Source organism: Sus scrofa, chromosome 4, assembly GCF_000003025.6.
Source record: "Sus scrofa isolate TJ Tabasco breed Duroc chromosome 4, Sscrofa11.1, whole genome shotgun sequence".
Taxonomy (NCBI): Eukaryota; Metazoa; Chordata; class Mammalia; order Artiodactyla; family Suidae; genus Sus; species Sus scrofa.
This window is the reverse complement of record NC_010446.5, coordinates 125,382,261-125,504,156: the sequence shown is the minus strand read 5'-3', so window position 1 is coordinate 125,504,156 and position 121,896 is coordinate 125,382,261. Positions and strand designations below refer to the sequence as shown.

The window sequence follows — 121,896 nt, the reverse complement described above, 5'->3', positions numbered from 1 at the left end:
CTTTGACTTCAAAATGTCCCATACACTGCAGTTCTGGCTACAGGGTAAAATCTCCACACTTTTCGCTCCTTTCTATTTTTTACCACTGGGCTCTGTGGGTTAGAGTCAACCCCAAATTACCTTGTTAAAAGCAGTGTTTTTCAAGGAATGAAAGCGGAAAACTCTCAAGTTGTTCTTTGAAAAACCAAGCGTGTCAGCCTACTTCCGTCTTAACCTTTAATGATCCCTCCCCTGCAGTCTGTCACCCAAACCCGGTGATTCTAATCACCAGCTCTCAGTTTCTTCCTTTCTCTTCTCCTCATCGCCACCGTCCCATTCAACCTTTGTCACCCTTAATAGCGACCATTCTGACTCCCTCCTGACTTGATGAACTGTCTTCATTTGTCGCCTTCAGAGGCTTCCCTCGCACTGCCGTCAGGAGGCCGCACACTGTGGCTCAGGGCTAAACAAAGCCAGCTCATGGTATTTTCTTAGAATATAGCCACTGGCATTCACTTACGAATTGTCCATGGTGGCTTTGGTGCTACAACCGAGGAACCGAGCAGTGTCTAAAAAGACCAGCCAGCCTGCGTTACAGGTGGAATGATGGCCTCCCAAAAGGTGTGCCCACCTCCAAGTCCTTGGAACCTGTGAATGCTGCCTTTGGGGGGAAAAGCATCTTTGCAGATGTAATTAAGGGAAGGATCCTGACATGCTACGTGATCCACGTGGGCCCTGAATTCACTGCTAAGAGTCCCTGTTAGAGACCCTTAGAGAAGACACACGCGGAGGAGTGGGGGAAGTGAGGAACTCCATTTTTGGATATTTTAAGTCACTACAGTTGTAATTTTTTTTAACAATAGTCTTAGGAAGTTAATACACACACACTTCTAAAACATTGACGGTCCGGTACATTAAGACAGAGTTTGCTGGCGCTGCATTTGGAGTTATCTTTTCTAAAATACACCTCTAATCCTTTCAGCAAAAAGTCCAGCAAAATTACCATGACTTAGGAAGAAATTCTTAACCATCCTCCACCCGCTGCCCCAGCCACATGCTGCCTACTTTTCCTCTTTATTTTCTTCTCCTTTCTTTTTGCAAAGTAAGCTTTTAAAATCTTTTTTATTTTATTTTATTTTTTTTGTCTTTTCTAGGGCCGCACCGCAGCATATGGAGGTTCCCAGGCTAGGGGGTCCAATTGGAGGCATAGCCGCCGGCCTCCACCACAGCCACAGCAATGCCAGATCCGAGCTGTGTCTGCAATCTACACCACAGCTCACGGCAACACTGGATCCTTAACCCACTGAGCGAGGCCAGGGATCAAACCCTGCGTCCTCATGGATGCTAGTTGGGTTCGTTAACTGCTGAGCCACGACGGGAACTCCTATAAACTTTTAATTTAGAATGCATTTAGATTTATAGAATAATTACAACGGTAGTACAGAGGGTTCGAATATACTCTGAACCCAAACTTCCCTTTTTAACATTTTACACGCGTAGAGTACATTTGTTACTGTTAATAAACCAACACTGGTGCATTGCTGCCTAAGGGCCATTCTTGATTCAGATTTCCTTCGTTTTTACCTACTTACTGTCCCAGGGTCTATACAGAATATCATGTTACATTTAGTCATCATATATCTTGCTTTTTATCTTTTTCCCTTTCTTTTCCTCTTCCTTCCTTCCTTATTTATTTGTTTTATTTTTCTGCTCCGTGCCGAATACTGATCTGATCATATGAACAAGCACGACTTTTCCTATAAAAATCTAGTGAGGATAACTGAAAGTGAAAAGTTCACAAATTAATTAATTAATTGACTAAATACTACAGTCAACATAAAAGCAAAGAGGAAGATGAAGACTCGTCAGATAGAAGCCACATTTAACAAAACCATATTAAGGATTTTTTTTGGTAGCTATACCCATGGCATGCAGAAGTTCCCAGGCTAGGGATTGAACCCACGCCATGGCAGTAACCGTGCCAGATTCTTAATTCACGAGGTCACCAGGGAACTCCTCTCCGAGTGGAGTAAAAGTGGCAGAAGTAACCCTTATTAAGGAAGCTATTGCAGTCATTCAGGTTAGAGAGGACAGTGGCTTGGACTGAGCTGGTGCAGTGGAGATGGAATTCACGACAGTAGCTATATTCCAGAGATATTTTTTAGGTAGAAACAAACGGACTTGTTGATAAATGCAGATGTAGAGGATGAGAACAAAGCAGAATCAACTCCCCGCCCCTGAGTATAGAGTTTCCAGGTTCCAGCCTTTCTAATCTGCTGCTCCTCATCCTTGCCATGGCAGATACGGTCCTGGCTTCTCACACGGATTGCATCCTCTAGCTAAATGCCTTTTTCTCCCCAGATATTTTCTTGGTAAATAGCTTCTCTTCTGTAGTCTCTTCTATAGAATATTCTTCACTGCTTCTGGGAAGCTTTCCTCTACTTTGCCATGTATGCCTCCCCCAGCACTGCCTCCCTGAGTGAGGGCCTTTCCCTGTGCTGTTCTTAGAGCAGCCTGCACGGACGTCAATGCCAGCTTGTGGCCCCCGCATTGTACTGTCACTGTTTGCTCACACGTCTGTCCCTTGAAGGCCTCATGTTGTGTTCACAGTACAGCCCCTGACACAGAGAGGAGTAAATGAATATTTAATGATTGAATCTTTACTATAATTTCACTGAAATAGAAAATAGTATAACTTATAATTTTCATGTTAGAAAACCATTATCAAAACAACCACAAGCAGGTGTAAAATAGAACTTCATGCCATCCGCAGCACACTTACAACTTCCGATCTTTTGCAAGCACCTTCCTTATTAAAACTTGTCTTGATCTGGACAGGCCTCACTCATTCTCAAATACACAGAACTCTCTCTTGAGACCTCTGTAAAGCAGTCATATTATTTGTAAAGTTTCAGCCTTCATGCTTTAAATTTCATCGCTCTTTGGGCTTCAAAAGAACTGTGGTCTCCATTCCTAAAAGTTAAGAATTCCTCACGTAAATCAAATAACTCGAGGCCCAAACTCCGATTAACGGAAAGTTTAGGTAGATGTTTGGAAATGTGTGTGTTTCAATTCCTTTTCTCTCCGAATACCGTCTCCAAGTTCCATCTCGATGAAATGCGATTAAGATCATGTCACCTTTAATCGGCTTGACTTATAAATTTGATCAGTTCATGCGGATTAAAAGGGTGTTCTCTTCTCATAAAGATATCTGCCTTGTATTGATTTTCATAGACATATATTCACAAGTTGGTCATATTTTTATAAATGATAGATAAAGCATGCCTTAAAATCAAGAGCAACTTCCAATAAGTATGCCTTGTTCAACAGCGCTCAAGCTTTTCTCAGGAAAAAGGAAAATGCTTTCCACTAGGTCCTGCTTTCTTGCCTCAGGCAATATATGGTCGACAGAATACTTAGAATGCTTTGAGTTGCAGTTACACAGACATAGCTAATTTTCAAATCTTTTAAGACGTCACAGTCTTAAAAATGCTAGCTAATTCTCTGTGAAGAAGCACTCTAAAAGTCTTAACTCCAGAGTGGGAGTCAGAAAATTTTCCGCCTACAAAGACTCAACGTTGGTCCCTAAACATGTGCAAACTATAAATCATTTGCTATTTATTTCTAGTCTGTGCTTAGGTTTACTTGTTAACATGAGTCAATAATACCAATTTTGACATTTGAATTGGTAGAAGACAGGATCTAATTCTGTTGAACATACTCTATTTTGTATTTTGGATACTGATAAGCATATATGAGGATACTAAGTAATATTTAATGATAATATGGCAACTTTCAAAAGTTCCTTCTGGGAATACGCTTTTTTCCCCAACATTGTCAAACATAGATAAGATAGTCAGATGGGCTATATTCAGTTGAGAAAGTTCTCTTCTAAATAGTCTTTCAGTATTAAAGAATTCTGACCTCTGACCCTGCTTTATTTTTTATGGAGAAAAATTGACCCTTATCTATGAAGGAAGCCTATCTTTCTAAAAAAGAGTATCTCTCTCCCATTAGCTGAGTGGATAATAGAGTCTGGATTCCTCTTTCAGTAAGATTCCCCTGACACCACCACCCCCAGAGCTTAGAGGGGAGTCTTTCATTTACATTCCAAACTGGCCTTGTTCATCTTTATGCTAAATCGACGGTGTCTAAGCCAACTCAATCAAAATGCCGTCAGGTTTTTATTAAAGAGCTTCAGGGCAGGGAAGCTCAGAGCATCTCTAGCGATAACTGTCTGTATGTGAAAGGAAGAAGGAATTTTAAAAAAAGAAAGAAGAAGGCGAGGGGAGGGAGGGAGAGGAGATCTGGAGGGAGCATTGAAGACACTGGCCCTTCCTATCGAAACAGCCTCCCAGTCCCAAGACTTGAGCAGATGGGAAGGGCAGAATGGCTGGGCTCATTCCAATGGCCCCTTGAGTTTCTTTTGTACCACCCCCATGCCCAGATTTCACTCCCCTTAGAAAGTTGGCTCCAGCTGAAACGGGGACAATGACCAATTCTTTTCCCTTTTTCCCTAAAGGGAAAACTGAGAGCCTCAATATGGTGAATGCGCATGCACCATAAATAGGAGATTGCTTAGAGATGATCTAGAGCAACGAATATCCATAAGGATGAGGATTAGCTCCCGGCCCACCCAGAGGGCTGGGGATCTGGCAGTGCCTCGAGGGGTGGTGTGGGTCGCAGATGCCGCTCAGATCCCATGTTGCTGTGGCTGTGGTGCAGGCCAGCGGCTATAGCTCCGATTTGCCCCGAAGCCTGGGAACTTCCATATGCTGCTCGTGTGGCCTAAAAAGCAGGAAGGAAGGAAGGAAGGAAAAGAAAAGGAAAGAAAAGGATGGAAGAAAGAAGTTATCTTCCTTGATATGAAATGGAAAACTCATTGATATGTAATGGAAATATTTAGGTTACCAGTTTCTAAAAACATGCAATTAAGGCCATGAGGTTGAAGCTGCTAGCTGTTATCCAGTATCCATTCTCTCCTTCTTTATTTCGTAATGAAACCACCGACTTTGAGCTGCTCAGAATAGAACTGTATTTCCCAGTCGGCCTTGGAGCTCTGGGTATAATCACCTTACTGACATCACGGAATCTGAGTAGATATGATACACGCGTACCTTGATCTACCCTTAAACGGGAAGGATACACCCTCCGTATTTTTCCCCTGTGGTGGTAACTGGAGCGCAGAAGTGATGCTGAACCATTCTGAGCAATGTGTGCATGGGAACTACCTTGTGGCATCAAGACAGAAGCAGCCTGAGTTCCTAGACGTCTCCTGGAGCAAAGCTACCTTGTAGCCCTGGACCACCGACTGCTAGACTGTTACATAAGAGGAAAGAAAGGAATAAATACCCACCTTGTTTAAGCCATGACTTTGGGTCTCAGCCTAGGTACTGAACCTACATTCTAACACAGACCAGTGTGCCCGTGAGTTAGAGAATACTAAAAAAACCCTAAGGTTGAAAAAAATTTTAATTATCTCCAAAAGGATGCAGAGGAACTCAAATGTAGTCAAAACAATAGCATCACAGGTGAAAAGCTGACATTTAAATTTAAATATTTTTAAAAGGCTGACATACCATTTGAGGATTGATGACAGAAAAATGAAACTGCTAGAAATTTGAAAAAATAGCAAGGAACATTCAAAGGATTAGCAAAGAATATCAGAAGAAAGCAAAAAACATCTTGTCCCACATGAGATGTTAAATTTTAGCAAGGAGCAATTGGTATTTCGAGTTGATAACAGTTTGCAGAAAGGTTTGACATTCTTCTGTTCAAACTAGTGGAAAGAAAATAGGATGTCTGGAAAAGCTTTCTAATTTCAACTGTATAACTGTATGTTTAATTTCTCAAATAATATTCATAGTTTTTCTTTCTTTTTTTTTTTTTTTCTCTTTTTAGGGCTGCAATGGCGGCATATGGAGGTTCTCAGGCTAGAGGTCAAATCAGAGCTACAGCTGCCAGCCTACACCACAGCCACGGCAACACCAAACCTGAGCTGCATCTGCGACCTACACCACAGCTCATGGCAACGCTGGATCCTTAACCCACTGAACGAGACCAGGGATTGAACCTGCAATGGCATGGTTCCTAGTCGGATTTGTTTCTGCTGCACCATGATGGGAACTCCCATACTTTCTTTAATCAGTAAGAAAATATAGGGAAGTATGTGTAAAAGATTAAAAAATACATTGACTAAACCATCCGAAAATGCTGAAAGATGAGTCAAGTGAGAAATGGCAGAATCAACCATACCACATGATAAATTTGTTGATTTTTAGAAATAAACTAGGTTCAAAAATTCTACTTAAGAAGTTGGTGAGAGAATCCTAAGAACTCTAAACATTGGTAGGACAGAAATGTCATTGAAAAGGTTTGAAAAAAATTAGTGTATGCTGACTTTTAAATATATATCTGGCATTGCCATTAGCTGTGGTGTAGGTCACAGATGTGGCTCGGATCCTACGTTGCTGTGGCTGTGGTGTAGGCCAGCAGCTACAGCTCCAATTAGACCTCTAGCCTGGGAACCTCCACATGCCATGGGTGCTGCCCTAAAAAGACCAAAAAAAAAAAAAAAAAAAAAACACGCGCGCGCACACACACACACACACACAATTGATACGGTAGAAAGAGATTGAAAACAGAGGCAGACATAGATGAGAATGGGGTGGAGGGGAGTGGTGGGGACACAAAGTGAGCAATTGTTTTGTTTTATTTTTGTCTTTCTAAGTCCGCACCCACGGCATATGGAGGTTCCCAGGCTGGGGGTCCACTCAGAGCTGTAGCCGCCGGCCTACACCGCAGCCACAGTGATGTGGGATCCGAGCCATGTCTACGACCTACACCACAGCTCACGGCAATGCTGGATCCTTAACCCACTGAGCAAGGCCAGGGATCGAAGCCGCAACCTCATGGATGCTAGTTGGGTTCATTTACTGCTGAGCTATGATGGGAACTTCGAAAGTGAGTAATTGTATGAGCTGTAAATTAAACGTCAAATGAACTTCACCCCTGATTGGGAATACGAGGGCAAAAGTGACCAGATTTCTCCCGTTTTATTCTTGTTCAGCACACAGTGGAAGGTTTTTAAGCTAGAAAGTTTCCAAGTTTTTTTTTTAATGATGCTGATCTGTTTTCAAAAGTAATCTTGTATAAAAGCCCAAAGTAAGAAGCAAGCAGTAAGCAGGGGCAGTGGCTCTTCCTGAACCTGAAGCAATTGCCAGGGCCCAGAGTGTGAGCCTTTTCTGAATCTTCTTCCCAAGCTCTGCGTGGGTTGTTCGGGGGATGGGATCCCTTGCGGTCTTAGAAGTTCCATGAAGACTCATTTAAATGCCGTTCTTATGCTGTTACCTGTTTGTCCTGATCAGTAATAGCATTGATATCTATTTGCCTGGAGAGCAAATATTTATTTCCCTGGTGAAAGGAAACGCTTATTCCCTTGAAACCAGTATTTAGTTCCCTTCCTTTTGCTAGACATCCGTTTAAGTTAGGCACTGTTTTTCCTCTGGCAGGTGGTTCACGGCAGGTGCTGCTTCCTTGTCCTGACCGTAGACACAGAACATTCCCTCCCTTCAACCCTCTCTCCTTTGGAGAAGGATTATGGTTCAATACCAACATCAAATATTTGGTTAGGTCTGAATAAGAAGTTGTTTAAACCTTTTTATTTCTGGTTTTAAAAAGAGGACAAAAAAAAAAAAAAAATCCCAGACATCTTCCCTTTAGCATTATTTCCAACGATGTCTCTTTTTTCTCATCCACTTTTAAAATGTGGATTTTAAAACCTCTCTACAGGAGGTTAAGTTCTAAGCCACCCTCTATATTCAACCACTCATTCACAGCTATTACCACTGCCTTGGGCCTTGTCCTCTGGGGACCATTTTGACGATGAAACTGAACGCTGAGTTCTGAACAGTCTTCCAACCAGACCCAAAGCCACAGTACAGTGCAAGACTTGTTTCAGAGGAAAGACGGCAATGCCTTTCTAAGAATGTGTTTATTAATTCCCGGTAGAGGACAGAAACTTCTTTAATATGAAGAGTATGCATTTCTTCCTCACAATTTCTATAGCCCACAATTAACAAGGAAACTTATCATTAGGAAAAAGGATAAACGTAACTTCCATGCCAAAAAATTGGAAAAGGAAAAATGTGCTAGATCATATGACGCCACTAAATGTTTCCTAACAATGAATTGAGGAGTTCCTGTTGTGGCTCAGTGGGTTAAGGACTTGACATTTTCTCTGTGAGGGTGTGGGTTTGATCCCTGGCCTTGCTCAGTGGGTTAAGGATCTGGCGTCGCTGCAAGCTGCAACATAGGTCACAGGTGCAACTCAGATCCAGGGTGGCCATGGCTGTGGCGTGGGCCTCAGCTGCAGTTCTGATTCCACCCTAGTCTGGGAACTTCCCTATGCTGCAGTTGCAGCCATAAAAAGAAAACAAAACAATAAATGGATACATTGTTATTGTTATTTGGAAAAAACTAAGACTGCTCTGATACCCCAGTCCAGTTTATTCAATTCAAAATTTAAAACCATCAAAATTGGCATCATTCATATTGAAAAATTCCTTTTTTTTTTTTTTAATACTTTGCCTGGCCTTAGTAGGCTATGATGCTCACTGGAATAGAACTTCAAGGGCGAGGAGGAATAAACAGGGTCTAAAGTTTTCTGTGATTCTGTAGCCCTTTAATCATTGTGTTCCTAGAACAGGAGAAGAGTGGGGATAGACAAAAGCAGCTTCAGGGAACTAGCTCCTTCGGAACATAAACCACAGTCCCCGTGCAAATTCTATTTTAACAATAGCCACAATAGTCCTTTCTAAAGTATTGCCTCATCTTTAATATTTTAAACCCGATGCCTTAAGTGATATACTGGTTATTTTCTTCTCTCTAGATGATTCTTGCTTTGATGAGTTGCTTTATGTCTCAGGGTTTCAGCAGATGGTCTGCTGGGTATGGCAAAAACATTTCGCATTTGGCTGCCGAGATTCCTGTACACTTCTGACAAGCTGTTGGATTTAGGGTAGAGCAAGATTTTCTCTGAATGTGCTTCTTTGTTCTATCTTGGGGTTTAAAATAATTTTCTTATAAATCCTCAACCTTTTTTTCTTATTGGAAGTGAATGAAAAACAAGCAGAAAACTTATTATAGCTTACTTTTCGCCTAAGCAGCACAAAAGAAGATCCTTTAAAATCCATAATCTTTGTGTCTGAAAAGTTTGTCGATTTTGGTTTCTTACAAATTAAAAGGTAAGGACACCAAGTCGTATTATGGAAAAATAATTTGAAAGAGGGTTTTCCAAGATGGGAGCATAGTAAGTACTTAACGAACTCAGGTTCATTACTTTCTCTTGAGGCCATCAGGGAGGTCTTCCTTCTTCTGCCCACAAAATTATTATTGTGCCAAAGTTCTCCTTGCAGCCCTCACACACTTGGGATCATTATGCTTAATGGGCATCTGGTTACTGAATGCGTTTGAAATTGGACTTGCGAGGCCATGGCTGTATTCATTATTGGGAGGGGGCGGTGGGGAGCAGCACAGGCTGTGGCCAGGAGCATGGCCAGATCTGTGGTGGAGCCCAGTGTTCCCAGGTGGGTCACTGCATTTCTCTGGGCATCTATGTCCTCACGCATAAAAACGGAAGAAATTATACCCACTTCAAAAGGGGTCGGTAAAAACAGCGATTATGCATGTAGAGCCCAGCCCAGTAACATACCTTACAAAGGCTCAGTGATTGGGTGGTGCTGTTATTACTGTCATTATTGTCAGATGCCCAAAGTGTCAGAGGAGAAAAGCAATATTTTAATTTATTTATAATAAAGATGTGTCTTCTGCATCTATCTACGAAATTAGCACTTTCTACATGTGCTAGGAAGAATATGACAAACCTTTTTATTTTTTAGAGAAAATATACTGAAACGTTAGATTTTTATCAACTAAGTGACCAAAAATTATTTTTTATATGTTTACATGTATATGGAAGCAGGATAAGCACTGGGCGGCGGCGGGGGGAGGGGGGGATGCAAAAACAGAACAGTTCTGAGGCTTCGTGTAACATCTTCTCAAGCCTTCTAAGGTTCTGCCTTAAAGATCAACCGTTTAATTTTTTCCTCTGGCTTTTAAAATGTATGCTCTAATACACTGTCACTGCCCACCAGAGGTAATAGAAATCTATTAGAAAGAGCCAAGTGAAAGTGACATCACACTTTTTCATACTCTGTTTTCATGATATTCTATAAACTTAATCATTAAATGATATAATTAACCTACAAGGTGATAAAAACCAGAGCAAAGCAAAAACAGGTTTTTAAAAAAGGCTTCTTAGGGCATACGTGTCAACGACAAGCTCTAGCCCAGCTGAACCTTGTAATTTCATGTAGAGATTTTAATATGCTGCCTCTTGACTCTTTCTTTCTTACCTGGAGTTCAACGTACCCCATCCCAAATTGTCTTTGTTTGGGAAGAACTTAGCCCTTACTCATTCCCCGTCTTCCTGTACCATTTTCCTGCCGCCTCATTTCTACCTTTTCTCTGGAGCATCTTATTTAGCATCAGCCTGGTACATCTTTGCCCTAAAATCCCTACTTTTCTTCCTCACTTAGATAGGCTGGCTTAATTCAATCCTTCCTTCTTTTTTCCTCACAAAATATGCAGCATATACAGGCATACTTCATCCTATTGCACTTGGCTTTTTCGTGCTTCCTGGATACTGCATTTTTTTTAAAAAACAAATTAAAGGGAAACCCTGCACAGAGCAAGTCTATTGGCACCATCTTCCCAATAGCATTTGTTTACTTCATGTCTCTGTGCCACATGTTAGTAATTCTTGCAATAGTTCAAGATTATTATTATTATTATTATTATTATATTTGTACGGTGCTCTGGGATCAGTGACCTTTGATATTTACCATCGTTGTTGTTTTGGGGCACCAGGAAGCACGCCCACATAAGACAGCAAACTAGCAAACTTAACTTGGTAAGTCTTGTGTGTGTTCTATCTGCTCCACAAGCCAGCTCTTCTCCCATCTCTCTCCCTCTCCTTAGGCCTCTCTATTCCCCAAGACACAACAGTACTGAAATTAGGCCAATCAGTAAACCTTTAGGGGTCTCTCCAAGTGTTGAATTGAAGGGAAGAGTTGAACATCTCTCACTTTACATCCAAAGCTAGAAATAGTTAAGCTTAGTGAAGAAAGCAGGTTGAAAAGCCAAGCCAGGCCAAAAGCTAGACTTCTTGTGTCAAAGAGTTAGCTAAGTTGTGAATGCAAAGGAAAAGAAACTCTAAGTGTGACTCCAGGAGTTCCCGCTGTGGTGTAATGGGATCAGTAGCATCTCTGCAGCACCAGGACACAGGTTCAATCCTCAGCCCAGCACAGTGGGTTAAAAGATCCAGCACTGCTGCAGCTGTGGTGTAGGTTGCAGCTGTAGCTTGGATCTTAGCCCTTGCCCACAAACTCCATATGCCACCCGGTGGCCAAAAAAAAGTGTGACTCCAGTAAACACATGAATAATAAGAAAGAAAAACAGTCTTACTGCTGATAAGGAGAACGTTTTAGTGGTTTCAAAAGAAGATCAAACCTGCCATGACATTCACGTAAACCAAAGCCTAATCCAGAGTAAAACCCTGACTTTCTTCAATTCTGTGAAGGCTGAGAGAGGTGAGGAAGCTGCAGGAAAGAAGTTTGAAGGTACCAGAGGTTGGTTCATGAGGTTTTAGGAAAGAAGTCAGTTCCAAAACATGAAAATGCAAGATGAAGCTGCAGGTGCTGATGCGGAGGCTGTAGCTAATTATCCAGAAGATCGAGCTAAGATCGTTAATGACACTAACTACACTAAACAGCAGATTTTCAGTACAGACAAAAACGGCTTCAAGGTGGAAGAAGATGCCCTCTAGGGCTTACACGCTGGAGACCAGAAGTCAATGCCTGGCTTCAAAGCTTGAAAGGAAAGGCTGACTCTCTTGTTAAGGGCTAAGACAGCTTGTGGCTTGCAGCTGAAGCCAGTGCTCATTTTCCATTCTGAAAATCCTAGGGCCCTAAAAATCAGGCTAAGTCTACTTTTCTGCCTGTGCTCTATCAAAACAAGGTCTGGATGAAAGCACGTCTGTTTACAACATGATTTACTGAATATTTTAAGCTCACTGTTGAGACTATTCAAAAAAAGAGAGAGATTCCTTTCAAAATACTACTGCTCATTGACACTGCGTAGGGTCCCCCAAGAATTCCGATGGAGATGGACAGTGAGATTCGTGTTGTTTTCGTGCCTGCTAACACAGCATCCATTCTGCAACCCATGAGTCGAGAAGTAATTTTGATTTTCAAGTCTTATTACTCAAGAAATACATTTCCAATGGCTATAGCTGCCACAGAGAATCATTCCTCTGATAGATCTGGGCAAGGGACATTGAAAACCTTCCAGAAAGGATTTATCATTCTAAATGCCATTAAGAACATTCATGATTCATGGGGAAAGATCAAAATATCTGTATTAACAGGGGTTGAAGAGAACTTGATTCCAACATTTATGAATGATTTTGAGGAATCTGAGATTTCAGTGGAGGAAGCAACTGCAAAGATGGTAGAAATAGCAAAAGTGGTTAACGAACCCTATTAGGATCCATGAGGATGTGGGTTTGATCCCTAGCCTCACTCAGTGGATTAAGGATCCAGTGTTGCCATGAGCTGTGGTGGCTGTGCTGTAGGCCAGGAGCTGTAGCTCCAACTGGATCCCTAGCCTGGAAACTTCCAAATGCTTCGGGTGCATCCCTAAAAAGCAAAAAAAAAAAAAAAAAAGTTTATTTTACTGTCAATCAGGTATTTCCCGTGTGTTATTTTTCAATATTTGTGATGAATTTCTCCCTTTCTCTACTTTAGGATAAAAAATATACTGTTACAAAAGACTGTCTTGGGCTAAAGTAACATTTATGTGGCAGTTCTTTGTTGTAAAAAGGTAAGTGACCCATTAAAAATTACCCCACTCCCACTGAGCATCAAATGTAAACCAGTGAATTTATTTACACTGCCCCACGTGACAGATAGATCTCCTTACCACTAGATGGCCTGATTCTCTCAAAAAATGAATAAGAGCAATTTAATATTGAGACTTTGGCGTTAATTGACCTATAAGTAAGAGAGAACTAAGTTCAAGTAAGGAGACAGGACTGAAATATTTTCATTGTAATGAATGAGCTTTAATTAACTTGTCCTGATACATTTTTTACAGTTATTCCCACTTCTACTATTATTATTTCAATTAATATCCCTCCGTTTTGTTTTTCGACATGATATATGCTATTTGCCTTTTAAAATTCTCAGACTATCTTGCTGTGGTAACGATTAGGAATGAGCTGTCTAATTCCTATTATCACACATTTTTTCAAACCACATGATTATAGTTTCATCATTGAAAAATAGATACTCATTGTCTTGGAAGCCTTTCATTAAGGAAAAAACATGAGGAGGTGTCATTAAAAAAAAAAAAAGACTACATGCCTTTCATTAAAGTCCTCTGGAGAGAGTTCCTGCTGTGGCCTAGGGGTAAACATCCAACTTGTCTCTGGGGAGGCGCCGGTGTGATGCCCACCCCTGCACAGTGGGTTAAGGATCTGGTGTTGCCACAGCTGTGGCACAGGTCACAGCTTGGCTAGGATTTTGATCCCTGACCTGGGAATTTCCAAATGCTATGGGGGTAGATGAAAAAGAAAAAAAAAATCCTTTGGCGTTCTTAAAATGAAATAAATTCTTTCTTTTTTTTTTTTTTAATCTTTTTGTTTTTTTGCCATTTCTTGGGCCGCTCCCGCAGCATATGGAGGCTCCCAGGCTAGGGGGTCAAACCGGAGCTGTAGCCACTAGCCCATGCCACAGCTGCAGCAACTCGGGATCCGAGCCCCACCTGCGACCTACACCACAGCTCATGGCAACGCCGGATCCTTAATCCACTGAGCAAGGCCAGGGATCCAACATGCAACCTCATGGATTCGTTAACCACTGCTCCACGACGGGAACTCCTGAAATAAATTCTTTAATAAATAAAATCCTTTAGTAAATACCTTAGATCTAATTTTCTCTCCCTTTACATTCATAGCACTTGCAATGATTCAGGGCTTGAGCCTTCATTCTGCAAGCTAATGCGGAGACCTAGTCCTCTCCTAAGGGCAGCTTCCCTTCACTTATGTCCCTTCTCCTTAGGACCGAGACCACAGGATGGACAAGGAAAAAGCAAACGCTCGGGTCTTTTCGAAATGCGCTCGTGGAATGTAGATGACTGGTGTTGCCCTCGCTCACATCCTGTGTTTTGAAAGGAAGCAGATAGAAAAGAATTAAAGATGAGCTATGTCAGGCACAGCTCCATACTCGGCCCCACGGGCATAGCTAGACTGAGTCAGGTTCTGCTTTGAAAAAGCAGAAACAGAGGCTCTCTTGTCCAGGTTCCTGGAATTTCCCTCCATTCGTATTTGCGAGCATGAGTAGAACGGCCTGACCTTTGGTGCTTTTCCCTGATCGTTCCATTCTGTGAGCCCAGAAAAGGAGCACCACATGGACACAGACGATGTACGTGCTTCTGTAAAATCTCCATTTTATTGGACAGTCTTGGGCTTGCCTTATTTCTTGAAAAGCACATGCAGGTTAGGGCTACTCTTGCTGCATTCACAGAAGCTCAGACTTACTGAAATACTCCCAATTAATCTACCAACCACAGAGAGATAAAGTGAATATAACAGCAATTGCCTTGCCGAGTTATTAGAGGATATTAACATTATTAGAGGATTACAGACCTAGGTAATGGGTACAACACAATGTCTTGCACAGTCATAGATGCTCAGTAAATGATTATCACCGTCATTCAATTGAACTATAGTAAAATATATTCAGCCATGACAGCAGTCTTAATTACTTAATTATTTACAGTATTTACTAACAAACTTATTGTCATCATTAGATAATTCAGAAGGAGCCTCAGAACCTGGAAGTATCTCCAGGTCATTGTCCCTTATACCCAGTTGGTCGCCATTATCGCCTACAGCTCTGAAAGCACCTAGCGGCCCTGTATAAGCTACAACAAGCGGGCTTCAAAGCCCCACCCGAGACCTTTTAGAATTTCTACCGCACTCCGTCCGCCCTCTCTCCTTCCAAGTCCTTATCTCCCTTCCATATCCTGTTTCTTCCCTTTCCCCCACCCCAGTGGGTCAGTAATCTTGATCATAGTCCTTTGCCCTAGCTATGACCTTAGCATCCTTCAAGCCACAGTGTCTGGAAGGTCAGCAAAAGGTCGTACCCAATGTGCCACCTCCACCCTTGCTGATGGTGGAGAAAGATTGGGTACCGGACTGCACCGATTTTGGCACAAGTAACAGATACATTGCGAATTAGCTTTAGCAAAAGGATTTTTTTTTAATTTTTAATTTTATTGATTGATTTATTGATTTTGTCTTTTTAGGGCCGCACCTATGGCACATGGAAGTTCCCAGGCTAGGGGTCAAATCGGAGCTGCAGCTACTGGCCTACACCACAGCTCACAGCAACGCCGGATCCTTAACCCACTGAACGGGGCCAGGGATTGAATCTGTGGTCTCATGGGTCCTAGTTAGGTTTGCTACCACTGAGCCACAATGGGAACTCCAAAAGGAATTTATTGGCAATGATTCTGACTCCAATCCCAATGTGTGTGTGTGTTGGTGGGGTGGTTCCCACATCACTAAGCAGTTCTCCTACAGCAGCTGAGTGTCTACAATTTGATCCAACTCTACCTGGGGACAGAGTCAGATCCCGAAGGTTAAGGTCTCATCCCACAGAACTGCCTTCACTCGTTATCACCTGGGCTTCTGACTGACCAGTGATACACTGCAAGTTCCAAAAACCCCTTTCGTGGGCTTAAATAATTTTCTAGAGATGCTCGCAGAACTCAGAGAGACATTTTACTTGCCAGATCAGTGATGTGTTGTAAAAGGATACAATTCAGGAACAGCCGGGTGGAAGAGATGCTTCGCAAGGTGGGTGGCAAAGGGCGTAGAGCTTCCATGCGCTCTCCCAGCATGCCCTGCTCCCCAGATCTCCACCCATCCTTTAGGGGTTTTCTGGTGTCCTCATTACGTCTCCAAATCACTGGCTATGAGCGATTGATTTAACCCCTCAGAGACAATGGTGGGGAATGAAATTTCCAACCCTCTAATCACATGGTTAGTTCTCCTGGCAACCAGCCCTTATCCTCAGGTGGGGTCCACCATCCGCCTAAGAGACCTTTATGGCTGTCCTCACTGCAGAAATTCCAAGGGTTTTAGAGGCTCTGGGCTAGAAATGGGGATGAAGACCAAATACATACAACTTACTGTAAATCACAATATCACAATTGGAAACTGTGATGGTTTTACGGACTCAAAGGGCAAGAACTGAAACAGGACCTCAAGGAAGAACTGGAACCAGGGACCAGAAAATTATCAAGAAACTAGGCCTCACTTTCACCCCCATCTATCTCTATTTTTCTTCCAAAGCTGCCCTCAGTTTAATCTTCATGTAGCCAACATAGCTTCCATATTTATACCATCTTTGCTCATGGGAAGATGTCAAACTTACGAGATGACTCAATCCAAATTTCGAATTCTCAGGAAAGGATGTGACTGGTCCGGTTTAGGTCAGGTATAACCCACCTTGGTCCAGTCAGCTACGGACAAGGGGCAGATTCAGGTAATACATACATGGCAACTCAGGGTCCACTTTTAGGTCCTCAGAGAAGAGCTGAGCCATCAGACCTGAATGCTATCTCCTCTTCGTCCCTTCTTTTCCGTGCCCATCGCCACTGCTCTTGGCGCTTCAAGTCAGAGAGGGCTTCCCATTCACTTCCCCCAAAGCTTTCCTCTTTCTTTTCTTATACATCTGACTGTTTTCATTCACTTGCAGTTGTTTCTGTTGGTTTTTTTTTTAATTGCGGTATAATTGATATCTAACACCATGTTAGTTTCCGGGGCCAACATGATGGTTACAGATGTGTATACACTGTGCAATGATCCTCAAAATAAGTCCTGACAGGTGTGAGGTGATATCTCATTGTGGCTTTGATTTGCTTTTCCCCAATGATTAGAGAGGTTGAGCATGTTTTTCACCTCTTTAATTTTAAATTCTGGTTTCATTCTCCAGCTTCTATTTTTGCTCCTGGTCTCTGATTTTTGTGACCCTTGACCACAAAAATAGTAATCTGTCACTATACATAGCTATGAAACCTTTAGAAAAAAAGGTGATGAAAACCTTCACACTTTGCTCTCTTAGCAACTTGCAAATATGCAATTCAGTGTTATTAACTGCAGCCATCCTGCTACACCGTACCACCTCATGACATTTACCTTAGGACCAGAAGTCTGTACCTTTTAACCCCCTTCAGTGTTTTACCCAACTCCCACCCCCGACCCCTTTGGCAACCACCAATCTATTCTCTTTATCTGTGAGTTTGGTTAGTTTGTTTTCTTTTTCTTTTTCTTTTTTTTTTTTTTTTTTTTTTTTTTGCTTTTTTAGAGCTGCACCTGCAGCATATGGAAGTTCCCAGGCTAGGGGTCACATTGGAGCTGTAGCCTCTGGCCTACACCACAGCCACAGCGATGTGGGATCTGAGCCACGTCTGCGACCTACACCACAGCTCAAGGCAACACCGGATCCTTAACCCACTGAGCAAGGGCAGGGACCGAACCCGCATCCTCATGGATCCTAATCGGGTTCGTTAACCTCTGAGCCACAAAGGGAACTCCTGGTTATTTTGTTTTCTTTTGCTTATTTTGCTTTGATTTTAAATTTCACATATAAGTGAAACCATACAGTATTTGTCTTTCTTTGTGATTTATTTCACTTAGCAAATGCCCTCCAGGTCCATCATGCTGTCACAAGAGGCAAGAGTCCATCTTTTTTATGACTGAACAGTATTCTGCTGTGTATATGTGCCATATCTTCCTTATCCATTCATCATCTATCAATGGACACGTATGGTGTTTCCATATCTTGGCTGTTGTAAATAACGCCACAAGGAACAAGGGTTGCACGTGTCTTTTCAAAGTAGTGTTGTCATCTTCTTCAGATAACCACTCGGAAGTGGAATTACGGGATTGCCCAGTAGCTGTTCTTAATTGTTTCGGGACCCTCCACACTGTTCTCCTTTGGGGCTGCACCGATTACATTCCCACAGTGCGCAAGCACGCCTTTTCCACATCCTCATGGGCATCTGTCATCTCTTGTCTTTCGGGCGCAGTCATTCTGACAGGTGTGAGGTGATGTCTCATTGTGGCTTTGATTTACTTTTCCCCGATGATTAGAGAGGCTGCGCATGTTTTTCACCTCTTTAATTTTAAATTCTGGTTTCATTCTCCAGCTTCTGTTTCTGCTCCTGGTCTCTGATTTTTGTGACCCTTGACCACTCAGCTGGCACATTAAACAACTTTCCCTTATGACTTGCGAGTCAGCTCACGTCTCTTGGCCCAGAAAATTCACTAGCCATCTCAGACGAAGGGCCCTGCCATAGTCCCAACCCCTCAGAACCCTACCCCTGCTTCCCTGCCCATTTCAGCAAAGGTCCCAGGAACGGGGAGAGGGAGAATGAGCCTGCAAACTGCTTCCACATGAGAACACTGTTACTGACACACTCCTCGGATCACGTCATTCCTTGCCTCAACAATTCTTCCATGATTCTTTAGCCTGATATTCCAAGATCTTTCAGCATCAGGCTCCAAACCATTTCCCCAGCCTTTTCTCAATTTCCTTAATGAAGATTCTAATCTGTGCACATTCCCTGAAGGCTTTGCACAGAGTCATATGGCAGGTCTATTGTATCCTTGGCACCTGCAGGGCCGTACCTACCTGTTGCCTGTATGAATAAATGCACAGGAAAGGTAGGTCTAGGAGTTCCCATCGTGGCTCAGTGGTTAACGAATCTGACTAGGAACCATGAGGTTGCGGGTTCGATCCCTGGCCTTGCTCAGTGGGTTAGGGATCTGGCATTGCCGTGAGCTGTGGTGTAGGTCGAAGACATGGCTTGGATCCCATGTTGCTGTGGCTGTGGTATAGGCCAGTGGCTACAGCTCCGATTGGACCCCTAGCCTGGGAACCTCCATATGCCAAGGGAGCGGCCCAAAAAATGGCAAAAAGACAAAAAAAAAAAAAAGAGGAAAAGTAAGTCTGCTGGTCTGCTGTCACTTGATGTATTTGACCCTGAACGGTTTTCAGAGTATCGCTATATGGAAGATGGGAGAGATGACACTCAACCTGACTGACCAATGGCACATGTCGGTTTGGGTTTTTAAAGCAAAATTCTGAAAACAGCATATTTCCTATTTGTCTTTTTTTTTCCCCCATAAAAATAGAGTGCAGAACAGGAAGGGAAAACATCTCAGTTATTTTCATATGCTGGTTGTTTGAATTCCAAGATAAACAAAAGTTTACTGTATTCCTAAATGCATCCTTTACTAGATGCCAGTAACTTGGGCTGTATTGTGAAGCCGTCTGTAATTTTTTGCCGCTAGGATCTTTTGGCCTCTGGACAATACTGTTGCTTATCCTCTTTATCTCGCTTGGCCAAGTAAAATGAGACAAAGCCTGTTTTGTATGCCATAAGAGCAACCACTTCAAGTTAAATTCTTTCGAGTCTTTTCTCACATTATTTTGTGTCACAGAGACAAAATACCTTGACCTCCATTCTCTAAAATCTGCCTTTTGGAAGGTCGTAATGAATCACAATACTAAAAAATGATTTAAGCATAAACATATTTCGCCGACATATGAAGATACTCTTGTCAAAGGGATTTTTTTTTTTTTACTATTAAACAGACGACGTCTGTTTTAGCTCACCACATAAACTAAGCTTTACTGTGGGTATCAATAAACACTTGTTAAATGAATGAATATGGAAAGTCAGAGAATTATGCATTTCTAGTCAATGACAACCACATTAAATAGAGTGATGTATACGGGTCAATTAACTTCAAAAAATAATTAAAGAAAATAAAATACCTAGTGGAGTTAGCTAAATGTGTTCTATAATATTCATCCCATGCCTGTCTTTCTCCCCTTTTCTTCTCCTCTAAAAATGAAAACAGTGTTGAAAAAATGTTGGTCTTAAGATTTTTCACCATTGACATTACTAGATAAATTTCTAATGCTTATTTACTGCTTCCTTACTGGATTTTAAAATGTGTTTTGTCTTGGCATAGTGACCTTTACATTATTTTATTCAATTTTTTAACTGTCATGTATGCAAGATGGAGTTGGGGGAGGGGAGGCATGGTATCCTCGGCTTGAGTTCCTAAAACTGATGCTAGGAAAATTTTTGGAGGAAGCTTTCTCAGGCTACTTTAGTAGTGGCTACTTTAGAAGTGGTGATCACCGCTAATTAGAGGGTCATTCTGTCTTTGCCTTTTTAAAAATCATAATCCAAATCTCTTTAAAGATCCTTTAAATTTCAGAGGAAGATTTTTAATATCTATGATGCTCATTCTCGAAGCTAAGAGTCCAGTAACTTTCCACTTATAATATTGGAAATGTTATTGCCAAGTATGTTAAAATTATGCCAGTGGTTTCAAACTTGAAAAATGTATTTAGTTGTGCTAATAGTTAACATTTATTCAGGGTCCTTCCTCTGTCAGACACTATGGTGGGGCTTTAACGTGCATTATCTTACGTAAGCCTCACGATTACCCTGTTTGTGCCCATTACACAGGAAACAGGAACTGAGAAGCAAAGCAACGTGCTCAAGATCATACAGCTGGTGAATGGCAGGACCAGGATTTGAAACCAGATGTGTCTGATGCCAAAGCCTCCAGTTTTCAAATCTGCTACCTTGCAGTGAGGTCCCCGAGTACCACGGTCCTGATGGAGGGCATCTCAGAATGGCAAAGCCTTGAGCCAGGTGGATTCCGCCCACAGCTTCCTGGTCTTCGGTACAGATTGGTATTTGCCTGCTTGCCAGAGGCAGACGGAAACCTGAAGCGGAAAAACGAGTTCTTAGCTATTGCATGTCCTGGGTTAGTGCACAGCAGCAGCAGCTACATCTCTTGCCCTTTGGAAAATGGATTAAAACAGTGATGCTTAATTATGAGGTTTAGAGGAAAGAGAATGTGAAGTCTAAAGAGCTATTTTAAATTGTGGAAGCATGGGGGTATGGAGACGATTGTTTAAGGAGAAATAAAGGAATTCTCTTCCCTGACCTTCTTCACCCCAAAAGGAGAAAATAATCCACGAGCCTCCTGCTCGTGGATGCATCTGGATTTTCCTTTTTACCTGGTACTACAGGAATCAGACATCTCCGGGAATTCTTCAAAGTTCATTTGCTCCCAAAGGAGTGCAGAGGAATGGCCTGCTTTTAGATCCCTGTTTGTTGGTTTAAGCCAAGAAAGATGCTCCTAGACAGCAGTGGGAGTTGAGGACGTGCCTGAGTGCGGCCTGTGGTCCATTCATTTCCTTAGAGCTCCATCCTGCAGACGAGATGTCACCTTAAGTGTGTGTGTAGCATTTCTCCGTTTTGACCTTACTTCAATCTGGGCAGGTCATATGCAGCTATTTGCTTTTAACATGAACACCAGCCTTCCTCTTGCATCAGTGTTTCAATTCAGAGCCCTTGGGTATCCAATACTCCCAGCAAAGGGCTAGCATTTCCAGACTTAATTTTTTAGAAGTCATCACGGATGGCTCTTGAAAAGAAAAAACAAACTAGCATGGTACAGTGAAATTTTGAAGGCTGAGTATACAATGACTTTTCTTTTTTCTTTTTTTTTAGGGTTGCACTTGGGGCATACGGAAGTTCCTAGGCTAGGGGTTGAATTGGAGCTGCAGCTGCTGGCCTACACCATGGCCATGGCAACGCCAGATCCAAGCCGAGTTTGTGACCTACACCACCCCACTTAGCGGGGCCAGGGATCGAACCTGAGTCCTCACGGATACTAGTCCGGTTCCTAACCCACTGAGCCACAATGAGAACTCCTACAATAACTTTTTTTTAAGTTATTTTGCAAAACTCTGATTCAGTTCTTCCTTTCATGTTAAGTGGCATATATTTGTCTTGCGTGTGCACGTACACTCACAGATCTTCTAGAAGCTAGTCTTTAGTTTCATATTCCAGTCTCATTCCAACCCCATCACTATACTGCAACTGCTTTGCTAAGGTCATCAGAAGACTTCATATTGCAACATTCTAACATCTACTTTTAGTTCTTTCATCGTTGTTGCCAATCTAATTGAGTTCCTTATCCCTTTTATATAGCAAAAGATACATACATTTAGTCTAAATGAAGTGTCTTCCACCTCCTAACACGACAGGATAGATGCAAAGGATTTTTCCAAGACTCCTCACAGTCCCTACAAGATGTGTTGCTGCCATGACTGCTCTGCACCAGGCGGAATCTTACTAAATCCAAGACACTTTTTTGGAACTTACGTCACCATTCAGGAAGCACCTACGCACCTTTCTTTAAACAGTTTCTGGTTTTGGTTTCCATGTTAGCACACTCCTATTTCTTTTCTTTTCTTTTCTTTTTATTTTTTATTTTTTTTTTTTTTTTTAGCTCTTCTTTCTTAGTCTCTTATGTCAGCTTCTCCTCTGCTACCTGGCAATTAAATGTTAGTATTCCTCAGAATTCTGTCCTAGGCGCTGCACCCTTTCCTCTGAAAAAATTTCATCCATTGCCATGACTTCAATTGTCAAATCCCAAATTGGCATCTCTGGCACAGATCACACTTCTGAGCAACAGATCTGAACAGGGAACGGCCTGCAGGACATTTCACCATGAATGTTTCAAAGGCATCCTCGAGTCATGCAGTTTTCCCAAGACTGAACTCATGACCACTGCTTCTTGCCTCAGTATGTGGCTCCATTCTTCACCCGGTTACTCAAGTGGCAAACCGGGGGCTCGGCCTTGACTCTGACTTCTCCCTCATCCCTCCCATCCAGCCAGCCAAGCAAACTCTTGGCTATGATTTAGCACCCTCATCATCCAACGGAGGGCATGTCCTTGGCCACAGATGCGAGCATCCTAGTCCTTGGAATGGGTTCACCTCCTTGATGGGTCATCTAGTACCAAACACCGAAATGAGGAAAGATCATCACATCTGCAGCAAACACTCCCCGAATGATAGCAGTTCACTGCCAGATGGCCCAGCAGTAACACCGGCTGCAGGTGATGTGCAATTCCTGGCAGTAACACCAACCCCTTCCGTTCCTCTCTCGCAGCTGTATGACACATGGAACTCTCCCTGCTATAATCCATACTCAAATTTCATTTCCTAAGCAAGTATTCCAGTCCTTGGGACACTCACTCATTCTCCATCCGTCTTTGTGGGCTGATGAGCACGAACCACTAATGGCAAATACCTCTATGTTGTAAGGGTTGATAAAACCCAGTTTCTAAATCTACAGGGCTGAGAGCCAGATCATAGGCTGTGGTAAATTCACCAAGATAATCCACCCTTCGGGGCCTCTTGAAAGATGGCCAATGGATCTTGCCTGGAGATGGCCATGTGCTTTCTATTTGAAATGTCTCTGGAGGGCTTCTTGGGCAGACGCCTAAACCCTTAAAATGTTTGTTGAAAAAAAATATACAAAGTTGCTTGATTTAGTATAAGACATGCAGAGACTTCCTTTAGTGATGGGGATTATTTGCAAAAAACATGCTGGAATCATGAATAGCAGAGGGAGTTGCTTCACCAACCATTCAGAGAACCTGGATGTGGTTTTCCTCCTACACTGGAAAATATAGTAGCTACACAGAGAATTAAGAACATGGCATTCTGGGGGCTCACTTCAGCAGCACCTATACTAAAATTGGGATAATACAGAGAAGATTAGCATGGCTGCTGCACAAGGATGACACACAAATTCATGAAGCATTCCATATTAAAAAAAAAATATGTGGTATTTCTCATGATAGCAACCTGAATATAAATGTCTTTATTCATCTAACATTTTATCCTCCCCTCAAAGAGGACTGACCACCATATGAAATATGCCTTTGGGGTCCAGTTTGTGACAAGGAACCTTGGAGATGGCTTGACCCAAATACAGTTGACTCTGGCACATACAGAGCCTGTCCAGTTGAGTTTATTAAGGCTGGGACACTGAATACATTCACTAAAAGCAAGACTTGGAAACAACCTAAATACCCATTGACAGATGAATGGATAAAGAAGATGTGGTACATATATGCAATGGAATATTACTCAGCCATAAAAAATAACGAAATAGTGCCATTTGCAATGACATCAGTGGACCTAGAGATTATCACACTAAATGAAATAAGTCAGAAAGAGAAAGACAAATACCATATGATATCACTTGAATGTGAAATCTAAAATATGATACAAATGAACTTATTTACAAAACAGAAACAGACCCACAGACACAGAAAACAAATGTATGGTTACCAAAGGGGAAGGGGTAGGGAGGGATAAATTAGGAGTTTGGGCATAGCAGATACAAACTACAATATACAACACCACAATGTACAAAACAGAACAAGGTCCAATTGTTTAACACTGGGAACGATATTCAATATCCTTAATAAACCATACAGGAAAAGAATATGAAAAAGAACATGAACATATATGTATAAGTGAATCACCTTACTGTACATCAGAAACAAACACAACATTATAAATCAATTACATTTCAATTTAACCCCCCCCAAAGAAAGGTAAAAGAAAAAAAATGTAAAAAGAGAAAAAGAAAAAAGCAAGCAAGCAAGCATCCTGCCGGGATCGTTGCAGCCTACACAGGAAACAACTGGCTGTTCTCTGTGTGTGGCAGGTATTTCAAAGCTTCAAGGACGCCTCCTGTGGCCCATCCAGAAACCACAGACTACTTTAGGAGCTCAGACTGACGAGAAGCAATGAGGCTAAAATAGACAGAGGACTTCAAGGAGGAAACAGCTTCCCCTGAGTACAAGGGGAGAAGGGAGGTCGTTCCAGGCAAAGACAAGGTTTGGCAGCAAAAATCAGCGTTAAGGAAACCAGCCTGCAGGGAGCAGAGGGTACACATCAGGCCACGGTTTAGGAAAACAGGTTAAATGGAGTGTTGATGCTCGGTTGTGCAGGTCCTTGGAAGCCAGAAAAAGGAGTTTAACCTTGATATGTTTGGGAAAAGGGAGCATCACAAGGACAGCTTAGAGAGTGGAGACCAACAACGAGGAAGGCCAAGCAGGTGACTATTGTTAGTAACCAGAATCTAAGGATGGGAGCTAAACCGGTTGCTGTAAGAAAGAGAAGCATTTCTGAGAGGAACATGGGACAGAGTAAACAACCCAATTCACATAACCAGCCACGATGCAGAAGAGAGAGTGGAGGACGTGGCACCACGAACCTCTCCACGGCGTCCATGAAACACGCGCGAGACCCCCCCCTTGGCTTTCATTCATCACACAAGCCTTGACTCAAAATTCCAGAACGTTTTCCTGTTCCCCATCCGAGTCATAGAACTTCTTGCAAAAGGAGAAAGAGGATGTGTGTTGCTGTTATCATTATGAGGAGAGCCGGTCATCACACGGCCTTGGTCACAGAAACTGCTTCCCGCTTGCTTTTCACAGGTACTGTGTTCTTCCTTTTCTTTGCTTATGGCTATTTCACCCCAAACAATTCAACCAAAAGACCAGGCTTCTCCCACACCTGCCCCTGCTTCCTGCTTCATTCTTTCTTCCATCTTGGATTCCACTATTGCAAAACAACAGAGAAGTCCAGAGGAAAGATTTTGCTTTGCCTAGCCAATAAAACATACCTCCTGTTTTATTTGCAGTGGGGAATATGCCATCTATTTTCACTTCCCAGCCCTCACCCCCCAGGCAGAATCTGCTGTCTCCTGGGAATTTCCCCCAAATATGGGAAATACTAGCAACAGACATTTAATGAGGGCCCAGTAGGATATGCTCAGTTTCCTGTCTCTTTATTAGGAACTGGGGTATTTTTTCTTCTCCACATCAGACCTGAAGGAAAGGGTGAGGTCTTTCATGTTTCCAATAGTCTCCACGGATAACTTACTTAATGTCCCAAAGATAACAAATTATAGGAGTAGGCATCATTTAAACAAAATGCCCCTCACACAATTTTTATATACTTGTCTTGATAACAATTTGATTACAAGTTACACACTATCCAGTTTTGATGTAAATATAGTCGCAATTTAAAAATCCTTATCCACTTTGCCATGTTCTACAAGTTCCTCAAAGCAAAGAACAATTCAGTTTTATTTTGGAAATACTGCTCATTAGGAAACAGAACTTAGTTCATAATGCTTATGTGGTCTCTTAAAATTATTTGAATAATAGACATACATAAATTTGCCGGAATAGGGTCAATATATTTTTTCCCTAAAAGTGACTTTTTACCATTTATATTTTATAGTAAATATACTATCGAGTGAGACATTTGAAAGAGTAACTGTAGTGCCATGTACACAAAAAAGTTTATTTATTAATGAAAATAAAAGAACTACATTTCCTAAGAAGAAAGCTGAAAAACAGCATTCCATACATGACAGTAAAGGTTTCCAGGGACAACCTTCCAGCAACAAGAAGAAATGAAAGAAGGCAGGGTTATTCTAAGCCATAGAGTGAGTTCACTAGGTTCTAGGACGACTGGTTGACCTGCTGACTCCCTGAGCATCCCTGCCAACTCTTCAAAAGGTAAGAGGTGCTTCAGGGAGCAGGGCCAAGGGCAGGGGATCTGTGTTTCCTGGAAATCACCGTGGCGTCGGGTCTTTTCGGAATTGAATCAGCTTCATGGGATACAAACACACAGACATATATGCTATCTATGGAAAACATATACAAGTCTGGTAATTTGACTAGAAATTGTCTTAGTGGACGATCACAGAGTGTTTGAAAGGAGGGTTTTATCTGGGGGCATATATTTGTATTCTACTCATGGATAATTAAGAACTCTACCTTGATACAAAGCGTAGAACCACTGATGATTTGAGATGCTCTTTGAAACAAGCTGAAAGGACAAAAGTTTATAAAACCACAGTGATAAATGTGGATCATGAAACAAAAGGTGAAATAACTAAATAACACACACTTATTTATATACATATTGCAATTATGATGTTTATATCAAAGTATCCATTGTCTTACGTCATCCTAGATTTAAAAACAAAGATCCAGGGGTTCCGGTTGTGGCTCAATGGTAATGAACTCGACTGGTATCCGTGAGGATACGGGTTCGATCCCTGGCTCCATTCAGTGGGTTAAGGATCCGGCACTGCCATGACCCATGGTGTAGGTCACAGATGCCGACTGGGATCCCACGTTGCTGTAGCTGTGGCAGCTGCAGCTCTGATTTGACCCCTAGGCTGGGAACTTCCAAATGCCAGAGGTGTGGCCCCAAAACAAACAAACAAACAAGCAAACAAAAGATCCTTCTCAATCTCTGACTCTTGAGTTGACTGCACTGACTTTGACATTCAGAAAAACCTTGGGTAATTAAGGCTTTCGGTGTCTCTAGCCTAGCTTCGAAGGGGAATATTTTAACAAGCTTCTATAAACTAGACAGAGGGTAACCACATAACTTATTGTCCAAACCATGACAGTTTTGAGAGGAAAAAGGGGGCACTAGCCAGATGGCACATGAAGAAATGAGGCATAAACTGGTGTCTTCATCGTCCCTTTGAGAGATTTCTGCATCAGGGACATCCAGCACTTGCCTACACGTCCAGCATCCATCAATCAAATCACATGACCACCAAAATTACACACAACATATCTGTCAACTAGAGGGAAGATAAAAGACTTTCAAAGACTAAAGACAAAAGCGATGGCAGGTTATCGCCGGATGACTCTGCTTAAGATGTGCTAGAATAATATCTGTGAAGAATTCACAGATTATTTTTCTTTGACCCTGTCCCAGCTTTTAAAACTTTCCCTCCCTTGTCGCCTCTGGGAAGGGCTGTTACAGAAGAAAGCAGATTTAAAAAGAGACTCGTAGCTTTTAAGTTTCAAAACCTGGGCCCTGGGGGGAACTGAACAGACACCCAGCAGTTTTCAGAAAAAAAGAAAAAGAAGAAAAGAAACAAAAATCAGTAGCTGGCACCTAGAAAACAAACTTGTGATCGCCCAAGGGAGGCAGGGCGGGATAAGTTAGGAGTATGGGATTAGCAGGTACAAACTACTCTGCATAAAGGAGATAAGCAGTGAGGATTTACGGTATAGCACAGGGACACAGAGTCAGTATCTTGTCATAACCTGTAATGGAAAAAAATCTGAAAAAAAAATATAAAAGAAAATAAGAACCTGCCTTCAGGCCTGGAGGGTGGAAGGAGAGCAGAGCTGAGAGGAAAAGACAAGAGCGCAGAAGCTTGGGGTCCTTGGGAGAAGGGCGTCTGCACTTCCTCGCCCCATCCCGCAAGCTGAATTGAGATCTGCGGGAATCTACGGGATTTAGGAGAAGCAAGAGTGGAGGTGAAGTCCTGCGGGCGGGAAGAGCCTGGGGGAGAACGAGCACCTTCAACAGCCTTGCCCACATCCCCAAGGTGGTAGAGAAACCACGGGATGCCCTCATTGTGTCCAAGAGGGTACCCAGTGACTCTGACATCTTCCAGGGTTTTCCCCTCCCCAGCGTGTCCTGGCAACACCTGACTGAGCAGCAGCAGAATGAGAGCTGCTGCCCGAAGAGCCCGAACCACAGTGGGCTTTAGGAATAAGCCTGGGAGCTGACTGAGCATCCACTGAGGTGACAGTGGCCCCAGAAGATGTCAGTGTGGCCCGATGATGCCAACCTCACACCCCGCCACTCCTAGAACACAGGCACTACTGTGGGAAAAGGAAGGAGAAATGCCAATTTAACTGAAATTATGTTTCTGCCATCCCAGGGGGAGGCGCGACAACAGAACGTGGGTTGAGCTAGAGGAGGAGAAAGCCCTGTCCATTTCTTGTACACCTGTGTTGGTGGATGAGAATCTGAGCCCAGAACATAGACAAGGACGTTCAGGATGGCAGCAATAGTGCAACCTAGTCTAAAACAACGAAAAGGAAGAATGTCACCCGGAGCAGCTTTGAATCCAGCCCTCCTTCACCCACACGGTGAGTTCAAACAGGCCCTCTGCCGTGCCATTGCTTTTAAATCCACCTCTACACATTTTGTTAGGAAGACCTTTCAATGTCATTTCCTTGACACCATCTCCGTCCTTCTCTCTCCAAGGCCCCTGCCTCAGCTCAGACATGCGTCATGTCTCTTTGCACTAACATATTAATAATAACAATATCGGCAACAACAAACTAACATTTATTTGGACCCTCATGTGGCAGACATTGTGCTGTTTTCTGTGTCTATTAACTCTTTCAGTTGTCACATCAATCCTATGAGGTACTTGCTGTCTTTATCCCCATTTCACAGATGAGAAAACTGAGATGCCAAGAGGCCAGGTAAATTGTCCATGGCCATAAAGCTAGAAAATGGGAAGCCAGAAAATCTGGGCTCAGCATCTTCCCCCAGAGCTATTTCAAAGGACTATTTTTATACCCCCTCGTCCTAGTTCCGAACTCCCCCTGCATCTGATATTGCGCCTCTCTCTTCCGCACCATTGCCTATGGAGTGTTTCTAAAGCAGAAATCCGAACAGAGTACGTCTTCCATAAAATCCCACAAAGGCTCCCCATTACCTCAGCATAAAATTAAACTTCTTAGAAAGCTGACATGATTTAGCTTCTGCCTGTCCAGTGTCATCCCACAGGCATATTTTCCTGGCAATATAGAATTTTCCTGACATGTAGTACTGGTAGTTATTCCCTGACCCAAGAGAATGGACAGGATGTCACACACACACACACACACACACACACACACACACACACCCCAATCCTCACCTGCTCCTTTTAAGAGTTCACGCGTATGACTCCTGGTTTTAGAAGCATGTTTCTAACATCCTAACCTAAAATATATAATACTAAATTCTAATCAATAACTGCCTTGTGGAGTTCCCATTGTGGCTCAGAGGAAACGAATCTAAATAGTATCCATGAGGACGGAGGTTCGATCCCTGGCCTCGCTCAGTGGGTTGGGGATTCAGCGTTGCTGTGAACTGTGGTGTAGGTCGCAGACGTGGCTCGGATCTGGTGTTGCTGTGGCTGTGGCACAGACCAGCAGCTACAGCTCCCTATCCTGGGAACCTCCATATGCTGCGGGTGCAGCCCTAAAAAGAAAATAAATAAATAAATAAATAACCGTTTTGTCTGATCATTGAATTTTTTCTCTATATTTCCCATTACATTGTGAGCATCCAAAAATCAGGCTATATTTTGTTTCTGTTTGTCTCAGGCCAGAAGGCGGCAGGCACTCAATACAACTGCCAAATGAAATACTTGATCAAAAATATCTTTCATATCCTTATCTGCTGCTCCATTCAACAATAATTTCACAAACATAGATGCCAGGCATGTGGAGATATTCTTAAATTCAATTCTCCCAGCAATACTGGAAGATAGCCATGAGCATTCCAGTTTTAACGATAAAGAAAACTGAGGCTGAGAGATGCACAGAGAACACAACAAGATTATGATATATTATCCGGCAGCATTTTCTGAGAATTGAAGATTACATAAACAAGTGCCAAGTTCTAAACACAGCAGCAGCAGCGCAGTGACTGGGGATCCTCACGGTTACTTATGGGTGGTAACTGCCACGGTTCCTTACTGTCTTACACGCCGGGGCCGCTTCCTTACTGTCTTACACACCAGGGCTGGTTCAGATGCACCAGATCTGCTCCTAACTTAAAACGAATGGCTCCTCTTCTTCCCTCAAGACTGCGACCTCCTTTCCTCGGCACTCATTCCCATCCTTGGTGCCCTCCCTTGGTGCCCTCCCTTGGTTCCCTCCCTGGGCTCCCACAAGGTCCGGATGTCTAATTTCTAGAGATCATTTCACACAATGAGACACAGGTCCCCTTTGGGACCTCCTGACCCTACTTTGGGGGGATACATTCTTACATTTTTCCCAGCATTTTAAAAGAATTTCCTTCCTGGCTTTAAGAAACTGGACGCTGCCCGCCTCTTGTCATGTTCAGGGTTGATGAATTGCAGCCTTGCCTGCGCGCAGTGGCGCCAGCCCAGCTCTGGGGGCTGTGAGACACCCAAGGAAGATGCCCTCAACCTTCAGTTCCGGGTCCCAGCCCCTCTCCACTAGCACCTGGAAACACGTGCTCTCTAAGGCTAACAGGGGACCGAAAAACCTGTGCTTCCCACTGTGGGGTAGGGTGGGGCTGGCGCTGCCCTACCCAAGAGAGCAGTCCCTAATTTGGGGGTACCAGTCCCAACTGCGCCCCCACCCTGCTGCGTGCCTCCCACCCCCACCCCTGGCACTTCCGTACCTTCTCAGGAACTTTAGTGAGAAGGAAAGGAAGAGGAAAAGAATGCAAAGAAAAGCCAGGACAGGGTCCCAGATGACCTCACACTCACCCAGCCAACAGGATCTAAACTGGAAGGTTCTAACGTTAGGAAAACGTATTATTCGAGGAGTGGACATGGAAGCCAATCAGTTCGATGGTGAATACACGTCATTGCATTTGGGCTCAGATGCAAATGTCTGCAGATGTGCCTGGAGTGAATCTTTGCATTTTTTTCCCTCCACCTTTCCTCCCACCCCCTAGCCCTTCTCTTTGCACAGGTGGTAGACAGAATCCAGGCAGACATCACCTCAAAGAAAAGAGGACACAGCAGGCCACAGACAAAAATTCTTGGCTTATGACTTTCAAATTCACAGGCTTAATGATAGTATTTTATCAAACCTCACATTTTACGTGTATTCTCTCGTTTAATCCCCATTCTAATTCTATTACTTTGTGTGGCGGGCGGATAGAATAATGGCCCCTCAAAGATCTCCATGCCCTAATCCCTGAAACCTGGGAGTATGTCACCTTAGATGGCCAAAGAAACTTTGCAGATGGGGTGAAGTAAAAGGTCTTTTGTTTGTTTTGTTTTGTTCTTGTTGTTTTGCTTTTTTAGGGCCGCCCCCGGGGGCATGTGGAGGGTCCCAGGCTAGCGGTCTAATTGGAGCTCCAGCTGCCAGCCTATGCCACAGCCACAGCAATGCGGGATCTGAGCCACTTCTGCGACCTACACCACAGCTCACGGCAACGCTGAATCCCCAACCCACTGAGCGAGGCCAGGGATCAAACCGCATCCTCATGGATACTAATCCGTTTCCTGCTGTGCCACAAAGGGAACTCCAGCAACTATCTTTTTGAATATCTGTTACATGCCAGATATTGTGCGAGGTGTCAGTGACATGAAAATGAGTAAGCTCTCGTTCCTGTCCCAGTTACTCCAGAGAGAAAATTAGTTCCAGCTTGGAGGTTGTATAAAACAGATTGTTCAAATATTTTAACCACCAATAATTTTGCCAAAATCGACGTAACTTCTGCTCTTTACTGCTACTCAAACACTGAAGATTTCCCACTTTGGTGTGAAATACTAATATCCATCAGCTCAGTTGGATCCAGGGAGCATGGGACCGAATGGCAATATGACATAAGTACATGCAATCGTGACAGTAATGTGTGGGAGTGAGTAAGGGTCACAGAAGACCCACAGAACGTCGAAGGTGTTTCCTAGTTTAGCTCAGATACCTGTGTGAAATTTCCCAACCAACCCGGGAACAAGAGGCTCGGCAGAGATTATCTCATTAAGTGAAGTGACCAGTCTCTAAAGACTCTCAACGTTGCTGTTACTTACCTGCTAAACATCCTATGTATGGAACGCCTCTAGTCCATGTTGGGAGATAATTTTCTGCTGATCTCTCACTTTCGTTTATATCTCGTGAGTAGAATCACTGAGTAGTTCTAGACTATTTTTTAAGGGTATTTATCTAGCACACAGCTTTGGAAGTATTTTTCTCTGGAGAGGAGGGCAGGTTTTTTGTTTTTGTTTTTGTTGTTTTTTGGGGGGGGTTGTTTTCTGAGCATTAATAAAGATAATGTCTTTTACCAGGGAAATGCTTGAGCAGGTTTGCTTGTGGCCATCACACACAGAAAGAAAGAAAGAAAGTAAGAAAGAAAGAAAGAAAGAAAGAAAGAAAGAAAGAAAAGAAAGAAAGAGAGAGAGATGAAGGAAGGAAGGAAGGAAGGAAAGAAAGAAAGAAAAAGAAAGAAAGAAAGAGAAAGAGAAAGGAATGAAGGAAGAAAAGAAAAGAAAGAAAGAGAGAGATAAAGAAAGAAAGAGAGAGATAAAGGAAGGAAGGAAGGAAGGAAGGAAAGAAAGAAAGAAAGAAAGAAAGAAAGAGAGAGAGATAAAGGAAGAAAGAGAAAGAAAAAAGAAAGAAAGAAAGAGAGAGAGAAAGAAAGAGAGAGAGAGAGGAAGATTCTTGGGCTCAAACTCCTCAGCTGTTCTCACACTGTGTGTGCCACACGCCCTTGAACCCACCTCTTTGTTGTCCCTGTGGGACTTGGGGAAGCAGGAACCTGCAGCTCAGGCTGGCTGTGCCGTAGGTAATGAAATCCTTTGTCTCCGACCCAGCCGTCTCATGTCTTCTGCCTGCTTCCATGAACCTGCGACAGCCCAGCTTTTAGCACGGAAGTAGGTAAAATGCACCCCTTCACAGGTCTGGATGGTGAACCACTTCCAGTCTCATCAGACACAGCTCTCGCTTCAGCCACTGCTGCTGCAACTTCTCCCTTGCAGACCTCAGCGATTCTGTGTAGGAGCAATTTCGTTGTGCCCTGGTTTCGACCTCTAGCTGTCTGTTCTGGGGAACCTCGGACGCCCCTGTGTGGAACATCTGCAGGAACCCTCAGCCCTCTGGCACATGCGACCTGCAAGGGAGGGAGCAGACCAAATGGGAAACAGAAAACAGTGGATACTTTTGTGTGTGTGTGTGTGCTTTTTAGGGCTGCACCTGCAGCATATGGAGGCTCCCAGGCAAGGGGTCAAATGGGAGCCACAGCTGCCAGCCTACACCACAGTCACAGCAACGAGGGATCCAAGCCGTGTCTGTGACCTACACCACAGCTCAGGGCAACACCGGATCCTTAACCTACTGAGCGAGGCCAGGGATCGAGCCTGCATCTTCATGGATACTGGTGGGGCTCCTTACCTCAGGGCCACAACAGGAACTCCCTAGTGGATAAATTCTTCCTTCCTCATTTAAACCCAGGTGAAATGTGCTCCCACCCACTTCAAGAGCCCCATCAGCGGATTCCGAAAGATAGTGCGCCAGTCACCCACAGGAGGGGCCAGCCCCTCAACACAGCGTCATCTTGGCTTCCCTCCTTTCTGTCTTTTATGCCCGCTCCCTGGAATCACACAGGTAAATAAACATCACTGGCTTTAAGGGGAACCCACACGAAGACACCTCACCTATCTCAGTTTTAGCAGTGGTTATTTTCCCGTAAATTAATGTCTGGAACATTTGAAAAGTGTGTTTTCTTTTTTTATGGCCATAGTTGGGCATATGGAGGTTCCCAGGCCAGGAGTCGAATTGGAGCTACAGTTGCCAGCCTACACCACAGCCACAGCAACGCCAGATCTAAGCCATGTCTGTGACCTACACCGCAGCTCCTCATGGGTAATAGTCGGGTTTGTTTCTGCTGAGCCAAGACAGAAACTCTTATTTGAAGAGCTATTACTATCAGTGTTGGGACTAAACTGTTTAGTGCAAAATTCTTGGCTTCTAACAAAACACCAATGCTTCTCAGGTGCCTTAAGAAGTGTGGTTATTTCCGGTATTAATTTCCTAATTTCATATGGAAAAACAGAAATAGAGTATGGAAGAGAGAAGGAGGCAAATTCGATGAACACATTAGTTTCTGTAACTGCCTACTCAAGATGAACTAAAAGGAAAAAAGACAGGAAAATGTGGGATGTGGTTGTTAAAACGCTTTTATAATAAAGTGTTCACTTTGTTCAAGCAAAGTGTAAAGTTCAGGGAGCTTATCCTTCATTTTTAATATGCATGATGACTGTCCGTGGGTAAACTACAGTGGCAGCATGGTGGAAAGAACGCCTTGGCCAGGGGTCTTGCTACAAGGAACTGTCTTGTAAAGTTAATTTGCTTTGACAAGTTCCAGATGTGCTTCATCTGACCAGAATTATTGAGACCCTGCAGCTGGGCATAGATCAAGGCAATGTCCTTTCTTGCTACACAGAAAATGAGTTTTTATATAATCAACTGTCTGTCTCACAGGATCTAAAAATAGCATATATAATCTTTATTTTAATCATTTTTCATTAAGACTGCTGTTAGGCTTTCTGTGTGTGTCACATGAAAGAAGACACCCTTAGTCTTCATTTGGGGGCTTCTATTTCCCCTTCTCTTTTATATTTTGGCTCAGCCACTTTCTTAGCTGTATGATAGCTTGACGAGGTGGTGGCTATACCTTCCTAAAGCCTACAGCTCACTTCCTTGGATGGCTAGTAGGCAAGGGAGCGTCTTTAGCTTCCTCTGACATATCCTGAGATCAGAGTTCCCCTTTTTGAGGAACTTCCAGATTTTTAAAGAGGTGCCATAAAAACCCCCCAAAAGTTTACGATGTAATTTATCATTTGCTCCAAATTGTTAGATGCCTGTGCGGCTCTGTCCTCTCCATGTGGATCAGAATGTCTGAGTAAACAACACAAGTGTGACCAACTGGTGAGAGCACCTCGAACTATTGCCGTTGAGAACGCTGAAGTAATCTCCCCGGCTTTACCATAACCCATTCCCAGCTACTCCAACACAGGAAGGAAGGCTTGGTGGATCTTTGACTTCAAAGAGGTTTCTCCCTCCTCAAATCAAAATTAAATACCAAAGCCATTTTCTTTCTTTCTTTTTTCCCCTTGTCTTCTCAGGGCCACACTTGCAGCATCTGGAGGTTCCCAGGCTAGGGGTCTAATTGGAGCCGTAGCTGCCGGTCTACACCACAGCCATAGCAACGCAGGATCCTTTACCCACTGAGCAAGGCCAGGATCGAACCTCATATTTACCAGGAAGTCATTTTCCATCAGTAGCCACACTGTTAACAAAGACTTCAGGACCCGGATTCACACTGTATTTCCTCCTCTCTGCCTTCCGGATTTTTTCTTTTTTTTCCCACACAAAGACAGTGGATTGAGGCTCTCCTGTCAAGAAAAAGAAACTACCCTTAGAAAGCACGACTCACAATTCTTAACTGCTGTGATTAACGAATACTAACATAGTTTTGTCCGTTCTTTCTCCACGTTAAACAGCTGATGTCCTGTATGGTAAAAGTTTCTTCTGCACTCTTCAGTGGCATGTGTTTGATTTGTATGTTCCTGCCAAAATGCAAACTGCTTTTGCGACGCTCCAGAAGTTGACAAACTTTTTCCCTAAAGGTCCAGATAGTAAACGCTTTATTTATTTATTTTCGCCTTTTAAGGGCCATACCTGAGGCATATGGAGGTTCCCAGGCTAAGGGTCGAATCAGAGCTGTCGCTGCTGGCCTACGCCACAGCCACAGCAATGTGGGATCTGAGCCACGACGACACTGCCAGATCCTTAACCCACTGATTGAGGCCAGAGGTCAAAAATTTGTCCTCATGGATACTAGTCAGATTGGTTTCTGCTGAGCCATGATGGGAAGTCCCAGACAGTAAATATTTTAGACTTTGCAGGTCACACATCTCTATGGCGACTACTCACCCCTGCCATCGTAGGGCAAAAACAGCCATAGAATTTACATAAACACATGAGCCTGGCCACGTTCCAATACAACTTTATTGATGGCACTGAAATTTGGTGTTCATGTAATTTTGTGTGTGTCACAAAATAGTCTACTCTTAAAAGAATATTTTCAATAATTTTAAAATGCAAAATCCATGTTAGCTTTGTGGCGTGGACCAAAGCAGGCAGCAAGCTAGATTTGGCCCACAAACTGTAGTTCACAGACTACCAATGTTCCATCAGTAATAATGCCAAACTTCTGAGAGTTACAGCTTATCACTGTGTTTAAAGATTTCGAGTAAATTGTGCCTGTGTCTCAATTTTAAATTCAATTTTAGTATTTGGGATGAGGGGCAGGAATTTAAAACCTAACTTTAAAATTCTACTTGGGAATGAAATTTGGTATTTAAAATCTAAAGCAAAGACAGTAGTTCTAGGAGTCCTTGCTGTGGTGCAGTGGTTTAAGAATCCAGCTGCAGCAACTCAGGCCTCAGGTGAGGTTTGGGTTCGGTCCTTGGCCTGGAGCAGTGAGTTAAAGGATCCGGCTTGGATTCAGTCTCTGTCTCAGGAACTTCCATATGCTGAGGGTCCAGTCATTTAAAAAAAAAAAAAGGACAAGAAAAAACAATGGTTCTAAATATGAAAAATCACTAGCACTGAACCTTAATTAACATTGCTTTATTGAATTATAGCTTGATAAATTGTCTTCAAAACAGTAAATATTCACTTCTTTAAGTAGTTTGAATAAAAGTTGAATAGTTGTTATCCTATTCTGGAATTTTAAAACATGTGCGAATACTAAAGATTTCATACAATATCATTTAAAAACTTTACTTTCAAGCATATTTCTTTTCTACCAAAAGGGCACAAGGCCCTGAACTTGGAATTTCTAGGGGCTTTTCAAAACCATAAATCATCCTCTTTAAAGATAACAAGAAAATGGAAGTTAAACGATTATGACTTCACTGAGGCAGACATTTTTCCCATTAATGTTTGAAGTGGAATTGTCAGCCCATTGCAGAGTGGTACCAGATGCTAGCAACTTTTAGTCCCAGAGATGACACTTGACACACCACAGCACCTGCCCTTTGACCTCCCAGTTCAAACAGTGTTTTACATTATATTGAAGCCCGATGAATATCAAAAAAGTCCCAACTTTCATAAGTTTGCATTTAAATTTTAAAAATATGAATTTGGGAGTTCCCGTCGTGGTGCAGTGGTTAACGAATCCGACTGGGAACCACAACGTTATGGGTTCTGTCCCTGCCCTTGCTCGGTGGGCTAAGGATCTGGCGTTGCCGTGAGCTGTGGTGTAGGTTGCAGATGTGGCTCGGATCCCGCGTTGCTGTGGCTCTGGTGTAGGCAGGTGGCTACAGCTCCGATTAGACCCCTAGCCTGGGAACCTGCATATGCCGTGGGAGCCACCCTAGAAATGGCAAAAACAAAATATGAATTTGGTCCTATGAGTCTCTCTGAATTTTAGCAATAGTAACAGGATTTACTCCAAAGTGTTTGAAATGTGTATGATTTAGGGGAAAATACGTTGTTTTCTTTCGATGCTTAAATCACCTTCAAGTAGAATATGCTTATTTCACCTTATAAATATTTTTTCTCCCTTGGTAGATTTCCACTTATTTCTTTCAGAGCTGCCCAGTCTTCCTGTTTTTAATTTTGCAACTGGGTTACAACTACCCACAGGTAGCCCAAAGATGAACAGATGAACAGGTATACAAAACAACAGGATAGATAAATATTACAGTAAATAGATTAGCTTCTTTTATTTTTTCCAAATCCTGAGACATACGTATCTCTTTAAACTATGCTACCAATAATAGAGCATGTAATTACTTATTACCATATTTTCAAATTGAATTTCAAACTTAACATGAGCCATGTATCTGCTAGCTATGCTAAAACTTGTTTAAAAAATTAGCTGAGATCTACTGGAAAAACTGGATATCCACAGGCAAAAAAATGAAGCCGGAATTTTACCTAATACCATACACAAAAATTAACTCAAAATGGATCAAAGACCTAAACATAAGAGCTAAAATTATATGCCTCTTAGAAGAAAACAAAGGTAAAAGATTTGGCAATGATTTTTTTGAATATGATACCAAAGGCCCAGGCAACAAAAGAAAAAAATAGACTAATTTGATTTCATAAAAATGAAAAACTGTTGTGTATCCAAAGACACTATCAGCAGAGTAGAAAGGCAACCCATAGACTAGGAGAAAATGTTGGCAAATCATAAATCAGATAAAGGATTTATAACCAGAATATACAGAGAGCGCCTAAAATTCAACAGACACAAAACCCAAGTAAAAAATTGACACAGAACTTGAATAGAGATTTCTTCAAAGGAGATGAGCGAATGACCGAGGAGCCCTTGAGAAGAGGCTCAACATCACAAATCACTGGGAAGAGGCGAATCAAAACCACCGTGAAATACAAACTCACACATATTAGTATGGCTCCTATCATAAACAAATTAATAAAAAAAACAGAAAATAATAAGTGTTGGCAAAGACGTAGGGAAATTAGAACCTTTTATGTGCCGTGGATGGAACTGGGAAGTGGTACAGCTGCTGCGGAAAACTGTATGGCAGCTGTTCAAAAAATTGAGAATAGAGTTATCACGTGAGCCAGCAATTCCACTTTGGGTACACACCCCAAAGAAACGCAGGCGAGGTGTGAAGAGATATTTTGCACACCCAGGTTTGGAGTGTCATTGTCCACAACAGCTAAAATGTGGACGAAACCTTAGTGTCCACTGGTCGGTTAATGGATAATTGGGTGTGCGTACCACAGAATCTTATTCAGCCACAAAAAGGAAGGGGTTTCTGACATGTGCTACACCCCAGATCAACCGTAAGGACATTATGCTTAGCGAAATAAGCACAAGAGGACAAATGCTGTATGATTCTACTTACATGCAGTAATCGGACTAGTCAGATTCCCAAAGACAGGAAGTAGAATGGTGTTTGCCAGGGGGTGAGGGATGCAGGAGACGGGGAGTTATTGTTTAGTGGGTTTACAGTTTCCGTTTCAGGATAAAGAATCCTGGAAACTGGTGGTGATGAAGCTGCACAACACGTGTGTGGATTTGATACACCTGAACCACACACTTCAAAATGGTTCAGATGGTTAAGGTTATGTGTATTTTACCACTATAAACAATTTTTATTTTAAATATAGTTGAGATCTACTACAAACCAAGACCTTTGTAAGCAGAGTCCTGCCAATTACCAGCCAGTTGTAATTTCAGTTCTGCCACTTCCTGGCTGGTTGTCCTCAGCAATTGACTTAATCTTTCCCAAAGCTAATTTCCCTAGTCCATAAAATAGATTCAATAATTAAAGACTTAGAGACAGCACATATCAAGATCTTACTAGAGTGCCCAACTGAGTGCCTGTGAAAGTCCCATTCAACATATCCTTCTCTCTTCCTCTCATTATACCAATAATTCAAACATACAGCAAATGGGCTTGAAAGGGAATCCTTGGAGGTTTTCTCTTATTGCCCTGCTATGGAACTTCCCCAATTTCTATTCAGGATGCTTGGATAGGAGGGCAGCATCTAGTTTAGCTGCTAGAATGTATGTCCCTCAATGCCTCACTATTCCAACGTAAGACTAAACTTAAACATTATCCACCTGCCTCAATAGAGCTGGACCCTGAGGGTAGCTGTGGGGTTAGAACCATTTACCCAGTTCTCTCTCAACTATCCACTCGGTTTTTTTTACAACAAATAGGCCTATGTGAGGGGACAGCGAGCCAAAGAGAAAATAGTGCCACTGGCTCTTAGCCCCCTTTTGTGAGCCCGCACCTGTATTTAGGGCATATATGTTCTGTCTGTTCATACTTCCCCACCACGGACCTCAGAGCAGCATTCTCTCTGGTTTTAGGTTTTTTTCTCACCGTGCTGTGTTAGTGACCCTTCCTGGACTGCGACTTTGACGGCTGCGGACTCTCATCTTCAAGGGGGAGCAAAAGAGGGGCAGCATTAAGTCTCAATCCATCACCCAGACAAACAGGATACACATAGAAACTTTCCTCCTGTGTCCAGGGTTCAGGCTGACCCCTCTCCGCCCCTACTTTCCACAGGTCCGCACTGCTCCCTAATCCACCTCTCACTGAAATGGCTACATCTTCAAGAAGGGGTGTCTTTTTCACGGGCTCATTGGTTCCTACATCCACTCGTGAGAACCACTGAGCGAGTTATTATTTTGCTTCAACTGTTTTCCCTGCAAAGGAGACCACACTTGGTGACACTAGAAACAACATTTTTGTGGTCACATCAGCAAGGCTGAGAACAGGGTTGTTGCTTTGGCTTTCGGGGAAACCTTTTAGTTTATAAACACACTAGATGCTCTTCTCCTTTCAAACTCTCTCAAGGAGAAATAAACAGAAACAAAATCAAAAGGGCTTGTATGTGGCAAAGAGCCTCATGTAGGAATAAACTCCTTTTGAAGCTTTTTCCCAAAAGAGACTGCCAGATCATGGAGTTCAAGTTCTCATTCTCGCTCACTTGCTCGTTAGACGTTTATTGAAAAGGTCACCAAGCTTATAGAGTCTTCCTCCTCTGGTTTATTTTCTACACCCTCACCTAAGTGATCTTAATAAAACTCAAGTCTATTTCTCTCTGTCCCGCAGTGAATACTTTGCTAGCTCCTATCACCCTCGGTTTGGGACCAGCACACAAGGAACTTCACAATGAGGTTCCTCTTTACTCTCGAGGTTTCTCCTCCTCGTCTTTTTCTATTTGTGCTGACATAGTATCGAACAACTTGCAGTTCCCCGAACAGTCCTCGTAGAGTGCCCGGGAGAGTGTCTCTTCCTCCCACTGTCACTGGTGAACCCCTGTCTGTTTTTCAAAACCCAGGTTGGGCTTCAGTTTCGCCAGGAAAAGTTTTCTGATTCAGAGTGAATAACGCTTCTATGCACTTATTCCATTCTACGCATTCATTTATTTGATGAATTCAATAACATTTGACAAATATTTACTGGCCTACTTAATACCTAACACAGGACTTAGAATACCAGCATTGTAAGTACTGTACAAGGGAATTTCATCACCACTGTTGTCATCCTGGCTAATGCACAGAGTTTGCCATGTGCCAGGCACAGTTCTCAACAGCATCCTCTTCTTAACTCATGGACCTGGGCAAAGCCCTGTGAGGTAGACGCTATGGCCCTTGGGCAAATAGGACGCAACGGAGTCCCTGAGAGCCTAAGGAACTTGCTCATCCTCCCCTGGCCGTCCGACCTCAAGTGCATAGTCTACACAAGCTTCATCTGTAGCGTTAACAGAGTAACCAAGCCTAAGGAAGAAGATGGCCATTAACAAGCAATTATAACAAAATGTGGAAAAAGAAGGAAGACAAGATGCCATGGAAAGCTGCATCTGGAGACCTAACCTTCTCAGTGAGGGGAGGCTCCCCCGAGAAAGACGTGCTTATAGCTGGCTTTTGGTGAAGGATGAGCATGGAAACTGTCCACTTCAACCCCTAGACAGACTTCAAACTACTTAAGAGAAGAGTCCTCTCCTTAGCCATCGCCATACCACAGGACCTAGTCTACTGCTAGGCACAGTCCGTGCCAAATCACCACAATACATCCAGCAAATTTAACCACCCTCTGGAATGCTCTTATCTCTGAAATCCCAATCTTCACCACGCCACCAAACTTCTGCTACCTCTATCCTTCTAACGCAAACTTATACCTCCATTATACCAATCCTCAGTTACAGCAAGAGTTCCAATTCACTGGTCCCTGCACTTCTTATCTATTGCTTGATCCATCCATCAAGCTAATATTATCATCAATCACTTCCTAAAACCTTTCCTCTTCACTCCCAAAGATTCCGTGATGCATCAGTACAACCCCTTCCTTGTAAACATCCTCACTTGCCCCTCTCTGTGTGATCTTCATCCTTGGTGAAACCCAACGACCCCTTTCCAATCTGCATTCTCTTGACTGAAGCTTCCTTGAGAAAATAAATATAACGCTCAGCTGTCTGGACTCACTTTAAATTTACGACACGAATAGAAAATAGCCGTCCAACACTGCTGGCAGTCTCACAGTCTTTCTAGAGTTACCTTCTCACTCTCAGAAGATACTTCTGACCTCACTGAACCTCTAATGTTCCCCCCCCCTCCCACTTAAGACCTCACCTCATATTAAGAAAATGGATGAGGTCAGGTAGGAGATACCTTATTCTTCCCAACCCAAACCATTGTATCTGAATTAAATCTGGTTTTCCCTCTTGTTAAAAGAATGGGAGGCTGGATACTTTTCAAAGGCCTATTCCCCCTCCTTATGCTTTGGATCCATTCCTTCGTCTTCCTCTATAATTTCATTCCTATAGGTACTCCCTTTTCTCCAGCACCCACAACTTCTTTCTGCACGTCATCATTCTCACTATAACATAAGCATTTACCTGCCAACACAACATCAATCACAAAACACTTCCCCTGCTCTATTCTGCTCTATGTGACCAGCTGGGACCACCATCCTATTTCTCTGATCTTCCCCTCAAAGCAAAAACAAGACAAGAAATCAACCAACCGAAGAAACAAAACCTGAAGACTTGTCTCCACTTGTACACCTTTTGTTCTTCACACAGCTTAGTCATTCTGCCTCCCTGTGCCTCTGAAACTACTCTTGCCAGAGAAGCTACTGGTCCCCATGTTGCCAAATTCATTATCATTTCTACGTCCTCACCCTTTGACTTCCATGAAGCACGTGCTATAGTTGACCCTTCCTTCCAACTGCAAAACTTTCTCCTCTTGATCACTATGGCATCACCTTCTTACCTCACAGGTCACTCCTTCCCAGTCTCTCGCTGGCTCTTCTTCTTCCTCTGCCCAACTCTGAAAGAGTGGGGATACCCATAGCCCCGTTCTCTATCTATAATCTTTGATTTGATAATAGCATCTAGTCCCAAAGTTTTAAGTTTCATGCATAAACTCATAACTGCCAAATTTATGTCTCTAGCCTAGACTCTATTCCAGACCTGTTCACTTGACATTATCACTTAGCTATCTAGTAGACACCTTGGACTTGAGTACTGTCAATGCCCTCCAGCTAAAGAGCAGGAGGAACCGCAATTGAACAAGTTAGGTTTCAGTGAGAATGCACACCAGGGACAACCATATAGCATCTCAGTAAGAGGGTGTTAGAAATCTGGGTTTGTGTTACATGATTTAGGGATGGGTTCAAGGAAGAGGGACTTATTGGGAGCTGTAGGAAGGCAGGAGTAAATCTATAATTGTGTATTTTAATAAGTACTATCTAGAATGGCTGAGTGTTTACAGAGGCTAAAATTTTAATTAGTAAAGAAGCAGCAGTCGCTCCCATTAGCCAGGAGAAGAAAATGTTTGCTCATTTTTGTGGCTTGACAAAATGTTTACATTTGGTCTATATCTAGACAAGATTACAGAATGACCTTATTTCTGTCTTGATCCATCATATCGAGGTCACAGAGTGGCCCTGCCTGATGCTGGTGTTCTGTGAAACTCCCTCCCCCCAACTTACTAAGCTGATATCCTACCCTTGCACTTGATCTACCCTTGGCCAACTAGTCTCTTTCCCATTTGGCTCCCAACACGATGCCTCCTTCTGTCACGATCGCGTCCTTCCACTTTATTCCCTTCGGAGCGTTTATCAACATCTAGAAGAATGTTGTTCATTTATTTATTTATTGTCACTGTCTCACTGGAACTTGGCTTCATAAAGGGACGGCGGGGTTTTCTAGGGCGTCTTCTCCGCTGTAACCCCAGCCTCTCGAAGCCAGCCTCAGAGCCAAGGGCTCAAATATATGCTGACTGACCAAGTGGCAGTGAGAATGTCACTGGGCTTGTTTCTTTGAATACAGCCACAAACAACTAGCAATTGCCTTTGTTTGTTGGTTTGTTTGTTTTGAACGGACAGGTGGGGGCATTCCACCAAAAGAAGTGAAAGCTGGGAGTCGAGAAAGTGAACGTCTTTTATCCGGAGGGTCCAAAGTCTCTCTAGGTGAGAATGAGACTCTGCTGTCTCTGACTTACTCTCTTTCCTCCGAGTGCTGTTAGATCCTTAACCTTAGGGGTCACCGTTTTCCAGCGAAGGATCACTCCCCGGCTCTCCATCAGCAACCGTTCCTGGACCAGCCTCCGCCTTGGGGCAGGAACCCACCCCCTGCGCAGGCGCTCGGCGCAGAAACCGCGGCGCGCCGGCTTCACACTGCGCATGTGCGACTCGAGGCGGCGAGGCGGGAAGCGCTGCGCAGGCGCGGTTGGCCGGCTGGCTAGGTGGGCGCTCTTGGAAGCGGCAACCTAGGCTTCTGGGGAGCCACGGAAGTCGTATTCCTTTAAACCGTGAGTTTCCGACGGTTTGTCCCATGGCGCGGGCTCGTGAGGGATTAGAAACGAGTTCTGGATCGTGACTTCCATTTTGTCGCAGCGCAGTGCCCCCCCCCCGACTTTTCGGACCCCTTTGACCTGCGGCGGGAAAGTCGTGCGCCTGCGCACTCAGCGTCCCGTGCGGTCTCGGGTTTGCGGGCACCGGGTCTCCCCCCGCGCAGCGCGCGACCCGCGCTGCCGGAAGGATCCCATTCATGCCCGCTTCCCCGCCGGGCGCTCGCGAGCAAGGTCGTGTCAGTTCTCCACCAACTTGCGTGGGGCCTTGGACGGACCCCCGGCGCCCCCTCTCAGTGGTCGGGCGCTCTCCTCTGCCAGCCTCTCCCTCGGCTCGAACCGCTGTCCCCACTAAGGCTTCCCCGACCCGGGTCGCAGCCTCTGCAGCCCCCGGCGCCCCCGTCCCACCGTCGCCGGGCGGTTTTCCCTTCGGCCCCCTGCTGGTTTTTTCTGCGATGTGAAAGTAAAGCCAATGGAATCCTTAGAAATGGCTCAAGTTTCCCCTTCCTTGGGGAATTTTGACCTACGGTGCGTTTTTAAATGTTTGCCCCTTGGGGGACAGTAGCACTTTTTAGTGTTTAGTTCACTGAGTGATATAAACTTCTCACCTGCTCCAGAATTCTGATTTTCACAGCTGCTTTGCTCCCCCTGTGGACATGACCCCTTAGCTGGCATTTTGCACCCCACTTGCTTTGTGATGGAGGCGTCTCTGGGGGTTCAGATGGATGAACCAATGGCTTTTTCTCCTCTGCATGGCCGCTTTCAGGCGGATGGCTCATTAAAAAAACATGAGCAGAATTTTAAACTACCAGGTATGTGTTTATTTCCAAAGATGTACAGGCAACAATTCTGTAATTTCTATTATTAAAAAACAAACACAAGGCCCAGAACACTTCCTGAAATTTCAAGTGACTTGTGTATTTAAATAGGAGCAGTTTATGAATCAGTAAAACTTTCTAAGGTCTAGTTTGGGAATTGGATTGCATTTTGGGAGGATTGTCGTCTAACCATACCATTTTACAGATGAAGTTGCTAGTCTAAATATTCCTGGTTGTCAAAGAACACAAAGTTTGTTGATACTCGACGGGAATTTCTCTTCTAGAATTTCTACCACTATATTGCATTAAGCTTGGATTTAGCAATTGACGTTGGTGGGATTTTGGTTTAAGTATGCAGCAGCAGTATTCACTGACAAAAGTAAATGAAATGTTTGCAGTGATAATTAGGGACTGTATCTCAGTGTACATCATGAAGTTTTATTTGCCACTTAGCCTGACCTTGAAATGAGAGAGAGGGTCAAACAGTGCCTGAGTTTGCATTCTGTAATGTGCGTCTTTATTCCTGCTCTAGCACAGTGCCTGGGACAAGGCAGGCATTTAATAAATATTGGTTAAATAGGGGTTCCAGTTGGTTGTTGGTTGTATTTCTTTTTTCCTAAATGTAGCTGAGTCTTTTTTTCCATCTTTGTCTTAAGCGTTATTTAGTACTTGTTCAAAAATATTATTTTTGGGAGTTCCCGACCTGGCTCAGCAGTAACGAACCAGCTAGTATCCATGAGGACGAGGGTTTAATCCCTGGCCTCGCTCAGTGGGTTAAGGATCTGGCGTTGCTGTGGCTGTGGTGTAGGCCGGCAGCTGCAGTTCTGATTCAACCCGGAGCCTGGGAACTTCCATATGCTGTGGTGCAGCCCTAAAAACAGAAGGGGAAAAAAACCCACTGCAGTGAACAAAGTATCTGGCATAGTATTAAATCAAATGTTTATTCTTTCCTTTTCTCAGCAAACTTTTTTTTTTTTTGAAGTATCTGCCGTATGCCAAGTTTAATAAGTGATAAAACCTTTTGAGTTGAAAGAATGAGGTATAAACTCTGTGTGCACTGAGTGTCTCCTCCATACTGTTGAGTAGAAGGCTTGCTTGCGGGGTGCTATCTGGATGCCCTTGGCCCACACTTCTAAGACGGGTTACAGGTAGTGTTCTGGTTTGCCCGAGACGGGTCTAGTTTATGCCTGTTGTCACAGTGTAATTCTTAGCGCCCCCTTTCATTCTCAGAGTGTCCCAATTTGGGCTAAATGGTATGATCTCCCTTGTTACAGGAGACCTGATTTTAGGCCGTACATGAAGCCCCAGAATAAGCATGACATATATTTCTAGAGTGTCAGTTTACTGCTTGGTAAGAAATTGAAACCATTTCATTCGTATGGTGAATATTTCTTAAATGTCTGTTAGTGCAGGCAGCTTCCTGGGTGCTGGTAACACATCAGTTCACGATGCACAAAAATCAATGCCCTCAAGTCGTAGTAGAGATAGAAAATAAAAATTAAATAGTGTGTTCAAACATAATTAGTGCTGTGAAGACAATGCAAAGGGAAGGAGTGCCAAGACATTTTGGGGAAGAAAATTGTGATTTTAGTCCGAGGAGGTTTGGGGTGGTAACATTTGGGCTCCGACTTGACGGGGTTAACTGCCCGTGCATGTGTCTGGGGCCGAGCGTCCCAGGCAGAGGAATCAGCGAGTTTGAAGACCTTAAGCTGGAGTGTGCCCAGCACTCAGAGAGGGCCAGCTGCTCACGGAGCTGCAGGACGGCAGGAGAGGGGGGTGAAGTCAGAGAGGGGCGAGAAAGGAGGTGGTTCTATGGCTTTTGGGTGGCGCGAGATGTGAAACTTCCGGTGGGTTCGAGCAAAACAGTGATGTGGTGACTTGCGGTCACTCTGGCTGCTGTGCTACAAATCGATGATAGGCCGCCCAGGATGAAAGCAGGGGATGTAGTTAAGGAGGCCCTTGCTATAGCCAACCCGGACATTACGTCACAGAAAAGAAAGCCAACCTGGGTCTTAGGTCACAGAAAAAACCTAATTCGCTTAACATTTCAAAACAGGAGTTCCCATAGTGGCTCGGGGGAAACGAATCCGACTAGGAACCATGAGGTTGCGGGTTAGGTCCCTGGCCTCACTCAGTGGGTTAAGGATCCAGCGTTGTTGAGAGCTGTGGTGTAGGCCACAGACGCGGCTCGGATCCAGCACTGCTGTGGCTCTGGCGTAGGCTGGCAGCTACAGCTCCGATTCGACCCCTAGCCTGGGAACCTCCATATGCCACGGGTGCGGCCCTAAAAAGACCAAAAAAAAAATTCAAAACAGAGGCCCAGACCTTTCTCTATGAAATATGGGCCTTTAACTAACATTTTGTTAGTGGGCTTTTCGGGTCTTACCCCAGTCTTCAAAGTATATTATGTAGTGCTTGGTCTCTGCTCTTAGGCGTCTCCTAGCTTTTGAATGAGTACTGTCTTCCTCCTTGAGAACGCGGGGAGTTTTCACTCACTCTGGTGGTCAGGGAGTTTTTCCATCGTTCAGAACCCTCGGAGTTGTTCTGCCGAGACATTCCCATACACGCAGTTTGGGTTGTGCAGCGAGAGGCGGGCACCTGGTAAGCGAGTCGGGGTGGAAGCACATCCAGCTCCGTCATCCCCGTGGCTTCACGTTCCGTTAGTCTTTTCCTACTACTTGCATTTTCCTTCTGGTTAATTCCAACAGCTAACCAGCATCTCTGCTACAAACTCCCAGCTCACACTTATGCAAAGGAAAGTTCCAAAACATGGCACTTGCAGGAAAACCATAGGCTGTTATGGTTGGAAGGTTCATCTAAGCCAGTTCTTTTGTTTTACAACAGGTTAAAAACTTGAACCCTCATGCAGTTTAATGGTGGGAGTGAATCCAGACTCTGGATTCCAGGCTTTTTTCTGCAGCAGCCTGTCCCAGAGGACTTTCTGCAGTAACAGAAATGTTTGTATGTTGTCACATGAGGCCAGTGTGACTGAGGAGATACATTTTTAATTCAGTTGTAATTAATTTAAGTGTAAATAGCCACATGAAATTAGTAGGCAGTACACCTTGTTGTCATCCGATAAAACATTTGTTGTTATTAATCAGTTACATGCAGTAAAACACATAAACACTCCAATACGTTTAGTCATTTAAAAGACTGCAAATGGACCCTAAAATACTGTGTCATACCTAAATACCATTGATTTAAGATACACCGTCCTTTTATGTACTTCTCAGAAATGCCACCACTTATACACGACCCAGCGCTCTCCTCATCACCTAGAATTGGTTTCTATTCTTAGAAGTGTCCTTTTAGACCTAACTAGACACATAATTGTCCATCTCTGGCACATACGTGAAAAGGAAAATAAACATTTCAGATCTGTCTCTTCTGAATCACTTTTCACGCTCGGACTCATTGGTAGCCTATTTTTTTCTCATAATATTGTTTCATGCATTAGTGATGCAGAATTTCTTTGAAGAGTGCATTTTTCTTAAAAAAAAAAAGAAAGCCTTTATGAGTGGGTTCTTAGGAAGAGACTGGTTCTGTGGAGCTGGCCGGTATTTGATTTCTACGTCATCACCTCCTTTCCCTCCCTATAGCCACTTGGCTTTTGGGTTACATGTGACTGCACCTCTGATTTCTTGACTTTTCTTCAAGACATTGACACCTATTGTGGAAGTTTCCAGGCTGGCCAGCAACAGAAAGTTGCATCCCGATTTCAGAGCTATTAAAATTGTGGCTTAGAATCAAAGGAATGTAATGGCAGATTGAATTTAGTGTAGTGCCTTTTCACGACGCCTCTCCTCTGACCCTGGGATTTGAAGCTGGTTGGCCTTGACACCCATTAGGAATGATTGTAATTGACTGTGGCAGCCATGACTGCTGGAGAGCCAGCTTTTCCCCCAGGCCTTGGTTTTGGTCTCTAGAGCAAAGTGGTGTGGTTGCTGGTGGTGGTGTGATTGCTCTTGTTTTTGGCTTCACTCTAGTGTAATTTCTGCACTTTTGGGGTTTTTTTTTTTTCTTACAGCTATCTCTGAATGCCCATAATGATAGTAAGAACTCACTCATTCAGCACACAGGCCAGGCACTGCTCTAAGAGCCGAGTGCACTGTGGTGAATTATGCGGACAGAGAGCCTGTACTGGTGGGAGCTTGAATCCTAGCTTTGTTTTGCAGATGAGAAGGTCAGAGACAATAGACAGGGTATCATGGGTAATGGGAGGAGTGCAGATTTCAATAGGATGCCAAGGAAACTGACAGCTGAGCGGGACATGGGAAGTTACGGAGGGGAGGGGATTTCAGGCAGAAAGGAAAAGAGCAAAAACCCGAAAGTTAATAAAAAATAAAGGTAATATAGTAGCTACAACAGTAAGAACTGCCAGTATCTTTTACCTAATATTAGTGATGTGTCACCATTGTCTTAAAGCTTCTCTTGTGTTATGTCTGTTATTTCATTTGATCCTCCCAGTATTTCAGCAGCCTGAGCACTCTTATCACCCCCTTTTCTACTGATGGGGAGACTAGTGCTCAGAGAGAGAAGCTGTGTGCCCAAGAGAGGACGTACGGCCTGGGTAATAGTGACGCCAGGATTTTGATTGAAGCCTCTCAGCGCCACGTAATTACTGTTTTATTGCCTCTTGTATGGAAATCCACGAAGCTTCTCCAGTTGGCCCTCAGAGTAGATGGGAAAATGAGGGTAATTTACGTAAGTTCTTCCCGTTACCTTACGTGGCGACGCCGTGGAAAGACTGCTGGGTTGGGGCTTGGCCTCTTGTTTAGTCTCCACCTTTTAATGTTCTTCCTCACATTCATCCTCCGCTTGTCCTCTTCCTGCGTGAAAACTTTCCAGGGCTTTCGTGTGCGTCGTCTGCCTTTCCTTCCTGCTCCGTATTGAATCTCATTCTCTCTCCTACTGTCCCCTCCCCCCACAATAATCCCCCCCTTTTCCCTTTCCCTTGTCTTTGCAAGAAGGGATTCCTGAAGTCCCTTCTGGTACTTGCTCTGCTTGGTAAATGCTTCAGAACACAGGTTCACGGTCACCGGAAGCTTCCTGGCACATTCGGAAGGGTTCGGATGCTTCCCTCTGACATTACAACTAAAGTCTTGTATTAAAAGTGAGCTCTTAACATCTGTCTCTTCCACGACTAGGCTCCTAGAGAACACGGGCGTCACCAACTTGGATCATTTATTTTTTAACATGGCAGTTGCTGGGCACTTTTTAAAACATGGCGTTTGCTCAATGAGGGACTTTGTTGACTTAGCAGCAGTACCTCTGTGAAATTGGGCCAGGGATTTAACTTCCCTGAATGTGGTTTCCTTGTCTGAAAGATCAGGATAATTATTTCTGTTCAATGTGACAGTGCTATTATGTAGATCTAAAAAGGTGGTACATGGGAAAATACTTTGAAGATGTCTTAAATTCTTAGAAGATGCAGAGTGTTATTATAACTTAGAATGTAGCTGATGCTTGGCCTGGATCTTGTGATGCGATCTGAGGACTCTTCTTGTGTGTAGTTCTTTTTTGTATCCACTAGTTTGTCACATTTTATATTCTTGCAAATTCCTATTTGAAGCATGTCCATTTTGAGGAAGAGCTTGTATTTATTTAAAAGCGGCAGTTTATGTGCGGTCGGGGTGTCGGATATGGTTGGTAATTGAGACAGTTTTAAAGAATAGGTTTCAACATCCCTGAGACCTTTAGCCACCCTCCTCTCTGGCAGCCTTTATTGTGACTGTTCAGTATGTAAAACTTTCCCCAGCCTGTGACATTTTGTATGTTTCCGGGAAGGGAATCGCTTCAGGAAGATTGCGTTGTGTCCTTGTCATGCCATCCAGTGATCATAGCACACATTGTTTATTCTTTAGGCTTAGCTTCCTAACCATGCTGTACTCTGTGCAGTGTCAGTAATTTCAGAGTAGGAGAAATTGGGTGCGAGAGATTCTAGTGCTTCTCAGCCTCGTCTCTTAGTTCAAGAGGTGGTGTGAGTTAAAGCGGCTCGATGGGGGTTTATGCTTACCATGATTTTAAGGTTTATTATAGCTATTTTTATTTGTAATTTAATTACTTATATATAAAGATAATTCTATTGATGGAGCTACTGTCATGGCTCAGTGGTTAATGAACCCAACTAGGGACCATGAGGTTTCGGGTTTGATCCCTGGCCTTGCTCAGCAGGTTAAGGACCCAGCGTTGCTGTGAGCTGCGGTGTAGGTCGCAGACACGGCTGGGATCTGGTGTTGCTGTGGCTGTGGTGTAGGCTGGCAGCAACAGCGCCTATTAGACCCTTAGTCTGGGAACCTCCATATGCCACGGGTGCAACCCTAGAAAAGGCAAAAATTGAAAAAAAAAAAAAAAAAGATTATTTTATTGAGATTTTTTTTAACCTAAGAAAATATAAAACATACTTTCATTAATTGTAACTGAATTCTTTTTTCTTTGATAGGTGTTAAAAAAGATATTGAGAAGCTTTATGAAGCGGTACCACAGCTTGGTAATGTTTTTAAGATTAAGGACAAAATTGGAGAAGGTAATTTGGGACTATACTTCATTATCTTTGTAAGCTTTTTTATCCTTCTATTTTCCTTCATATAATACTGATTTTCACTATTATTTCATATTAAACAATACCCTTTTGAAAAATACTAAGACTGTAGTTCTATCACTAATTACTGTAACAGCTTTTCTTTTTCCCTGGAAAGAATGAAAGAATAAATAAGTTTTTACAGTAAAATGAACAGTCGTATTTTAACCTTTATATTTTTAAACCATTAAAAGTATTGCCATATTAATATATGGTAATTCTTAACAGTGAAAAATTTAAGACTCAGATGAGGGGATTTGATCTGAGAAAGCCAAATATTTTTCTCTTTCTTCGTTGCAGTTAGGTAGACTTGTGCACAGAAACGTACATGAAACTGAGGATGACAAAATGATGAAAATAAAGTGGTACAATATTTGTAGGATGGCCAGTATTTAGATAAATATCCTTTGTTTATCCTGGCAGTCATAATGACTGAGTAGAGGGTGAATTTGGCAGACAGCTGTAAAGGGAGTGGGAGTATCAAACACAATAGAACTTTTGGGCAGCCGTATTGAGAAATAGTAAATAACAACTTTTTTTTGTCTTTTTAGGGCTGCACTGGCAGCATATGGAGGTTCCCAGGCTAGGGGTCCAATTGGAGCTATAACCGCCAGCCTGCACCACAGCCACAGCAATGCAGGATCTGAGCCGCATCTGCAACCTACACCACAGCTCACGGCAACGCCAGATCCTTAACCCACTGAGCAAGGCCAGGAATTGAACCAGCAACCTCATGGTTCCTAGTCAGATTCGTTAACCACTGAGCCATGATGGGAACTCCTGAGAAATAGTAAATAACAACAGTAAAAAGAAAACTTCCAAAGTTCCCACTGCGGCACCGTGGGTTAAGCATCAGACTGCAGTGGTTTGGGTCCCTGCAGAGGCTTGGGTTTGACCCCTGGCCCGGCAAGGTGGGTTAAAGGATCTGACGTTGCTTCAGCTGTGGTGTAGGTTGCAGCTGTGGCTCGGATTCAGTCCCTAGCTCAGGAATTTCCATATGCCATGGATGCAGTCCTAAAAATACAAAGCACAACTTGCATTTGGTCATTTTTTGCTTTTCACAATGAAAAGTTTCAGAGGAGAGAAGGCTGTGTTGGTGAGGGCAGAGAAATTAGAAGATGGGATTATTGGGGGATGTAAGAAGCAAATCTTTACATCTTTTTTTCTTGTCATACTGACTTGGTGTTCAAAAACTTTGTTCTGGAGAACACCGGTGTCCTTCTGACAAATAGACAGCTATTCCTTGAGAAGGGGACAGGTGGAATGCGATCTGAGGCTAAATAAGTTTGAAAACTATAGTGTGGAGACCTCTTCCTGGTTTTTTGTTATGTGCTTCAGTGCATTAAAGGTCTAGAAAATTTTGTAGTTAAGAAATCTATCAGTTTGTTTTAACTCAGTATTTCTCAAATTTAATTGACCATCAAATCTTTTATTCTGTTTAGTTTCATGATAAAGTTAAAAAACCTTTTGTGGGGCTGGTCGGGGGGCAGGTCCCTGGTGGCTCAGTGGGTTCAGGATCTGGCCTTGTCACTGTTGTGCGGGTTGGCTCGCCGCACCCAGAACTTAGGCATGCCATGGGTGTGGCCAAAAAACAAAACATAGCTTTGTTTCCCCCTTACGACTATTATCGTTTTATTTCTAATAGACCTGTATCCAAGGCTTAAAATAATCTCAAATGATAATATTGCAGAAGAATACTGACTGGAATGGGTCGTACCATGGAGATGTTTTTTGCTAAACCTAGTTGACTGAACGGGTTTACCATGTAGCTTTGCTGAATTACTGTGTCCCCTAAAGAACTGAGGACAGTTAAGAATTTATTAAAAATTGAAAATAAGTTGTATTTACAGATGTGTTTGCTTTTCATGTTCAGTCTCATTAAAATATTAATGGTAGCTGATGATAATTTTATGGGTTCCAGTTTTTAAGAACTGTATTAGCTTTATCTCATTCATATTTATACAACCATATATTGAACAAGCTAATACATTGTTTTACAGGCACTTTCAGCTCAGTTTATTTGGCCACAGCACAGTTGCAAGTGGGACCAGAAGAAACAATTGCTCTAAAACACTTAATTCCAACGAGTCATCCTGTAAGAATTGCAGCTGAACTTCAGTGCCTGACAGTGGCGGGGTAGGCAACGTGCACATGTTACTTGAACTGCCGCTCTGGTTTGTAAGATTTTTGCGTCGATCACTAACACGGGTGAAGAGGTTCTTCAGGCAGGGGCTGGCGGTTTGCTAGCACTTTCCCTCGGGTCTTGGGATGGCTAGGTAAGTTCCTGTGAATTTTTGGAGTGGATTTCCCTTGAGGCTCAGCTTGACTTCCTAGTCTCTTACCACTTTTTCTGCTCTTCCTGCCAAGTCGTAAGCCTTGGCTCCCATGGTCGAGATGTTTTTTAAAATATGGGAAACTGACCCTCATGTCTCCCCAGACTTTGGCAGCCTTGTCTCATTTTGGTTTGGAACAGCAGAACCATGTGGCATGTGTTTGTCGTTGGCCTTTCTCTGCGAGGCCCTCCCTGTCAACGAGAGACATGACGGGCTTTCTCTGGAGCTCCCTGTGCCGCCGTCCCCCTTCCGGCCGCTTCCTGGCCTCTGCTCCCCTTCACAGCCAGACTCCTCGCAGCCTACCTGCTTGGCTGCTTCCTCCACGCCCGCCTCCTCCACGCCAAGCTGAAGCTACTTCAGAGCCAGCTGTGGCTTCGGCTTTTTGGTCCCTTTCTCTGTTCCCGTGCACACGTCTGGCAGTGTCAGTTTAGGTGCTTTGGGCAATTGTCTCTTGACTGTACTGCCATTGATTTCCTCCCGCCTTACGTGGCCTGTGTGTGCAGTGTCCTCTGCCGGTTCTTCCTCTTCCCCTGACCCCAAACACGGGCGATCCTCAGCCCTCCGCCCCGGGCTGTGTTCCTCCAGACGGCCGTAGGTGGGGTCGTGTGTTCCACCGGCCTTGGGTGCACACATGGTCAGGGTCCCCGTGGGTGTGTATCTGGCCTCAGACCTCTCCACTGCAGATTCGTACCGCTGACGTTTCCGTTTGGGTGGCTAATACACCGCTCGTCCTCAGTGCTCCAGCAGCGACGTTCTAACCCTCCTTCGCCTGTCCAAAAATGCCGATGGCAACCATGTGTTTCCATCCACCCACCTCAGCAAGTGGCCCCGCTGTCTGCCTGGCCCCTCAAGCCAGAAACCGAGTGGTCACCCTCAGTGTCCCTCTTCTGTCCTCGTCCACATCCACTGCCAAGTCCTGGTGATTTTGCCTCCCAAATAGATCTAAAATTTATCTGTATCTTTCTATCTTCTCAGCCATCCCCTCAGCCCAAGCCTAGCTTCCCACAGCAGCCTGCTTCTGTTCCCTCTTCATCTCGTAGTCACCGGACAGCCAGAGTGGTCTTTAAAATGTAAAATAGGTGTGTGTGTACTATCGATTGGATGCTGTTCCGCCTCTTAAAATTCTTAAGTGGTTTCCCAATGTTCTCCGGAAAGAACAAAGCCAACTTCATCTCCTGCCAGTCTTCGCGCCCCCTCGCTGTGCTCCGGGGTCTCCAGCTCCGCAGATTTATCCAGGAGCGCCCTCACCTCGGGGCCCTGCAGGTGCTGTCTCCCCGTCGGGGCCGCTCCCTCCCGGGCTTTGCGTGCCGACTCCTCTTCGGCCCTGAGCAGGAACCCTGAGCAGGAACGGTACCACTTCAAAGAGGTCGTCTCCGAACACCTTCTTGTCAGAGCCCTTTGGATCCCTTTCAAAGCCCTTGTCGTAATTTGTCGTTACTGTTCCCTTGTTTGTTGTCCTCATCGTCCACCAGACAGGAAAGTCCAGGAGGGCAGGGATGTTCGGTCCCTTCCCCGTCGCATCCTGAAAGCCCAGCATCGTGTCTGGAGGGTGGTGCCCACTAAACAGCGCCCGGAGGAGTGAACACACCTGCTTTCAGTTTGCCCTCTCTGTGTATGACGGAAGGCGAGAGAATGAGGCGGCCGCTCTGAGGCCTGATGACAGCCTCTCGTCCCCTGAAGAAGCTTCTTCCTCCCCCACACACTCGAAATAACTCCCTTGACCAGTTTTCCTTGCCTTCTTCTTCAAAAATGTGCATGCTAAAAAAAGAAACAAATCTACCTGATCTTGCTTCCTTTCTAGCTCCCACACTGGTTTTTATTCTTTTCTTTGCCAGATATTTCAGGAAAATTGTCTTTATGGTTTTTTTAAGATTTTTATTTTTTCTGTTGTAGTTTATTCCCGCGTTCTGCCGATTTCTGCTGTATAGCAAAGGGATGGATATACGTATATACACACGTATGCCTTCTTTTTCTCGCATTGTCCTCCATCGTGTGCCATCACGAGTGACCAGATAGAGTTCCCTGTGCTACACAGCAGGCGTCTTTCTGTGCTGTTTCTCGTCTGTCCGCTTTCCCTCCTTCAATCCTGTTTGGCCTCTTGCTTTCCGCTTAAACTGCCCTCTGAAAATTCGCTAATTCCTCTTGGCCGGACCAGAAGCCTTCCCTCAGTCCTTGTTCTTGGGCCCCAGGCTGACCACCCCGTCCTTCACGGCAGCTCCCTTGGGTGACACCCCCATCCGGCCTCGGACTCGAGACTTTTCCAGGGCTCAGTTTTCTCTTCTCTCTGAATCACTTTAGGTTTCTGTCGCTCACTCCCACTTGGCTTCTCACTTAAGATAGAATCTTGTATCGAGGCATCTTTATCAGAGTGACGAGGTTTTGGGTTCCGGTGTTTCTTTTCGAGTCTGCGCGGCGTGTTTTGCTGGTATCCGTGTCGTTTTACTCACGCAGGTGCAGAACCATGGGAACCGCTTTGCCCCGTTTTCTCATTTCTCCAAGGCAGAGGAGGACCGCGGTTGAGAGTGTAGATCTGGAGCACACTGCCTGGACTCAAATCCTGGCTCCGTGACCTGCTAGCTTAGTTATCTCGGGAAGTTCCTTCACTTCCCTGTGCCTCGACTTCAGTATCTGTAGGCGAGGGAGAGCACTCGTAGCACCATCCTCGGAGCGTTGTTGTGAAGGTTAAGGGAGTCTTTTGACAGATGTGAAGATCAGAACTTGGTTTGTAGTGAATGTTCAGTAAATGTTACCAATTACTAATTTTTAACTGATTTATGGATTACCTCTACCATCTTATCTGCTGTGAAGTCTTACTCATTTTCATTCTTCATGTTTTCCTTCTCATTCTGCCACTTTCCCAATTAAAAGTGTAATTGTCTTGGTTTTGAATTATAACTTCATAACTGGTGTTGTCTTTGTTTCAAAAAAACCCTTTATCTTGTATAAGTCACTTAATGTGTATACTCTCCTGTGTGGTGATGGTTTTGCGTTAGTTTTCTAGCATTATTTATGCATTGCTGCAGTTGTATTTGTTAAAACACTGAGCTTAGAGTTTCAGTTCATTTGACCTTTCTGCTAAAGTTCTTGCGTTTTTCCACTAGGGGGCAAGACAACGTCATGGGAGTTAAATACTGTTTTAGGAAAAATGATCACGTGGTTATTGCTATGCCCTATCTGGAGCATGAGTCCTTCTTGGTAGGTTTTAATCGTTTTTGAATTTTTATTAACAACGTATTTGATTAAAAGTAATCTTACCACCTTATTCATCACTGTATTTTAGGACATTTTGAATTCTCTTTCTTTTCAAGAAGTACGGGAATATATGTTTAATCTGTTCAGAGCTTTGAAACGCATTCATCAGTTTGGGATTGTTCACCGTGACGTTAAGCCCAGCAATTTTTTATATAATAGGCGCCTGAAAAAGTAAGTATGGAAAGGAATCAGAAGCTGTTTATACTTGAGTGAACTTAGGCTGTGGGGTCCAACTCTTAGACGTGGGCCTTACCGCAGCAGCCGTGCGCAGGTTGGTTTCGCTTGCCACTTGGCATTATGATTGGGGAGGGAAATACACTCAGGAGAAGATAATTAGTGAAACAGCTTGCATCACTAGATGGACCGTGGCTCAGTGGAAATTGCCCTTAGTAAAAGAGACTCAGAAGGAGTCTAGGTTTTTTGGGGTCTTTGGTTTTTTACCTTATGCCTTTATCTCTATGCCTCATTTTTCTTTTCTTAGTAAATAAGAGGATTGTACCACATGATAGCCGAGTTCCTGCTTCAACATTGAAGTTTTGGGGTTTTGTATACTTTTTATGCTGATTATATACATAGAGGCACTGTAAGTGGGAAACTTAAATACTGCTGTTTACACAGTGGGTTGTTTTGAATATAGTAAGGAAAATGGAACGATAACTTCTTTTCTTGGGCTTTTATACTATACTCCTGACTTAAATTTTCTTTAATTTAATTTTTTTTTTTTTTGTCTTTTTTAAGGCCGCACCTATGGCACATGGAGGTTCCCAGGCTAGGGGTCTAATCAGAGCTGTGGCTGCTGGCCTACACCAGAGCCACAGTAATGCCAGATTCGAGCTGCGTCTGTGATCTACACCACAGCTCACGGCAATGCCAGATCCTTAACCCACTGAGCGAGGCCAGGGGTCAAACTCGTAACCTCATGGTTCCTTGTCGGATTTGTTTCTGCTGCGCCACGACAGGAACTCCCCAATTTTCTTTAATGAAATCAGGTTTTTAAACTGATTTTAATTTATTTTTCTTTTAAACTTGTTAATTAAAAGTTATCTTGAAGTTCCTAATGGGCTAAGAACCCAAGTATATCCATGAGGATGAGGGTTTGGTTCCTGGCCTCGCACAGTGGGCTAGGGACCCAGCATTGCCAACAAGCTGGGGTATGGTTTGCATGTAGGGTTTGGATCCCACGTTGCCATGGCTGTGGTGTAGGCCAGCAGCTGCAGCTTCAATTAGACCCCTAGCCTGGGAACTTCCATATGCCGCAGGTGTGGCCCTAAAAAGAAAAAAAAAAAAATTATCTGGAGTTCTCCTGTGGCACAGTGGGTTAAGGACCCAGCGTTGTCACTGCAACAGTTTGGGCCACTGCCGGGGTGCACGTTCAGTCCCTGGCTCAGGAAGTTCAGCATATGCCATGGGCGTGGCCAAACAAACAAAAATAAAACAAGTTGTCTGCAATGATGCCACCTCTTTCCACTGTCAGAGAACAAAGTATTGCGTTCACATCCTGCATTCCTTGTCTGCACAACCCAGTGGACAGAGGGGACAAAAGATGCTTTTGTGTGTAGGGGTTACATCTTTCCTTAAGTTTCAGTAGTTAGCTATTAAATCCTTACCTTGCCTGTAAATCTTAACTTTTCTTTTTTTAAGGATTTTATAAACCCTTAATTTATCTTCAGAAGAATTACAGTTTCTGTGTGAATATGGTTTGTATTATGATGTTACCAAGCTTTAACTGTCACAGAGAAGTAAAAATGCTTTTGTTTCCTAGGTATGCCTTGGTAGACTTTGGTTTGGCCCAAGGAACCCATGATACGAAAATAGAGCTTCTCAAATTTGTCCAGTCTGAAGCTCAGCAGGAAAGCTGTTCACAAAATAAATCCTATGTAATCACCGGAAGCAAAATTTCACTGAGTGGCCCAGCAGCACCTAAGGAGCTGGATCCGCAGCCTACCACAAAAACCTCTGTCAAGAGGCCCTACACACATGCGCAGATTCAGATTAAACAAGGACAAGATGGAAAGGTACCTCTTTTGCTTCTTAAGGGCTCGGATGGTTTTAGAAATGTACTCCATCCAACAGCGTTATTATTCCGGGATAATGCTTGCAGCTAAAAATGTTTTTTACATTGGTTAGATATTCAATTGATTAGATTTCACTAAGATTTATAAGGGAGGGTTTTAGGATTTCAAAACTGAAATCTGCACTTGGTAGGTGCATAATGGCTTTGTCAGTACAGTTGCGTTATATAACAAAAATAGAAAATAAATTTTCCCTGCCTGTTATCGAGTTTATAGCAATTATCCTTTTTAAAAGAAAGCATTAGTTGGTGGGGACAACCCTGAAGTGTCCATCTCCGTTTTAGCAGCGCAGCAAAACCTAACAGCTGTGCAGGTGGCTCTGTGTATTTGTGGGCTATGATAACATTGCATGGGGGGTGAAGGGTGCTGTCTAGACTGTCTTCTCTTTTCACAGAAGTGTTTTGGTGCCTGAGAATGACTTGGATGCAGCTGTTTTTGTTTTATGTCACTTAACTCTTTCAAAACTGTGGCAGAGTGCAGCTGGCAGAAAGTGTTACAGATGTAATCCTTATTCTCCTTGTTTTTGTTGGTATCGTAGGAAGGATCTGTAGGCCTTTCTGTCCAGCGCTCTGTTTTTGGAGAAAGAAATTTCAATATACACAGCTCCGTGTCACATGAGAGCCCTGCAGTGAAAGTAAGTAACGTAGCTTAATCGTGCACCCTTCAGTCAGTCGTACCCGGGGGAGACTTTTAGGGAACGGCCAGATGAGCTTTTATTAGCGGTCCTTTTTTTTAAGAGTTTTGCTTTGGCAGAAGGTATTATTGCTTGGAGCATCTTGTCAACACTTCCGTTTTCTCCAGTTTTTTCTGAACCTTTCCGATGGAATTTTTCATCATTTTTTGATGAGCTGACGGTTGCTGCTCTTTCTCTCAGGGAACAGGAACATTCAGAGCATTGTGGCCTTTTCTCTCATTGGCTGGGATGTGACTCCCAACAACTAATGCGTTTCTGACATGCAGTTGATAGCGTAAAGATGTTTGTAGCGTTTACAGAGTTGTCGCCAGTGTTAAGTGGTTTTAAACTGATTGATGATATCCTGTAGCAGCTAGATAGCATGAGCAGCAAATTAAAACTCTGGATTCAGCCGCTGTAATTGCGCAGTTTACAGCTCTGAAATGGAGTTAGACACTAAAACGTCAATGTTTCATACTTAAGTAACATTTCAAGGAAAAGTTCTAATAAAGTATAATTTAATATTCCCCGAAGTAGGAATAATTAGTAGATTTTAATGTTTATTCAACACAAAGAACTAGAGACCTTCAATTTTAATAGACATCTGTTTATTTACAATCCAACAGCACATTTAGCAGCTCAAAGTTATGCTTCCCCTGTTGCTTTTTGCCATCGTAGCATTTGAGGCATCATTAGATGCCGTGAAAACAGGGAATATGACTTTTCTCTTACAGCTTATGAAGCAGTCAAAGACTGTGGATTTGCTATCTAGAAAATTAGCAACAAAAAAGAAGGCTATTTCTACAAAAGTTGTGAATAGTGGTGTGATGAGGAAAACTGCCAGTTCTTGCCCAGCCAGCCTGACCTGTGACTGTTATGCAACAGATAAAGTTTGCAGTATTTGCCTTTCAAGGTAATATGTTTTGATGGTGCTGCACGCTGCCCGATGAGCCTGCTGATTCTGGTGGGCGGTTGATTTGAGTGAGTAAAAGGGAACAGTGCAGTTCTGAGAACCGAGGGCCCTGGTGCAGCGCGGTACCTGGACGTGCAGGTGACAACCCTTGACACACATGCTCGGGAGAGCACGTTTGCCTTTGCATGCAAGTAGGAAGAGCTCTTCAGAAACTTGAGAGTGGCCTCTTTTACTTGGTGATGTCATCTTGTTTTCTTTATTCCTGGCGACGTAGAATAACCTGAACCAAATAATAGAACCTTTCTCACACTCCCACCTCCAGTTCTTTGCCACATAAATTCTTTTCTTCCCTTCAAGACTTTCTTAAGCTTTCATGAGCTTTTCTGATTAACTCTAGTACATATGTGAACAGATAGCTCAGTAAGTAATTCCTCAAAATGGAAATACATTTTTTTTTTGGTCCTTTTAAGGGCCTCACCCGCGGCATATGGAGGTTCCCAGGCTAGGGGTCGAATCCGAGCTGTTGCTGCCGGCCTACACCACAGCAGTACCAGATCCGAGCCACGTCTGTGTGTGACCTACACCATAGCTCATGTCAACACCGGATCCTTAACCCACTGAGCAAGGCCGGGGTCAGACCCACAACCTCGTGGTTCCTAGTCGGATTCATTTTCGCTGTGCCACAATGGGAACTCCAGAAATAGGTTTTTATACCTCAGCGTTCCTGATGTGTTCTGTTTTTCTGTTTTGGCTGTCATCATCTACTACCTCTTCTTATGCCTGGATGTTACCTTAAAACCTGTCTGGAGCAAGACCTGGGAACTAGTGGGAGGGGAAGGGACCCATAGAAGCAAAATCTAGGATTTCCATCACACTGGATTATCATTTGCCTTCTAGTAACTTTTATTTGCATAGATACTACTTGACTGTGAAGTAAATGGGTTAAGTGTTATTTTTTGTTCTTACGTAATTAAACTTTAACGTAACTAGAAACATCTCCTTTCATCATCATTAGGCGGCAGCAGGTGGCACCTCGGGCAGGTACACCAGGCTTCAGAGCACCAGAGGTCTTGACCAAGTGCCCCAATCAGACCACAGGTAGGTCACGTTGGAAACACAGAACCCAGTTCAGCTGGTTTCCACGGGTGTATCTTAGGATTGCTGTCTAGTTAGGACTAAGTCGGAGCTGTCCTGCTTCTCCCTAAGGTCTGGAGGTGATCCTGGCACTTCAGCGTAGTCCCGTTTTTGACCTGGTGCTGTGTATGAAAGCTTCTAACCCGAGTGTTGCTTTGGGTTGTTTTTTTTTTCCTCTGTAGATTAGGTTTTGCTTATCTTTCTACAAGGTGATTTTATCAGGAATAATTCTAACATCACCTTTGTGGGGACTTGGGCTTAGCAGTCTTGGCCAGCTTCAGTCTTGCAACGTCTTATGTTTGCCTCGTACCTCAGACGTCTTCTGTGGTACGCATATGATTGTGTGTTTGATTAAAATTTTTTGGTTGTGAAGACAGTGTGATAGCATTGCGGAGATTTGCAAAAGAGAAAAAACTCTAACCGGAAAGAGTCGTCACGGATCAGGATCCCAGAGGACACCTTCTTGAGGCGTTGCGTCTTCACGTGGGTTATGGACTTGACGGAAGTGGATTCGTTTGGCAGATGCTCCTTCTGTGCTTTGCGGGTGACAGAAAAGGATCTGCTTTCGCTGTAGTCAGACACTCGCTCCGGTGATTATGAAGCAGTCTGTTCAGTATGCAGAGTGTTTTAGGGTCTCTGACTCCTCTCATCTGAGGGGTCATGGAAGGAAGCTCACGGGAGAGGGAACGCCTGGGAAGAGAATGTAGATTAGAACAGGAGGGTCACACGAGCAGGGGAACCCAAGATAGCGCGGTCACGCGGGAAGCCGTCCAAGCTTCGTGTTGCCAGACTGTGTGGGAAGTCAGAGTGGTGACACATGAACGGGGAGAGAGGTGGCGAAGGTCAGGGTTCGGGTGTCGTGTGGCTCGGACCACATCCTGCAGGTTCGGGAAAGGGGGAGAGCGCCGGAGCTGACGGTCTTCTGGAGGGTCCTTCGGCAGGTGTGCAGAGAGGGCTCGGCCCCGGGGAGACGATGGAGGCCCGGACGCGGCGGGAGCGGGAGGAGTGAACCGAAGTGAAGACGGGACAGGCAGAGCTTGGCGGATAACTGGATGTGGGATTTGGGTGGCAGAGAAAAGGCCTCCAGAATGTTTACCAGATTCCTAGCTTGGGGACCTTTAAGGGGCAACCGGCGTGGAGAAAAAAGAAGTAGCCGGTGTACAGGGAAGGAAAAAGGGGACGGGGGCATCGCTGGTTTGAGAGCGTGTGGAACATCCAGACAGAGATGCCCAGCGGGGTGATAGTGCGTCTGGAGCGCGGGGACGTCTGGGCCGCCGGTGGCACCGAGTGTCTTCCTTACCACGCGAGGGGTAGTGGAAGCTGTGGACGGGCCGGTCCAGCAGAGTCCACAGGGGAGGCGTTGGAACTCTGGGGGCACCTCAGCCCCTGAGGCTTGGAGGAAACACTGCAGGCGCGGGCAGAGGTACGCAGGGAGCCAGGAACGGCAGGTGTGCGGCAGCGGCCAAGGGAGTGGAGCAGGTAACCTGGTGATGCAGGGAGTTCAGCAGTTAGGACAGAAGACGAGCTTCCCCAAGCTGTTTGTTTCCTTTAATGAGCTTCTTCACGGGAGGCTGAGCTGGTCCTAACCGGCAGGACTCTGGAGACGGACGTTGTCACAGCAGAGGTGGGGTTGGTTGGCACCTGGCTGAAGGCAAGCCTCTGATGTTCATACGTTGCACTGCGGGGCAACGCGTTCACTGCTGTGGTGTGTAGATCCTGAGCAGCATCCAGACTCTTCTCCTACACAGCCACTTTGGATTTGTTTTGATGTTATAAAATGTGCATTTACTGCGTGACGAAACACCCTTTTAAACAGACCAGCACGTTGCTCGAGAAAGAAGACTGTGTATTTTGTATTAAGGATGTTAGACAAATTACATTAAAAGCACCTGAGGAACTTTTTAAAAAAAAAAACTGATGCTGTACAGTAAGGAAAAAAAATTGTATTGGGGAAATAACTATTAAAAAAACAAACAAAAAAAAAAAACCCTGATGCTTAAGCACTACTCCAGAACAGTTGAATCAGAACCTCTTGAGGGGATTGGGCATCAGAATATTTTTAAGGCTCTTAAGGTGGTTGAAGATACAGTAAAGGTTGCGAACTGTTGATACAGAAGTAAAATTATGGGTTGGGGATTTTTCTCAAAGCTGATTTTCTGTTACAGCAATTGACATGTGGTCTGCAGGTGTCATATTCCTCTCTCTGCTTAGTGGACGGTATCCATTTTATAAAGCAAGTGATGATTTAACTGCTCTGGCTCAAATTATGACCATTCGTGGATCCAGGGAAACTATCCAGGCTGCTAAAACTTTTGGTAAGCAGTTTTACATTATAGAACAAAACAAATACCTTTTGCATATCTCCTATACATCACTTAAATTGTGAAATTCTCTTGACAAATAAACATCTGCGTTCGTAAAGTTTTCTGATGTTGGAAAGTTTCTTAGTTGTTTGAAAATTAACGGCATTGTGTAAGAAAGTAATTTATCCCTTCCCTTCTGTAGGTGCGATCCTTTCACCTTAGCAAGCGCAAAGTACTGTGCTTCTCTGTTGTTTAAAGCTCAGCTTTATAATCTCAAAAGAGTAAGGAATAAAATCTTAACTCCTTGTACTTGTGGTTTGACTGTCTTACATGTTTTTCATTTGCTTGGGTTTGTTTACTGTTACATGCATTAAGCATCGTGTGTGCTTGGGCCTGCCGAAACGACCTTAGTCTGTGCTAAGAAGAAAAGAGGTAATTTGAATAGAGTGTTGTAAGGACGCCGGGAGGGAACGAGATCGGAAGCCTGTTAGGGTGGCTGAGGACGGAATGCCTCCACTCTGCGGGTGCTGCCATCAGCACTTATTGCACGCGGAAGGTCCGCTGCTCAGTCACATGGGTTCTTCTCCGTCAAGGCTTGGATATTCAGCAGGTTTCGTAGGGTACCTGCGAATTATCTCGGCCTCGCTCTGGCCAGGGATTTGAACGCGAATGCCCCCTTGGGTTTCTCCTCCATGCAGCTTTGCAGTTCGCACTTTCCAGAGCGGGTTGGCGTGATTGCGTCTGCCTGCTGCCACGCCACACGGAACACTCCTTTGGGACAGACTTTCAGTCAGCAGACCTCAGACGTAGCTGGGTGCAGTGGGACTTCATCAGGAGGCATATCAGAATTATCTGAGAGACTTTAGAGACACGTAGGTCTGTCTCACCCCAACTTTTCCTGGAAAATATGATTCAGAAAAATATGATATGCAGAAAGGGTTGAGGTTTGTTAGTTTGTGAAAACAAGTGATTTTAACCAGGAACTGCTTCCGAGTAAGAGGCACCGCAGGGTGAGTCCTCCCTCTCTCAGGCCCCAGTGCACACGGCCGATCCACCAGGTGGACTTGGTGGCGGTTGCGAAGAAAGCCACAGAAGAGAGGCTTCCCAAAAAATGTCCCCCTACCGCTTGTGCCTTTCTTGAACCTATTATAAGAAAATGGTACCTGAAGGTAGTAAGGGTGAAATACCACACCCACAGACGTGGGAAACGAAGCCAGAAGAGGAAGCACGGTTGATAACTTGGAAATTGTATTCTTACCTGATTGAGAAAACCGTCTTCCACTGCTGAATAACTCCATGAGACGTTCGGGAAGTGTATCAGACACTAAAACACGGTGTTGAAGAGCTGAGATTTCCCGTTTGTAAAGTAAATGATGACCACAACTGGAAATGCAACATCTAACCAAAAAACATTCCAGGGCCGGCGTCACAGGAAAGGCAGGGCCTTTCAGGGATTTACCGTCGTCATGCTTGTTCTCATGTGTTTACAGAAATGCCGTAGAGCACTGTCTTAGCTTCGTTCGTCTGGCTTTTGTAGTCACACTTGACCCTTGGATCACACGGGTCTGAGGTGTGTGGCGAATCCTTCGCAGTAAGTACTAGTGTCGCCGGAGCCACAGTTGGTTTAATTGCAGATCAGAGCTGCAGATGTAAAGGGCTGACTATAAATTGATGTGCAGATTCCTGACTGCATGGGGATTGGCCCCTTCTCACTCCCTCCCTGTTCAAGGGTCAGCTGTGTTTCAGTCAGAGCTTACTGTCACTTTGGGCTGAATACAAAAGGACTCAAAACTTAGCAGCTACAACTGTGCTCCCCTCCCTGACCTACAGAAACTTACGAGGGACTAACAGCAGGTACTTCTCTGCTTTTCTTGTGTGTAACCTGCCTCAGCCGTCTTCAACCCCTAGACCTGGCCCCGTGGTAGACTGTCGTCAAGTACTTGTTGAATTATAGCAGATAAATTCAGAAGAAAACCCTTGAGCTAAAACAAATGCCTGGCACAGAGTAGTCTAGAAACAGTTTTTTTTTTTTTTTTTGGTCTTTTTGCCATTTCTGGGCCGCTCCCGCGGCATATGGAGGTTCCCAGGCTAGGGGTCGAATCGGAGCTGCAGCCACCGGCCTACGCCAGAGCCACAGCAATGCGGGATCCGAGCCGCGTCTGTGGCCTACACCACAGCTCACGGCAACGCCAGATCGTTAACCCACTGAGCAAGGGCAGGGATCAAACCCGCAACCGCATGGTTCCTAGTCGGATTCGTTGACCACTGCGCCACAACAGGAACTCCTATAAACAGTTTTTTGTGTTTTTTGTTTTTGATTGAATGTATTAGTTTAAAATATTTTCCCTGAATAATGAGCCCTCGCTTTGGTCATATAAAAAATTAATGTAGACACATTATGTACCTTGGGGAGATACTCTAATGCATACTGCAATTATTTTGTGACTTCAGAGTGGCCTTATAAATTAAGGAATGAAACTGTGTGACGATTCTCCCTGGGTGTAATTTTTTAGAGAGAATGGAAATGATCAAATAGATTTAAAAGTAGAAGAGGATTGATGAGTGTTAGTTGGGGGTAATTTACTTCTCTGTCTCCTCCCTGCCTGCCACCCCTCGCCACCCGCATGCTTCCTCCTGCCTTAGCACACCTGTCCAGTAGAGGTGAACATTTGTGAAATTAACTTTTTTTTTCTTTTTAGGGCCACACCTTCAGCAAATGGAGGTTCCCAGGCTAGGGGTCGAATTGGTGCTGCAGCTGAGGGCTATACGCCACAGCCATGGCAACACCGGATCCAAGCCACAGCTTGTGTGAGCACCAGATCCTTAACTCACTGAACAAGGCCAGGGATCAAACCCACATCCTCAGGGATACTCATTGGGTTCTTAACCCACTGAGCCACAATGGGAACTCCGAAAGTAACTTTTTGTCATGCAGAGCTGGGTTAATTGTTTTGTTAGCAATCTCCATACCCAGAAAGGAGTCGTGGCGCCGAGCAGCTCATTTCTGTTAGTGAGGAAGCATGTGACAAAAGCAGTAATATTTGTGTGCTTAACTTCTTTTTGCCCGTGTCTGGTAATTCTCTTGGGAAATGTTTCAAAGACATTTATGTTTTTTAAAACGGAGATCTGGTTGGTTTGTTAATTCATTTAAAAATGTCTATTGGGACTTTATTTGTACTAGGACAATAGATCAACTGTTGTTTTTTTTATTACTCAAATGAAGTTATCACATCTGTAGTTGTATAATGATCATAACAATCTGATTTCACAGGATTTCCATCCCCCAGCCCAGGCACATCCCCCCACCCCCCAAACTGTCTCCTCCGGAGACCATAAGTTTTTCAATGTCTGTGAGTCAGCATCTGTTCTGCAAAGAAGTTCCGTCTGTCCTTTTTTCAGATTCTACATGTCAGTGAAAGCATTGGATGTTGGTGTCTCATTGTATGGCTGACTTCACTTAGCATGATAATTTCTAGGTCCATCCATGTTGCAAAAAATGCTGGTATTTCATTTGTTTTAATGGCTGAGTAATATTCCATTGTGTATATGTACAGTATGAATTTATTTCGTCTCCCCTGTTAGAATTTAAGCCCTATAAGAAGAGATTCTGTAACAGTTGATCTGTCAAACACATGGGTGGTGCTGAGAAAAACAAGGGGCAAGGGAACAAAGAAGGCTTAGTCATTTTGAATAGGCTGGTCCAGGACAGCGTCCATAAGGATGTGATATGTGGATAAAGACACGAGACGCTGGGAGTTCCTGCCGTGGCTCAGTGGTTAACGAATCCGGCTAGGAATCATGAGGTTGTGGGTTCGATCCCTGGCCTCGCTCAGTGGGTTAAGGATCTGGTGTTGCCGTGAGCTGTGGTGTAGGCCATAGATGCAGCTCGGATCCAGCATTGCTGTGGCTCTGGTGTAGGCCGGCGGCCGTAGCTCCGATTGGACCCCTATCCTGGGAACCTCCATATGCTGCGGAAGAAGCCCTAGAAAAGGCAAAAAGACCAAAAAAAAAAAAAAAAGACACGAGACACTGAATGATGTCATGTTGCCTAACAGGCATTAACGGAGAACCTAGTATGCACCAGTCATTGTCTAGGTTTTGGGGATTCAAAGATAAACCATATAGTTCTGTCTTCAAAGGGCTCATGGTCCAGTAGGCGAGACAGTCATGTTTTGTCCATGACAATTACGGGTACACCAGACGCTTAGAATGATCAACGCTCTGGGAGTGTCAGGCCGCACAAGGAATGTCTGAGCTGAGTGACGACGTGGTGGGAGTGTCCTGGGCACAGGGGGTGCAGAGCATCCCAATCGAAGACGGGGACCATGTAGCAACGGCCTACGGAAGCTTGGAGGGGGAGGGCCTGGGAGATGCAGCTGATGGAAGGTTGCAGAAGCATGTGGTGAAGCTGGGGACTTTGGCTGACTCAAGTGTGTCCTTCACTCATCAAGTCACTGCCTTCTCCTTAATTAAGTGTGTCCCACTCGACGATTTGGCCCCCAACCATGCAGTGTGAAACCCCTCATACTAGAGTATATGCTCCTCTCTTCTCTTCGTCGTGAATATATCGCCAACACAGAGAGGGACTTGCATTTTTCTTCAGGGAGAGGCTTCCGATATGTTCAAATAATATAAAATATGTGCATCTTTCTCTTTTAGGCAAGTCAATATTATGTAGCAAAGAAGTCCCAGCACAAGACTTGAGAAAACTCTGTGAGAAGCTCAGGGGTGTAAATTCCAGCACTCCCAGATTAGCAGGTGACGTCCGAGAGCTTGCGTCTCCAGACCCCAGCTTTTCAGAGAAGCCTGACCGGAAAGCTGCAGACCTCCTGCTCACACCTTCAGCACAAGCCTGGGGACCTTCAGTGTGCAAAGAAGGCGGGGACAGCTGTGGGGCTCATTCTGATGAGACTGCTGCTACCAGTGGAGGAGGCTGGGACGAGGTACCCGACGAAGCTTACGACCTGCTGGATAAACTCCTGGATCTAAACCCAGCATCAAGAATAACCGCAGAGGAGGCTTTGCTGCATCCATTTTTTAAAGATATGAGTTTGTGATTATGGTTCTTGAATGTTTGCTCTTGTGTATTGTGAGGTGAGGTGAAAAAGGTATTTGTAATAGCCTCAAATTCTTGACCAGAGACCAGGGCGGGGTGAATAATTTATTTAAAAATCTTAGTATTTGCTTTCCTGGAAGATTCTAAAATATGGGTTAAGATTACTTACGACGCTAGATCTGCCCAAGTAGCATCAGCCCTTTCGTTTCCCTAATTCCTTGTCACTGCCACGTGCAGAAGTAGGAAAGTTTTAGCCTAGTACATAGGGATCGAAGGTCCGAGTCTGAAAATTAAGGGTTGTGATAGGGATCAAATAGGAGTCGAAATTCCGAATGTCCTGGTCTCTGGGCCGTATGTGCTTCTGGAAGATGCACCCTGGTGCTGGTCTTCTCAGCTCGGTAGGCGAAGATTTCCATGTGTTACACCTTTTATGGACACTAAGAAGCACTGGGGTGGTGTGACTTACCGCTGAAGCTAATTTATTTTAAAAACATTTCTGTGAGAGCATCATTTGTGTGAATTGCCATGTTTTCCTTAATGGGTTTCTCCCTTGGTGGTTCTGCCTCGGCCAGCCCCACCGAGCGCAGTGTTCTTGGCAGCTTCATGGTGCTCTCCGCACCGTTTCTGGGTGCTTGTTAGGCTCGCCTGTGTTCATGGTTGGGAAATTGAAATACTGTGCTGCTCATGGGTTGAGAAAGGGAAGCGGCGGGACCAAGGTGAAGATCGATGATCCCAAATGCTTTGCTTTTCCTCTGAATATTTATGTTCCTTTCACCCCATCTTAGGTAGAATTAGGTAGCTGCTCAAAGGAAAAGTGAGTTCAGAATTGAGGATATCGTTGGAGGTTTTTCCGCTGCTTTGAGCTGTTCAGATCTCTGCATCCTGCTTAGACCAAGCTGGTCCTGCTCAGAGAAGGATGCTTACCGGAGGCTTGGGTGGGAGGGAAGAGTGGGAATGGAGCAGGCACAGTAGGAAAGGAGCTAGGATAGCGATTTCTGTGTCACGACATTCCAGAAGGCTCTTACCAGTGACACGTACCACATTTACCGTGGAAGATAAATCCAGGGGTGCGGTCTGCTGAGAGGCTTCCCACCTGGTCGTCCTAGGGTGTCCACAGCCTGGGGAGCTGGCACGTCCGTCTTGTTCTGAGCATCGGTGTCAGGCTGCCTAGGACTCCGTTGGCCATTACCTCTTAGCTGCTGTCTTCTCGTGCTGACTTAAAAAACAAAACAAACTTGAATGTTCTTGAATTTGTATTTTAATAAAGCCATCCTTTTATATTTTTTACATTAACATCAGACTACTCATTTGAAAAATACTTTTTTTTTTTTTTCCACTTTGTCCTCCCCGTGGCATATGGAGCCTCCGGGCCAGGGATCAGATCCAAGCTGCAGTCTTAAGCCGAAGCTGTGGCGACACCGGACCCTAACCCACTGTGCCGGGCCGGAATCAGACCTGCGTCCCAGTGCTCCTAAGACGCCACCAATCCTGTTGTGCCACAGCAGGAGCTCCAGAAGTGCCTTTTTTAGAAAAAAGTACTGACTGGGAGTTCCCGTTGTGGCTCAGTAGGTTAAGAACCCGACTAGTACCCATGAAGATGCGGGTTAATCCCTGGCCTCATTCAGTGGGTTTAGGACCCCACGTTGCCATGAGCTGTGGTGCAGGTCTCAGACATGGCTCGGGTCCTGTGTGGCTGTGGCTCTGATTCGACGCCTAGCCTGGGAATATCCATGTGCCGCAGATGGAGTCCTAAAAAGCAAAATAAAGTACTGGCCACTAAGGAGTATTTTCCTTCGGAGACTGATAAATTCTTTCTTCAGCAAATAGTAGGTAGTAGGATAGCAGACACTGACCCGAGTAACACATGAGAGATAAGATGTTTTTCATAGAAATGTGGCTCACAATCACGCTAACAGACTCTCAGAAAATTAACAGGAAAAAACTTAGCAGACATTCAGGTAAAGAGACAGTCTCTAAAAAAGTTGACTATTCAGGGCTGTTGTTTCAACCTTCCGTTAATGTTTTTGAGTAGAATTTGGTTGATAAGCAAGGGAAGGTAGGGCGAGCTAATGTTTTAAAAGCTATCCAGTGTTACAAATTAGTTCGCGGGGAATTTCAGTCCTGCTAGGGAGGGCTGCCTCTGTTTGGGGTGTTAGGGAGATAAAAATCAGCAGAGCGTCTTCGGGTCCTTCAGCCTTCTGAATACTATTTATAAGGGCAGATGGCTCCCTAAAAGAAATCAGCCCGAACAGTCCTTTCTAGGGGAAGATTGCGAAGGGAACTAGTTAATGCCATTTCCCGTTACAATGGAAGTTCCCGGAATATTCAGCTATGTTTCCTTGTCAGCTTTTTAAAATTCTTATTGCCCAGACGCTTGAGATAAAACTGTTAGGGTTGTTTTCATTTAATAAGGCTTGGACATTTAGAACTATTAATATAACAAGCTACAAGTATTGGTTTTCGAGACAGGCAGCAGCTCTCTAGCCTTTTTAATGAAACTTTTCCTTTTAAGGAGATGACGATGGTTCTCTTAATGACCTAAATAAAAATGTGGCTCAAGGGTGGTTATTCCAAAGAATTAAACCTAGTGAGTTTCAAAATCTGAACAAAAGTCATTAAGCAACATTATTAAATCTCCAGGTTTTGGCCTCAGCATTTTAGCAACAGAATGGTGTTACAGATGTCAGAATATTGATTGCATAAAATCTTGAAACCCACTAAACTTGTAGGCTTCGGTCTTAGTAATTTCTGCTGTTTGTGTAATTTCAGCCCCACGCGTCACCGAAAAGTTATTTATCTTAAGAAACTGTGGCCAAATTTGGCGGGGGATGCTGTCTGCCAGTGTCTACAGATGTCCTGTTTCCGCCCACATCTGTGCACGCTGTCTGTGCTCTCTAAAGAGCACTATCTAACACCAGGCAGAAACGGCAGTTCTCGCTTCAGTTTTTCCTGTGTCCTTAGAACCCATGTTACCACTCCCTAATTTTGTCAAATTGTGTGTGTGAACTGTCTCCCTCTCTTGAAAGGTGGATTTTATCACCCGTGTACGAGATAAGTAATCAGAAGTCATTAAAGCTGGGTCAAATTACTGTAAGGTTTTCAGCAAACTAACCGCAAAGGTCAGTGCTAAGGCTGGTATATAGTAAATAATGACATTTCAGATGCCGAAGGGCAGAGGCATGGTCTTCAGAACGCAGTCACCGGTTGGGCGAGAAAATTATAAAGATCAGAAAAGTGATTGCCAGAAAGTTTGAGCTCAATCAGACGGCTAATTTTATTTTTTTTCCTCAATAGAAGAAAGTGAACTAAGAGAATAGAATTTCCCTAACCCCTCTTTTGAGTACTTTAAAAAATTAACTATGTGAAAAATTCAAAAGGATGAGCAAAGAAGGCTTATTTGCAGAGTGTGTTCAATGCTTTTACCTGCCAGGAGGGATGATCACAAAGTGTCCTAATGGTTTGGGACTTGATGGAAACATTCAGCACGTGCAGAATGTGCCCTTTCAAGTTTAACACATGGGAGTCCCGTCGTGGCTCAGTGGTTAACGAATCTGACTGGGAACCATGAGGTTACAGGTTCGATCCCTGGCCTCACTCAGTAGGTTAAGGATCCGGTGTTGCTGTGAGCTGTGGCGTAGGTCGCAGACGCGGCTACAACTCCAATTTGACCCCTGGCTTGGGAATCTCCACATGCTGCGGGAGCAGCCCTAGACAAAAAAAAAGTTGAACGCATGGGAGTTCCTGTCTTGGCTCAGCAGAAGTGAACCCGACAAGTATCCATGAGGATGTGGGTTTAATCCCTGGCCTCGCTCAGTGGGTTGGGGATCCAGCTCTTGCCATGAGTGTGGCGTAGGTTGCAAACGCAGTTCGCATCTGGTGTTTCTGTGGCAGTGGCGTAGGCCGGCAGCTGCAGCTCCAATTCAACCCCTAGCCTGGGAACCTCCATATGCCCCAGGTGCAGCTCTAAAGAGCAATCATAATTAAAAACAATACATTTAACAGATGATGCTGTGTTAGTCCTTAGGCAGATTCCAGCTTGAACCCTGCTACGACAAATCTTTGAGGAAGACGACAGGTTTTGCACTAGAAAACTTAATCCTATCTTATGAAGGGAAGTGGAGAATAAATAGCTTCTAGATTCATCTCTAGTTCTCGATTTAGAGGAGGCCAAGGTCACTCACTCTAGTAGGGAACCAAGAAGATGAAGGGGATGGGCTTTTGACATCCTGAAATCAGAGGAGTCATAACAAAACTGCGGGGGTGAGAGGCACAAATCAGAAAACGAAAGAGCCATCTGATCATTCTTTCTAATCAGAATTTTTGCATACACGTCTTATCTACATTCTGTTCGTGGTGTGTGTTTTTGTGTATTTAATCATGTATTCACCCTTTGTGTAAATTCCTTCTGTAACTTCTCTGAAGACTGTCGCGTATGATCTAGAAGCAGCTCCACCCAGGACAAGACTCAGACCGAAAATCAGGAACAGATGTTTGGCTCTGCAACGTCAGGTTGTTGTTTCAGCACCATCCGTAAGCAAAAGGCGCAGGGGGCCCGGGAATCCAGCCACCTTCAAGTGGCTCTCGATGCTCATCTGAATGCTTTTTTACCCAATAGGCGTTTCTTTGTTTCTTCTGGCGTGTTCCTGGTCTTCCTACACACAGATGCACTGACTGAAAACAAAACCCGCCCCGCCGTGTATGTGTGTGTATGTGTATGAGGAATCTTCAGACAAATGTTAGCAATTCCCTCTGCACGTTGCCCCAGCTTCGTGACCCGAATGCTCTGTGTTCCGTGAGTGGCCTTTCTGTCATTTTACTTTTTTATTTTAAAACTCTGTATGTAAATGGCTGTATCAAATGATAGCTCCTCTTTTAAAATAACTCGTTATCATGCTGTGCAGTAAACATCAGCTTCTTTGCGGCTCTTTGCTGTGCGTTGTGCAGAAGGAGCTTTTCTGTTTGCCCCTGTGCGGCGGGACTAGACCAGTACCTGGCATTTACTGAGCGAGTGTTCAGTGATATTTGTGGGGGAGTGCATTTAAGTTACATTTAATTAATTTGCTTTTTTGGCAAGCTGTAAATCAAAAACGTCTCTCTCTCTCTCTTTTTTTTTTTTTTTTTTTTTGCCTTTTCTAGGGCTGCTCCCACAGCATATGGAAGTTCCCAGGCTAGGGGTCTAATCAGAGCTGTAGCCGCTGGCCTACACCACAGCCACAGCAACGTGGGATCTGAGCCGAGACTGTAAGCTACACGACAGCTCACGGCAACGCCAGATCCTTAACCCACTGAGCGAGGCCAGGGATCGAACCTGAAACCTCACGGTTCCTCCCAGTCAGATTCGTTAACCACTGCACCACGACAGGAACTCCCAAAAAAAGTCTCTTAATAAGGGTGCCTGTGTTCCTGTTTGGTACAATTTAGTTGATAGATGTAAAAAAAAATGGAACGCCTCACTCCTCCTTTCATAATATCTTGGCGGTTGACGTCCCCTCCCAGCCCCAACCCCTAACAAATATGTAACTGAAATGAAGGCAAGGTTCTGATGTGGGGCTTTAGGTTCAGTCTCGTCCTCCTGGGGTCTTTGGACTTTGAGTTAGTTGCCTGTCCCTCACCTGTCCCAGGTGCAGTCCTCGTGCCCAGGCCACCCGTGGTCCCCCGGTCCTTGCCACACCTTCCCCGATCAGTGCCAAGACCCTTTTCTTGGTTTCCTGTACCCAGATCACAAGAAGGTAGAGACTATTTTATGCCCCCTTCCCAACATTTCTTAGCAACACTTCAGAGACTTCAACACACAGTCAGAACCTCGGGGTTGACGAAGGGGTTAGTTCCAAATCCCACCAGAATAATCTCAGCCTAAAGGCAGCCCCTTTTCTTCTGAAGCAGCTACAGGCTCATGCTGTTTTCCGTGGTAGTCTGTCCTCAGATTCCCCAGCTCCTCACTGTTTCCCATCCATATCAGTTCTAATTTTTTTTCCACTCCAGTTCACCGCTGTCCCAGTTCCCATTGCTCTGACCTCGGTGGAGACAGAACAGCTGGTGGACATTCTGTTTGTCATAACCCTTCACATCCTCGTGTCAGAGGCGAGTGAGCAAAGGTTTTATAATTATTATAGTCATGGTTTTAGCTCCTACTGTGTGCCAGTCACCATAACAACACCACCACCAAGTCAGTTTGTCATGAGAACTTACAGGCATGTGTAAATTCTTTTGGGAAGTCATTATATACACACTGGATGATGCTTTGCTAACACGATTCATCTTCGTACCTGCAAGTCCCTATTCATCTTGGAGTTTTCTGAGGCAGCTCCTCTTACAGAAATGTCAGTCCTCATTGATGCCTTGAGAGAATCCCAACATTTTCTGCATCTAAATGGCATGGCGTGTCTCTCTTAACAAGAAGTGGTGTGAAATTGCTAGAAATGGCAGACACGTTTTTCAGCTTTGAAGATATGTCCACATGCGGCATTTGAGGGTCTCTTTTGGGAACCAGTTGGTGTGTCTGTTAGGGAGTAAACTGGAGAGCCTTTTAATGCCTTTCGAGCACCAAATGGGGCCTTAAGTCTCTCCATTGAGGTCGTTCGCACTTAAAAGTATAGGTCTAATCACAACTGGAGAATTAATGCCCCATATTTGCCTTTTGTTGATTCAGAATAAACCCTGACTGGAGGCAGCTTAAGCTAAAGGAGCCGGCCAAGACTGGCCTTCTCTCTTTACCGTGAGCCTTGGCTTGCTCGGCGGCAGAGAGGGTTGCTGTGCCTACCTGTTGTCTGTAGGAATGAGTGAGGGCCTGCCCCAAGGATATATTGTTGACACAGTGCACGGGTTCTCTTTCTGCCTCAATTTTCCCTTCATCTCCCCTCTACGGGGAAGCAGGGCCTGAGAATATTGTACATATTTCTTCCTTGACCTTTAAAAAAAATTTCAGCACATCAGCTCTTTTAAACCTTTGAGTGGAAAATGGCCATCATCTGGGATTCTGTGAGCCCAGCAGTGCCGTAAATCTAATTTTCTCTGCACGGTGATGCTTCGTCTGTCCAGCAGGTGGCAGGCGTTCCCCTGGCGTGTTCGGACTGCCGTCTAGACGCATTTGGACTGATGTATCCGTGAGGCCACTGGAACAGACAAGAAGGTACACACGAATGCTGGCCGTTACACAATCAAAACAACTTTGTCAGGCAAAGGAGGAGCTAGTGAGCATCTAGCACACGCTCATCTTTTCCAGCCACCAACGTCTCCTGTGTTCTGCTGCTTCTCTCCTGGGCTTTGGCACATCCTGCTTCCTTTGCCTGGAACTCTTCTCAGCAAACCTCAGCCACCGTCACGGGGGTACCGCTGCCAGGGCTCAGTTCAGCCATCACCACCTTCGGGAAGGTTTTCATCCTTGACAGCTCGTTCTGGGTTGAGTCACCGCAGCCTGCCGGCTCCTGGACCCTGTCACCCTTCAGTCCCCGGCTCCGAAGCTGCCTCCTCAAACTGGCCTCCCAGTCCACTTGCTACCCAGAGCTTCCCTAGAATCTCCAACGGTGTCGAGACAAGTGCTCCACGGCAAAGGCATGGCTGTGCCCCGCAGCACCGTGCGGCCTCCGGCACTCCTGTGTGGCACAAGTCAGTCTTGTCTGTGTCACCTCCTAGGTGGTAAACTTCACGACAACAAGAATCGTGTCGACTGGATCCACCGTCTTACCTTTGATGCTGGCCCATCATCACGGCTCAACGGATATTTGCTGAAAATGATCACACATTTTAATATCCACATAGGTACCAAGTACGGCCACAGTGACGTAAATAATTTTGGATTTGTTGGCGTGTTTGGTTTTGCTGTTTTAGGGATGCACGTGCAGTGTATGGAAGTTCCTAGGCTAGGGGTAGAATAGGAGCTGCAGCTGCCGGCCTACAGCCACAGCCACAGCCACAGCCACAGCATCACAGGATCCTTAACCAATGAGTGAGACCAGGGGTCGAACCTGCGTCCTCATGGATACTAGTTGGGTTTGTTCCCACTGAGCCACAGTGGGAACTCCTGTTTTGTGCTTTTTTGAAGAGTTCAGCGGAAGCAGAGGAAGGGGAATGGGAGCAGGGACCTGTTCTAGGCCTCCGTCCCCCACACCCCCTCCCCCTGCAACCGCACCTGTATGTTGAGTCAGCCAGGTGGGCTTTTGACAGCAGCAGCACTGAACGAATGGGTTTTAGGTTGGCCTGAATTCTCAAGTGGCTTTAGAATTAACGTCAGGCTTCATAGGAAGTTAAACGTGGTATGCAGAGCATGAGTTTGGGAGATGGCAGAACATTTGAGGAGGTAGAAAGTTGTGAGCGGCCATCTGGTGACCAAACAGATAACGGAGATATAAAAATAGGCAACAGGAGAATTAGACTGGGACAGTTATAGCAACGAGGCTGAAGGAAAACATTCAGAAAAAGACTCCAATTTGAACTCTTCTAAGGATGCGCTCTGGGTCTTGAGCCGCACAGGAGGCCTGTGGACCTGCGTTGTCAGAGGCCCCAGGATGAAGGCAGAAGCAGCCTTAGCCAGAGGCAAGAAGGACCCAGGTCACGTCCGTCTCTTTGAAGATCTCCATATATTATTTTTATTTTTTAAATTTTTCTTTCTTTTCAGGTCCACATCTGCAGTACATGGACGTTCCCGGGCCAGGGCTTCGAAGGAGAGCTGCAGCTGCCGGCCTGTATCACAGCTGCCGGCCTATACCACGGCCACAGCAACCCACACTGCAGCTCGCAATGCCAGATCCTTTAACCCACCGAGGGAGGCCAGGGATTCTTAACCCACTGAGCCACAACGGGAACTCCCCAATATATTATTTTTAGAAGAAAGACAAGATGACAAAGCAGGTTTATGGAAATGGTAAATTTTTAAATATTTCAGCAAACATGTTAACGTCTTTCACATGGAATGGACAATGTCACGGAAGTGCGAGCCACGTGAAACTGTTGCTCTTCCACTATTTTTTGACCTTGAAAAACACCTCCTCCGTAGAGTTCAACTTCAGAGAGCCTCGCCTGGAGACACGTCTGCAGTCTCAACGGGAGGCTCTCTCCCTTCGCCTAACGGTGAGGTTGGTCCACCCCGGCCCGTCCTGACTCCCCAGGACCGACTGGACGGCTCATCTGTGCGTGAACATGAACTCTCAACCTCCCAACCAGAGCGTCCCAAGCCCTCTGGCCCAGGGCTGAGGCTGACCGCCCGGCTGGAAGGACGCTCCGTGTTGGAGACAAGCCTGTGTACACCGAAGGCCAGGAGGTGTCTGACACACATCCGTGAGCCTCCAGGGCAAACGCTGGGGGCGTCTCTGTCCCTCAGTACGTCCCCAAGTCAAAGAAAATGCAGCAGTACCTACGGTAGTTTAAAAAAAAAGTGGGCTTTCAAAAATATTAACTGGCTCGTCTTCCCCCGCACCTCATCACCTCCTCGCTCTCCTCGGCTGGAGGTGGAGACGGATGGATTGCGCGCTCTCCCCACTAACGTCGTGAAAACCGAGCTGAACAGCACCTGTCTTTCCTCCCCACCAGCCCTCCCAAGCTTAGGCCCCCTCCTCTGTCCTTCGTCTCCCTGCTGGCTGGCTTCCTCGGCCTTCTTCCTTCGTCCCCGCCTCCTCCTGTGACCCCGGCTAAAGACACACCAAACCACTGGTAGTCATTGCAGAAGCCGTGGCATCCCCACCCCATAATCAGATCCTAAGCTGCTCTGTCCTGACCCCGAGAGGTCAGAGGTGTCCCTGGTGCTCCCAGGTAGCGAGGTGGTTGTGATCGGCACGGCAGGACGGAGATGCTTAAATTCTTCTCGCGCTCAGCACCACAACAGGGGTTGGAGCCAAATATGTCTCAACCGCACGGCCTTGGCCCTGAAGCGCTTGAGTTATGAAACGCCTTGTGCTGCGATGTTATCAGCCCGCAACTCTGTCCTTAACCCCATCAGTAAGAACGCCACCCACCGGGCTCTCTTCTTGTCTGTGCCCGCAGGTTTTCAGCAGTGTCTCCGCAGCATCTGAAATACTCACACGACTGTAGGCAGGACTCTCTGCTGGCAAGTCCCCCTTTCCTTCCCAGAAACCGTGTTTAATGGATCTAGGCAGGGCCTTGGCTGTGGCACGTGAGCCCCCTGGAGCCAATGCTTCCCGAGGGCACATTTCAGGGGTGACGGAGGCTTGAACTGGCAGCCGGCTTGCAGTAGGTGGAAACGTGGACACTGCATTCTTCCCAGGTGGAGTCACGTAGTTTCTCCAGCAGATGATGGAGTTGCACTGAGAATGAAAATATGGACTTGAGGTTTCTGGTTTTCCTCTGGATGCAAATCGGGGGACCCTCTCCGCATTGTCAAACCTCACCTCGTTGTGTCACCTCGTCCCGGGCGTCACCTCTGTATCCCGATGAGCTCGGTCCGGATCTACACGCCTGCCTTGGCCTTGAGCCACGTCTTGCTGATTTTCACATCCCAGCCTCGCTTCTTTCCCGCCCAGGGTCCGGCATCGCACTTTGCACAGAGCAAGCCCTCAGGGACTATTCGAGGAATCAGGTTCAAGGTGCTTTGCTCGAAGCTCTTTTCCTCCCACCCTCCTGTTAGCCAGTTTTATTTGGGGAACAGAGAAGTTAAAATATGAGAAAGATGGCTGTAGGTGACTCAAGTTAGGCTGTGTGTCAGGGTCTCAGCTGCTCCCTTTGTCGTTGGGAAGGGTGTGAAACACGGGGTGGTCCCCTGATGGTCACCTCAGCGTTTGGGTACCCTGCTTCCTCCCAAACACCCTCCACGGCCCCCCGGTGCAGGGCTCACATTTGACCAGGCGGGACCCCTCAAAATTCACTTCCAGATATTTGAAACTTTAAGGGAGGGGACTTGAGCTGAGTCCACTCAAAGACTGGAACCTTGAGGGAAGATTCAAGGGTTTAGGTCACTGGGACTTTGTTCCCACTTCATCTAGGGTCTGTCTGGTCCTTCCCCGCCTCCGATTTTTATATTTTTAATGTTTTTCTTATAGTTGATTTAGGGTATAGCTCCTCCAATTTACTTATGCTGCCCCCACATCCTTCCAGGAAATCCCTTTTGTGCTCAAGTCCGTTTCTGCTGCACATATTCCAAGGACAGGAACGAGTACAGTGACCAAAAAGGCCACTAAAAAGCCTACCTGGCTCTGAAGCCTGACCCTACCTTCTACCTACGGTGTGATCCAGCCCTGCTTGTGAACCGCACTCAACCTTGCACGCTCATCTTTACCTCACCAGCGGTTGAAGCCAGGGCTGGGACACGCACACTGAAGCATGGACAGAACCGTGCGATACAGACGCGGCCGAGGGAGTTCATCTGAGAGTGAAAAAGAGCCCAGGCGAAGACCCGCTCCCCAGAAGGCAAGGCAAGGGTTGTGCGGGAGGCAGAGGGCACTCCTGTGGGCACGGCCTTCCTCGTTCTCAAGTAGAGGTTTCAGGAGTTCCCGTCGTGACTCAGTGGTTAACGAACCTGAGTAGGAACCCTGAGGTTGTGGGTTCGATCCCTGGCTTCACTCAGTGGGTTAAGGACCCGGCATTGCCATGAGCTGTGGTGTAGGTCACAGAAGCAGCTCAGATCTGGTTTGGCTGTGGTATAGACCCATGGCTACAGCTCCAATTAGACCCCTACCCTGGGAACCTCCATATGCCGCAGGTGTGGCCCTAGAAAAGGCAAAAATAAGAAATAAAAACAAAAAAATAAAGTAGAGGTTTTGTTTTTCTGTGGGCATGGCAGCACAGCTGGTTAGGAGAGGAGAGCTGCTGAAAAGAGAGTTATGTTCACAAGGTCCCAGGAGAAGGGCACATCTCAGGGTTGGTCCAGAAGCAGAAGGAGCGGGAAAAACAGAGGCGTAGACACTGAGCTCCATGCCTCTCTTCCCCCCCGAGCATGTGCTCCTTGAAGACAGGGACTGTGCTCTGTCTTGTCACTTTTCTGTTCCGAGTCCTCAGAGTGCCAGGAAAAGGCTGGCCCCTGGGCAAATCATAAATGGGTGAATCAACAAATGCATTTAATCCTCATAGTTCTGCAAAGATAGTATTTCCACCTTACAGAAGTTGAGCCTTAGAGGGATTGGATGACTTGCCTGTGGTCACACAGACAGCCGAGGAGTCGGATAACTGAGGCAGGTGATGGACGCTGGGCTCTTTCTCCTCTCCTTGCACGTCCTCTGCAAAAACGGCCCCTAAGCAAGAGTGCCAGAGCCATGCTCTCTGTCTGTTCGTTGAAACAGAAAATGCAGCACATCTCCCTTAAGCAAAACAGAATTTCTGGAGTTTCCGTCGTGGCTCAGCAGAAATGAATCTGCCTAGCATCCATGAGGATGCCGGTTCGATCCCTTTGCTCCGTGGGTTAAGAATCCCGTGTTGCTGCGGCTGTGGCGTAGGCCGCCAGCTACAGCTCCGATTCAACCCCTAGCCTGGGAACCTCCATATGCCGTGGGTGTGGCCATAAAAAGACAAAACAAAACCAGAATTTCTGGAATGGCATCAGGGGTTCACAAAATAGTTGGGAGTTAAGAAATGGGGCAGAGCTGGGTTTCAAGGAGTGGGTTTAAGTAAAGGCTGAGGGGGGGCCTGATGTCAGTTCCTTTCCAACCTTTTCTTTTGTTCCCCTCCTTTTCCATCACTCAGCTCAATTCAGAGTCCAGGAGGCAGTTTAATTGGCCCGGGGGGACGGTGCACCCGTACGGACAGCCCCACCCAAACCCCACGTCATGGGGAGAGATTTCCCCCAGAAGAATCCCAGCCATCTGACTAGAGAAAGGTAGGAGCATGCGCTGGGCGTCCAGCAGTATGGCAAGGGTCCTACCCACTGTCACGTGGAGGATGCCAGTGTCCTGAGCCAGAAATGGGCCCAACCCTCGGGCCACCCCTTCCCCTCTGCTCCTCCAGGAGACTTACAGGAGGAGGGAGAGGAGGTGGTGGAATCCATGCCAAAGCCACCTTCCACTGCCAGCTGGGCTCTTGCTGGCACGGTCCTAAAGTGTGGGAGGAGGTGCGTGCTCCCTGGTACCCTCTGCCCCCCACCGGGCTGGCTTTGTTTGTTGCTTCTGTTGTTATCCACACCTTCCTGTGGGATCATTTAAAATCCCTGTTTCCTGCTGATCCCACATCCGTCTTCACTCAACTGCAGGGGGTGAAGGCTGCCAAAACCTCAGGTAGCAACCCGGCCGGCACCATTTTCAGTAACATCCTGTGTTCACTGCTTTCCAGTTCAGCGCCAGATGCCAATTCGGGTTTGTGAAAATTTCCATGGCCTCCTGCTAAGCTAAGGTTCATGTATCCCAGCCCCGAGGCTCCATGACCTTGGTCAGATTATAGTCCCTGCACACTGCGCTCCAGCCCCCAGTCTGTGTTCTGTCCCATCATTACCTTTCCCAGGACACTTGATGTTGGCCATGAGCTCTGACTTGGGTTTTTTTTGCTTTTTAGGGCTGCACCCACGGCATATGGAGGTTCCCAGGCTAGGGGTCGAATTGGAGCTACAGCTGCCAGCCTACACCACAGCCGCAGCAACACCAGATCCGAGCCCTACACCACAGCTCACGGCCACGCCGGATCCTTAACCCACTGAGTGAGGCCAGAGATGGAACCCGCAACCTCATGGTTCCTAGTTGGATTCGTTTCTGCTGCGCCATGACAGGAACTCTTGAGCTCTGACTTCTGAAGCACCCTGGCAGTCCTATCGGGGAGATGGGGTGTCTCTTAGGAACCTGAGAAGTTAAGGAACCCTGCTATGGTCACCTGGTATGGTTGTGGTGGACCCACTGCTGGATGCCAAGCCGTCTGGGCCATGGTCCCCAGCTTCTTCATTAAGAAAATTGCTAACTCAGGTCAGTGAGAGGCTTGTAATTCTACCACAACACCAGAGAGTGCATCGTTACTAGAAAGCCCTGCATGTCCTGAAATAATTGGTCCAGAATCTCCCCTCGGCACGTACCTTAATGCGGCGTCAGGCTGTGGGGTGAGCACTTCACAGGCATCGCCTTCAATACTCACCGCCTCTTGGTGTTTATCACTAGCCCCATTTCACAGAGGCCCAAAGAGAGGAAGCAGCTCCTCTCCCGTTCATGCAGGTGGTGGGTTGGAACCAAGATTCAGACCCGTAAGCTGGCTCCAGGTTACCGCGTGTGCTGTTTCCACCGCATCTCAATGCGTGGCTGTCTCCCATAGATGTTCCCTCTCTTCCTGTCACAACTACACACACACACACACACACACCCAACCCCCTCTCCTGCAAAATCGAAGCGTCTTCCTGTCCTTTGTTTTAAACATCTTTATTGAGGTATAATTTATATGCTGTAAAATGCACCCTCGTAAGTGTATCGCTCGCTGATTCAAGTAGCTTTAAACACTTGTACAATCAGCACCATCCTCTAAATCCAGCTTTAGGAAAGAACCCTTCCATGGCACCAGAAGCTCCTCTACTTCTTCCACCGTCAACTCCTCTTCCCACTTTTGTTCCTCTGATTTGCCTCCCATCTCCGTACTTTGCCTTTTCTAAAAACATCACGTAAATGAAATCATGCAAAATGGAGTCCATTGCGTCTGACGTTTTCAGCTTGGCATGTTTTTAAAGTTCATCCGTCTTGTCGCATGGATCGGTATTTTACTCCTTTAAGTTGCTGCGCGGTATCTCACTGTATGGCCGTACTCAGTGTTGTTTATTATACATCAAGGGGGTGGACATTTGGGTGCTTTCCAGCTTGGGGTGTAGAGGAGGGAAAATAATTTTCCCTCTGCCCTTCGGAGTTTTTGGCTGAGACCCCTGTAATAAAAGACAATTATGTACATATGCATGTGTGACTGGGTCACTTTGCTGCACAGTAAAAATCTGACAGAACATGGTAAACCAACTGCAATGGAAAAAATAAAAATCATTTGTTAAAAAAAGACATTAACAGAAGAAAAACAGACCAGAAATTGACTAACATGTACGCTTTCAAGTATATATGGAAGATACCCAGGAAAAAATTAGTAACCCCCCAGGGAGGAGGTGGCCTAAGCTACTATCGTAAATACCATCTTCAACTAAAGAGAAAAGAAAGCTGTGTGCGGGGAGGTGGGTAGTGAAGTTTTGAGACCGAACCAGGAAAAGTATGGTTAACGGGGGTCACATTCAATGTGTAGCTTTAAGTCCCTGTTTTCTCTGTGATTAAGATCCTCTTGTGATTCAGAGGCGTCCTTTCTTCCTGGTACAAAGAGGGAGCTCTTTCACACATGTCAATTTCACTTCCAAAAGAGTAACTTGGGCTCTATTTTCAGAGCTTCTCCTGTGTCTGATGTTTCTTAAAACAATCCTTGTGCCAAAGAGCTCTATTTTGGGGTGGCATAATTTGCTACCCTTCAAGGGCTATTATAAATAATGCAGTTATGAGCATTTGCATATGTTTATATGGCTCTATATCTTTGTTTCTCTTGGGTAAATACTTAGGAGTGAAACTGCTGGGTCATATGGTGGATACATAGTTAATATTTTGAGACCCTGCCAAAATGTTATCCAAATTAGCCGTACCCAAAGGCAATGTATGGGAGTTCAAATTTCTCCGCATCCTTGCCAATACTTGATACCATTGATCTTTTATTATAGCCATTCTAGTGGTGAGTAATAGCAGTTCATTGTAGCTTTAATTTTTTAATTTGCATTTCTTTTTTTCTTTTTTTTTTTTCTTTCTTCTTTTTTCTAATGGCTGCACCTGCAGCATATGGATGTTCCCAGGCTAAGGGTTGAATCAGAGCTGCAGTTGAAGCGTATGGCAGAGCTTGCAGCTACACCAGATCCTTAAACCTCTGAGCGAGGCCAGGGATCAAACCTGTATCCTCATGGACCCTGTGTCAAGTTTTTAACCTGCTGAGGCACAACGGAATGCTGCATGTCCTTATAACTAATGATGTTGAGCATCTTTTCATATGCTTATGGCCATTCGTGTATCTGCTTTTATGTGATGCCTATTCAAGTCTTTTGTTCATGTTTTTAAAAAAATCAATTTGTTTAAAATATTTTCTCCCAGTCTGTGGCTTGCCTTTTCTTTTTCTTTTTTTTCCAATGGTATTTTCTGAAAAGCATGGGTTTTTTATTTTGATAAAATCCAATTTATCAATATTTTTCCTTTTAAGGATCATGTTTTTGGTGTTATAGCTAAGAAATCCATGTTCACAAAGGCTTTTTTCAATGTTTTCTTCTAGAAGTTTTATAGTTTTAGCTCTTACCTTTTGCTCTATGATTCACTTAGCGTTAATTTTTGCATATGATGTGAGGGAAGGATATAAGTTCTTTTTTTTTTTTTTTTTTTTTTTTTTTTGGCAAATGGATAGCCAATTGTTCCAGCATCACTTAGAGAAAAGACAATTGAATTGCCTTGGCATCTTTGTCAAAAATCAATTGACTATAAATGTAAGGGTTTATTTCTGGAGTCTACTCTGTCCCATTGATCTACGTGCCTACCTTTGGGTCAGTATCTTGATTATTATAGCTTTATAATAAATCTACGGTCTTGCTTACTATAGCATTAAAATAAATCTTCCAACTTTGTTCTTCTTTTTCAAAATTATTTTGACTTCTCTAGCTCCTTTGCATTTTCATATAAATTTTAGGATCAGCTTGTCAAATTTTTTTTTTTTTTTGGTCTTTTTTTGCCTTTTCTAGGGCCCTCCCGCAGCATATGGAGGTTCCAGGGCTAGGGGTCTAATCAGAGCTGTAGCCACCAGTCTACACCACAGCCACAGCCACGCCAGATCCAAGCTGCGTCCACAACCTACACCACAGCTCACGGCAATGCTGGATCTTTAACCCACTGAGTGAGGCCAGGGATCAAACCAGCAACCTCATGGTTCCTAGTCGGGTTCGTTAACCACTGAAACACGACGGGAACTCCAGCTTGTCAGATTTTGATATGGATTGTGTTGAAACTTTAGATCAATTTGGGGACAATTCCTATGTTAACAGCATTGACTTTTCCAATCCATGAACATGGTATATCTCTCCATTTGTTTAGATCTTCTCTAATTCCTCTCAGATGTTTTGAGGTTTTCAGCATACAGGTCTTGCACTTCTTTCATTAAAGTTATTGTTAAGTATTTTATTCTTTTTTATAGTATTGCGAATGGAATTATTATCTTCGTCTCATTTTTTTTGGTTGTTAATAGTGTATTCCACAACACCAGTAAAACTTGCTTATTGGTTCTAGTAGACTTTTAGAGATTCCTTAGGCTTTCCTACAGACCAGATCATGCCATCTACAAATAAGGGCCATTTTATTTCTTCCACTCAAATCTGTCTGTCCTTAATGTCTTTTTCTTCCCCAGTTGTACTGGCTAGGACCTCCTGTATGAAGTTGAATAGAAGCGGTGAGAGTAAACATTCTTTCCCTTTTCTGTTCTGTCCTTTTGACAGATCCTGGATGTTCTCTTTTCAAGGGAGTCCTGACGTCTCTTCCGGAAAAGGAGGAGGCCTTGTAGATCCCCAGGATCTCACAGTACAGCACCTTTCTAGCAGTGACTTGAGACTCTCATTATCTCCCTTCTCCCCACCCCACTGCCCCTGTCTTAAAGCCCAGGTTCCTGGCCCCACAGCCCAGGAACCTGTCCTCAAAGCCTTTCTGCTTCTTTAGGGTGTCTCTTCAGCGTCTCCGCCTGCCTTCTTGGCTCCATGCCTAAAAGACTTTTGAAATTCCTAAGACACCCATATTTCTCTCACAAAGGTCTCTTTGGAGCACCTCATCCTCTCAGCACCGGAGTTTTAGAAGCTCTGATGAGTGGCACCTGCTTTCTTGGCCCCATCCATGGGGATTCAGTGAAGGAGAATTGAAAATCAACTGAAATGCTTGTAACTCCCAGATCTCCCTAAACCCCAAAGGGGCTGAGGATGCACCTCAGGAGAAGACTCTGATAGCTGAGACCCCTCCTAAGTACTGTGAGGTCCTGCCGTGAGCCCCTCTCTAAACGCCAGCTGCCTGTGCTCTCTTCTCTCCCCTGCTCTTCAGAGCATCTGCTAAACTCCAAACACTCTAAGCCCTCTAAAGCCCCATAAACTCACCATGTTCATCTCAGGGGCTGTGGTTATGCTGCCCCTCTCTCCCAGAATGCTTCTCCACCCTCCTCTGTCCATAGCCTGCCCATCCATCAGCACCAAACCCCATTCTCCTCTTCCACAAAACTCTTCCTGATATCACTCTGGCCCTTAGGGACCATGTCACCCCACCACAGCGGCACTCAACTGCCCCCCAACTTAGCACATGTTCACAGCAGGTTTGCACCGTAAAATTAATATGGATTTTCCCAGACCACTTGAGTGTAAGGAACGTCACATTTGTTCTGAATCATGACCTCTGGCTTGGCCACACTTACCAGCACTGATGAAGTATCCACTATGGGCCACCAACAGGAGGGTCTCCTTTTCTTTGAGGTTTGTGTGTGGCTGTGGGCCAAGCCTTCAAGACACCCCATCACTGCTAATCATCCCAAATAGCCCATTAGTTAGGCAGTAGGAGCCAAATTCAACCGCCTTGCTGAGCCCAGTGCCCCCACCCAATAGTCTTTTTGACCAATGGACAGATAGTGTTGGTTCCCTCCCGCCACCCTCTGACTTGTCCATTGTGCCTTCCCTCCCTATGAAGAAGTCTCCCAGCTCTCGTTGATATCCCACAGCTGGCAGTGGGCCTTTTGGGTTGGCTAACCTTGCCCCACGTGATGATAGACATGGGGCAAGGTTAGCCAACCCAAAATGCAGCCCCTTTTAGCCCAGCAGGCGGTGCCAGGTCAGCAATGACATAGAAGTTTGCAGGGGCTGCCAGGCCCCTGCCCCAGAAGTCCCTGCTTCCCCAAGGCAACCCTCGGCAACTCCATCCTTGACCCTGGCACTTGAAATTATCTCACAGTTCATGCTCTCTCTCCCTGCAGGGTGCATGCCTGTCTCACTTGCCAGCACTTCCACAGCACGCAGAGGGCCGTGAATTACAAAAGTTACTTTTCTCCAGTCGATTTAAGCCAGGCTGGCACAAGGCCCTCATTCTCTTTTGTCCATGAGGCAAAGAGTCAGTTGTTCACCCAGCGTTGTCCTGTGGTAAAGCGGCCCTTTATCTGCCCTCCTCTCTCCATCGAAGTCCTCATGGTGCTTTCATTTGACCCTGCTCGGAAGTGCATGGAAAACCTTCTTTCTGCCATTCCCTTCTGCCCAGGTGAGGCCACGCCAGGATAGGTGGGAACAGGGACAGGGAGGACGAAGGGGTCAGAACGGTTTGCAGCCGGCAGCGCATCAGTGGGGTGTTATTTTACTGCTGGGCAAGAATGATCAAAATAACACCCTGGGGAGGTCCCCAAAGCTGGGCTGTAGTTACTGGACCATCCTGGTTTGGGCGGGCGGGCAGGATGTGGTCTGATCCCTGCCCAGGCTCTCACCACTGGGAGCAGTTAGAGGACCGCGTCCTGCGGGTCCGTGACAGATTGAGGTCATTCTTTCCGATTTTAAAAACCCAGTGGCTTTGCAGGCAGCCCTCCTGGAGCTTGTTCCTTCCTGCCTGGGTACCTGCACGTTTCAGTCCTGTAACTCAGCAACGTCCTCCTTCCACTCCCACTAAGCCCGTTGGATTAACTCCTGCAAAACCCGGTGTGACATTCGCATCTGCCTGCGAGTCTCACTCCTCTCCCCGAGCCAGCTCACTTCCTCACGGTTTTGTGTTTTCAGCACCCAAGTGTTCTGGGTGATTTCTTATGCCTGTGTTTAGCCAGGGCTTTGAAATGATCTGAAATCCTATCTCTTAATTTAAAATTCCCGAAGCCAGAACTGCGGCTTTCCTCCCCTCCTTTGCTCAGTGCCGCTTTCAGCTCTTGGCCCACAGTAGTTAACCAGCTCCCACGAAGCCCCGCCTGTGCCTCGCAAACTGACCCCAGGACGTCTGAAGACCTGGCAGATCTGCCAGCCTCCTGGTGCCCACCCCGCCGTCTCAGAATTGCCAGGTTCCCCCGAAGCATCCCCTGCGTCTGGACTAAGGTGTAGCCATTGAGGTTACCAGGTGGCGTTTCTATCTGTACTTCCTTAACCCAAAGAAAAGTTTGAGTAGCAAAGGCAAGTGGAAACTCCTAAGGGGAGTGATTTCAGAAGCAGTCTCTCCGAGCGCTTGACTCACACCAGCTCGGTGACGGGGGCCTCAGTATCAACCAAGGGGATACTGACTACAGTTTTTGAGAATCAATGGTCAATCCTTGCTGCTCAAGTTGTGGTTCTTGGGACAAACAACCTCAGCCTCACCTGGGAGGTGAGAAATGCAGAATTTGAGGTCCCACCCAGACCTACTGAATCCGAACGTGCACGGCAGCAAGACCTCAAGCTGGTTGCCATGTAATGATTATACTGGGACGTGAGCTTAAACTCGGCAAGCTGGAGGTGCACAGCCTCAGGGGTCAACAGTGCCGATGGGCTGGACTTTCAGCCTTTATCCCAGGCCCCCGTACATCCGCCACCTCGCACAGAGGCCTCCCCGTCTGTAACTTTAGTTTCTATGAATGTTCTATTCTTCCCACACCCTCTTTCTGCTTTTTCCAGTTCTTGATATTTTGGCTTTAATCCCATCCCAAACCCTTAGCTTGCTTCCTGGCTGCCGATCTAACTCCTCTGTTAACCTTCAAACCTTCAACACATAATTCTTTCCTTTTTTTTAAACCATACTCAGGTTTGGCTGCGCACTCCTCAAAAGCCAATAATTTGCGAGTCAAGCGTCAGTAGAAAGAAAAGGTGCTTTAATCAGAAAACCCAGCAATCTGGAGTTCCTTTCGTGCAAAATTTGCAACTTATGATATCAACGAATATCCAACAATATTGAGGGGTTCCCTCCATGGCTCAGTGGTTAATGAACCTGACTAGGATCCATGAGGTTGCGTGTTCAATCCCTGGCCTCACTCAGTGGGTTAAGGATCCGGTGTTGCCGTGAGCTGTGGTGTAGGCCGCAGACACAGCTTGGTCCTGTGTTGCCTGGCTGTGGTGTAGGCTGGCAGCTACATCGGTGATTTGACCCCTAGCCTGGGAACCGCCATATGCCACAGGTGCGGCCCTAAAAAAAAAGAAAGAAAATCCAGAGCTCCAGAGAGAAGGTGGACTCATATCTTGAGACCATCTCCAAAGATTCTGCTCAGTCCTGACAGTTTTTAAAGGAAGAAATGGAGGGAGGGGAGACTCTCAGGGAACCATCAAGGCAGGAGGTTGAGTTCTGAATCCTTCACTGCGTGCAGACTGGCTGACTCTTGCTACAGATGTTATCTTGCCAGAATGATCTGCCTGCAGGACTGCGTAGGGGGCACTTGTGGGTAGAGGGCTAATCATTCTCTAACTACTCGATGCTTCATTCTTTTTATCTAGGAAAAGAATCAACAGGTTAGGCAAAGCATGGTGTGCCCTCAGGAGAGCAGAAGTCAGGAGTTAGTTTCCATTGCTTGGTGATCTGATTCTTATAATTGGTTTTTAAGGTTAGACGGGGACAGAAATGGGTAAACAGGAAAGGAGCGAAAGAGCTGCTTTCACTTCTGGCAACGTCTGTGTACTAAGGTAAGCACTGAGGATTCAAAGTGAGTCCAAGACACAATTCCTGCCTCACAGGGCTCACGGCATCGCTGGATGCCCTCGCTGCGTGTCAGGGGCCGTGCTCAGTGCTTCGCTTACTGAAGTTTCACACTCGGAACGGTGAGGTTGTCCTCACTTTCTAGTTGAAGAAGCTGAACTTAGAGCCAAGAAATTTCCCCAGGGTCTCGCCCGGTTACTGGTGCAGGAGGGGTTTAAGCCCAAGTCTGATGGCTTCACAAGTCTACCTTAAACTGAATATTAAAGACTGTTTTGTTGGTTTTTTTTTTTTTTTTTTTTCACCATGCCTGCAGCACGCAGAAGTTCCAGGGCCAGAGAGGCAACCCTCACCACAGCAGTGACTTGAACCACTGTCCTGACAATGCTGAATCCTTAACCCACTGAGCCACCAGGAAACTCCAAAATACTGTCTTTTTTTTTTCCCCCTTTTCTTTTTAGGGCCGCACCTGCAGCATATGGAAGTTCCCAGGCCAGGGGTCGCATCAGAGCTGCAGCTGCCGGCCTACGCCACAGCCACAGCCACGCCAGATCCCAGCCACATCTGCAACCTACACCACAGCTCACGGCAACGCCAGATCCTTAACCCACTGAGTGAGGCCAGGGATCGAACCTGCAAACTCATGGACACTAGTCAGGTTCTTCACCTGCTAAGCCGCAGTGGGAACTCCCAAAAGCTTGTCTCCTTCACCCTGTACCTCCAGTGCTCGGACAAGCCTGAACGTGAGCCCCACAGTCGACATTCACGCAAGAACATTGTTGGAACCATCCCTTGGATTCCACACTTCAACCACAGAGCCCTTCAGGCCCAGGTCCCTCAGCATCACCTCTGGACAGTACAGTCTCCTAGGTCCCTAGGCCCTCAGCCCAGCATCCGGGCCCTCTCTGATTTATCTTCAAATCTCAGACAAGGCAGTCAGACCAGGAAACGGACTGCTTCCATCTTGTCCAATACATATGCAGTTAATCCAAGATTTCTGCCTAGAAATCACCAAAACCCTATTATCCTGAAGCTTTATAATTTATACAGCAGATAAAAAAATGTTGAGGGATGGATATGGCATAGCCTCTACTCTTCTGGCACTCTGTAGGCTGCTGTGCTCTGCCAGGCGCCTCCTGCAAAGGCTGGAGGTGAAAGCCTGGTTTCCACCCTTTTCCAAGCCACCTCATGCTGCCTGCTCATAAGATTTTACCTTTCCTGAAGTTCCCATTGTGGCTCAGTAGGTTAAGAACCTCATATAGTGTCATGAGGATACAGGTTCGATCCCTGGACTCGATCAGTGGATTAAGGATCCAGCATTGCTGAAAGCTGATGTGGCTCAGATCCCGTGTTGCCATGGGTGTGGTGTAGGCCTGCAGCTGCCGCTCCAATTTGACCCCTGGCCCAGCAACTTCCGTTTGCTGCAGGTGCAGCCATAAAAAGAAAGAAAGAAAAAAAGGTTTTACCTTTTCTATTCCTCTAGAGGGGAAAGAACACAATATAGGCCACAGAGAATGATTTAGGTTTCCTGTAGAGCAGATGAGATTTTTATTGGGATTTTACTGTGGCTTTTTTTTTTTTTTTTTTTCCCTGTGCACCTTGTGGGCAGTGAAAAAAATCATGGAGGCTAAAATGGATTAAACTGTTTCAGACAAACTAAGTTAGAATCTTCTGCTGTTAGGCCTTCCAGAAAGCTTTCTGAGAGCTGGGAAACACAGAGCGGAGAGTAGTCCTATTTTACAGACTAGGAGACTGAGGCAGGCAGAAAGTCAATGCAGACCCTGGAGTCACAGGCGTGGTTAGAGCAGAAGTGAGGCGGGTCGCAGGTCCACCACATCGTAAGTTGTCTCCTGAACTGAATATTTCCATCCTCTCTATTTTAAGAAGAATCAAATGAAATATATCCATTTTTTAATATATTTTCATCTCCATGTTTCTTCTCTTTTTTTGGCCACTCTAGAAGCGTTATCATTTTTCATGCATGCACAGTGAATGCTAAGTTGCATTTAAAACCTTGAATTTTAGCATCGGGAAAATCTGTCTATACCTGGGCGAGTTGGTGAACCTCAGTTGGAAACATTTATGAATCCCTCCTTCGCTGGCACATGTCGTGAGGATTTATCTGAGTGATGCATGGAAAGCACTTGGCAGAGTGCCTGGCACACAGCAAATACCTGGTAGTTGTTGTAATTGTTGCTAAAGCTGCTGTTCTATGAGGCTATCTTTAGTACTTGATTGGTTAACAGGGCTTGAAATGAGCTTCTGCCACTTCCCGAGGAGTCCTACTTGCTTGGTGAACCAGTGAGGCCCTTGCAGCCCCCAGTTCCAGGCAGTTCATGTCAATTTTCTTCTTGACCTATTTTCTGTCTGTAGCTTCTGGCTTCAGGATTGCAACCACATCCCTTTAAGACTCATTTCAGACGTGAACTTTCAAAATTGAGATTTTAGCTGATGGTCTGAAGGTGCTATTAGGTCATGGAACCTGTTCTTATGACTTCTTGGTAATGCAGAGCTGAAATACCCATGCTTCAGGGTCCAGGGAAGTTAGCTTATGTAGGGGAGGCCCAAGCCAAGGAATTCATATCCCACCCCCCCTTTTTGACCACGCCCATGGCATGCAGAAGTCCCCCCCCTCAGGGCTCAAATGTGTGCCATGCAGTGATAACACCAGATCTTTAACCCACTGTGCCACCAGGAAACCCCTCATATCCCTTTTGAAGGAGAGATCTTGCTTCCTTCAGCTTCTATAGCAAAAATTGCACATTAGGCATCAAATTATCCGAGACATGTCACCAAAGAGAGGCTTAATATATATGAACCATGTTACATTCAAAACTATTTACATCTCTGGAACGCTGTCAAGTCTAAAGAAGGTATTCTCCAGGAATAGACTGCTCCAATGTATCATTTGAGAAATTTTTGCAAGATGTTGATGTCAGCTGACCTTGGTTTTTCCTTGACGGTCCATGATAAACATGGCTACCTCATAGTTCTGGTTTGAGACACACCCCACTCTTGGCCAGTCAGTATATTCGCAAATCTGTTTCAAAATAAAACATTTGATGTCTCCCTTCTGTTTGGCTGCCTGCCCTGCATTTATTTGATAAACATAAGTCCCCACTATGTGCTAGTCACTGTTCATCATGCTGGAGATGGTGCTGAGTCAGCGTTCTTCCCGCATTCTAGTGAGAGGAGATGACTAAGGAGGAGGCAGAGGGAGTGGGATGGACGGGGAGTTTGGGGTTAGTAGATGCAAACTACTGCACTTAGAGTGGATGAGCAATGAGGTCCTGCTTGCACCACACAGGAAACTACATCCAGTCACTTGTGATGGGACATGATGGAGGATAATGCCAGAAAAGGAATGTATATATACATATAACTGGGTCACTTTGCTGTACAGCAGGAATTGACAGAACATTGTAAATCAACTATAATAAAAATTTAAAAAACAAAAATTTATAAGCAAGAAGACCATCCGATCGTGCGGTGCTACACAGAGACCTGGAGTAAGGGGGATTCACCAGGAAGAAACTGAGTGACTGACTACTTTATATCACGCTGTCAGCGAAGCATTCTTCGAGGAAGCAAATGACAAGAAGAACTTTCCTGGGGGGGGGGGGAATCTAAATTCAAAGCTCTAGAACTTCAATGCACTTGATATGCTCTCCGTGCTTTCATCTGTTCTACCACTTACACGCCAAACAGTCAAGAAGTGGGTCATCTATTTGCCTGATGAGAAAGCGATGCCTTCAACTAAGCTGGTACCTCCTTCAGCCTTGCTAAACCTTTCTAAAGTGTGAATCAGAGTTTTTCAGGAAATTTCTATAAACTATACTTTGATGAATGCAACCACCGGACTCAGTTGTTCAAGCTGAAACCTGAAGTTCATTCAAGACTTTGTTTGGGGGAGTTCCCATCGTGGCTCTGTGGAAACGAATCTGAATCTGACTAGTATCCAAGAGGATGCAGGTTTGACCCCTGGCCCCACCCAGTGGGTTAAGGGTCCGGCATTGCCATGAGTGGTGGTGTAGTTTGCAGACACAGCTAGGATCTGGTGTTACTGTGGCTGTGGTGTAGGCCAGCAGCTGCAGCTCTGATTCAACCCGTAGCCTGGGAACCTCCATATGCCGTGGGTGCGGCCCTAAAAAGACAAAAAAAAAAAAAAAAAAGAAAAGAAAAGAAAGACTTTGTTTGGTAAGCTGGGCAACTTTTATATGGTGTTTTTTTTCTAGCTAAAAAAATGATTCACAGTGGTCACATGACCTGACTGAGCCTAGATAATGTCTCCTTTACTTTCAGTATTAAACGTGGGCCTCCCACGGTTAGAAACGGTATGTTGGTTGGGGAAAGTGAGGCTAGGTTACTACAAATTCCACACCAGTCTTTCTGTGGCTCTCCTCCAAGTGGTGACTCAGGGATCCACATTCCTTTTGCCTCATTTTGCTGCCATGTGGATTCACTGCAGAAGGGAAGTTAAGAACCTGGACACGTGCACGATGAATTTTATGCCCAGGCCTGAGAGCAACATACCTCATTTCTACTAGATCTTATTAGCCAGAATCCAGTCATGTGGCCACAACCTAAGGACTCTCAAAAGGGTCTGGGAAATGTAGTTTTCCCACGTGCATGGGAAAGTGATGACTGAAGTGAGATTTGGCGAACACTGGGTTAGCGCCAAGTCTGACTTCCAGGAGGCACAAAATAAATGATTGGTTGGATGGAAGGAATGAGGGAGGGATTGTAACCTAAGGTCATATGGCTAGTCAAAGAGTAGACTAGAATAAATATGCGTTCAACTGACTAGCTAATGAATAGAAAATTCCTTATTGCACAGACACCCCAAGAGTTACAGGAAGAAACCAAAGCCGCACTGGAGAAGAAGAGACTAGATTAGGAATTCCTAGGAAATTCTTTTTATTATTTCATATTATTTCAACATACAACCTTGTTCGCCAAAGGCATTCTCACTCTCCTCCCCTCTGAACCCTCTGGCAATCACTTGGTAGTTGCTGCAAAGACTGGGAAATTATTCTGACAGCAGCATGGACTGTCCATGGCATTGACTTTGGCTCCCCTCACCATCACTCCGTGTTGCCATAGCCTGTTTTTAAGGCCCTGAGGTTGGCTGCCCATGAAATGAAGTGGGAAAACCTGAGTCTGTGAGCCAGTTTGGTCTCTAGCCCAGTTCTCCAGCCAAAGAAAGTGAACAATCCTGTGTCTGTGGCACCCTGAGCCTGCAGTGACCTTCCGGGCCAGCAAAGATGCCAGAGGGAACATACATCCTCTGAAATGACAGAAGAGGAAGAACCAACCCATTGCCCCAGGACTGATGAATGGGCCCCTCTTTTCCCCTGGGACAGCCTCTGCAAGCCCTCGAGCAGGGTTTTAACTCTTTCTCTTTTAAGCTGTATACACAGAGTCGCATCGATCCTGTCTCTTACTGGGAAATAATCAGTCTGAAAATAAATAATAATTGGTCCACAGTGCTCACTACAGCTAGGTACTTTTTCAAGCAGTGATTTCATTAATTATTTCTCTACCTCTATATCAGAGAACACGGTCAGCGTTGGCATTATCATTTTATTCCCTCGTACCTGGCACAGTGCATGGCAGAGGTAGGTACTATGGACGTTTGGTAAATGCAGAATGACTAGGGCAAAACTTGTCTTAGGCGCTCATGTTGTTTTAGCATCGTCTTCCCTTCTCATTATAAACACAAAATAAACATCAAGTGGCTTCTGCTGTTTTTGACTCAATGGATCTCAGAACCATCAAGGCAGAAGCTTGGGGTCAGTACCTTCACCAGTTTTCAATTTAGGGGATGGTGGTGAAAATTTCTTGGCTTTCAAATTGTTCATATATACACATATCTTGCATGAAATAACCAGTAGGATTGCTGCACAAATCCAGGGAGGAGGAACTACTGTCATATTTAGTTTTTTTCACACAAGTGGCTTAAATTCCCATGGGTCAGCAGATTGTGGGATTAGCAGAAAGTCTAGCATCTCTGTCATGAGGCTGTCTCCCACTCCATGACTTGTCCAAAATCTCAAAGAATCTTTTTTTTTTTTTTTTTTGCTTTTTTTAAGGGCCACACCCACGGCATATGGAGGTTCCCAGGCCAGGGGTTGAACCTATGCCACAGCAGCAACCCAAGCCTCAGCTGGGAACCTCCATATGCCGTGGGTGCAGCCCTAAACCCCCCCCAAAAAAAAAACAAAAAAAACAAAAAAAGGAGAAGCTAACTGTCAGCAGATCAATCCACTACACGGCTCTTCACACCCTGACTGCACAGGCAGACGCCCCGCTTTGAGCAGAAGGCAGATTTTCTCCTCTAAACTGTACGAGCTCCAGCAGTTACAAGACACACACACAATTAGGAAGAAAACTGGGTGACGCAGTCCTGTTGAGCTGTCTGGCTTCGAGGTGCTGAATCCTTGCTGGACATTATAGAAAATAATTGAAACTTTTATGCAAAATCTTATTCCAGGTGATGGATGGGCAGGCTCCTGGGATGGAAGAACAGTGTGCTGGGGGCGGGGGGGCTGCCACATTTTTTCTTCTTCAAATAAGAGTTTTATTTGGATGGGGTAGGAACAGGGGTGGGAGGACAGCTGCTCACAGACACAGCTGCACGGACCACTCCTGAGTCTGATGTGGGGCTCTTTTCAGGGCCTGTGGCTCGTGCTCCAGGCCCGGCCACCATCCTCAAGTCATCACCCGGCACTTAATTGCAGCTGTCAGCATCTGGCTGCCGAAGGGGCGGCAGGTACTGACTCAAAAGCCCTGATGCAAAGCACTACGGCCGTGAGCAGCGGGTCTGAAAGAAAACCAGCCAACCACGTGGAGGTGGGAGAGGCTGTCCCAAGTTGATAATTTACGAGAGGAAACGTTAAGACCAGTGAAGATATCCGCAACTGTCTGACACGCCACGAGGCTGCTGCGAGAAGCAACTGAAATCAAATGCAGAGTCGAGCGTCGAAGCCTCCGGTGTCACAGAACAGCCCCTGACTGTGCCTTGAACCCTGAGACATCCGAGCATGACACCGCTGTGATGGAGCCAGACTGAGTTTTGCGGATTAAGAGCCTGTGAGCAAAACCAGCTGCGTTTTGTTCCCCTGGAATGTGCCTGGTTGCTGAGTCACACTGGTGAGTTATCAAGGGTTTTTTTCCCCTGCGTGGTTGGCTTCTGGAACAACCATTTCAGAAGCTGAACGGCAACGGCTACCTGCTTCCTCTTTAAATCCTCATATCCCCCCTCCAGGGCCACACCTGCAGCACGTGGACGTTCCCATATCAAATATGAAGTTTCCAAATCGGAGCTGCAGCTGAGTGAGGCCAGGGCTCAAACTTGCCTTCCCGAGGATACCAGTCGGGTTGTGAACCCGCTGTGCCACAGCGGGAACTCCTGAATCCTGCATTTTTCCAGGCAGGCAAAGAGCAGAGCCACGGGCCTGCCTGCGGATGGGCCAAGGGGAATTCGATTGTGAAGGAGCCCGCCCATTCTCCTTCAAGTGGTTGAACGTGATTCGAGGCAATTCCGTTCCCAAGCAGCTGGAGCCTCTGGTGCGCCCCCACTGGCACTGCTGGGCGGCCAGGACCAGGAGGACGCTGCCAGGGCCCAGTGAGCGCTTCATCAAGCGGGGGCCACGGGGAGGTGGACAGCTGCAGTGTGGAACAGAGCAGGGAGGGATGCTTTTTGTCCCGAGTCGGGGAAGCTGTGGCAAAGGTCATGTCTGAGCTGGGTCCTCAGGGGTGAGCTGCCTTGTGGGCAGGACCAGAAAGGGCGCGTCCGCCCAGGGAGTGCTCAGGAAGGCTCGGCCCCACAAAGCGGGGTGTGTGGTGGGTAGGGGATGGGGGGGGGGGGGGGGGGGGGGGGGGGGGGGGGGGGGGGGGGGGGGGGGGGGGGGGGGGGGGGGGGGTGGGGGCAGATGCTAGGACAATGACGAAAAAAAAAAAAAAAAAAAAAAAAAAAAAAAAAAAAAAAAAAAAGCGGGCTCCTGCGGTGAGGAGGGGCTTGGGACCCTGTTCAAGACCTAGGCTGCAGGCGGAAGCTCACTAATCCCGGCCCGGCTCCAGCACCGCCCCGTGCGCACCTGGCTCTCGCGGGAGCTGGTTCAGGATGGGAGTTATTTCCTCCAGGCCTGGCCACTGGTGCCAGAAATTCCCAGCATTCCAGTCACTCCTCGGAGGCCTTCTGGAAATGTGTACGTGTTCCCTGAAGGGGGTAGCACCCCGCCCCCGCCCCCTTCCACGCCCTGTCACCTCAGTCACTCACATTTCTGGACCTCAAAGGCCGCTCGCTCTGGGGCTAGGCTGCCTGGGTTCAAAGCCCAGCTCTGCCACTTGCAGCCGTGGAGCCTGGGGCCAGCTGCTTAAGCTGCGAGGCCCCAGTGGGTGGGGCGTTGCAGGCGCAGGTGCCTGGCAGAGCAGCGCACCTGGGCACGCCTGCCTTCCTCCGCCCTAGGGCACACCCCGCCTCCTCGCGGTAGCCCGCCCTGGATCAGTACTGAGCCACGGAAATGCAGTGTGAGCCACATACGTTAAGTAAAAGCTTTTCTTGATTACAGAAAAGTAAATTGAAATTCCAAGTATATTTTATTTAATCAGACACCCCACATATCATTTTTAACATGTGATTAATATAAAATTTGGGGGGAGTTATATCCTTTTTTGGGTAGTAAGTCTTAAAGTCCAGTGTCTAGTTTTTTGTTTGTTTGTTTGTTTTATTTTTTAGGTCTGGCACCCACAGCATATGGAAGTTCCCAGGAGGCTAGGGGTGGAATCTGAGCTGTACATGCTGGCCTACGCCCCAGCCACAGCGGCTCCGGATCTGAGTCAAAACTGAGAACTACACCACAGCTCACCGCAATGCCAAGTCCCTAACCCACTAAACAAGGCCAGGGCTTGAACCCGTATCCTCACGGATGCTATGTCAGGTTCTTAACCCACCGAGCCACAGCGGGAACTCCCCGATGTCTTATTATTCATGTAGCACATCTCAACTTGGAGTAGCCACATTTCGAGTGGATATGTGTAGCTCAAGTGTCACTCCTGGCCACAGGCTACCATAATGGATCCACAGCTTTAGAACAATGGCCCGCGTGACTGGGCTGAAATAATAGCCATAGTTAGCATTTCTTGACTACCAGCTGAGAGGCTCTGGGCAAATTACCAAACCTGGAGCTATGTCCTCTGTAAGAGAGAAGGATGATACAGCCTAACGTAGTTCGGGAGCCTTAAGTTGGGACGTGTATCTGAAGCCCCGAATGTGATTATCCTTCATCGTTGCTTTTGCGCGTGTAATTTCCTCAGCCCAAACACCCTGTCTTCTCCACTTGCAAATCCTTATTCATTTGTTAAGACCTTTTTCAAATGTCACCTCCTCTGGGAAGCCTACCCACATTGCCTGTCATTAGCGTCGGGTGTTCCTGGCCCTGGACCAACTTGGCACCTTTTCAGCCCTCTCTCATGTGCTTCTCAGCTTGCTTCGTGATTGTTTCCTTGTCTTCCAGGTAAATCTGGAGGCAATTACTGCATTTCATTCCCTGAAGATGCCAATTTTCAACTTTCTAGCGTCTCAGAAATCAAGATGCATTTATATTACAATTGGCAGTGTTTTTTCCTCTCTTGGTGAGACTTTTTTTTTAAGAGCACTGATGTGATTGCAATATATAACATAGATGTGATAAATTTTAGTATTTGCCTTTGTGTCCCCAGGCACTGGGCTCAGTTAATGCAATAAATGTGTCAAATGCTCTGACAACACTAATAAAAGTTTACTGCCATTACCACACGTGTAAATTATGTGGCTGGCTGCCTCCCCTCCATTCTGAATGGTAACCTCTCGCCAGGCAGAGACTGGGGGCCCTTTTGCAGTAATGGGCTGGGCTTCCCCTGTGAGACCCCAAAATGCAATACCTGGTTTTTGAGGAAAACGTGGAAGGAAAGAAACCCCACTTTCCTTCCTACACCATGATTAGGCTTTTAAACTGTCTTCATCAGAATATCTGATTCCTGCATCAGGAAGCTGAGCAATCCAGCTAACACATCAGGCTGAGAACCACGCAGTTGTGGCACCAGGGGAAGAAGCACTTCCCTCAAAGCTGTGTGTTTCGTCAGAAACCCTGCAGGGTCCCAAACCGATTGTCTTTCAAAGGACCCACCACAAGGCAAGAAGAGCTTTTCAATTCCAAGTGTTTTAACAAAAAAAACAGTCTTTTTAAATCGGAAATCAAATTGTTCTCTCCCCAATTCATTGAATGATACACAGATCTTTTTAAATGCCAAAAAACTCTCTTATCAAGAGAGCTCCAACTATAGCCAAATACCAATCATTAAAGGGATAAAAAATAAGGCTTCGTCCAAAAAAAGCCTGAAGGGGGCGAGGGGGAAGGGGAGTAAGGACCTCTTTCCCATGAGCGGCGATGCCCAAGCAATGCCCCATCAGAAACGAGGAATTTAGAGAGACTCGCATATAGAATGTCTGGAATGTGGAGTGTACCTGGGGTTCCTATAAGCAAATATTGACGTTCAAGACTTTGAGGTTATCTCAGAGCTGTTGTTTGAAGGTGTACCTTGATTTTTCCTTGATGAGTGGATCAGCGTTCCTATAGGTAAAAAAAAAAAAAAAAAAAGACGCACTCTATTTGGGGCCTTTATCCAACTAAATACAGACACAGACACCATCCCCCAACGATCACCCTTCTTCCTTAGGGGAAACAGGGTCTGTTCTATCTTTGGCAAATGGCGCAAACACCTGGATTCAACTAAAGGTATGCGGTTTTCCTTTTTTTTTTTTTTTTTTTGGCCTGGGAAGAAAAATGTGGCTTTACAAATTCAGTTCCCATAAATTGCTCCCTGCCTTGCAAAGGTCCCAGGTGGGTTCAGGGGTTCACGTCCCAGGGCCGGTCCTGGCTAGATTTGGGTTGCGGGGCTCCTGGTTAAACTGGCCCCTCTGAAGGCTCTGGCACCCTGGATTTGAAAAGGAGCTAATCACGATTTTTAGGGCCTCCCCTGAGAGTGGCACATGGAAGTTCCCAGGATAGGGGTCGAATTGGAGCTGTAACCACCAGCGTACACCACGCCACAGCAACACCAGATCAGAGCTGCATCTGCAACCTACACCACAGGTCACAGCAACGCTGGATCCTTAACCCACTGAGAGAGGGCAGGGATCGAACCTGCAACCTCACGGTTCCTAGTCGGATTTGTTAACCACTGAGCCACGATGGGAACTCCAGCCCTCTCTTTCTTGATCAGCTCTCTTGATCCATCCTTCTCCCTTTAGTTCAGCTGAAATAAAGCTGGGATTTTTTTCCTCCCCACACGTAATTTTACTGGAACTAAGGAGGAAGCTAAGGAGGGACAAGACCAAAACACAGAAGCGGATGAGTTTACAGAGACAGATTTCTTATCTGGCAGAGCTTCCTGGGGAATCCGCTTCCTCTCCCCACTTGCACCCTCCGTAAAAAAAGGCCCTGATCCTTTGTGTACAGTGAGATAAACACATTTCCAAAGGGGATGGGCCCCCTTCTTCTAGAGATATTTCTTTCTTTCATCCTGTTCCACTCTCTCCTCCAAGGTCCCGACACCAATTAAGGAGAACTTGGTCCATATTAATACATCAGGAAAAAAAAAAAAAAAAAAAAGAGTAGTGCTGTGAACCCAAATTGAAAAACGTACAACAACAACAAAACAACTGACTTGTCATCACAAACATACTGAGATCATGAAAGCTTAGGAAAGAGAGAACAGTTCCAAAATGAAAGACGAAAGAGATGTGACACCACCATGCAATGCATGATTCTGGACTGGATCCTTCGGCTTTAAAGATGATTACAGGCAAAGATTGACTGGAGTCCAAGGATTAGATAGTAGTATTGGACCAAGTTAATTTCCTGATTGCGATAGTTGTACTGTGGTTACGTGGGCAAATGTTTTTGTTTATAGGAAATACGCTCTAAGTATTCAGTGCAGATGGGCATCATGTCAGCACTTACTCAAATGGTGCAGGAAGCAAATGTTCTTTGTACTCTGCTTGCAACTTTCTTGAAGTTTGAGATTGTTTTAAAAAGTTTTTTAAACCACGCAGGATGCAGCAATCCCATTTATAGGAACCTATTCTAAAGATATACTGATGATGGAGTTCCCAGCGTGGCTCAGCGGTTAACGAACCTGACTAGCATCCATGAGGTTGCCGGTTTGATCCCCGCCTCACTCAGTGGGTTAAGGATCCAGTGTTGCCGTGAGCTGTGGTGCAGGTCAAAGAAGCGGCTCAGATCCTGTGTTGCTGGGGTTGTCGTGTAGGCAGCAGCTATAGCTCCGATTAGACCCCTAGCCTGGGACCTTCCATATGGTGCGGGTTCGGCCCTAAAAAGACAAAAGACCAAAACATTTTTAAAAAATTTTTAAAAATAAAGATATACTGAAAGTACAGAAAGAAAGAAAAGAAGGGAGGAAGGGAGGAGGACAAGGCTGTTATTTTTGCACCAAAGATGAAACAACTCAAATATCCACCATCAAGGGATATTTGATAAGTAAATTCAACCAGTCGAAAAAAAAAAGGATAAGTGATATCTCTATGTACCACTATGGCATGATCTCCAAGATATAGTAAGCAAAAAAAAATCAGCATAGCGAGAACTGTGTCTATACAGTTGACCCTTGAACAAGACAGGCTTGACTGTGAGGGTCCACTTATATGCTGCCTCACTACACCATCCCTGGTTGGTTGAAGCCGCTTATGAGAAACCAGGACTCTGGGGGTTGGCAGATTTTCTAGTGCATGGACGGTGGGCACCCCACCCCCACCGTGTTCAAGTGTCAACGGTATGTCGCAGAAAAGGAGCTATGCATCCGCGTGAATGTGTGTCTGCAAATTTTATTTTATTTTATTTTATTTTTATTTATTTATTTATTTTTCCACTGTTCAGCATGGGGGCCAAGTTCCTCTTACATGTATACATTTTTCCCCCCACCCTTTGTTCTATGGCAGTATAAGTATCAAGACACAGTTCTCAATGCTACTCAGCAGGATCTCCTTGTAAATCCATTCCAAGTTGTGTCCAATAACCCCAAGCTCCCGATCCCTCCCACTCCCTCCCTCTCCCCCTGGGCGGCCACAAGTCTATTCTCCAAGTCCATGTGTATCTGTAAATTTTAAAGACAAGCTACAGAAGAATAAATCATACAATTTAAAGAGAAATGATTCCTGGAAGATGTAGGAACACAAGAGTGAAGAAGATATGAAACAGAAGCCAAACTACTATCAAGATACTTGGTTTGTAGACTTGACTTTTAAACAGTGTAAATATTTTATGATTGCTTTTTTTTTTTTTTTTGTCTTTTTAGGGCCGCACCCGAGGCATATGGACGTTCCCAGGCTAAGAGTTGAATGGAAGCTGTAGCCGCCTGCCTACACCAGTTACAGCAACATGGGATCCAAGCTGCATCTGCGACCTCCACCACAGCTCACAGCAATGCCAGATCCTTAACCTACTGAGAGAGGCCAGGGATCAAACCTACATCCTCATGGATACTAGTCAGATTCGTTTCCGCTGAGCCATGATGGGAACTCCTATAAGATTACATTTTTAAAAAATAATCCGGAAAAAATAAACAACCCCAAATGTGCAGAAGACCTAAGTAGACATTTCTCCAAAGAAGACAGGCATTTGGCCAACAGGCACATGAAAAATGTTCGACATTGCTAATTATTAGAGAAATGCAAATCAAAAATACAATGAGATATCACCTCACACCAGTCAGAATGGCCATGATCAAAAAGTCTACCAATAACACATGCTGGAGAGAGTGCGGAGAAAAGGGAGCCCTCCTACTCCGTTGGTGGGAAGGTAAGTTTGTACAGTCACTATGGAAAACAGTATGGAGGTTCCTCATACAACTAAAAATAGAATTACCATATGACCCATCAACCCCACTCCTGGGCACATATCCAGACAAAACTATAATTGGGAAAGATACATACACCCCTATGTTCACAGCAGCACTATTCGCAGTAGTCAAGACACGGAAACAGCCTAAATGTCCATCAACAGATGAATGGTTCAAGACATGGTACATACCTATTTTATTTTATTTTTTTTAAGATATGGTACATATCTTTAAACATACACAACAAAAAACATAGCAATACCATTTTTCTAAAAAGAGTCCAGAACTGTTTATGGAAGAGATTCAGTGATTCTGGAATTTGCTTCAAAATAATGCAGATGGGGCGAAAAAGTGATGCGGGGGGTTGGCCCACTCACTTGCAGCCGCAGCCATGGGTTCGTAGATGTTGAAACCGAGTGATGGGTCCCTTTCTACATTCCTGAAATCTTCTTGTATATTTTATCTATCTTGGCCCATGCTTGGAATTTTCCATAATTCAAAGTGAGAAAATAACACCTACCGGAGACCACAGGGACGAGGCCGGCGTGAACACACCTAAGTCATGCACGGGCCCAGCAAAACACCGTCAGAGCTTTTCCTCCGTGACTTTTGCTCCTGTGGGAAGGGAGAAGAATTTGGCAGCCACGCCCGTGGCTCTCCCCTTACTTGATGGGATGAATATGCAGTTTCCTTTGCCAAATTGGAAATTGAGAGCAGAGCGCAACCCTGCCTAAACGGCTCCTCCGTGGAGCCCGTCGAGGGCCGGAACCATTACTCAGGGTCCAGCTGCACTGCATTCCCATCCACCCAGAAACACATGCAGAGAGATCTGCGTGATCCAAACAGGCCCGCATGTGGGTTTTCACAAAGAGCAGCCAGACAAAAGCCCCACAGATGCATCCGACCTCTCCCTCGGCCTCTAGGCCTCCCATGGAAATGTGAACTTTCCTTTGACACTCAGGCGACACCCTTTGGCCATTAACAACAGTCCTATAGAGAGTGGGCAGTGCCCTTTGGCTGCAGCAGGGGCAGGGGGCCCAGGGCTCTAAATTGCTGGCATTCACACCACAATCTCCCCTTATTTCTGAGCCCCATGCTCTTTGGAGTTTAGCTCCATGGTCCTTGAGGGGAAAACCATAAATTCAGCTGGACATTCTCCTGTCCAGAGCAGTGACTTTTCCTGTACACGCCTGGGAAGCTTTACCAAGGGATCTGAGAGAAAATGGCTTCCTCGGAACGAGCCATGGTGCCCCGGAAATGCCTGGTGGAGGACCAGGCCTGGCCCAGGTCCCGAGAGCTGGCGCTTGCCTTGCACGGAGCTCACGGGAAGGGCATGCCCCGTTGGGATCCTTATGCAATCTCTCCATCCAAGCACTTACTGAGTCTGAGCATCAGAAACTCTGGAGGAGGTCCGGAAGAGAAGAGAGTCTTTGCTCTTCAATGTAGGCCAAGGTATGATCAGACCATGGCCGAGAAGAAGTTGAGAGGAGGAGAAGCAATCTCCAACAGCAGTGGTGACCTTACAGGAGGTGACGTTGTGAGGTAGACGCTAAAAGATGATACCATTTCCAATTTCAACAGGCAAGTAACTAGAGCTGGGGCATGAGAAGACCAGAGAATTTCGGGGGAGGGAAGGTCTTGGACAAAGCCATGCATGTAGGATGTTATAAAAGCTTCTGCCAGTGTAATGAGTAAAAGCCATTGGTGGTAGGGACCCCCATACATGCAAGGACTGCTGTCCAACCTCAGGAAGCCGGTGGCTGATTTTACTCCCTAAGGTTATTCACCAGTCTTTCAGAACACAGGGTATCTTTGCAAAGAAAGAGGAAAAGCACAGGAGTCGAAGCAGCTGATGATTCCTTGACTGACACATGCAACAGATTAACCAATCCTGCAAGCAGAATTTGAGAACTGGGTCAAAATGATGTGGCGTGCAGCCTGGCTTATCCATCCCAAAGAGGCCTCTGCTCACCTCCTGAATCCAGCTTGTCCAGTCTCATGTTGGATCAAATGGCTCACCAGATTCTCGGTAATCAATGGCAGATCCACACGGTTTGGTTTTTACGAGACTCAGCCCTGTGAACATTTGAGGGATAATATTCCTGTAGGGGCTGGTTCTCTGCATTGAAGCATATTGAGCAACACCCCAGGCCTCTACCAACCAGACACCAGTAGCACTCCCCACCCCCAAGTTGTGACAACTAAAATTGTCTCCAGACTTTTCCAAATCTCCTATGGGGCTGGGGAGGGTGCACGGAATTGCCCCAAGCTGAGAAACACCATATTATATGAAGAAACCAACATTATATGAAAAGCTTACATGTTTGGGGTATTTATTATATGCTGGACTCACTATTAAGTCTTTTCATACCTTAATCCTCATGATACCTTGATGAAGTATAGGTACGGCTATTACTCACATTTGACAGATAAAGAAATCGGGGTTCAGCAGGGTTTGTCCACTTAGCCAAACTCACACTCCTCATGAGCGGCAGATTCAGGCGCCAACCCAAGCACTCACCCTCTTAGCCACCAAGTCAGACCTTGGTGTTCCCAGGCCCCTCTCGCCTGGTTGAGTCAACCAAATCGTGTGGCCACCAACAATACAGAGCCCCTGCCAGCAGCCCCAGTTAAATTGCTGGGAATCAATCAGCAGCCCCCAGGGTGGTGCAGACGTTGCCCGGGACAGCTCTGGAAGCTCTCCTCCCGGCCACTCCTGGAGGACCAGATGGCCTGCCCGTATCCCACACAGACAGTATCCTTCCAGAAAGAGCCACTCACCTCTGTTAAGGCCCCATCATCATACCCTTTTGCTTGTCATCACGTGGACATCTTGATGGAGAACCAGTCACCTTTTGGCTTCAACATGGAGGCAGGGATATTTACCCAGAAGGGAGAAAAATTATCCTTTAGGGCTCAGGTCTCAAGGTTCGTTTCGGAGTCTGCAGTGGCCATTACGCTTGTGTCCCGAGCAAACTCCCCCTCCCTCAGTAACTGTGCCGACTGGCATTCAGATTGTCACCTCACCCCCATGCAGCCCTGATTTCAGGCGACATGGTAGACGAACATTCCGAAAACGTTCCCGGACAAATCTGAGGTCTCCCACCTGGTAGGTGTCTAGAATCTGAAGCTAAGGCTGCCTTCTTTTGGAAGATTCTAAGCTACCTCCATGCCTTGGCTCCTCTGATGTGTGTGTATTCGCTGGGAGGTGGGCATGGGGGTCCCCCGGGCCCAGGACAGAATCCTTTTCTTTTACACACTGCTCCTGGAGCCAGTCACTGACCCAATTAGTGATGGAGTGATCGGCAAGGCAGGAGTAGGCTGTGGAGGTAGACGGCTTAGAAAGAAGAGCAGAAGGAAGAAAGGGAGGGAACGGAGGGAAGGAGGGAGGGGGGCAGAGAGGAAGGAAGAGGGAAGAAGGGGAGGGGGAATTCGGGAAGGAAGGATGGAGAGGAAAGGCTGCTTTCTCCTGCCACGGTCTTGGTGACTCCGAAGGCTATTTCCAGCTGGCTTGGCGGCAGAGAGGATGGAGCCATGACGATGGGTGGGGCCCGTCCCCATCACTCACGAAGCAGGTGCCTTCTGAGGAGGGGTGCTGACACCTCAGAGGGCAGGGCATTTCCTGCCCCCATGGAAGGGCCCAGAGTGGAGCAGATTTGACCAGGAATGCATTAGACTCAGTGGGGACCCTACGTGCCCCACAAGCAGGGTCACACCCCACAAGCACCGTGGAGCAAATGGGACCACGATGTGGTCTCAGCCGCTCCCAGGAGGCTGCCACAAAGCCCCTGAGTTCCCGTTCTGAACCACCCTCTGCGTTTCCAAAGCTCGCATCACAAAGGCTATATTTAGAAAGCAGAGTTTTACAACTGGCACATTTATGTAAACACATAGATTTAATTCCAATTTTACAGCTCAGCTACTCCCGGTAACACACAGTCCATAAAGCATTTACAGCGTTCTGGGTGAAATCTCTTACCATTTCCACTCCTTGACCTCCACGCAGGTAGCAGGGATCTAGGAACTTGGCCAGAGTTCCGGGGAAACGGCTGGGATTAAATGGAAACCACAAAATCGACAGCAAATGTAACAGGAACCCCAGTGGGATATGTGGAGAACAGGAGCCCCCTAAAGGAGAGTCCCCTAAATGGAGAGCCCCTGGGTCGCATGGGGACGGGATCAAGGAGACAGGAGGACTTGGAGGGTCTGCTTTAGGGGACCAGATCCGTGTCCAGTCCTACCTCACAGCCTGCATTCTGTGTAGGTTTCATTTCTCCAACATGCCATCAAAACCCACTTCCAGTTGGTACTTAGCAATGGATAGAAATTCCACTGCCTCGCCTCATCCAAACTTCCCCAGCACTAACCTGTACCCTAGCACCCTTCTCCCCACACGCCCTTCGGCAGTGCCCTGGCTGCTGTGCCCGACAGCATTTCACAGCTCAGCACCCCACCCCCGCCCTCAACAGGGTTTGCCCCGGGATCCCGGGGATGGCAGAACCCCTGGCCTGGTCCTGGAGCCTTTGGCTCCTCCCAGGAGTAAGATCAGATTGGGAGAAGCCTCAAGCTCCTATAATTTCTGGCCGTTTTTTCTTTTTCTTTTTTTAATGCAAAACTACAAACACAAAATCAGGTAAGGGGCCTTGGGAAGGGTCTGTTGGAGAAAAACCCCCTCAAGCTTACCCTGCTTTTGCAGTAAAGCCACTTCTGCTCCTGACTATTCTGACCCCCTGAGATCTCAGACACTTCTGCCTGGTGGCGGGAGGAAAGGCTTGACCTCCGTTCCTCGGCACATAGAGATGCCTCATTGTTGAGTTTCAAGCTCAGGGTGGAAATTACAAAGCTCAGAGTAAGAAATAAAAGAGGAGGTCCTGTCGTGGCACAGCAGAAACGAATCCGACTAGGAACCATGAGATTGTGGGTTCAATCCCTGGCCTCGCTCCGTGGGTTAAGCATCCAGAGTTGCCATGAGCTGTGGTGTAGGTTGCAGACACAGCTCGGATCTGGCGTTGCTGTGGCTGTGGTGTAGGCTGGCAACTGTGGCTCTGATTGGACCCCTAGCCTGGGAACCTCCATATGCCATGGGTGTGGCCCTAAAAAAGACAAAAAAAAAAAAGACAAAAAAAAAAAAAAAAAGAAAAGAAAAGAAAAGAAAGAAAGGAAAAGGAACTGCACAAGGCTGATGACTATTAACAGACTCAAATCAACTCAAAAGTAATCATTTCGAAAGATAACTTTAGAAAGGTGTTATGCAGCATATGTACTATTTTAAATATTCTTAGGTGATATGGTTCACTAGCAATCAGCATTTTGCAGTTAGAGATTTCTGTTTTCGCTGCTGTCATTCTTCACTCGCATAAATCCTCAGACACACACGTCACCCAATGCCCTGGGACCCAGCACCGGAACAGATGAGCTATTCCTGAGGGCCCGGCAGAGCAAGGGACGGCATTGTGCCTTTGCCTTTAGGGCTGGGCTGCCTGCCAAAGGGGCAAGTTTTAGGCAGGAAGCACATCTCACCTCCTGCTTAGATTTAATCCCTTGGCTGCTGAAGCTGCTGGGGTAAGAGAGGAGAAGAAGGAAATATTTCAGGATCCACAGTGAATTAGACCAGTGAGCCAGGCAGTCAGAGCTGTGGGGACAAAGAGCCCCACGTGCCGTGGAGCCGTGCGATCTCAGCAGAGGCAGCCCTTACTCCAGCACAGGCCACGCAAACACGGGTTTGGGCCCAGGTCCCCAGACAGCTTTTCTGTGAACTTGGCATCTCCAGGCCAGGGGGCTGTCTGCAGGCTCAGCTGCAAGGCCCCCAGTCCGGCAGCAAGACTTGCATCAAAGCAGATGTCCCCTGGCTGCTTTTCTCATTGGAAACCTCAGGCCAGAGTGGGAACTGAAACCGCTAATTACTTCGGGACCCAGCAGCACGTCAGGACATCAGGGTGACCCTGGGGGGGGGGGGGTGGAGTAAAGTTCCGGTTGGGAGGAAACTCAGGCCAGTAAGGGGAGGCCGGTGGGAAGGCAGACCCGCACAAGGGAAGGAAGGGGCAGGGAGAGGCCCAGCCAGTTGCCCTTGGCTGCAGGTGCTGAGGAGTCAGTGTCCTCCAGCGGCTGGAGCCCCATGGGAGGGGCTCAGCAGATTACAAAGCCGAATAGCGGGTTCGATTCCTGGCCTTGCTCAGTGGGTTAAGGATCCGGCATTGCTGTGGCTGTGGTGTAGGCCGGTGGCTGCAGCTCTGATTGGACCTCTAGCCTGGGGGACTGTGTATGCCAAAAAGATTTTTTTAAAAAAAGAAAGAGAGAAAGAGGAAGGAAGGAAGAAGAAAGAAAGAGAAAGAAAGAGCAGCTGGGAGAGCAGAGGAGGCTGAGAGCATCCTGCTGGGGCTGGTCAGTGGAAGGGAGCAAGCGTGTCCCAAGGAGGCCTCGGCGCCCGTGGAACTCTTCTCACTGTGCACACTTCTTGCTGGCTTTTCCCGGCTGCCGTGCCTGGGAGAACACACCTGACCTGAATAATAACAACAGCTTCCTCATGGCTGAGTGCTTCTCAGAATGCTCCTGGTATTTTATTTCAACTGTCTCACTGAACCTTCCCAAAGCCGTTCGAGGCCTCCGGAACCCAGGGCCCCGGCCTTAACTGATGTGCCTGAGATGGTGCAGCTAGTTAAGTGGCGTAACTAACACCCAAGTCCAGGATGTCAGATTCTAAAGGCAGTTATCCAAGGTTTGTCAAATTCATCAAACTAGTTGCTACCGGCTATGAAATGTGAGTATGGTTAACTTCCGGTTTGCAAGGATTAAAAATAATCCTAGAGCAATTAATCAAAAATTCATCCACACTTGACCTCAGAATGTACTTTTGTCCATAAATTTGAACCATACATGTTTGAACACCATTGTGTTATTCTAGGAATTCACAACTCTAAACAAAGAATAAAAACACTCAGTAGAGGAGCTCAAAATGATGAGTTTTCTGATCCTGATTTTCCTGCTAGAACTTCTCCCTACACAGAGATCCGTCCTGGGCCTGCGTGTAACCTTCATCTGAATCCTCTCCAGTTTTTGTTCCAGCCCTGAGCTTCCCAGAGCTTCCAGATGCCCAGAGTCTAGGCTTGCTTGGCGTCTGGCTTGGATAGTGAATGGGTACCTCAGACAGTGTCCACAGTAGAACCCTGCGTTCTACCACCTTGCCAGCCTGCTCTCCCAGGCCTCGCTGGCTCGGGAGTGACATCACCCGCCCCCCAGCTGCTCCATCAAAACGTAGCTGTCCTCCCTGGTCCCCTATTCTCTCCCCCACATCCCATCCATTGCCAGTTCTCATGGGCTCCTCTTCCGACCTACATCCTGGATCTCATCTAAGCTCTCATCTGTTCACTGGGTCATTCTCATCAACGAAATGGGCAGCCCAGCTATTTTATTGTCTTAATTTACATTTTGGTTATCAAACTGTTTGTTTTAAATATTTTTTTCCTCTTTCTGACTTACTTCACTCAGTATGAGAGTCTCTAGTTCCGTGTTGAAATGGCATTATTTCGTTCTTTTTTATGGCTGCGTAGTATTCCATTGTGTATATATACTACATCTTCCCAGTCCAATCATCTGTTAATGGACATTTGGGGAGGGATTGGGAGCTTGGGGTTAATGGATGCAAACTATTGCTTTAGGAATGGACTAACAATGAGATCCTGCTGTGCAGCACTAAGAACTAAGTCTAGATACTTACAACGGAGAATGACCATGGGAGAAAAAATTATGTATACATGTATGTGTAACTGGGTCCCCATGCTGTACTGTGGAGGAAAAAAAGGAAAATGTAATAAAAAATAAAAATAAAAAATAATAATTTTTTTTCTTTTTCTTTTTAAGGCTGCAACTGCAGCATATGGAGGTCAAGCTAGGGGTCAAATCAGAGCTGCAGCTGCCGGCCTACCCCATAGCCGCAGCAACGAGGGATCTGAGCCACGTCTGTGACCTACAGCACAGCTCACAGCAACACTGGATCCTTAAACCACTGACCGGGGCCAGGGATCGAACCCGCGTCCTCACAGACGCTATGTCAGATTTTTAACCTGCTGAGCCACAATAGGAACTCCTGGTCATCAAACTGTTAAAAGAAATCCTAACTTCTTCCAGGGATAGCCCTGCTCAGAAAAGGGGGGATGGGACTTCCAGCTCTGGGATTCTGATATAAAACTTAAGATGCTATACTTTCCATCTACCAAAATACTTCCTGATATGTCCATCGATTCAGTGAAGCAAAAATCCCCGCTCCGGGAAATCACTTACCTATTTTAAGCGAGGTATTTTTTTTTTTTTGCCTCTCTGATGCCAACTATTTGAAAAATTGTAAAACTGTAAGAAGATAATATAGGTTTATCATTTTTACATAAAAATAAGAGCTAAAGGTTAACACCCTTGACAAGAACGTATTTTCTTTTGAAATGACAAAGATGGCCTCAAAGTAAACTGGCCCATCGCTAACTCCCTCAGCAGCGTTAAATACATTCCTCTTCTGTGAAGTCTCAGGAACTGTTTATTCCTCCATGCCCTCAAAGGCAATCTGGATTTTCAGTTAGCCTCAGAGAGGATTGAAATGGGAGCCGCAGTCCCTGGTAGATTAATTATAATTTCTTTTCAGATATTTTGAATACACTCTTCCAGTTATGCAACCAACCTTTAAAAGTAGATCTTAAACTCTTGGAGGCTATAACGCTTTAGGTCTGTTTGTATGAGAGAGAGAAGGAGAGAGAGAGAGAGAGAGAGAGAGAGAGAGAGATCTCACCCAGGATTCCTCAGCCATCTGCTGCTGGTCTGTGAGAATGGACAGGCCCCACACAGCACTGCAGAAATACAGATAGAACAGCTCCAAGGCTGTGGTCTTTCATATACATTCCTGGGAAATGTAATCCCATGGTGGTTTCCAATCTCATTTCTCTTAGCACACAGATACGAGCAAACTCTACTCTGAAAAGAACTCATGCACTTTGTTTACATTAAGATTAGTTTGAGATGCATACAAAGAGTAGAGCCATTTAGGATCAATATTTACTAAATCTAAATCTCCGCTATGCTGCATCAGACTTAATTAGTGCGTAGCGTCTAACTTTAATTGTGACAGGCTTCCACTCCGTTTACATTTCTGAGATTAAACACCACCTCCTCGTGGTCCCTCTTGAAGAAGAAGCACAGCTGGCTCGAAGTTGGCTTTCCTTACCTTTTTTTCCCTCATGGATGAAACAAACAAACAAAAATCTAGTTCTGCTCCTAGCCCAACTGATACCAAAATACGAACTCTACTGACAACTAAATTGACCATAGGCATATATGCAGTTTACTTCATTCAAAATTTGCAGGAGTGGCGGGGGGGTCAGAGAGGGGCTGATAATTTCATGTTACTGCCTCAATAATGATTGGGAGACTCCTTCCTGGTGGCTTTTCTGTCACTACACAAGAAGCAACCAGTTAATGGTTTAAACATTAAAACCCACAGAAGTCATTAACTCACACTCCACGCCTTTCCATGAGGCAGCGCTCGGCGAACTAAAGCTTCCTACAAAGTCCTACGAGAAAAGTTCTCTTTCCGGGATGCTGGGCCCACCATGTGGTGATACTGAGAGAGCATCTTAGATCAATGGAGTGTGATGGGTCCTGGGTCTCAGCTTCTTGGATAACTGAGAGGGGCAGAGAATGTGCTTTCCCACCTCGGGGTACAAAGTGCGGAGATGCTTCCCGGAAAAGAAAGACCAGTTTCAAACAATGTGGGGGTCACGATTCATAGAGCCGGAGGCAGCTCGGATACAAGGAAGGGAGAGAGAGAAGCCGGTGGGGAATGGCAGGTAAATGGTTAAACTCCCTGTGCTTAGGTGGCTTTTCAGGGCTGTGACTTTGGGTTGACGTGACTCACTATGAAGAAAGTGTCAACTAAACCGCAAACTGAAGGCAATGAAGCTGAACCTGTCAGGTTTTGAGATGCGTATTTTGCTTCAAACTCTCTCCCACGCGTCATGACTTCACACCCCGCTTCTCTTCTTTATTAAATCTTCAGGAGTTCCCGTCGTGGCGCAGCTGAAACAAACCCAACCAGGAAACCATGAGGTTGTGGGTTCGATCCCTGGCCTCGCTCAGTGGGTTAAGGATCAGGCATTGCCGTGAGCTACGGTGTAGGCCGGCGGCTACAGCTCCAATTTGACCCTGGGAACCTCCATATGCCAAGGGTGCGGCCCTAAAAAAACAAACAAATAAATCAGTGCTTTCATGCTGAGTTTTGCCCACAGAGGTGCTGTGAAGCCTCATGGTTCTATCAGAGGAGGCAGTGGGGCGTAATCTTTAAAGTCAGACACTGAGGTTTGAGCCACTTTTCTTGACTTTCCAAGTTGTATAACCTCTTCGAGTCCCACGCCCTCATCTATAAAACAGAGGCGATGACGCTGTGCCTATGTCATAGAATTAACCCCTGCCGCGTACAAGGATCCGGCCCGTTTCCATAGCGCCGTGGTCATCCCGTTCGCCCCACGTACGAGAACTGGATGCATTGTCCATGGACAAGTGTGTCTTGAGAGGGCTCTTTCTGGTCCCGGTCAGTTCACTAACCAGCCCTGGCCTTGACTGAGAACGCCTCGAGAGAAGACGGAGACTGGGAGAGAAGAGCTGGAAGAGCGCCTTCATCCCAGGGGCAGGGCCTGTCACTGTTCTGTTCAGATCCCATCAGGCCTAGAGCGAAAGCAGCGTCTTCCTGGGCCCTTGGATGTCTGCACTTGCCCGCCCGCCCCTGCCTCCCTCTGCTCCTGCTGCATCTTCCTCCTTCTTGTTGTCCCTCAGATATGCCAAGCATCCTTTCTGTCTCGGAGCCTTTGCACCTGCTGTTTCCTTTGCCTGAAGCTCTTTCTTCGGACATCCGTTGGCGTGACCCTCACTGCCTTCAGGTCTCGGCTTAACAGCTCTCCAGAAAGTCCTTCTCCCACCACTTTAGAAAAAAAAAAGCGCTCCCGCCTCTGTCTCCTCACCCCGTTTTCCCCGTGACACTAAGAACTGCCCAGTATTAAAATATGTCTATTTATGTCTTGATTTGTCTCCTTCTCTAGAAGTTAAACTTCACTGGAGCAGTATCTGTTTTATTCGCTGCTGTCTTCCCAGAGTCTGGAATCCAGCATAGCATCAAGTGCTCAGTAAATCTTTGTGAACTGAGTAAGTGAATATCAGACAAGACCAATCCTCATGGACCAGCAGAAGCTTTGATGTGCATCCAAGTCAACTGACCTGCCCATGTCTGCGCCCAGCCCCAGAAAGGTTGATTCACTGGGTCAGAGATGGGGCCAGGCATCTTCATTCTAACAAGCATTGCAGGTGATTCTGAAGAAAACAGACCGGACCTTCAGAAATATCACTGGAGATGGCGAGAGCCTATTAAATCACAGTGATGAAAAGGGACGATATTCTAACTACTCATTTCTTTTTTAATGTCTCTGGGTACCTGGCTAAGCAGACCCTGACAGTTCTTTTTAGCAAGCGCTGTTTGTTTGAAAGTTGCCAAGCAGGAATTCCCGTCGTGGCATAGTGGGAACGAATCCAACTGGGAACCATGAGGTTTCGGGTTTGATCCCTGGCCTTGCTCAGTGGGTTAAGGATCCGGCATTGCCATGAGCTGTGGTATAGGTCACAGATGTGGCTTGGATCCAGTGTTGCTGTGGCTGTGGTGTAGGCCGGCAGCTGCAGCTCGGATTCGACCCCTAGCCTGGGAACCTCCATATGCCGTGGGTGTGGCCCTAAGAAAGACAAAAGACAAAAAAAAAAAAAAAAAAAAAAAAAAAAAAGCTGCCAGCGATGCTGCAGAGACGACACATTGCCTGGAGTAAATCTTTGCTCTGACAAGAGTCACTTGCATGGTCCCTCTTTGGTCCTTAAAACCCTCCCTTACCCAGAAGAGGAGGGTAACTGAGATTTCTTGAGGCTGGACAAAGGCTGCCCACCCAAGTGCAAGACACAGAGGTTCACTTTATTAGAGTCTGTCTGAGGGTAGAAGGTCCAAACCAGGTCTGCTTTGGGGCAAGGCCACCACGGGGCTCTAAGTGCGACCTCACAGGGAGGAAGGGGTGGGTGGCTCCTGGAACCCACACTGGGGCCCGGCCGTCCATCGGGCCGAGAGGAAGACCGTGTCAAGGCACAAACTGAAATCCTCCCCACTTTCCACCCCATGATGCTGGTGGGCTCCTTGGGAGCCACCAAGTACTGAGTGCAAACAGTTATAAGTTTGGGAGCCTGAGCTGTGCGCCCGCCCACCCCCAGCCAAATCAAACCCTGAAGAATCCTTGATTCATCCTCGAGAATCGCTTTGACTTTGTGCCAGACTTTGTCCTAATTCCTGTTCTCTTTGTGTGTGGCACATCCCATGGCTCAATTTACCCCTAAAAGGATTGGAGAAAGGACCTTGAATCTCTGGACCTCTCCCCACGCCCCGAGCCCTGGTTAGAGTGGTTTGATGGCACAGAGTAAACCAGCCGCGTTAAAACATCCAGTCCTTTCAGCGTGACTAAGATACAGCCTCGCCTCTGCGTGGCTGTCTCGTCTGGTTCTCATTCCTGCCAGGTGACGTGGACATACTGTGGTTCATGCCACTCAGTGGTGCCCCGTGGTACTTTCATCACATGCGGTACATTTAGGTAATCCGTCAAATCATATTGTTGCCAACCTAGAGTCATAGTCTTTGGAAATCAAGAGTCACCTTGTCTGTGCATTGGTGTTTCTTTTCCAAGGGAGCCACAACACTTTCCAAACATCACCACTTTCCTTTGCCTTTGAATCTCCTGACCTGTAAGCTCTTTGGGTGCCGGGTGAGCGTTAACATGAAGGAAAAGCTGGCAAATTTGATACCAGCATCCTTCACTCCTGTCCAGACACGTAGGGTACACACACACACACACACACACACACACACACACCCAATAGTGGAGGGCCCGGTGCTAAAAACGGAAGTCAGAGTAGGTCTTCCACGTTTTCTCATCAAGTCTCCTTCGCCTTCAGTTGGTGGGACAGGAAACTGGAGCTCACAGAACATCTTTGACTAATACCATCCATAACGGTGAAAAGCCGCAGAAATCGGATTTGTACTCAGAGTTCTCAACCAGGACTGATTCCTTCCCTCTCTGTCTCCCTCCTTTATTAACAGCTATTACTCCGCGAGGACCTGCTAAGGATTGTGCCTTGTGCTAAGCACTATGCTTAGGGTTCTTCATGCATGAAGTTCAGCCCCCAAACTTGGTGATAGTATTATTCCTCGTTGATGGATGGGAAACCCGGGGCAGGGCCCTGAGGCTCAGGAACTTTCTCAAGTTCACAGAGCCAGCCGGTAGCAGAGCTGGAACTGGAACCCAGATCTGCTGTGCTCTTAATGATCCCATCACACTGCCCTGTGCCACTTTCTTCAGAATCATACCATCCAGAAGTCCTGGATTTGGAGTCAGAAAACTTGGCTCAAAAGCCGGCTCTGCCTCCAAGTGTCAGCTTGGGCAAGTAATGCGAGCCTTTTGATTTCATCTCTGTTTTTCCCGTCTCTGAAATCCCACCAGGATTATTGAGAGACTCATATAAAATAATGTATGGAAAATCATTTTGCAAACTGAGCGTGCTCAGGAAGACACGGTGACTGTCAGCAAAGCCGTGGTCCCATGGGACCACGGCCCCGTGTCACTTGCCCTTTGCTGGAACGGGAACGAATGCAATGGATACTCAGGAGCCCTGTGGTTAGAGTTTGCATTCAAGGGAAGAGCCCCTGAGGTGGTGACGGGGTCAGCTGTGCACGTTACAGAGGGTAGCTTTTGAGTCTGTGCATCGGGCTGCTCAGAGCAATGTTTGCAAGGCAGGCGCTGAAGAGAAACGAAAGGTTCTTAGTGCCCCCTCGACTTTACGGAGTCGTAATTCTTCCTGAGCAGAGCTCACACCACCCTGTTTACAGTCTTTGAAGAGGGTGATAATGTGTGCCCAGATGTCGGTGCAAACAGATCGCCCTGCCATGGTATGAATGCGTCAACAATGTTTGTGAGTTTGGCTCTTTAGCCAACAGTTTCTCACAACCTCCCACCCCAGCGCCACCCCCTGCCCCCAAAAAAGGTAACCTCTACTTCATTTATAATTTGGAGTGAATATAGGAGCAAAGGTTAACATTCCAGCATCTAGCCCTCATGGAGTTAAACCTGGAGCCTTTCCTGGTTAGAGCTGGTAGCGCACTCAGTTACCACCTGCTGCGAGGGATTTGCCGGAGAGCGCTAGACCACGTCTGCACAGGCGCGAGCAAGCAGAAAATTGAGGCGATAAACCAAGTTGAAGATGGAAGATCTAACTTTTCATACACCCAATATAGGCAGAGAATGTATCTAGAATGTTCCTTGATTCTTTTTACTGCATGGTTTTATTTTGGAGTATTTGTACTATAAAGATCGTGAATGCAAGTAATGAAAAGAGAAAAAGGGGGCGAAGAAATTCTGAAAGTAAAATACAGGATATATTTGGTGTTTGTTATGTTACTTCCCTGATTCCATGCAGAAGGGACAATTTGAGACCAAATTTTTTTTTTTTTTTTTTTTGCCTTTTTGTCTTTTTGCCTTTTCTAAGGCCACTCACGAGGCATATGGAGGTTCCAGGCCAGGGGTTGAATCGGAGCTGTAGCCACCGGCCTACGCCACAGCCACAGCGACACCTGATCCTTAACTCACTGAGCGGAGTCAGGGATCAAACCCGCAACCTCAAGGATCCTAGTTGGATTGGTTTCCACTGCGTCACGGTGGGAACTCTGAGACCAAATTTTTGTTTGGAAAAACCAGAAGCCCGTTCCTGGGATACATACAAAGGCACAAACATGACCCTGAAGAGAACCCGTAATGTTTACTTTGCACGGGGAGCAAAGGAGCTTTTTCTTTTTCTTTTTTAAAGTTAATTATTAAGTGTAGTTGCTTTACCACGTTGTGAACGGTTCTCCGGTGCGACCAAGTGATTCGGTTTTACAGATACACACATCCTTTCTTTTTCAGATTCTTTTCCCATGTGGGATATCACGGAATTTTGGATAGAGTGCCTTGTGCAAAAGAGATTTGTCTGAATCTTGAGCTTGAGGTCCCAAAATGGGGTTTGGGGCAGTAAGCCCATGTCCCTATCTGGGGCTCAAGCTGCTTCTGAAGCCTTGGCCAGAGGTTGGACTCCTGGTGAACCAGTAAGACTTGCTGTTCTAGGGCCTCCACCGTCAGCTCTGACCCCCTTCAGCTAATTTAACAACTCCAGCAAGTCATTACAGGGGGTCTACGTGAGAGAGAATGAATTCATGCTTGACCCATCCTGGAAAGGCATGCATTACTGACTTGATGGTATCTTTTTGATAAAAAGGCCCTTCAGGATACCAATCAGATCTGCCTGTCTGAGAAATGCAAATGAAGTAAGCCGTCATCCGTAGAGAATCCGCATTTGGACGTATTGATTAACCTACAGCTTTATGTTAATAGGATTTGGGGGAATTTTAACCTTTCAGAAGCGTTTGGCATAATGATGGGTGAGGTGAGGTTTTCAGGGCTGTAATGGGAAAGACGGCTGGCAGGTCTGGGTGTGGACCTGAAAACTGTATTGGATGGGTTGGAATGCTTTGGACAGCAAATGGGGCACATGCCAACCTGAACTGACTTAAACAATAGGGACATTTATTATTTCACAAAACAGGAAATCCGAAGGCAGGTGGGCTCCAGATGGGACATGTCAGGTTTCTGTTCCCCGTCGCACTGACTCTCTCTGACTTGCCCAACCCATGTCAGCAGTGCCCTTGCCCAAGAGCAGAATGACTGCCACTTTGCCAGCTTCCTATCCAAATAGGACAACACCCACAGGAAGAAGAATCTCTCTCCTTGCTCCTCATTCTTGGAAGCAAGGAACTCTTTCTCCAGACCCTTTGTGCAGACTTCTCACCTTTTATGGGGCATAACTGGATCACATGCCTGGTCCCAAACCAATCAATGAAACTCCCATGATTGGTTTAAACAGCTTTTGCTCACGGAGCCCACCTCCAGAATCACATGCGGCAGAGGAGGGGGGGAGAGACAGAGAGCTGAGCGGAATCAGGGTTCTAAGAGGAAGGAGGGAAGAAGGAGGAGGATGGAGTTCCCGTCGTGGCTCAGTGGACTCGAATCCGACGAGGAACCCTGAGGTTACAGGTTTGATCCCTGGCCTTGCTCAGTGGGTTAAGGATCTGGCGTTGCCGTGAGCGGTGGTGCAGGTCGAAGACACGGTTCGGATCCTGCATTGCTGTAGCGGTGGTGTAGGCTGGCAGCTGTAGCTTCAGTTGGACCCCTAGCCTGGGAACCTCCATATGTCGCAGGTACAGCCCTAAAGAAAGGCAA

The 121,896-nt window shown here is 45.8% G+C and overlaps 1 protein-coding gene and 1 long non-coding RNA gene across 13 annotated transcripts; one reads left to right on the top strand and one right to left on the bottom strand.

Moving 5' to 3' along the window:
• Positions 13,958–44,790, bottom strand: LOC106510230. 6 transcript variants are annotated; one of them, XR_002343622.1, is made up of 5 exons: positions 44,613–44,764; positions 35,866–36,000; positions 33,328–33,716; positions 20,778–20,921; positions 13,958–14,258 (listed from the first exon to the last, which is right to left on the bottom strand). It is a non-coding gene; the product is annotated as an uncharacterized LOC106510230 (long non-coding RNA). The 6 variants fall into 6 exon arrangements; XR_002343621.1 differs by lacking the exon at positions 13,958–14,258 and adding an exon at positions 21,219–21,412 and having other exon boundaries at positions 19,064–20,921; positions 44,613–44,765; XR_002343623.1 differs by lacking the exons at positions 13,958–14,258; positions 20,778–20,921 and adding exons at positions 24,309–25,634; positions 26,864–26,915.
• CDC7 (cell division cycle 7) lies at positions 44,790–72,703 on the top strand. Of its 7 annotated transcripts, none has more exons than XM_013997381.2 (12): positions 44,790–44,921; positions 45,578–45,772; positions 52,224–52,307; positions 54,362–54,497; positions 57,796–57,889; positions 57,975–58,117; positions 59,709–59,961; positions 60,557–60,652; positions 61,426–61,604; positions 62,620–62,702; positions 64,925–65,053; positions 69,701–72,703. In XM_013997381.2, exons 2-12 carry the CDS (start codon positions 45,658–45,660, stop codon positions 70,096–70,098), a joined length of 1,710 nt encoding a protein of 569 aa, XP_013852835.2. In that variant the 5' UTR covers positions 44,790–44,921; positions 45,578–45,657; the 3' UTR covers positions 70,099–72,703. The 7 variants fall into 7 exon arrangements, with proteins under 7 accessions (XP_013852835.2, XP_020945909.1, XP_013852832.2 ...); XM_013997378.2 differs by having other exon boundaries at positions 44,798–44,921; positions 64,904–65,053; XM_003125912.5 differs by having other exon boundaries at positions 44,811–44,921; positions 45,595–45,772; positions 64,904–65,053.

Coding starts and splice junctions, on each gene's coding strand:
- CDC7 (XM_013997378.2), top strand. CDS start 45,658: ATGGAGGCGTCTCTGGGGGTTCAGATGGATGAACCAATGGCTTTTTCT. Junction 45,773..52,223: donor GCAGAATTTTAAACTACCAG/GTATGTGTTTAT, acceptor TTTCTTTGATAG/GTGTTAAAAAAGATATTGAG. Junction 52,308..54,361: donor TAAGGACAAAATTGGAGAAG/GTAATTTGGGAC, acceptor ATTGTTTTACAG/GCACTTTCAGCTCAGTTTAT.